General features: G+C 46.0%; 6 protein-coding genes, 2 long non-coding RNA genes and 1 pseudogene across 8 annotated transcripts; 4 read left to right on the forward strand and 5 right to left on the reverse strand.

Moving 5' to 3' along the window:
* Positions 1-17,335: 17,335 nt before the first annotated feature.
* LOC123184606 (uncharacterized) lies at positions 17,336-18,136 on the forward strand. Its single transcript, XM_044596705.1, has one exon. The coding sequence runs from the start codon at positions 17,336-17,338 to the stop codon at positions 18,134-18,136; it is 801 nt and encodes a 266-aa protein (XP_044452640.1).
* A 2,853-nt stretch (positions 18,137-20,989) lies between these two features.
* Positions 20,990-22,214, forward strand: LOC123184607 (uncharacterized; annotated as a pseudogene).
* Positions 22,215-24,911: 2,697 nt separating this feature from the next.
* LOC123184608 (uncharacterized) lies at positions 24,912-27,897 on the reverse strand. Its single transcript, XR_006492998.1, has 3 exons — positions 27,454-27,897; positions 27,246-27,361; positions 24,912-25,077 (listed from the first exon to the last, which is right to left on the reverse strand). It is a non-coding gene; the product is annotated as an uncharacterized lncRNA (long non-coding RNA).
* Positions 27,898-64,855: 36,958 nt separating this feature from the next.
* On the forward strand, positions 64,856-65,287 carry LOC123184610 (uncharacterized). The gene has a single exon (XM_044596707.1). It carries the CDS (start codon positions 64,856-64,858, stop codon positions 65,285-65,287), a length of 432 nt encoding a protein of 143 aa, XP_044452642.1.
* A 15-nt stretch (positions 65,288-65,302) lies between these two features.
* Positions 65,303-65,962, forward strand: LOC123184609 (uncharacterized). The gene has a single exon (XM_044596706.1). It carries the CDS (start codon positions 65,303-65,305, stop codon positions 65,960-65,962), a length of 660 nt encoding a protein of 219 aa, XP_044452641.1.
* Positions 65,963-79,301: 13,339 nt separating this feature from the next.
* On the reverse strand, positions 79,302-83,278 carry LOC123184611 (uncharacterized). The gene is made up of 4 exons (XM_044596708.1): positions 82,563-83,278; positions 82,092-82,184; positions 81,384-81,562; positions 79,302-80,522 (listed from the first exon to the last, which is right to left on the reverse strand). The coding sequence occupies exons 1-4, from the start codon at positions 83,202-83,204 to the stop codon at positions 79,538-79,540; spliced, it is 1,899 nt and encodes a 632-aa protein (XP_044452643.1). The 5' UTR covers positions 83,205-83,278; the 3' UTR covers positions 79,302-79,537.
* A 33,281-nt stretch (positions 83,279-116,559) lies between these two features.
* Positions 116,560-120,321, reverse strand: LOC123184613 (uncharacterized). Its single transcript, XR_006492999.1, has 3 exons — positions 120,178-120,321; positions 117,596-117,716; positions 116,560-117,306 (listed from the first exon to the last, which is right to left on the reverse strand). It is a non-coding gene; the product is annotated as an uncharacterized lncRNA (long non-coding RNA).
* On the reverse strand, positions 118,499-120,285 carry LOC123184612 (uncharacterized). Its single transcript, XM_044596709.1, has one exon. It carries the CDS (start codon positions 119,821-119,823, stop codon positions 118,720-118,722), a length of 1,104 nt encoding a protein of 367 aa, XP_044452644.1. The 5' UTR covers positions 119,824-120,285; the 3' UTR covers positions 118,499-118,719.
* A 2,357-nt stretch (positions 120,322-122,678) lies between the features above and the next one.
* On the reverse strand, positions 122,679-123,437 carry LOC123184614 (uncharacterized). Its single transcript, XM_044596710.1, has one exon. The coding sequence runs from the start codon at positions 123,435-123,437 to the stop codon at positions 122,679-122,681; it is 759 nt and encodes a 252-aa protein (XP_044452645.1).
* Positions 123,438-144,179: the final 20,742 nt, after the last annotated feature.

Genomic DNA, 144,179 nt, shown 5'->3' on the forward strand with positions numbered 1-144,179 from the left:
TATAGCTGCTCGAACGTCCACCTGCATTTTTTTTGCATGCACATCGCGCACTCGAGCATCTTTGATGTAAAAAAAATCTGTTTTTTTTTCATTTTAACTATTTTTTTAATTTTGATCCTGGAGCTCAAGGGTGAGTTGAAGTTGGTTTTCTGGTTCATCTTCAGCTATCTTATAGCATTGCTCTAATCTCGGTAGATGGAGCCATGGATCAAAATTTCTCAAGTCTCAAATGAACCCCTATGAGTGGCTAGGGTGGAACACTTGCCTCACATGGATTTGACGGAAAAAATTGACGCCGCAATTTCAACCTCCATTGCGGAGGCCCTCTTCTCCTTGCAAGATGCCAAGTATTTCGCAGGACATGGTGGCGATAGCATCTCCGACGAGGTCTCCCGGGAGCATTAGGACTCAATTGCATTTTTGTCGAATCATTTTCGGGTCCGATTTGATAAAGGGATGATCATGTTATAATTTTTATTCCATGTGGGATTCTTTGTGCAGTGTTGTAACTCGTTTCATCTATTAATGCTACCCTTGTTAAAAAAGGTGAATTTGTGAATGGTTACCGATTTATCATGCAAGCAAAATATGAAAATTGATTAGAACCAGGCGACCGATCAACGCCCACGTCCATCGCGCACATCTTGCTGGTGGACCCCACGTGTAACCCTTTGCCAACCTTATATCTACCGCAATCATCTAGCGCATCGTATGCAGCCACACACTCTAATTCAACCCCCCTCTCCCTCATTCGCTCTCACACAACTTTTTGTGCGTCTCCTACCTCCCTTATCGTCGTTCACATTGACACCGCCGCTCACAACACCATGGATTAATATTTCTCTTGCCATCACCGCTCACCTTCCTCCTCTAAATATCATTGCACATCTATGGCTCACACCTACTGGCGCCTCCTACCGGGAGACGCTAGAAGGCAGTGTCTCGCCGCTGCAGGGAGCTGGAAGGCCGGCCGCCGACACTGTTGGCTAACCTACGCCGATGTCCTCCGACGCGTTACAAGTGGGCCACAAGGCTTCTGCAACTGCTGGCCACAAATGCTACGCCCACGATCGCGGATGCAGTGCGGCGAGTGGCCGTGCTGTGAACGACCGCACCATGTTGGGGACGGCGAGCATCCGTGTTGCAATGTTGGGACCGACCGCGACCCATGTTGGGGATGGCGAGCGTCCGTGCTGGGATCGGCCGCGACCTATGCTGGGACGGTGATCACCCAACTCTACGCCCAACCATGATCCATGCAGAGTTTCTAGTCGGGACATGTGCTGACGCGGTGATCAGCCCACACTATGACCACCCGTGACTCGTGCGGAGTCGCTCGTCGGATTTTTTTGCGCGGTGGCCGACCTCCCCTCGCAAGCGCGGTGAGGGGAGAGGAATGTTTTCATGCAACGTCGCACAAGGCGCGAGACGAGGGGAACGATGCAGCCGGACTGATCAAATGGGTTGGATATTTGGATCCAACGGCTTGGGAGGGAGCCGACCTTGGGCAGGGTCGATCACCCGAAGCGTAGCCTACCCGGCACGAACGGCTCTTCCATAAGGCCACAGCTTCGAAACGCTCCCCCCCCCCCCCCCCCCGCCCCCCGCCTCCCCAAAATTTCCCACCTCTCCCCCCGAATTCTTGGAGCAATCCCCCAAATCGGAACCCCTCCCTCCCTTCCCCCCCCCCCCCCCGCAGCGGGAAGCCGTCGCTCCTCTCCCCCACCAAGTCCGCCGTCTTCAAGCCCACGCGCCGCCTGCCCCAAGAAAGCAGCGGAAGGCAGCCGCCCTGCGGCGGCGAGCGAGGCAGCGGGGGCCTCCCCAGGGGCAACGGAGGAGGGACACAAGAGGTCGAAGGCGACGGCGGTGAGCGCGGCAGCGGGGGCTGCCCAGCATTCGCAGCGGGGGAGAGAGCCGAGGGCTCCGCGGGCGCGATGGCGGGCGCGGCACCTCGATCGGAGCCGGGGATGCGGGCGGAGATGGTGCGCAGAGGAGGAGCGACCGGGGACCAGAGGAGGAGGACGGGAGCGCAGGAGCTGGGGGCGCGACGGCGAGGCCTCCCGCCCGGGAACAAGCGGGTCCCAGCCACGCGGGCAAGCCCTTCTCCGGATTCCTCTTCGTCTAGCTGGATTACTCGGACGCTGGCATCACCGACGAGGTGAGAACTCGAGAAATCTGAACTGCTGGGCGTGCTCTTGTGAACTTTTGACCCTTTTGTGTGGAATTTGGGAGCAAGAGCATAATCTTGTTTGGTATATATATGGCGTTGCTATCACTAAATAATAGGGATCTGATAATTTTCTTACTGTCTCCTTGTAGCTGCATCCTTAATAATCACATGAAAAGAGTTACGTTGTCATGGTTTCTTGGGGTAACAATAGGAGATGCTGCATTTTGGTTGTATACATCAAGTTGGTCAACAAGGCCTAGGTGTCAGATCGGTGGCAATCCAGTCCTAGCATCCAGGCCAGCAAGGTCCTGCCTAGGAATTGCACTGCAAGATCATGCAGCTGGGGCTGCTGAGCACTCGGCATTTTCTGTTCCCTTTAAGGAAGGTTTTGAGATCCACCGAACACTAGTCTAGTAGTCTATGCGTTTATCTGAATGTAAAATTGACCTGTAAGCATCAGTGTCCTCAAGTTTTTTCATTCAGAGTTTTCTCACTCGGTTTCTCCTTTCATCGTTTTGTCTGATGGGGACTTTCCCCTAGTTCTAATTAGGTGACCAAGCAGTACAAACAAAGTCTCACCGTACAAAGCCTTAAGAAAATCTGCTTGCTTCTCATTCAGACCATGAGACTTTTTTCTCTGCCATTCTTTTCAAATAAAATATCAACATCAGAGGACTTCAACGAGCTTCGCGGATAAATCCTAAATTGTGACATTGTGGCAATTAATCTGAACATGTTAATTTGTTATATGTGGTTGCAAAAGTATTGGCCAGTCATTTTAGACGTAGAATCATGTCACTGTTACACAAAAATGCAAGTGCAGTAGTGCAATGCGGCTGATTTTGTGATAATGAAGCAATATAAAGTACTTTCATAATTAAAAGCAGATAAATCGCACTAATGGCAGTTATTTTTTGAGAAAACACATCTATTTTGGACTTGGTATGCTGGCTTCCTTACATGGTATAGAAGCAATATATAGTCACAGTGGCGGAGCCAGGAAAATCGAATAAGGGGGGCCAAGTGCTGCTAATCTTCATTGGAGAGGGCCGGTGCATCAAAATATATCAATTTAGTGGCAAATAATCACCTTTTCATATGCATATTAGGCTTAGATGAAAATTGTTAGGGGGGGCCAGGGCCCCTGCTGGTCCCCCCCTGTCTCCGCCACTGTATAGTCACTTTTATTTTGCAAACATCATCTGTTCGGTCCAAGTCACCCAGTTCTTTTCTCCGAGAAACTTGGAGGAGCACATTTTTGGAATAAACTACAACAGTGGCTAATAGTTTTTGAATATCTATCTTGCATGCGCAGGACTTTGCAGCTTATAAGGAAAAGATTGGGTCTCTTGGTGGAGCACTTGCTACAGGACTTCACTATAAAGAGGCCACACACATAATTGTCAAGGTAGTATTCGCTCATATCACTTTATGAATTATCTAAAACCCGAATATTTTAAATCATGGTATTCACATATTTTTTTGGTAGGGTAACATCCCAGCAGGGGCAAGGATCTTGTGGGAGTCGGAGTTAAAGCAAGTGAGCTCAATAGATTGGGTTGAGAGCTGTTCTAAAGAAAGCAGGCTATTGGCTACTGAACCAAAAGGAATTATTGAAAATCTGATTTCTCCAGAAAACATAATGCACTACCAGAATTTACCCAATTGCCGACGGCCAAATCTATGCCGACGGCCCCCGTCGGCATCGACAGATCTATCCCGACGGCCCAGGCCAGGCCATCGGCGTAGGAAAGCCGTCGGCATACATCCACCTATGCCGACGGGGGCCGTCGGCACAGAAGGGCCGTCGGCATCCCAATAAATATGCCTACGGCGGCCGTCGGCATAGAGGATGCCTTCGGCATATCTGTGGGCCCGACTGCCCGGGCGGCGACATCCTTTGACGGTGTGAAGCCTACACCGACGGGGCCTATCGGTGGCCGTCGGCATATCTGCCACGTCATCGATCCGCGTAATCTACCACGTCAACGATCCGAAACGCTCACCAGTCCGTGGGGTGGCATATCTATGCCGACAGCCTTGCCGTCGGCATAGGCTTGGCCCATGGGCGGTGCCACGTCATCGATCCGCGCCATACGCCACGTCATCGATCCATGGCTCTACCCTTCTATGGCTGTAGCTATGCCGACGGCATAGCTGTAGGCATAGATTTCTAATGTTTTTTTTCATATTTTATTTGTTTTCTCTTTTTCCTTTTTATTTTTTCCCAAAATAATTAGATTAACTTAAATGTGCCTTATGTACAGAAAACATATGTCGATTATATATATATATCGATTGCCCCCTCTCGGGCGTCGCTTCCGTCGTGTTGCGGAGAGGGGAGATGGGACGGGGTACCTGGGGGGTAGCAATGCCGCCAGGTGTTGCGGTCGGCCCTCCTACAGTTGTGGAAGCGTGGTGGCAGGCGCAGGCACCCGGCACGCGGCTCCGGGGTGTGCCCCTCCCCTCACGGGCGTCGCTGCCGCCGTGTCCCGGAGGGGGGAAACGGCAACGTCGGGCCGACACGGAGGGAATCTTGGGGTGGGTTGGGTCGGGACTGTGTTGGGGATGTAGCTATGGGCTGGTCTATGACAACCAGGTGAAAAGGTCCACCGGTCAAACCCCGTGCGGTGAAAGTCAAAGGGCTAGACCCGGCGGTCGTCTGTGTCAGGGTTAGACGGGACGGTGTACCTGGGGGTTAGCAATGCCGCGAGGTGTCGCAGTGGGCCCTCCTACGGTTGTGGAAGTGTAGTGGCAGGCTCAGGCACCCGACACGCGGCTCCGGGGTGTGCCCCTCCCCTCACGGGCGTCGCTGCCGCCGTGTCCCGGAGGGGGAAATGGCAACGTCGGGCCGACACGGAGGGAATCTTGGGGTGGGTTGGGCCGGGACTATGTTGGGGGTGTAGCTATGGGCTGGGCTATGACAACCAGGTGAAAAGGTCCACCGGTCAAACCCCGTGCGGTGAAAGTCAAAGGGCTAGACCCGGCGGTCGTCTGTGTCAGGGTTAGACGGGACGGTGTACCTGGGGGGTAGCAATGCCGCGAGGTGTCGCAGTGGTCCCTCCTATGGTTGTGGAAGCGTAGTGGCAGGCTCAGGCACCAGACACGCGACTCCTGGGTGTGCCCCCCTCACGGGCGACGCTGCCACCGTGTCACGGAGGGGGGAAACGGCCACGTCAGGCCGACATGAAGGGAATCTTGGGGTGGGTTGGGCAAGGACGGTGTTGGGGGTCTAGCAATGGGCTGGGCTATGACAACCTGGTGAAAAGGTCCACCGGTCAAACCCCGTCCGACGAAAGTCAAAGGGCTAGACCCAGCGGTCGTCTGTGTCAGGGTTAGACGGGATGGGGTACCTGGGGGTAGCAATGCCGCCAGGCGTTGCGGTGGGCCCTCCTACGGTTGTGGAAGCATGGTGGCAGGCGCAGACACCCGGCACGCGGCTCCGGGGAGTGCCCCCCTCACGGTTGAGGTCCCAGTGCGACGCTCCGGTGCCATTGCTACCCCCAGGGCCCCCGTCCCGCCTAAACCTGTAGCGTTTGACCACGGGATCTAGCCCGTTGACTTTGCACGGACGGGCTTTGAGCAGTGGACCTCTCCACCCGGTTGTGTTAGGTCAGCCCATAGGAACACTTTGGAGCAACATCCGGGCCAGACCCACAGCAAGATCCCCTCCGTGTAGACCCGACGCATCCGTTTCCCCCGTCCAGGTGCCGGCGGCGGCGCCGTCCGTGAGGGGGGGCACACCCCGGAGACGTGTGCCAGGCGTTTGCACCTGCCACAACACTTCCAGACTTGTGAGAGGCCGCCTACGCAAGATTTGGCGCCATGCTAGCCCCCGGAGGCCGCTGGCCACAGTCGTAGACACGCGAAGAGCAATCCGCGTAGAGGGAAGTGTTCAGATACTTCTCCATCATGAAAAATTATGAAAAATTACCGTCAGTCCTATAGCACATATGCCCATGTCGTGTAAAAAACTCATGATTTTATCGCGCTCCAAGTATTTAAAAATATTCACGCCGCATCGTTACCGCAGAACGTCTACTACCGTGTCATCGCCATCAGTGAGGGGGGGGCACACCCCGGAGACGCGTGCCGCCTCTTCGGACATGCCACCACACCATCCCGCATGTATGATGTCCCGGTGCGATGCTCCGGTGGCATTGCTACCCCCAGGGCCCCCGTCCCGCCTAACCCTATAGCATTTGACCACGGGATCTAGCCCTTTGACTTTGCATGGACGGGCTTTGAGCAGTGGACCTCTCCACCCGGTTGTGTTAGGTCAGCCCATAGGAACACTTTGGAGCAACATCCGGGCCGGACCCACAGCAAGATCCCCTCCGTGTAGACCCGACGCGTCCGTTTCCCCCGTCCAGGTGCCGGCGGCGGCACCGTCCGTGAGGGGGGGCACACCCCGGAGACGCGTGCCGCCTCTTCGGACATGCCACCACACCACCCCGCATGTATGATGTCCCGGTGTGATGCTCCAGTGGCATTGCTACCCCCCAGGGCCCCCGTCCCACCTAACCCTATAGCGTTTGACCATGGGATATAGCCCTTTGACTTTGCATGGACGGGCTTTGAGCAGTGGACCTCTCCACCCGGTTGTGTTAGGTCGGCCCATAGACGCGCGATGGTATTTTTTCATAATTTTTGGTGATGGAGAAGTATCTGAAAAATTCCCTCTACGCGGATTGCCCTTCGCGCGTCTACGGCTGTGGCCGGCGGCCTTCGGGGGCTAGCATGCCGCCAAATCTTGCGTAGGCGGCCTCTCACGAGTCTGGAAGTGTTGTGGCGGTTGCAAACGCCCGGCACGCGTGTCCGGGGTGTGCCCCCCCTCACGGACGGCGCCGCCGCCGGCACCTGGAGGGGGGAAACGGACGCGTGGGGTCTACACGGAGGGGATCTTGCTTTGGGTCTGGCCCGGATGTTGCTCCAAAGTGTTTCTATGGGCTGACCTAACACAACCGGGTGGGGAGGTCCACTGGTCAAAGCCCGTCCGTGCAAAGTCAAAGGGCTAGATCCCGTGGTCAAATGCTACAGGGTTAGGCGGGACGGGGGCACTGAGGGTAGCAATGCCACCGGAGCATCGCACCGAGACATCATACATGCGGGGTGGTGTGGTGGCATGTCCGAAGAGGCGGCACGCGTCTCCGGGGTGTGCCCCCCCTCACGGACGGTGCCGCCGCCGGCACCTGGACGGGGGAAATGGACGCGTCGGGTCTACACGCAGGGGATCTTGCTGTGGGTCTGGCCCGGATGTTGCTCCAAAGTGTTCCTATGGGCTGACCTAACAAAACCGGGTGGGGAGGTCCACTGGTCAAAGCCCGTCCGTGCAAAGTCAAAGGGCTAGATCCCGTGGTCAAACACTACAGGGTTAGGCGGGACAGGGGCACTGGGGGGTAGCAATGCCACCGGAGCGTCGCACCGGGCCCTCATACATGCGGGGTGGTGTGGTGGCATGTCCGAAGAGGCGGGACGCGTCTCCGGGGCGTGCCCCCCCCCTCACGGACGACGATGACACGGTAGTAGACGGCTCACCCCGAGACGCGTGCCGCCTCTTCAGACATGCCATCACACCAGCCCTCATGTATGAGGGCCCGGTGCGATGCTCTGGTGGCATTGCTACCCCCCACCAGGGCCCCCGTCCCTCCGTGTAGACCTCATGGGCGTGGCTGTCGCCGTGTCCTGAAGGGGGGAAAGGGCCACGTCGGGCTGACACGGAGGGTATCTTTGGGTGGGTTGGGCCGGGATGGTGTTGGGGGGTGCAGCTATGGGCTGGGCTATGAAAATCAGGTGAAAAGGTCCACCGGTTAGACCCAGTCCGGCGCAAGTCAAAGAAGCTAGATCCGGCGGTCGTCTATGTCAGGGTTAGACGGGACGGGGTACCGGAGGGGGTAGCAATGCCGCCAGGTGTTGCGGTGGGCCCTACTATGCTTGTGGAAGCATGGTGGCACGCTCAGGCACCTGACACGCGACTCTGGGGTGTGCCCCCCTCACGGGCGTCGCTGCCGCCATGTCTCGAAGGTGGAAAACGACATTCATCATGGAAAGTGGACTATCACGGTGAAACCTTCAGACTATTTTTGGGCTAGGTGAGACTATTTTTTACATTGTGCTGAGAGTCACACATATGTCATAACAAAAAAATTGCAAAGTATCTATGCCGACGGCTTAGCCGTCGGCATAGCAGCGCGCACGGCCACGGAACGGTGACGTGGCAAAGGGCCAGGCCTATGCCGACGGCCAAGCCGTCGGCATAGGTTGACCTTATCCGCTGTGGTTCGCCCCCGACCACCCATTCCCCATCTCCCCCTTTTCCTCCCGACCCACACCCGCGCCGCCGCCGGACCCTCTGCTCCGCCCGCCGCTGTCGTTCCCTCGCCCTGCTCCGCCGCCGCCCCACACGCGCTCTGGGCCACCACCGCCCTTCCTTCGCCACTCGCCGCAGCCTCCCCACCCGTGTTCCCCCCGCCCTTCCACTCGCTCCGGCCGGCGGCTAGGCTGCACCGGCCCTCCTCTGCCGCTACTCCAGCCGGCCTAGCCCGAGCCCGAGCTCCCCTCCGCCTCCCCTCCGTGCCTAGCCCCCCCCCTGAGCCGGCCCTCCCCCACGGTGAGCTTCTTCCCTCCCTCTTTGAAGCAATTTTTTTTGATTTAGTTAGATGATAGATGGATGGATGCATTATGTATGATGATAGATGGTTATATGGATGAATGCATGCATTATGTATGATGATAGTTAGATGATAGATGATGTGATGATAGTTAGAAATGTGAGAAACGCAAGAAATGCAAAAAAAATAGATGATAGATGATGATAGATTATGATGTTAATGATGATAGATGATGATGTTGATGATAGATGATAATGCTTTTTTTATGCCTTGATAATTTTTAGATGATGACGATGACAGATTTCCATTTTTTGCGAAAGAGATGATAAATGATGATGATTGTTGGATCATGATAAATGATGATGATTATTATTTTTTTATGCTTCGATGATTGTTACATGATGATAGATGATGACGGTGATGTTCTTAAATTTTGTCACGGTGCAGGTTCTGTGGTGTTCCATCTCGATGGAGTGATCGTCGTAGGAGCTGTTGGACCCCGATTGTCCCTCCACTATTCAACTACTTCCTCTACAGCCGAGGGTGAGCTACGAATAATGTCACTAGATTTCATTCTCAAGTCAAGTGGCGTAACCTAGGCATCTCCCGTCCGAAAGGGTTGCATCGATAAATATGCATTCAATTGCATATTTATCACCGTAGCTCTTTCGGATTGTCCAGCGTTTTCCATGGACAGCCCGAGGATGTGTAGATTGGGTATGTTCTCCATGTTCTACCCCGTTCTGAGACAGGATTTCGGCAGCACCTCCCCATTGTTCTCCGAAGCACATTCTCTCGGCTATTTGCCGAGACATGTATCTGGAGAATAGCGGGGAGGTGCTGCCGAAATTTTGTCTCGAAACGGGGTAGAATGGAGAACATACTCAATCTACAGATCCTCGGGTGGGATTAGGACCCATCTTTACCTATTAGAGATGTAGGTGGATTAAACGCGGTAGAAACTGAAAATTTGATGTGATTAATTTAAGTGAATCCTTAATTATGTTGTGTGGGTTGCAAAAAAGCAGAGGATGGCAGATAATCAGTGGATGTACAGTGGTTTTATCCATCGGAATCGAGTAACATCAGAGTGGATCGCGAAAACCGATGTGTATTTGAAGGAGATATTCCGTCGTCCAACGAGAATTATCCCACCATGCCCCTGTGCGAGATGTGCCAGACGTCACCGTAGAAATCAGACGGACATGAGTGAGCACCTTCGCACGCACGGATATATGCCAAACTTTGACATGCCGCCGATAAACATAGCCGAGCAGGACCGTGGTAGAGAGGAGGTGATGCGACAACGCATCGATGGATATGAGGACGACGGGGTCAGGAACATGCTAGATGATGTCATTGTTGCAGAAACGGCAAATGCGACACCTTTAGAGAATGAACCGGAGGAGCCTGAGGCAACCGCAAAGGCCTTCTTGGAGGTCTTGGCCTCGTCGAAGAAACCTCTTTATGCGGGTGCGAAAATATCTCAGCTGGATGCCATCTCGCAACTGATTGCAGTCAAGGCTGAGTACGGCTGTAGCCAGAAATGCTTCGAAGCATTCCTGGGAGTATGGGCTAACAGCCTCCCTGAGGGTCATGAACTGCCGAAAAGCATGTACGATACAAAGAAAATCATGAAGGCACTCTCTATGGATTATGAGAAAATAGATGTTTGCCCGAAGAATTGCCTTTTGTTTAGGCACGAGTATGCGGATGACAAGTACTGTAGGAAGTGCGGTTCGTCTCGGTACATTGAGGTGGTCGGTGAGGATGGTGAGAAAAAGCAGCTAACCATCCCCGTTAAGGTTCTTCGGTATCTTGATTTTATAAAAAGACTGCAGCGCCTTTTCATCACGAAGGAGTCTGCCAAAATGATGAAGTGGCACAAGGAAGGTATAAGGTACAATCCAAAAAAATCATACATCCATCGGGAGGGGAAGCATGGAAGTCATTCGATGAAGAATACCCCGAGGAAGCAGCCGAGGCTGGGAATGTCAGAATAGCCATATCAGGTGATGGGTTGAATCCATATGGTATGTCGTCCAATCCATACAGCTGCTGGCCTGTGTTTGTAATTCCGCTCAATCTTCCTCCCGGTGCCCTAATGCAACGGAAGACCATGTTCTTGTCGCTCATCATTCCGGGGCCTGACTACCCGGGGAAGCAATTGGGTGTGTTTATGCAGCCGCTTGTGGATGCTTTGCACCATTCTTGGTACTTTCCGAGGTTGACATACGACCGGGATCTGCAGAGAAATTTCTTGATGAAAGTTTGGTTGCACTATTGCATGCATGACTTTCCCGGCTATGCTCTATTCTGCGGATGGTGTACAAGTGGTAAGATGCCATGCCCAGTGTGCATGCAGGCTCTGCGAATGATTTGGCTGAGTAAGGGTGGCAAGTATGTAGCCTTTGACCTGCATCGACAGTTCCTCCCTCCAGACCATCCAGACAGGGAAGACAAGAAGAACTTCACGAAAGGCCGGGTTGTTCATGAAGTAACCGAGATTCCAACATTTTCGGGGGCAGATGTTCTTGCTCAGCTAAAAGCTCTCAAGCCTAAAGTCAAAGGCAAGCCAAAGCAAGGCTTCGAGGGATATGGTGAGACGCACAACTGGACGCACATTACCCCCTTCTCGCAGCTTCCCTATTTCAAGGACCTCAAACTTCCTTACAATATTGATGTGATGCACACCGAAAAGAATGTGGCAGAGTCCCTTTTCCACACGATCCTCAACATTCCTGATAAGACGAAGGATAACGTAAAAGCTAGAGCCGATCAACAGAGAATTTGTGATAGACCACGCCTGAACATGAAGCCTCCCACAGGCGGTCGAAAAAACTGGTTCAAGCCAGATGCTGACTTTGTCCTTAAACCGCCAGAAAAAAAAGAAGTACTTATCTGGCTGAAACAAATTTTGAAGTTCACCGATGGTTATGCATCGAATATAAGTAAGGGAGTCAATCTTTCAACAGGCAAAGTGACCGGCCTGAAGAATCATGACTACCATGTATGGATTGAGCGGATAATGCCGGTGATGGTTCGAGGCTATGTCCCCGAGCATGTCTCGCAAGTGCTTGCCGAGCTTAGCCATTTCTTCCGCACGCTCTGTGCTAAAGAAGTAAGTAAAGAGGTGATTGAAAAATTGCATAAGAAGGCACCGGAGTTGATAGTCAAGCTAGAGAAGATCTTTCCGCCAGGCTTCTTTACTCCGATGACACATCTCATTCTGCACCTCGCGAACGAGGTATTGTTGGCGGGCCCTGTGCAAAATCGCTGGCAGTACGGCCCTGAGAGGCAGAACAAGCATCTCCGACGGAAATGTGGAAACAAAGCTAAGATTGAAGCTTCCATAGCTGAGGCAGTTATCCTAGAGGAGGTGTCAGACCTCAGGACATCATACTATCCAGACCACGTTCCCCATCTGCATAACAAGGTGCCTTGATACAATATAGAAGAGCCCAAGTAACAACCCAGGCTCGATCTATTCAACGCGCAAGGGGGGAGGGCTGGGGCCTCGAAATCTTATAACATGCCACGACAAGAGTGGGATGACCTCATGTTCTATATCTTGCACAACATCAAGGAAGTTGAGGAAGTGTGGATGAGGTAATACCACTACACCATTCCTTTATGTCTTCCACATCATCATGTTTCATGTTCACTTAGTCCCGGTCTAACACCGCTTATCTTTTTTTAGTGATTTCGTTCAAGAGGAATGGACGGGAGTGAATCCTCCTACTGAGGCGGAGGCACTTACTCTTCTCCGTCATGGAAACCCTGGACGTAAAAATTTTGTTGCTTGGTTCATGGAGAAAGTAATTTTCCACACTCCCCTATTAAATACCTACTTCAACATTTATTAGTTAACCGAACTAATGCATGCAACAATTTCCATTATACTTGTAGGGAAAAGATCCGAACATATCTATGGATGATGAATTGAGATGGGTTTCCATGAGTTTTGACCCTGCCGTTGTGACATGTAAAAAGTATGATGTGAATGGGTATCGCTTCCATATAGAGGAGCACCAAAACAGCCGCCCCAATCCCAAAACTATAAATACTGGAGTGTACACCCCCGGTCAAAATTCAGTAGACTACGACGGAAGGGTACAAAATATATACGAGGTTAAATTCCGCCAGGGGCGTGAGACCCTAAGTCTGTCTGTGTTCAAATGCCGATGGTTCGATCCGCGGGAGGGGGTAAAACATACGCCTTCCATTGGTTTGGTCGAAGTTAAACCATGAACCGTCTATGCCGGAGCCGATCTCTTCATTGCGGCTACCCAAGCTACACAAGTATATTATCTGCCTTACCCATGCCAGAAAGTGTATCTAAAGGGTTGGGAAGTTGTGTTCAAGGTGTCGCCACATGGTAAGCTACCAGACCCGAATGAAGACGATTACTACAACATTAACCCCATGACATACGAGGGAGTGTTCTATCAAGAGCAACCTGATGATGATGATGATGTGGTTAGAAACGATGACGCTAGACCATTGGATGATGATGATGATGTGGTTAGAAACGATGACGCTAGACCATTGGGTGATGATGATGTGGACCCAAACGTCGACGATGCACGGAATGATGGTGAGACCATTGTCAATGAAAATGACATACTTATGCTAGAAAAGTTAAACGAAGACGCTGATGACGAGGAAGAGCCTCCACCTCCGTCATACAACGAAGATGATATGATTGATAGTGATGATGAGACGGACCGAGAAAGAGGTTACAACAGTGATGATTCATATGGGTTCTAGCAGATGTACATTTCAAGTTTTTTTTCTATAGTTTAGGAATATGCCTTTTTATTAATGTGTTTATTATCATGCCTTTTCCTTCATTTCATTAATTTACTAACTGCTTTTTCTCTTTTCAATGCAGGTTCGTGGAACATGGGCAAGTGGAAGGCCGACGGTGTGGGTTTCCTACGCAAGGTCGTCGGCCTGCCTAGTCGGAGTGGTCGAGCACGTAATCCTCCCCCTCGGCTACTTGACGATGACTCCTCACAGGGAGGTCGAGGGAGAGGTGCCCCTAGAGGAGGAGGGGGCGGGGGGGAGAGCCTCTAGAGGACGAGGTGCTGGGGGGAGAGCCACTACAGGGGGTCGCGGCCAGAAAGAGCGCACCCTCACCGACTTAGGGGTGTTGTCTTCGAGGCCCTCCTCTAGTGAGGTACCCTCTAGGGAGGAGGAGGAGGAGGAGGAGGAGGTGGTGGTGGTGGAGGAGGAGGAGGAGGTGGAGGAGGAGGCAGGCGAGGAGGAGGAGGAGGAGGAGGAGGAGGTTGGGGAGGAGGTTGGGGAGGGGGAGGCAGGCGAGGAGGAGGGTGGTGGCGGGGATGATGGTGGTGACGGGAAGGGGGTTGACAAGAAGGGGTGGCTGTGTGGCAACGCAAAGCTACCAAAGCAGGTTCCTGCTATTGAGGAGCAGAAGTGGCTCATTGAGCCCATGGGAAAAGAGTAAGTGGTTCATTATTTTGCTTGTCACATGCTTATTCCGGTTGTTATTTATTTTGCTTGTCACATGCTAATAGTTCATTCTTTTGCAGCAACTGGATATATTCTAAAGGGGTCCGTATTCCCAACGGCCTCATCACCGTCTTGCTGAATTTATATTGGTCGGGGTTGTACTGTCCTAATCCAGCCAGGCAGCCGGACCGTCGGGTTTTGGCCACGAGCTAGGACCACTGGGAAGCGGCCCGCCACGCGGACCATGAGACCCATGCCAAGGCCGTGATCACTACTTTCTGGGTGAGTTCTCTTCAGAAGCACAAGTCCATTCTAGTTTCATGAATGATTTAACTCATGGCTTCTTCCATTCTTGTTTCATGCATGATTGTAGACATTCTATCGAGTTCTTCCGGAGCACAGGGCTAGAGCGGACCAGATCGTGCTGCGCCAATGCAAGAAGAAGGCCCGCCAGATGCAGTACGAGGTGCGCTATGTGGCCATCTCCACATACTACCACGACTATCTTGGTGTGAAGATGACCAAGGAAGAAGCGCGGAGGATGGCCATTACCTTGGAGAGGCCCGAGTTCTTGGCGGTAAGTATAAAAGATTTTTCATTATGCTTTCATTATGCTTTCATTACCTTGTGGTACATTATGCTTTATGCTTTATGCTTCCATAACACCAATTTGGACACACCTACATGCCATTATGCTTTTATTATGTAGGTGTGTCCAAATTGGTGTTATGGAAAAGACGAGTCCTGGGCGGCATTGGTGGATCTTTGGTGTGATGAGGCTGGAGCCTGAGCGGCTATGAGAACCAAAAATAAGGCTAACCGAGGGACGGAGGGAGTACATGCTCAGGGAAACCGAAACCACTATCTCCACAAGGCAGTTAATGCATGACTAACCCCATTAAACATTCTTCTTCTTCTATTTTACCATCACTTTCTTATGTATGACTAATCTCTGTTTGGTGGTGCAGGAGGAGAAACTGAAGCGGCCGGTCTCAGACATGCAGGCGTGGGAGATCGCCCATACGCGGAAGGACTCCAAGCCTGGCGAGCCCCAGTACTACGGCAAGAAGACCGCGGGGAGGAAGCAGGCCTACTCCGAAGCATATCTGAAGTTGCATCCTGACACACCTGACCCCATTGCGGCGCCTCTGGACGATAGGGCGCTGGTGAGCATGGGGCCCAAGGAGCACGGTCGGGAGGCGGTTCTCGATGCTGTGATCACTCCTAGTATCTCCTACACACAGCTTCGTCGGATCGACCCGAGCCTGAGCCAGCGCACGAGCCAGCCAGTGACCAGTACACAGTTTTCAGGAGCAACAATCTGTAAGTATTTTCCCTCTTATCTTCATTGCTCACTTCATTTTCCGCATTTAGTAGTTTTATGAGTTCCATCATGTCATACTGTAGGCCTACATGGAGTACACACGCCAGGAGACCATGGCATGGCATCAGAGGCTTTATGAACACCAAGTGCAGAGGGATAGCTAGATGCAGCAGGCTTTTCAGGATATGGCGGCCGGCAGGTGTCCTCAGTTCCCTCCAGCACAATGCCCTCCAGCACAACCAGTGTTGATGAGCTTTGAGGAGTTTGTGGCACAGAACGCTGGCCCCTCGCCGGTTAGTTCATCCCCAATCTATTCACCCAAAGCATGTCATGCCTTTCAACACAGTCATATATCCCGTGCATATGTCTTTTCAACATCCAGGGAACATGTGGATCTACCTTTGGCGGTGGTCTTCGCAGCACTCCGGAGACACGGAGCCCGACCACTCCGATCCACGGAGGCGGAGGCGGAGGCGGTAGCGCTGCCGCTAGCAGTGACGACCTGGGCTTTGGCCGTCTTGGCGGTGACGACCTCCGCGGTGCTCGATGATCCTTGTGTGGTGATGATGCTTGAGATGACTTGTGTGTGGTGATGATCATTTAGATGGCTTGTGTGCTTCTCTATATGCTTATGTTGGTTGTGATGATGTTCATTTAGAGACTTGTGTGTGATGATGCTTATGCATATATTGTTGTGATGGTACCGGATGATATCCCGTTGTGTTTTATATGTCTATCTCATCATATATATCTACTGATATGTGCTGCTATTTGAATTGAATTGATCTGAAAACAAACAGAAAAAAGAAAAAAAGCAAAAGCAAACTATGCCGACGGCCTAACCGTCGGCATAGGGCTAGCGTGAGCTCCCAGTAGCTGACATGTGGGCGCCTATGCCGATGGCCTAGCCGTCGACTTAGTTTAAAAAATGTGCCAACGGCTAGGCCGTCGACATAGGCGCCCACGTGTCAGCTACTGGGAGCTCTGTATGAAGGACTATGCCGACGGCCTGGCCGTTGGCTTAGTTTCAAATTATACCGACGACCAAGCCGTCGGCATAGCCCTGGTCCTAGAGCAACGGCTGGTCGCCACGTGGCACACCTATGCCGACGGTCGAGCCGTCGGCATAGTTTTTGACTAAGCCGACGGCTAGGCCGTCGGCATAGTGGTGCCACGTGGCGACCGTTCGTTGGGCAGACTTGACGGCGGCCGCCGTTAGGCGTGATATTAGCCGACGGCTAGGGCCGTCGGCATAGATGTACGGCCCCCGTTGGCGTATCGTATATGCCGACGGCTTTTCTATGCCGACGGCCTCCCTGGCTGTGCCGACGCATATGTTGCCGACGGCCCTATGCCGACGGGGGCCGTCGGCATAGGCCTATCCCGACGGGACTTAGGGCTATGCCGACGGCCCTGGCCGTCGGCATAGGGGGCGATTCTGGTAGTGATGACACCAACAGCAAAGAAGTCCCCTGTAAGGTATGGGTATGCCTTACCTTACATTTTTATTTATTACATTATTGTGGTCATGCATTTTATTAGCACATATGAAAGCACCTCGGAAGGACTCTACTCAATCTTTATCACTGTTACAGGAACTGCAAGTCAACGGGCTCTAAAATCCTGAAGTGTAGTGCTAGGAACAAGCTCGGAGTTTCAAGGAGGCTGAATTTTCATCCTCATCACAGGCACCTGAGTTGTGCGGCAGAGATCGAAGACACATAGAGTTTGTATGATTATTCTTTGAGGTACAAGATGCACGAGTACTGTGAGCTCCCTGGATGTAGAGCTGTCCTGAGCTGCGAAGAAGGATCTAACATAATGATACCGACTACTCTGAAGTTATCAAAGCTTCGCAGCAGAGTGATTTTGATGCGTTCATTTAACAAAGTTGTCAAGCTCCATCATGAACACTTTGCTCTTGCTGGAAAGTTTTCCTCGAAGAACTTCCAAATCTATCAAGATGACTCCATCAAGCTTGATGGTCTGGCCGAGGGCGCGATAGTGGAGTACAGTGAAGCTGCCGGGGACCTTGACTATCGCCAATTTGTTCATATGGTTGTAGAGGAGGTATTTCATGGTCAGAAGCTACCATTTGATCTGACCGAGTGGCTAAGGATCATCTCCCAGGGAGTGAACGCGTGTCATGGCAGCCTGCTCTGCAGCCATATTGACCTGATGGAGCCATATCAAGGATACAGAAACTTTGTCTCATTGTTTCAGCTATTCTGGAAAGTCAAAGATACCACTGGTGGAGAAGATCTGCTAAACTCTCTGGGACATTACAGGGGATGGAAATCTAAGGGCCTGCAATGTTCATTTCTTCACGATACATTGACCTACGAGGATGAAGCTGGCCATAGATTTGAATATGAAGATGACATCAGAGGACTTCTGAGATTATTGATGAACTCCTTCCGTCACTCGGCAAAAAGCCACTGCAGGCTCGCTATCTACCTGATTATGAATGAGTCCCGCAGGTTGCTGTCTGATCTTCAAAGGGCGCTGCACCAGGGTGGTTACCTTAGTCACCTGTCTGTGAATTACAGTATGTGAAAGCATCCTACATTATACTTCTGTGCACAGTATGCTTCCGTCATCTGAGAGAAGACCATCGCACTCTCTGTACATCAACTCGTGTATGGCAGCACATGATTCAAGGCATGCTATAAATCTCAATAGCAGCCTTAGCTCTTCTGCGAAGATCCTTCCATTTCATCATGGACAGGTCTAATGCAATGAAGGCTGAAGGCTGGAGGCCTGGTGCTGTGTTTGAACACAGCTTGTAACTAGAAAACGGATAGCGATTTGATATTCTTCTTTTCTTTTTGGGCTGTATAGTAGAAATCTTGCCCTTCTTTGAGATGTCCTTGTAGTGGACACTCTACACTTGTGTGTGATGACTGGTGTATGTCCTTTACGCCCTTTAGTATGCAGTGGAACATCACCTGAAATCAATATATTCTTTCTTTCTGGTGGTATTGTTGTGAACTTGTTCCTAATGCCATGATAGTTTTGTGATGCTGGCGTGGTGGATCTCTAGACCCTCTTGACATGCATGCATTTTACTCTGCATTGGAATATCATCTGAAGTGTATGTCTTTTTTCTGGCTGTATTGTTCATAATGCCATGATATACCTATTGTCTTGATGATTGATTCATGTCAGTTATGCACTGGAGTGTACAACTACAAAATCACCTCCTGTCATCTGCAGCAGGATAAATTATCTTTTTGGCAGATCATCTCTCTCTCTCTCTCAAATGGAAAAGCTATGAAAATTTTCCTTGAGTTAGTGAATTGATTCTCAAAACACAAAAGGGGAGTCAAGACCTGAGGTCAGCTTTAGTATAACACCTTCAGATCAAGCTGCTGCTGCTCAGCACCTCCTCTCTTCTTGTACCAAAATTCAGATTGATAATGGCGAGCATGTTTCCTTTTGGGCTGCGATCAGACGTGGGAGCCCTCGTAGATTTTGCTTATTTCCTCTCCTCTTAGGATCAGATGGATATCTTCATCACAACTTGGATTCTGGTTCGAAATCTTGTGCTTGAGGACACCATTTCTTTGGTCAGCCTATGATGCCCATTTCTTTCTTTGGTCAGATTCATAACACCACCAACAGTCACAAATTTTGGCCCGTTCGAAAAACTGAAGGTAAGATGAGGTTTTTCCTTCTGCTCCTTCAAAACAGATTATGGACTGCAGATAGGCTGATCGAGAGCTAGAGGATGGCCGCACGGCATGATAATGCATGCTTGGCTGCTCGCTTTGTGATCTAGTTCTGGAAACCTTACTGTAAGAAAAACTAGTTCTGGAGTGCCCTTTTGCTAAACAGACCTGGTTTGCCTTTGGCATCTCTCATCCATGGGTGTCAACCACTCCTCTGAATGCTTCAACTGCATGCTCTGACTGAAACCCAGCCAAAGGAGAAGGAAGATCTGCACAGTTTTTCTTCCCTTTGGCTGGATTTCAGTCTGTACAGATTTTCCTTCTCCTTCAATGCTTAAGCAGAGCTTCCGGTGTCTAAAAACCAATGTGGTAGCTTAAGCAGAGATTCAGTCTGTAGACATAGCTTAAGTTTATCTTGCGTGAAGACAAAGGTTGGCTTTCACCCTTCTGAAGACAAGTTTATCTGCACTTGCACATATTCAGAATCTTTACAAGACTCAAAGATCTGCCAGTTTAATCATTCATTCTCTTTACTGAATCTGAAAGCCGATTCATATCAATCGGACAGTCAATACTCACTCAATAATCTACAACTTGAGGCATGGACGAGCTTTTCTCGTTTCTCTCTTCAACGCGCGCGCCAAGCCACTGGACTGGAGATCCTGCCGTTGGATGCCGGCGCCTCCATGTTCTGCAGCGCGGCCATTTTAAACATTTTTCTTAAAGGATCAATTTTGAAAGATCATGACCATTTTCAAAATTGCAATTTAAAGTATTCACGAGCATTTCTTAAATATGTAATTTTTAAAGAACCATGTACTTTTGAAAAATGGGCCAATTTTTTTAATAATGTAGGAACGTTTTATTATATTTTTTGAATATATTTAAAATTTAAATCATTTTAGAAATAAACTTCAAAAAAACATGAAAGCCATTTAGAATGCATGGACATTGTTTTAATCTATGAACACTTTATAAATTTTGGGTAACATTCTTTAATATGTATTTGATTTGTTGGTGGCTTCGCCCGGTAATATGTACTCCCTCCTTAAGAAATATAAGAGCATTAAAATCACTAGTTTTACAGAGGGGGTATGTTTTAGTGAATTTATCCCTTTTTAGGATCTCTTAGAGAATTTATCTTTTCTTTAGCAAATTTGGAGAATTTATCTAAATCTGTCCAAAAAAAATCCGGCTCAACCCCGGAACGGGCCCATGTGTGCGCCTAGGCAGGCTATCCATCGGAATGGGCCGAACCGAATTTCAGGCGCCTGAAGAAGAATAGCACACGCGCAAAAAAGAAAAGGAAAAAAAGATGGGAAGCAGAGGAGGGGCGGCGCGCCGCCGGCCACATCAACATTTCGGCGACCACGGGAGGGGTGGCGCGGCCACACCAAGATTTCGGCGACCACGGGAGGGGCGGCGCGTCTCAACTGCCTTCTTTCTAGCCATACGGGCGGCCCGGCAACTCAAGCAGTCCACGGGCGCGTGGAGCACGAGAGCGGCGGCGACGACTCCGGCGACCACGGCGCGGCAACTCCGGTGAGGCGGTGAGGCGCTGACCCCTATTCTGCTCCTTCCGACTCGGTGTCTAGCTAGGCACTCTGCCATTGGCTATCTGCATGCAATCCGAGCCCGGCTGTGAGTCAGGTTAGATCTGTCGCCTCCTCCTTGCCCTTCCGTTTGTCTATAAATTTCTTCTCCTCTACTGGCAACCCTGCTCGTAACCTCCGTCAGAATCAAAAAAATCAATCTTTAGATCCAGTTAGAGCCGGAAGATCGATTGGAGAAAACATGTCTAAGCGTCAGCACTCGCACCTCGACGTCGCCCGCACTGGCAAAAGGCCGCGTGGTGTGCCAAAGAAGCACCTCTACCTGGTGCTGGGTGATTGGCATAAGGGCTTCAGCATCCGCAAGATCGACGTCGACGCCTTGCAGGACGCCACCACCGACCTGCACCATGGGTTCCCTCACCCTGCTGCTCTCCGGTTAGCCGCACCGGTAAATCGTCTTCGCATGGACTTCGCCGCCATGGGCAGTGACATCTTCATCACCACCAACCCATGCTGCCCGCACACTCCCACCCTCGTGTTCGACACCAAGACGGCTGGGCTCACCATGGGCCCCCGTCCACCGGTTCGACTCATCGACAGGACCACCTTCACCGTGGCCGCCGGCGGCATGATGTACGCATTGACACATCGCCATGTCCACGAGCAGCACTCTTTCGAGGCCATGTCGTGGGCGCCAATGGACAAGGACGAGCCGTGGCCGAGCCCAACCATGAGGTGGTCCTGGAAAAGCGTGCCCTCGCCGCCACCATTCGCCATGGATGACGTGATCACCTCCTACGCGCTGCACCCGGACGGGCACACCATATTCATGTCCGCGCACGACATACGCTATCATCATCTTCCAAAGGGCACCTTCTCCTTCGACACCAGGACTTCCAAGTGGAGGTTGCATGGGGATTGGGCTCTACCATTCCAAGGGCAAGCACACTACGACGACGGGCTAGACGCATGGGTCGGGCTTCACAAGGACGGTACATCTGCTCCTGTGAAGTCGCCTCCCGCAGCAGCACAAGTGCGGTGGAGCCGGAGTGGAAGGTGATCAAGGAGAAACTGTTCCACAAGGACCCGGAGAGGCGGCTGGCATTTGCGAGGCCCAGTCTCGCCTACATGGGCGATGTCAGCTTTTGCCTTGTGGAGTCTGTGCTACGCGAGGGAGTGGAGTTTAAGTGCGCCTTTGGTGACCGTGATGGCTGTGTGCTCCACATGAGCACCTTTGGTCTTAAGTATGGTCGTAGGGGACAACTGCAAACCACGCGCCACCACACTAACTCCTATGTAGTGTGTAAGCATCTCCAGACAGTTTCTCCTGTAGTCTTCTGGATGTAGAGCTATTTGTTGACATGTTTTATGCAAACCATGTCCGAGAGTAATGTACGCTATGTATTATTATATGTGGGCACTATAAAGAGAAATAAAAAAGAAGTCCACTTCTCTTGGCATTTTTGTGGAACATGAGTGATTATTTTTGCATAACTGTTCTCGAAAGCACAGTGATGATCACACGTTACAAAAACTAAAAGTGGGACTGTCTTTTGCTCCTGCAATAACACGGTGTTAAATATGGATGGTGAAATTCTATTGTATAATAGTATCATAATAGACAATGAAATTATCTCTTATTTTGAAGAAACAGGGCTGAAGCTCTGCCTTTGCATTAAGGAGAAATTAGAGTTTTCTTACGGCAAAATTAAATCATCTATAGTACACCAAAAAGAATTAAATGGTGACAAACCTGCTGAGTAATTGCCAGGCCCAGTTCTGACAAAAATTGGAAAACTTGTACAGCTAATATTGTCTAGCTAGTCATATATGTTCTTGAAGAACAAAAAAAATAACTGTTGCTGAAGGCACAGCTAATATTGTCTAGCCAGTCATAGACACTGTAAGCTATGTATTATATGTGGGCAGGATAATAAAGAGAAATAAAAAAGAAGCCCACTTCTGTTGGCATTTTTGTGGAACATGAATGATTCTTTTTGCATATCTGTTCTTGAAAGCACAGTGATGATCACACGTTACAAAAACTAAAAGTGGGGCTGTCTTTTGCTCCTGCAATAACGCTATTCTTAAATACGGATGGTGAAACTTTATTGTAATATCATAACAAACAATGAAATTATTTCTTATTTTAAAGAAACATGGCAGAAGCTCTGCCTTTGCATTGAGGAGAAATTAGAGTTTTCTTATGGCAAAATTAAATCATCTATGAGTACACAAAAGAAGTAAATGGTGGCAAATATATGGTCGATTTGTAAAAAATTCAGACTGGTTTCCGACCTGCGCCCGTCTGTGGCATATGTGAATGAGATTACCCCCGGTAAATCCATTCCTCCTATGGAGGTGTCGTGTTTATTTTCAGCAGGTACCGATCTCGTTGCTCCAACTTTGTCAACTCACAGTCGAGGAAGTAATTAAAGGGAAATCACCATAAGTGTCGAACGACCGATTCCACATGCCCAAACGAAGACGCCCCGAGGCAAATGCCTCGGCAGGTTCCGATAAGATTTTGAGGGATGATAATGGAGTTGTGATCTTTGCGGCATATAGACGATTGTACTTCTACAATGAGGCTCTAGAGGCTGAGTTACATGTGATAATGGAGGGGGTTGGTTTGGCGATCCGACAGACTACCTTATCAGCATTACTCCAATCTGATTGCACCACTTCATTAGCTGCAATGAAGGGCGACACATTGGACAAAACAACATACGGTCCTTTGATAGTCGATTTTAACCGGTTGTTGGAAGACGGGGTGTTTACTCCCGTTAAGATTTCCCGTGAACAAAACAATATTGCAGACCGTGTAGCAAATTTTGGTTGCAGTGGGGACAAGATTGCGTGATGGCTTAATCATACTCCTACTTGTTTTTTTTTGCGAGTTATACTCCTACTTGTATTGCTGAAGACTGCTGCTATACAGACGATAAAGTTGTGGCCGACTCCAGACGATCCTACTTGGCAGCGGCATGTGCATGCAGGAGTCAATTGTTTTTTCTTAGTTGATGCTAGCGCTGTTGTGGACGAAGTATCATCCGCAGAACGTGCATAAAGTGTCGTGTGTGAAGCAATTTCGATTGTTGAACTAGTCGCTACCGATTGTAATCCCGTGACTTTGGAATAAGAAATGCACTGTTTTTTCCCGCAATTCTTAAGAAATTTTCACAAGGATTTCATTCTTATGAGTCAAATTATCTATACAGAAAAAGTTTGTAAGAATCCAAATCCTCTAAAAATAATATGGAATTCCTTCCTTTAAATCAAATATTGACGAGTTAGTTAAAAGAGACGCCATGTTGTTGCTTGCTGACTCTGACTCGTGTCTTATTCACGGCTCATGAAATTCTTTCTCTATCCAGATCGGGCAGGTTCAGAAGAAATACGCCTTCACTCGCAAGACTTTGGCTCCCGCTAATTTCTGATACGCCTTGAGCCATATATTACGTAGTCCTCAATATGTAAGTTGATTTGTTCTGATGTACTACTAGAATGCTTTGCATATGTTGATTGGAAAATCTGTCATCAAGAGTTGTGTTTATTATGTGATCCTATATTTTTCCAAATTGTATTCAAAAGTTGCACCAACAGCAAGCACGCGACGATGATGGGTTTGTATATCGTCATATTTTTCGGGGACGTGAAAGTTGTACTTTGTGCTCTGTGCTGTTTGACTGTGAAGCTAAACTAGTGAAGTCTTTGTTTACTTGTGTGTGAATTGTTGAGCGAAGTAGCAATGATTGAGTGATGACATTCTAAAGACCCATGTTTCTTCGTTTCAAATGTTGTCAGCATAAAATTCTGAACAAGTTGTAGTGAATGAAGATGACCCATCTAGCATAATACAGAAAGAAAATCCTTTACTTTCGGTGACTGGATTGTTGCCAAATTGACATGGTAAAGAAAGAAAGATAAAAGGAAAGAAGAAACAAGTGCCTGACTGGCTGGCTGGCCGACTCATTAGAGAAACAACAGTCAGCCAACAACAGAAGTACGTACAGAAACCAGTCAGCAGCAAGCAAACACACACAGCCACACTCGTCAATGCCGATCGATGCCATTATATATGTTGTTGCATATCTTAATAGGACGCGTCTAGCGAGCAGCCGTGCGCTCGCTAGCGCTCCTCGGCAGCCGGCTGTATTAGGAAATTTTTTGTCCCATCTCTTGATTAGGAAAGTCCGCTGATTTCAGAGACCAAAATCGAAAAGCATCATCCACTCGCCTTCACGCTGGCCCAAGTTCTTTTTCATATGCTCTGCCATGCCAGTAATAAAGTAAAAAGGCAATTAATTGCATTCCAAAAAATTCAAAAAGCTATAACTTTCGAATTACATGTCAAAATTAAAATCCGTTTCCACCATCGGAACCCTCGCGACGAGATCTTTAAAAGTAGACCCCATTTATATATGTTTCGATGAACTTTTTTCATTGCCAACTGGTTGTACTAGATGGTGCAATTTTTATACTATGAGATGCAACTATTTTTTAGACCACCGTTTGTGCTACCACAACCAATTATAATACAACGTGATGCAATTTTAGTGCTACATGAAGCAACTTCACGTAATGAGCAGTTGGCCGAGCGGAAGTAGAGGGAGGAGAGAGGCGTACCAGGCAGCATCAATCAAGGTAAGTTCCCTTTTGGCTCCAGATGCTCCCTTCTTCACTTCCCCTTCCCCTTTGCCTCTGGATCTACCACCAATCTTCTCCTAATTGAAGGGAGTAGCAACAATAATCTAATGTCTTTGTAATTAAACACCACTTTGTGCAAGTAGACCCAGTAGCAAAACCAACTTCTGCCTGGATGTGTGCAAATAGACACAAGGGAGTAGTTTTGCAAAAAAAAATGTGCAACAAATAGCCCAGACTAGAAATATGGAGTGGATGTAGTGTCTGTACAAATAGAAGTCCATATTTGTGCAACTAAATCGTGGATCCAAGCCAACTTTTTCTACAATGTGTGCAACCAACAACCAAAACTATAAAGGAGTGAATATATTTGCACACTAAGCATTAATCCAATGACATCTTTCCTGCAACAAACAACCCAGACTAGAAAGATGGATTGGGTGTACTGTTTGTGCAAAAAGAAACACATATTTGTGCAACTAAGCCATTAGTCCATAACCAACTTTCCTGCAATATGTGTGCAAAAAAAACATCCCAGACTAGAAAGATGGATTGGGTGTACTGTTTCTGAACATATTTGTGCAACTAAGCACGGGTCCAAGCCAACCTTTTTATGCAAATGTACAACAAAACAGCCCAGACTGGAGACTATCTGTTCTAATCTTTTGGCTGTTGGTTGCACACATTGCAGGAAAAGATGGTTTTGGATCCATGTTTAGTTGGCACAAATATGGGCTTCTATTTGCACAGACACTACATTCAGTCCATCTTTTCCTGCAAAAAATGTGTACAACCAACACACATACTAGATGAAACTAAAAAAGACTGAGTTTGCTGTCTGCAAATATAAACATATAATTGTGCAACTAAACTTGTATCCAAATCCCAACTTTTTCTATAAATGTGTGCAGCAAAGAAACCAGACTAGAAAAAGCACAAGAACAATATTAAAAATGAGCGTACAAATAGGCTTGTCTCACACAAATTGCAAATAGGGGGAATATGTTCTATAGGATGTTACTAAAAGTAAATAGGAAAGAAGATGAAATTATTTTTCTTGTCATGAGAAAAAGGTGCCAAAGGTGATCACATTCCGACTTGAGCACATGCGGTTTTGCAAAACAAAAGGAGCCAAAGGTGATTAGTTAACATTGCACACAAAATATATGTTCTTCTGAAAAACTACATAAAAAAGGTTGACGATGCCAACTTGATATTATGTTAGTTGTGCAACTACAAAATGCATAGGATGCCAACTAAAATAGTTATTCTTGTGCAACTAGAAAGGTTGAGGATGTTAACTAGTTAGATGTTATTGTGTAACTAGAAAATGCTCAGGATGCCAACTAATTAATACTCATGTGCAACTAGAAAGGCTGAGGGTGCCAAGTCATTAGATACTCTTGGGCAACCCTCAAAAATTTGAAGATGGGACTAAAAAATTAGTTACTCTTGTGCAACTAGAAAGGTTGAGGATGTCAATTACTTGGATAATGTTTATGCAAGTAGAAATGCTGAGGATGCCACCTAATTGAATACTATTGTGCAACTATAAATATTGAGGATGCCAATTAATTAGATACTCGAAAAGAAATATTCATCGCTTGCATGACCAATCAAAAATTGCACATTCAGGTTTCAGGCTTCTAGAAGAAATGCTGAGGGTGTCAACGCAGCTACAAAAAGACTAAGGATGTCAACTAGTTGGATGGTATTGTGCAACTAGAAATGCTGTGGATGCCAACTAATTAGGTACTCTTGTGCAACTAGAAAAGTATGAGGATGCCAACTCACTTAGATACTCTCTGGGACACGTCATCATCCTCTCCATCCCCGTCATTATCAGCGCCACATGGTTCTTGCTTAGCACCCCGTTTTGAGTCCCGCCGAAAGGTCCTATTTGGAGAACCCTACAATGAACAAAAAAGATTGAACTACTGAGAGGGTAAAAGAGAAGAGCATAATTAATGGTCATGGGATAAAAGAAAAAGAAAATATGAACCTTTGTTTCACTGCCAGGCACCTCTCCTTCACCAACCAATTTGTCTCTGCAAAACAGAAAAAGAACAAACATATTTGTCAAATTAACAAAACTGCCACCCAGAAACAGTTATACTACTTGGTTGGCAAGTCAATCAAAACAACTTGGATAAGGGGACCTGCCTAGTTGCAAAAAAAAGGCTACAAAATGCCTTTGTATCACCGTGTGATCCACATCGTTTGCATGCTCACTGTGCAACTAAAAAAATAGCAGCCTTAGAAAGACTACCCTGGTTGAATTAAAATAAAAGTTGCACATGATTTGCTGCCTAGTTGTACAAAAAAACTGCCAGCCAAAAACAAAAAATTCCATCAAAAACAAAAAGTTAGGTTGGCTATTTTTAAACATGAAGTTGGCAAGTTCAATATAACAGGTTGCACAAGGGAAGCTGCCCCGGTTGCACAAATGGCTAAAAAACATTCACACAAAATCTACAAAAACTTCTAAATAACTAACCCTAAGACCCCTAACGTTGCAACATCGGACAAGGATGTCCCGTGTTGATACTGCCCAGTTTTTGGTGGACATGCACGGAGTGGCGGTTCATAGTACAACTCCAAATAAGACACTACAATCACAATTGAAAAGAACGTATGAATAAAAATATGTTGCTTTGGTGCAAGTCTAGTAACAAAAATGTTTCAGTGCTCCGACGTCCTGTGGCGGAGACGTTATCTAGCTGACATAGTATCACTACATTATGCAACTTCTCAAAGGTCGTATCCAACTGAGAACAACTATGTGTGCAACTACAACTATTGTGGATACCAAAAAAAATGTGACTAGCAAAAAAAAAGATAAACTTAAGCAAAATCATCATCTAGCCAACTTAGTATGGCTGTGTTGTGCAATTTCGCAATGATCGTGTCCAACTTAGACTACAACCATGACCAACTTAGTACAACTGTGTTCTATCAAAACTATTTCCATTGTCTATAATAATCCTACAATAGTTCAGACTATTTCCATGTCCTAACTGAAAATGATTTAGCGAAAGTTTCAGTAAACTGTTCGTCAGACTAGTACAGTAGTTTCGAACACTGTTTTCCAAGCACAAGGAGATTAGCACTGACTCAACTGCAAACAGCACTGCTATACACACGATTTTATACACATGATTTGTGGACGACGCTAAAATTACAGCGTACGATGCATGGCAGCAGCACTGGTGCATCGTTGGATATGATTGTCGGCTGTATGTCATGCGTGCAGTTTCGGCTACACATCAGTTTGGAACTGCAGATATGAGGAGAAGAGTAGGGAGTTTAAGGCCTCGATCTGACCAGATGGCGTCAAGACGGAGCGAGATTCGATCCCCGCGGCTGTAGCGCACGCACCTAGGGCTCCCTCGAAGCCAAGGCATGCTGGCCGGCCGCGGGGGCGCGGGGGAGAAGGAGGGATCACCGGCGTCCTCGCCGAAGATGAACTGGATGGAGTCAATCGAGTCGGGGCGAGATCCGAGGCCCGCGGTTGTGGCCCGTGCTTCTAGGGCTCCCTCGGCATGCGGGCGATTGTCGGGGAAGCGGGGGAGAAGGAGGGCTCGCCGGGGTCGCTGCGGCGGCGGCCGCCGCCTCGCCTCGGCTTGGTGGAGAGAGTGAGCGAGCGGAGGGAAAGAAGGAACCAGAGCCGCTGCGAGCGAGCGGAACAAAGGGTTGTCGGCTAGCGCGGCCGCTCGTTTCCACCAGATGGTGGCCGACCGCTTTTTAGATTTTAGGATCTTAATATTGCTTACATTCCAAGATAGATGGATAGATTGTCGCAAAAAAATAAGAAAAAGATAGATAGATATATACTAGCCCCTAAAAAAAGGAAAATAAAAAGGATGGATAGATACTACGTAGAGAGGAAGGAAGGAATTAGTCCGGTCACGTCTGAGGGGGTGTTTGTTTCGAGAGACTTTTTGGTGTAGGGACTAGAAAAAGTCCCTCTTAGAGATTTTTTAACCAAACAGGAGGGACTACTAGGGACTAAAAGTTGCTTTTTGGGACTAAATTAAGAAGACTCTCAAGGAGTCTTTTTTGGGACTTTTCCAACAATGCCCCTCCATGCACCCATTGGCCCGCCACCCATGGTGTTGTTTGATTGTTATTTTTCTATATATTAGGGGTAACATGGTCATTTAATAACCTCTAGGAAGGGACTAGGGACTTTTTAGTCTCTGAAAACAAACAGGAGGGACTTTTTGAGGGCTAAGGACTTTTTAGTTGGAACTAGAAAAAGTCATAGGACTTATGAACCAAACGAGGCTTGATGGATTCCCTGCAGTATTATCCATCTATTACTCCTCGTATCCCTCCTCCTCTATTTATTATTTACTCCTCGTATGGAAAGAGGGATTAATTCTCTCCCTCGAAACCAGGCGCTCTGTTACTCCCTCCCTCTCGTTCCTGCCGCATGCCATCCATCGGACTCCCCCTCGTGTCACGCGGATCGACCCCCCATCCGACGTCTCCCCGCGTTTCTTGCCTGCCCTCCTCTCTCTATTTATCTCCATCCAGTCCCTCCTCCCGCGTTCCCCTTCCTCTCCAATTGCCCCTCACCTTGCCTCATCTACAACACATACATACATGGAGACCCAAAGTTGTGCCAGGCTGTTCCAATGATGTACTGCCCACAACAACATTGATGGACCGTGTCAGGAGGGCCCGTGGGTTTGATCTGGTCTCTGGCGGTAAGCTCACACCGTTTCTCTCGATCTAATTAACCTTCTTTCTTCAAAGTCAAAAATCTTGGGATATATGGCACTACTCAAACTAATGAGTTTTCTTTCTTGCGGTGTAGTACATGGTTCTACTTAATTAGGTGACATGCAGGCAGGCAGAGATGAATTCGTCAGACAACGGCTAGCTACCTAGCAGGATCTGGATGCAGGTATGTTACTACCGGGGAACCTATTAACCGGTTTAAAGAAATAGCTAAAGCCATTGATCTTGGAACATATTGGCTGGACACTATCACACACCAAGTAATTTGCTAGGGATTGTTTTTCAGTGATGTTTTATTGGCTACTTACACTATGCATTTTGGTGTAAGTAGTGTATGTTTTAATAGTAAACAAGTTTTCGATCACAGTAAGTTATAAGGAACTTTATAGTTAGGTGTGTTTCCTGCTGCTACTGCTATAAGTGACCCAAGAAATGTCTGAATTTGTTTTAAGACTATCGCTTCTGCCACTGAACTACTGCTGTCGATGCTATACTCTGTTGTTCATGTTATACAGTAGTTAGGTGTGTTTCCTGCTGCTACTGCTATAAGTGACCTATGTAATGTCTGAATTTATTTCAAGACTACCGCTTCTGCCACTGAACTACTGCTGTTGATGCTATACTCTCTTGTTGATGATATAGTTAGGTGTTGTGGCTATACTCTGTTGATGCTATACTTTGTTGTTGATCCTACTGCTATAAGTCACCGCGGCTGCTGCCATACTACTATTGTTGATGCTATACTAGTGCAGCTTGTTTGACTTAACACTGATTTTTCCTCTGATGCTATACTAGTGTTGCTGTTGATTGGCTGAAAACTCTTTCCAGCCGACTCTAAAGTAGAGACCCATAAGAGGGGGAACATACATATACATCTCTTGGGCCCGTTTTACTTGCTATTCATGCAATGTTCCCACTTGATCTTAGGTTTTGCGTGCTAGGTAATAAACAAATAAATAAAACATTATTACCAACAGTTCAGTTCATTCTTTTAGAATAGGAGGTGGTTTCTCATTAGATCAAATGTGGTAAGATGTAAGTATTTCGGTTTGCCAACTCAGCACTTGGATTGGTCAAAAGAAATTTCTTCTTGCATCTAGACATATGTCTAAAGTGATTAATTGATTTAGTAAGCACATGTGGTTGATGCATACTAGGTCAGGGCAGAAAATGTTAGCAACCACTAGGTTAGTACTAGTATTATCTCAGTCAATGGCAAGTCGCATCGGTACAATCAGAAAAGACTATGAGTTTGGTAAGACAAGCATACAACTAGTAAAAGCAACAAGAAAAAAAAACTAGGCTAGTACATTGTGCTGCAACTCTTTCTAGAATTAATCTGTCCTGGAAACCAGAGCATACTCTAGTCATCAGCCCCCCCCCCCCCCCCCCCCCCCCCCCCCAAAAAGCTCGTCTCACCATTGTTACCTCCACAAAAGGGGGGAAACAACTGATCCACATGACATAAGAATCTATACTGTTAATTTCCCACCAATTCAGAAGAATGATAGCTTTGCTGCAGCTCAATACATATAGATAATCAGTACAAGTGTGTCTTAGTGTGTGTATAGACAAGAGTGAAGTTGCAAGCCAAACTCTGTGTTCGGAAACCTAAACTGCAACAGTTTAAAATGATCAGCGGAGGAGTCAAAAAATCTTTACAACTCTGTGCAAACATTTGGCTACTATGTAGGAACCTGTCTACTTGTGAAAATCAAACACCCAACTTAAACTTGGCTGCATTTTCAAAGGAACACAAGAGATTAGCTAGTTTGAACAGGCAAACCAAATTGAGTACCATGGTTCTAACAAGTGTTATTAGCTAATGTCCACTTCTTTCTTTCTGTTAGAATATATAGGAAAGCTTGGTGTAACAAATGTGATACTTTTTACTATAGTCATTGAATTTGCCATTTTTTGGTTGTGCGCTGCAGTTGATGGGATCATTTGTTTTGATCCTATTGTGGCAAGATTTTGGTTTGCCAACACTGGGATTGGTCAAAAGAAAATAATTGTATCTTATTATAGGGCCGTTGACTCGTTGTGCATGGAGATCGAAGTCGGCGGTGGTCCGTCCTTCCATGTGGAACAGTGGCAAAAATATTTACTAGAAGAGATGGCTGTGGAGAGCAATTTGTAGCGCCATTGTGTATGCTGCGATGCGTTATGCTGCCGGAATTTCTGGTGAGAATTCCCGCGACTTTGTTTTGTTGACCATAGAACAAGATTTGCTTTATTTTGTTTCCTGTGCCCGAGGCTTTGAGCTCCCTCGAAACCATTAATATAATGAAAAGGATGAGAAGAACATGATTTGCTCTTTATTTTCTTTCCTATTCCCAAGGCTTTGAGCTCCCCGAAACCATTACTATAATGAAAAGGATGAAAAGTCAGTCCTTAAACATAGAACGCACATAAGTTCTTTGAAGATCATTTTATTTGGGATGTCAATAACAGTTCTACCAATTTGCATCAATTGTGTATATGTTACAAACCTTCACTTGCCCCCAGTTGAGTCTTGCTATTTTTCGTCAAATTCAGGAATCTTGCTATACAATCTCACTAGTAGAAAACAGGGCATTTGTCCCGGTTCGTAAGGGCCTTTAGTCCCGGTTCATGAACCGGGACTAAAGGATCGTTACTAATACCTCCCCCCTTTAGTCCTGGTTCAAACCAGAACCGGGACAGATGGGGCTCCACGTGGCCGCTGCCGGTAGCCTAGGCAGGGGGGCCTTTGGTCCCGGTTGATGACATAAACCGGGACCAAAAGACTTCCACGCGTTAGGAGCTGGTTGGAGCTGAGGTTTAGGGGTTTAGGGGGTTATTTTTAGGTTGTTATTAGCTAGCTAATATAGAGAGAAGTGTCATTTCTTATATCTTCATCCTTGGTTTACCAACGCTACTGCTATGTTCATTTCACCCCGCAGATATATAATAACTCATGCATGCTCGCATCATACATCATCATATATAATAACAAGTCCTACTAATCAAGCATCATCATACAACTTCTACTCGTTATTAATAATAAGTCATACGATCATCATCCTCATAGTCATCGAACCCAACCCTACATAATTGTTCTTAGCACATGATCATCAGTATCAGGTAGGACCTAAACACACTTAAGGTAAAATAGCATAAAACAATATAGACCCTGACGCTCCATTATGAAGAATGGAGATCATCCTGTCTTCAATTCTTGCGCCTCGCTTCCTTTTGCTTCCAAGAAGCTCATTACGACTGTCCATACATTTTTTCCATTCTTTGATTGTCATGTCTCCACTTCTTTTAGAAATCCGGTATGGACAGTTGAGATTCGTAGGATGACCTGAATATATGTTCAAAACACGAAGGCTGCCGCCATTCTGATACATCAAATGAGGCACACAATCCTCTGGGATTCTCTGTTGAAAAACATAGTAATAACTTCGTAGTTAGCAATGATGTACTAGTTTTAGAAGTATGCAAAAAGATGCACGGATGTCGTAATAGTAAAAAATCTTACCAGGGTATCTCCATGGTAGTTACCGTAGTTCAACACGTACACTAGTGGCACGTATTGACCATAATGTTGAGGAGTTCGATTGTAGATATTGTAATTCTCAAGATCATTACAAAATCCAACCAGATGAGTTTTCTCCTTGTAAGTTAACTCAGAGCCATCGGTGTAGTAAGTTCTATCTACCATCTTCTGCACATTCTTTGATACTTCAAAATAAGTTGTCAATGGAAATAAGCTATCAACTATTTTGAAATGAACAATATAAATTAGTTAATAATTAACTATGTTTGAGAAACTCACATAGCGGTAGAACTGGAGGCGTATCAACAAGGACCCAAATGTCCATATTGTCTTGCTCGATTTCAGAATCACCAAGATCCATGGTGACAAGCATACCCTCATCAAAACCATACAATTTGCAAAATGCTTCCCAATTTTTGCAACCAAAATGGGTTACGCTCTCAGCATTATACAACTTTACTTCAAAATCCACATCATGATGGGTCCTTAGGTGAATTTTCTTCATTTCAAAATTTTCATGGTCTTCAAAATCCATCCTCTCCAAGACATAGCGTCTTGCATGGCATGGGATAAACTATACTCGAATTGTAAAAGATAAAATTACACGTTGAAATAGTTGAAGTCATGCTTAATTATTAAAAAAACACTTGTCGTCGTTGCATACCGTTTCAACTTCGAAGGTCTCCTCGAGCTTAATGCTGAAGCGCCGACCATCGTCCAGGTGAGGCCTGTCGCACCGACCTCGATCGTCGTGGCACCAGTCGCACTCCCCCGGGAGACTTCCGTCGTTCGATGATGACATTTCCTATACGTTCATAATTCAAAGACTAAATTAGATCATTATTATTCAACTAATCATATGCATATGCCTTGCATAGTGCTCTTTAATTTGAGCATTCAATAAGAAAAATCAAATCGCAAAATAAAGTAGTATTCAAATTAGGATGCATTCAATTATAAGAAAAATTACATCATCTCCATGTGTCCGTACATCAAATATTATCACTAATACATGTCCAATACTATCATACATATCACCAGTATAGCTAGAACCGTAGCGCCCGGCGGGTATCGGTGCGGGCGGTGAACACCCAAAGGGAAGGAACCATCACAGGATCATAGCTCCAGTGAGATCCCTGAAGAACCTGCCAGGTATTCTCGAACCTGCCCTCCAACGCAACCATGTAGCGACGGACATGCTGGTCCTCCTCGCTGACACGGTAACGTACCACCTCCGCGGTGTCCGGAAGCCTCGGCACCGTCACTGGCCCACGCGACCGCCACCAAACAAGGATCGGGTCAACGACGGGCTGGCTCCTCACCAAGCTACGCCCCCCGGAAGGTAGCGCCTCCCGGTACCACCCCGGCGGAGCCCAGTCCCGGACATGGCCCATCTGGTCAAGCAGGTGTCGTCCTCCGCCGACTCGACAACGAGGATGCGGGATAGGTATCGTCCACGTCGATGCGGGAATAATTGCTTTAACTAAAAAAATAAACTAGTTCTATTAATTTTCTTGCTAAAAATAAATTACTTCTATAGTAAAATAAACCAGTTTTAATTAACTCTACATCCTAAATTAACTACAACAACTCAATTAATTAACTCTACATCCTAAATTACGCATCTAAATTAACTACACACTAAATTAGGAAATTACGCAACGGGCCGGGGCGGCGATCGACGAGGAGGCCGGCGACGGTGAGGGGCGCGGCGACGGCGACGGTGAGGGGCGCGGCGACGGCGATGGTGAGAGGCGCGGAGACGGCGACGGTGAGAGGGCGCGGCGCGACGGGCGATGAGGAGGCAGGGGGCGCGCGGCGACATCGACGATGAGGGGCACGGCGTCGGCGGCGAGGAGGCAGGGGGGCACGGGGCGGCGACGGCGTCTGCGGCCGCGCGGGACGGCGGCGGAGGCAGGGGCGACGGCGAGGCGCAGCCTGGCGGCGGCGTCGGGCGGGGAAGAACGAACTGAACCCAAAATTTTCGCAAGTGCTACTTATATAGACGAAGCATTGGTCCCGGTTCGTGACAGAAACCGGGACGAATGCACCCTTTGGTCCCGGTGCACCCCACCTCGCTAGTTGAGAGTGACGAGCACCTGTTTATAAGCTCCGCTGCCTCTTCCCTCTCGAACTCCTCTGAAATGCAGGCTTATGGGCCTAATTGGACACTGCAATGCCTGTGGGCCTACTGGGCCTGCTGCGGGCCTGAATCATGGCCCATGGTTGGGTTTCTAGTCGTATTCAGGCCGTGCTAGCCCAGTAGGTGGCATTTTTTTCTTTTTTTCTATTTATTTTTTCGTTTCTACTTAGAACTAAGTACTTATAGCTTTTTAGTGATTTCTTTTTTCTTTTAGGTCACAAAAATTATAAACTTTCTGTTAGTGCCATTAGCTTTAAAATTTGAATAGTTTAAATTTGAATTTTTTTAAAATTTGTGTGAATCACTAGTTTATGAATCACTAGTTTACTAAATTTGTGTGAAAACACTTTGTAGAATAGTTAAAATTGATTTTTGAGTCAATCTTTTTCCTGCTATTTAATAGTAGGTGGCACTTTTTTTGTTTTTTTGTTTTGTAGTGATTTCTTTTTTATTTTAGGTCACAAAAATTATAAATTTTCTGTTAGTGCCATTAGTTTTAAAATTTGAATAGTTTAAATTTGAATTTTTTAAACTTTGTGTGAATCACTAGTTTATGAATAACTTTACTCAATTTGGTAATTTTAGTTAGTCATAACAAATATTATAGGCATTTTTTTTCTTTTTTGCTATTTATTTTTTCATTTCTACTTAGAACTAAATACTTATAGTTTTTTAGTGATTTCTTTTTTCTTTTAGGTCACAAAAAATAAAAATTTCTCTGTTAGTGAACATAGATGCACTTATAGAGAAAATTAAACATAAATTCATAATTAATTTCTATTTATGAATTTAGGTCCAATTTCCTCTATAGGTGCATCTATTTTCACTTTGAGAGGAGCTCAACAACGCAGAGAGGGACGGGCTTATAAACAGGTGTGGGCGCCGCGAGGTGGGACTAAACTCTGGGCCAACCCTTTAGTCCCGGTTCGTGGTATGAACCGCGACTAAAGGGGAGCCTTTGGTCCCGGTTCGTGGCATGAATCGGGACCAATGGTGGTGGGCCAGGAGCCAGGCCCATTGGTCCCGGTTCGTCCCACAAACCAGGACCAAAAGGTCCAGACGAACCGGGACCAATGGCCCACGTGGCCCGCCCGGCCCCCTGGGCTCACGAACCGGGTCCAATGCCCCCATCTGTCCTGGTTCTAGACTGAACCGGGACTAATGGGCTGACCCGGCCTGGACCGTTGCCCCCCTTTTTTCTAGTGTCTATGACTTACAGTTGTATCGACACGCTATTGACATTAATTAGATGCACCTAATTTGTTAATATATAAATACTCTAGTTGAAGCAAGAACTAACTTGTAATGGTTCCAAGTACTCCCTCTGTAAACAAATATAAGAGCGTTTAGATCACTACTTTAGTGATCTAAACGCTCTTATATTTGTTTACGGAGGGAGTAGTACATATAACTAAAACTGGTCAGATGTTTCTATATTTCTTTCATTAAGACATCTTTCTTCCTTTGTTAAGATGTACCCAAGATGGTCGGGAGCGTCAGCGCGCGCATTTATGATCTAGTTGCTACCATATAATGTGTTATGCTGGAAACAATAGCGTGGGTGCGGGTGCCTTATCTGTTACTCTTTCAGGTATAATGCCTCCATATATTTGGATAAAGCACTAACATTAAATATTACAAATAGAGAGACACAACACGTGTGTCATCTATGATGTTGTCTAAATTGATGCTTAAAGAAAAACATACTTACATTGCATGTGTTCGTGCACACCAAGCAGAGGCACGTTCACACATGTGTATATACGCGGAGGAATTCAGGGAATTAAATGCCAATTTTACATATGAAAAAGATCATTAATCATTTATAGGAGTACATTTATTGTTATACTTGTTTTAACTATAATTTTGTTGTTAATGTGTTTAATGTTACTCCTAAAATCCCACGTGAAATAATCAAATGAATGACACGTCATAACATATCTATGTCTGACATATTCACCGGCTCCACCATGGACTTCTCGTGGAAGTAGCCGTTCGGCGATCATCCTCCTCACCAATGGCTGAGCCATGATTCCTTAAATCCTAATATTGAGGGGGGCGGTTGAAGGACACACCGAAAAAAGTACACGTGTTGACATGCATATACAAGCAATGTGATCATATTGCGATGGACCCTGGCCCTTGCCGTACCCCTGCCTCCACCATTGCTCCTCACGAATGGTGTGGAGTGGGGGTTGGAAGCGGCCCTATTAAGACTTAAATACAATTCTCCCGGAAAAAAGACTTAACTACAATGTTTAGTGTGCATATTATACGTGGAACAAGGTGATGACGAGAATAATGTAATTTCAATGAAATGGATCCAAATAAGACTATGATTACTACTAAAAAAAAGCAATCCTCCCTTATAAATTTATCAAATCAATTCTCCATCTATTTCCACTCTAATATACGAGGTCTCATGTTATCACATTATTGGACATAAGATACAACTTGTGCATAACTTCGGATTTGACACCGGCCAAAAATTGGATGGATCTGTTGCGAGTTGGGCTCAATGATACTAGTGTTATATTAAGAATAAGTGCAAATGCAATGCCCAAGGATTGTTGAATTCAAAATAAGCAAGCTTTGTCAATGGTTCGAGGACAAATCTCATAGATATTTTCCATACTTCAAAATTTTGTAGTATATCAATAATCATTCCTTCTATTTAATTACACTTTTTAAAATCATGCACTCTAGAACCCTCAATCAGTGATGTGGTATTTAAAGATACTAGAATAAACAAGGACACATATATGTGCAGTTCATATAAGAGTGATACAAATTAATAATTAAATGAGAAAATTGTTTCCAAAAGAAAAGAATTGACACTATTGTCTTAAATTTAGGGCAAGTCCATTTTATAAGACCGATCTTAATTTTTAGCTGCATTATATTGTTAATTTTGGTAATATAATAGAATTGATAGCTAACACCATGTGTGAAAATGAGTTATAAAGAAATAAAAAAGTTTAGTATAAATAAGCGATAACGCTTATTTAACTTAGCATGAGCTAGATATTTACAAAACTAAATCATTAAGGGAAATCGCACAGCTCCCATCAATTTCCCTCTCCCACGCCCCTTTTTTTAGTGCGAAAAAATAAATCAAGAATACAATTTATTTTATTTTTTATCAAAGAAGGGCTTCCCCCTCCGATTTCCATTAAGGGAAACCACAAGTATATAGCTATAGTAACCAGTTTCAGGACCACAACCAAGTTCAAACGACGACTAGAAAGAACTCGAGCTAGAGCTACAAACTTCAGACACTAAAACAGGGACAAGACCCCAGGTACTAACGAAACTAACATCAAGGCCCCAACAGAGGCTACAGACCCCAACAACACAGGAACAAGTCAACTGACATATATTACAGACCAAAAGGCCAATCGAAAATGGCAGCACGGGACAAGGAAAATGATCCAGGGGACACAGATAAACACACCTTCTTTTAGAGCTTAGGCATGTTGAATCTCCACCCCTGTATCGCCTTGTACACCTCATTTGCTACCCGCTCGAGCAGCTTTGCCCCCAGCTCCAGCTTGTTTGCATATCTCAGGAAGGAAATGCTCTGCTCCAAAAAAGGAGGATCATATTTCTCTGTTTATTTTTCATTGAGCGTCGGTGTTCGTTGATACGTCTCCGTCGTATCTATAATTTTTGATTGTTCCATGCAATATTCTACAATTTTCATATACTTTTGGCAACTTTTTATACTATTTTTGGGACTAACATATTGATCCAGTGCCCAGTGCTAGTTCCTGTTTGTTGCATGTTTTTTATTTTGCAGAAAATCCATATCAAACGGAGTCCAAACGGGATAAAAACTGACGGAGATTTTTTTGGAATATATGTGATTTTGGGGAAGAAGAATCAACGCGAGACGTTGCCCGAGGGGGGCACGAGGCAGGGGGGTGCGCCCTAGAGGGTCAGGCGCACCCTGGGCCCTCGTGGACACCTCGTAAGGCGGTTGGTGCCCTTCTTTCGCCGCAATAAAGCTAATATCCAGATAAAAACCGTGTCCAAATTTCAGCCAGATCGGAGTTACGGATCTGCAGGAATACAAGAAACGGTGAAAGGGCATAATCTGGAACGCAGAAACAGAGAGAGACAGAGAGATATATCCAATCTCGGAGGGGCTCTCACCCCTCCCATGCCATGGAGGCCATGGACCAGAGGGGAAACCCTTCTCCCATCTAGGGAGAAGGTCAAAGAAGAATAAGAAGGAGGGCTCTCTCCTCCTCTCTTCCGGTGACGCCGGAACGCCGCCGAGGCCATCATCATCACCGCAATCTACACCAACAACTTCACCGCCATCATCACCAACTCTTCCCCCCTCTATGCAGCGGTGTAATCCATCTTTTACCCGTTGTAATCTCTACTTAAACATGGTGCTCAATGCTATATATTATTTCCCAATAATGTATGGCTATCCTATGATGTTTGAGTAGATCCGTTTTGTCCTATGGGTTAATTGATGATCGTGATTGGTTTGAGTTGCATGTTTTATTATTGGCGCTGTCCTATGGTGCTCTCCGTGTTGTGCAAGCGTGAGGGATCTCCGCTGTAGGGTTTGCAATATGTTCATGATTTGCTGATGGTGGGTGGCATGAGTGACAGAAGCACAGACCCGAGTAAGTAGGTTGTTTGCGTATGGGAGTAAAGATGACTTGATACTTTAATGCTATGGTTGGGTTTTACCTTAATAATCTTTAGTAGTTGTTGATGCTTGCTAGAGTTTCAATCATAAGTGCATATGATCCAAGAAGAGAAAGTGTGTTAGCTTATGCCTCTCCCTCAAATAAAATTGCAATAATGATTACCAGTCTAGTTATCGATTGCCTAGGGACAAATAACTTTCTTGTGTGACAACAAGCTATCTACTAAAACTAAATTAGTTGTGTCTTCATCTAAAAAGCCCCTAATTTTTATTTACACACTCTTTATTATCTTGCAAACCTATCCAACAACACCTACAAAGTACTTCTAGTTTCATACTTGTTCTAGGTAAAGCGAACGTTAAGCATGCGTAGAGTTGTATCGGTGGTCGATAGAACTTGAGGGAATATTTGTTCTACCTTTAACTCCTCGTTGGGTTCGACACTCTTACTTATCGAAAGAGGCTACAATTGATCCCCTATACTTGTGGGTTATCATTGGTCTTGTCATGCTAAAGTTTGGATTGTATTATATTGTGCGGTCGACTTAATAAGTAAACAAAAGAGAGATGTTGGCTAGTTGGCTATTAGTTGAACCTGAATATCTATTTGCATTCTGACTTTGAGATGTTCATATGTATCAACTGGTGCCATTGTAGATGGATAGTTGTGGATTTCCTTGTTTGATTGCTGAGAAAAGAAAATGCACTCACTCGTATAATCTTAATTGGTGCCATTGTCTATCTTGTTGACAAAGGACAGTTGTTGCAGTGGATAAGCTATTCGCTGAAATGCCCTATCCTACACCATGTGGTCAGTTCTTTAAATTTCGTAGATAAAGCAGTGACAAAGTTTCGTTGAATTGCAGCAACAAGCCTCGCAGCTTAAACACACATCTCTAAATTGACCGGGTGATCTCCAAGGCAGATTTTTGTGGTCTTTTCACCATGTTTCCTCCTCGGCTCGTTCTGCAAAGATTATCTCTGTTTTGCAGATGATGTTATCCTTTTTGTGCGGGCTTCCCCGGTGGATGTTCAGGTCGTGTGTCAAACATGAGATATTGCGTGTATGTCAAGGAGTTGCGCCGGTATAAGATCATCCCGTGGAGTAGTTAGCTAGCTAGAATACTATGTAATCTTTATCTTTCTTATCTCTAGTATTCTTTCTCTCCAAGAGATGTATCCCAACAACCTGTACGCGTATCCGGGCTCGCAACCCAGCTATTTAACACGCAACACGTCTGGCCAGGAAAGCTAAGACGTTTACCGCATCGCACATGGTATACAGAGCCTCCTTCATCCACCAGAAACCCTAGCTTATCCATCTCCATCAAGTGCGCGCAGCCATGTCTTCCTCCTCCGCCTCCTTCCAGTCGGCCCTCGGCGGTGGAGCCCCGGAGAAGCTAACCCACGGCAACTATGTTTTGTGGCGGACTCAGATCATGCCACAGCTGCGGGGTGCCGGCCTCTTCCACTACGTTGATGGCACGACAACGGAGCCGGCCGAAGTCCTCACCACCAAGGACGCCGCCGGCAAGGAGACCACTGAGCCGAATCCCCTTCATCCACTCCGGGTGAAGGAGGATCAATAGGTCCTCAGCTATCTTCTCCAACACCTCTCCAAGGAAGTTCTCATCACGGTGACCACGATCACCACGACGCGCGCTCTTTGGGTGGCACTGGCGAACATGTTTTTGTCACAGTCACTCAGCCGCGTCAACAACATCCGGACAGCGCTAATCAATGCGCAAAAGGGCAATCAATCGGTGGCCACCTTCTTCGCCGCCATGAGGGGTCTCGCCGATGAACTCGCCGCGGCGGGAAAATCCATCCAGGACGACGAGTTGATCTCCTACATCATCCACGGGCTGGACCAAGACTATCAGCCCCTCGTCTCTGTAAGTGCATCTAGTGCCACCCCTAGTTGGTTTTGGAGTATTGAAGACAAACCTAGTTGAGGGACTAATGTGTTTGTGAGAATTGCAGGATAACACAGGTAGAAGTCCCTCATTGATTTGGTTTTCCTACCAGAGATGACCCCTAAAAATGTATGAAGACATTGAAGTCAAAGGTGGTATGTGAAGACATTCACATTGAAGACTATGACAAGAGATGACATCGCGTGAAGACTATGGAGCGCAAAGACTTAGCAGTTTCGTCGTTCTGTGTTTTTCTTTGTTGAGTCATAGAAACCACCATACTGTTAAGTGGGGTCCAAGAGAACCAGTCAGAATGACTGAAGTGATGCTTAACCAAAATCCCGTGTCTTCGAGTGAAGACTATGAGAGCAAATCTTGTCCAGAGTTGGATAAGTCAGCTTTGCTTGTAGCCTAAGTAAAGTTGCCGTGTGTGTTTGAAATCTGACCGTTGGAACATGTGTCAGTTCCTTAGTGACCAAGGGTCATTTCGGATAAATCAGGTCGGGTTGCCTAGTGGCTATAAATAGTCCACCCCCTACAACCATAAATGGTTGGCTGCTCAGAGTTAGAGTACGGCTTTTGTCGTTTGAGAGCAACCCACCTCGAAGCCTTTGAGAGAGAATTCCTTGCGAGGATAAAGCCCTAACCACCCAGAGCCAAAGAGTGTTATGCATCACTTAAGTCTTCTTGTCTGTGTGATCTGAAGACTTATTACACTTGAGGACTGTGAATCCTCCATCCGGTTAGGCGTCGCGTTCTGAGCATCCAAGAGTCATTGTGGATCGCCGGTGAACGAAGTTTGTGAAGGTTTGGAAGTCTACCTTGAAGACTTACCAGAGTGATTGGGCGAGGACTGGGTGTCCTTAGCTCAAGGGGAATAAGGTGAAGACGAGGTCTTCTGAGTTGAATCTCAGCCTCCCCAACCAGACGTACAGTTGTCATAGCAACTGGAACTGGTCCAACAAATCATTGTCTTCAACGAGTCACTGGTTTCATCATTCCCTTCCCTTTGCTTACTGTTGGTCCTTGTGAATTCATTGTATGATTGCATTATCTTTTGTCTTCACTGAGTGACTACTTGTTCTGATTGGCTTCACATTATCTTCCTACCCGATCCTTACTGCCTAGCTGCTATTAGTCATCGTGCTTTCACTTCATTGAATACTTGACTATGTTTTGCCTAGTGTAGTCTACCTTCGGCTGCATGGTAATAGGTTTATTTCTATCGTTTGTCTTTGAAGCTTACATGTTTTGAAGACTTTCATAAAAATCGCCTATTCACCCCCTCTAGTCGATCACTAGCACTTTCAATTGGTATCAGAGCAAGGTACTCCCTTGTTCTGTGTGATTCGGTTTAACCACCTGGAGTTTTAGCTATGTCGACTGCAGGGATAATTGAAGTCTCCGCTGCGTGCCCCGTCTTTGATGGAACTGAATATCCCTACTGCAAGAATAAGATGCGCATGCATCTTGAAGCCATTGATGTCGACCTATGGTATGTCATCAAGAACGGCGTTCCCAAGGCTGGAGAAGGTGTTACTGCTGCTGATGTCAAGAAGTTCGTTCAACTGGACTCTACTGCCAAGAATATCATCTGTGGTCATCTGACCAAAGGACAGTATGGCCGCGTGAGTGCTTTGGAAACATCTAAGCTAGTCTAGGACTGGCTCTCCAAGGTCAACGAAGGTGTCTCAACCCAGAGAGATCAGAGAATCAGTGTCCTTCGCAACCTCTTCAACCGCTTCAAGAGAAATGACAATGAGAATGTCCAGCTCACATTTGATCGACTCACTGACATCACAAATGAGCTTCAAGCCCTCGGCGCTACTGAGATCACCAAGCATGAAGTCGTCAAGACACTCCTGAGATCACTTGACAGTTCGTTTGACACCCTAGCCCTGATGATTCAAGAACGTCCTGATTTCAAGACACTCGATCCGTCTAACATACTTGAGAGGCTCAACACACATGAGTTTCAGCTTTCTGAGAAAAGAGACATCTACGGTCCCAACTATGGGCGAACTCGTGCCTTGAAGGAAAAAGCTGTCTCCTCATCTGAAGAAGAATCTGACAGCAGTTCTGATGATCCTGAAGACATTGGAAAGGAGCTTGCTATGCTTGTGAAGAAGTTCCAAAAATTTACCAAGAAGAAAGGCTTCAGAAAGTCTTCATGATCAAGCTCAAGGAATGATGAAGCTTCTGCTCATGACTACAAGAAGAGAACATGTCACAAGTGCAAGAAACCTGGCCACTACATCTTTGAGTGTCCACAGTGGGACAATGAGAACAAGAAGAAGAAGAAGAAGAAGAGCAAGGAGTATGACTCTGACGACAAGAAGAAGAAGAAATACTCAAAGTCTTCTTCCAAGTATTCCTCAAGGTCTTCATCACACAAGAAGAGCTCATCTGCCAAGGCACGTGCGTTTGTTGGCAAGGAAATGGATTCTGAGGAGGAGTCTGCTTCTGAGGAGGCGGAGGTGGAGTCTGAGGAGGAGTCCGATTCTGGTGTTGCGAGTCTGGCTACAGCATACGTTGCCAAGTCCATCTTCAACACTGAAGACAATGACTTCATCACCGACACCGATGCAAATGACAAGGACTACTCCACTCCTTCCTACTGCTTCATGGCACGTGGTGCCAATGTAAACACACGCACTACTCACTATCAAACATCTAGTGACGATGACTCTGATTGTGGTTCCAAACCCAGCTACAAAACACTTGCTAAAATTGCAAATGAACAACAGAAAGCTATGGAACACATTCAAAAACTGTTAGACAAAAGAGATGATCTGTTAGACGCTGACATGACTCGATCTTAGTCCTTAATTGAAGACATAAAAAATCTTCACGTTAAGTATGAGGAACTTGAAGGTCGTCATGAAACGTTCTCAACAACTCATGAAAGGCTTTCCTATGATTATCTTCAAAGGAAACAAGATCTTGAGAAATTGAGAGTGGCACATGAAGATCTTCAAAAGGAAAACGAGTCACTTCGCGCCGAACAGCTCAGTTCAGCTCAGGAAGGATTTGAACCACCATGTCTTAAATGCATTGAGCGTGATAACGCTACTTCTGTTGCTGAATGTTCTACTGCTGCTACTATTGCAATATCGTCAACTGTTGATGTGGTAACTAACCCCTCTGCTGAGGATACCACTGCTATTGCTGATGAGAATGCTAGGTTGAAGACACTGCTTGAAACAGGGATGTACAAAAGTCTCAAAGGGCATCAGACACTATGTGATGTCCTCAAAAGGCAGATCCTGAACCGAAACCCTAGGAAAGAGGGTGTTGGGTTCGAAAGGAAAATGAATGCCGATGGCTCTTACTGGAAACCTGAGCAGTACCCCAAAACCACATGGGTTGCTGCAAAGGAACCTTCAGCGGATCCATCCACCCTATCTGGCTTCACTTGTGCTAATCCCATTGTTATTGATGAATCCTTTGATGCAAACTATAAACTGTTTAAGAATCAGAATGGTGAAGTGTTTGCCAGGTATATTGGTACTAACTGCAGGAATGGACCGCCTATGAAGAAGATCTGGGTGCCGAAAAGGTGTTTGGAGAATCTTCCTGTGAATGTCATCATGACACCACAGGTGAAGAAGACAAACCCCAGACCACAGGCTTCATACGGTCCAAAGGCTTCATACAGACAGAGGACTCACCTGAGTTGCACTAACGCAAATGTTTTGCAGGGAAACCATACTCAGGCCTGTGAATATGAGCGTGTTTCATCAAATCGCCATGTTCATAAGACCAAGAACTATTCTGCTTATTCTTATGAGTACTATTGTCCACCTGCAAGACTTTTTGCTAGGGCTCCAAAGCCAAAGTTCTCAGATGCTGCACTTAGACTCATTGCTTCAAAGCCACCCTTGAAGATGTGGGTGGCTAAGAAAGCTTAACTCTCTTTTGCAGGGAAAGGTCTCCAGCCGAAAACCAAAATCGTCTGACACTATTGTTGGGGACCTTAAACATCTTGTAGGGCGCAAGATCAAATGCCCAAATGGTCTTATTATGTACTTTGTTCCTGAATCACTTGCTACTTGCCCTATCAGTCCTAATCTCGATCTAAGCTTTAATAACCCACTGGTTCATCAAATGTTTTTCCTTCACAATTCTCTTCGTGAAGCCTATCCCCCTAACTGCACTGTAGGCTACGACACTAGCTGCTTCAGAATGGATTATTGATAGTGGGTGTACAAATCACATGACTGGCAAGCGAAGCCTTCTCATGTACTCAACGTTACGTCCATCTGACAAAAGTCACATCACATTTGCTGACACTGGTAAAAGCAAGGTATTGGGTCTAGGTAGAGTTGCAATCTCAAAGGATCAACACATGGATAAAGTCATGCTTGTTGAATCCCTTGGTTTCAACTTAATGTCTATCTCAATGCTTTGCGATTTAAACATGATTGTGATGTTTGGAAAATATCGTTGCCTTGTACTAATGGAATCTGACAAGTCTCTAGTGTTTGAAGGGTATCAGAAAGATGATTTGTACGTGGTAGAATTCTCAGTAGGACCACAACTTACAGTATGTCTTCTAGCAAAAGCTTCTGAATGCTGGCTCTGGCATCGAAGGCTAGGGCATGCTGGCATGAGGAACCTCCACACCTTTGCAAGGAAGAAGCATGTCATAGGCATCGAGGGCGTCAAGTTCAAGAAGGATCACTTATGCGGTGCCTATGAAGCAGGAAAGATGACGAGGTCCAAGCATCCCTCGAAGACAATCATGACAACGACTCAACCCTTCGAACTGCTCCATATGGATCTTTTCGGTCCCACTCATTACGCAACTCTTACTACTACTGCTTGTCTCTATGGCTTTGTCATTGATGATGATTATTCAAGAAAGTTGAAGAAGCCTTCATGGAACCTGAATGGATTCAAGCTATGCAAGAAGAGCTTCAATAGTTTGAGCTAAATAATATATGGGAACTGGTTAAGTGTCCTGATCCTCGCAAGCACAATATAATAGGCACCAAATGGATATATCGTAACAAGCAAGATGATCATGGTCAAGTTGTCAGAAACAAAGCTCGTCTCATTGCTCAAGGATACACTCAAGTTGAAGGGATTGACTTCGATGAAACATTTGCTCCTGTGGCTAGACTTGAAGCCATACGCATACTTCTGGCCAATGCAAATCATCATAACATACTTCTATATCAAATGGATGTGAAGAGCGCTTTTCTCAATGGCAAGATTGAAGAAGAAGTGTATGTTGCACAACCGCCTGGCTTTGAAGATCCAAAACATCCTGACATGGTGTACAAGCTCAACAAGGCACTGTATGGCCTCAAACAAGCCCCTCGGGCTTGGTATGACACACTCAAAGACTTCCTGAAGAGCAAAGGCTTCAAATCTGGTTCCCTCAACCCCACTCTCTTCACAAAGACATATGATGGTGAACTGTTTGTGTGCCAAATATATGTGGATGACATTATCTTCGGCTGCACCAATCAGAAATACAGTGAAGAGTTTGGATATATGATGCAAGAGCAATATCAGATGTCCATGATGGGTGAGCTGAAGTTCTTCCTTGGTCTTCAAATACGTCAGCAACGCAACGACATCTTTATATCTCAAGAGAAGTACCTCAAAGATTGCCTGAAGAAATTTGGTATGCAAGACTATAAAGGCTTCACGACGCCAATGCCAGCCAAACATCATCTGGGTCCCGACGACAATGGTAAAGAGTTCGATCAAAAGGTATACCACTCCATGATTGGTTCTTTACTTTATCCATGTGCATCTAGGCTAGATATTATGCTTAGTGTTTGCATGTGTGCTCGATTCCAAGCGGCACCAAAGGAATCGCATCACTTAGCTGTGAAGCAAATTCTTTGATATTTGGCTCACACCCCAACATTAGGATTATGGTATCCAAAGGGACCAGAGTTTGATCTGGTTGGATTCTCGGATGCTGATTATGCTGGTGACAAGGTGGATCGCAAGTCTACATCAGGCACATGTCATTTTCTGGGACGATCACTTGTATGTTGGTCTTCAAAGAAGCAGAACTATGTATCTCTCTCCACTGCTGAATCTGAATACATTGCTGCTAGATCTTGTTGCGCTCAGCTTCTATGGATGAAGCAAACACTCAAAGATTATGGCATTCATCTGAAGCAAGTGCCACTCTATTGCGACAATGAAAGCGCCATCAAGATTGCCAACAACCTAGTTCAGCACTCGAAGACAAAACACATTGAAATTCGTCATCACTTTATCAGAGATCATGTTGTGAAGGAAGATATTGACATCATACACGTCAACACTGAAGAGCAATTGGCAGATATCTTCACCAAGCCCTTGGATGAGAAGAGGTTTTGCACGTTACGGTGTGAGCTAAACATCTTGGAATCCTCAAATGTCCTGTGATCAGGCACACATCCTAACACTTATGCATATTGATGACTTAGATGTGCAACACACGAAGTAAAGTATATCTTCAATCAATGAAGACATACACTCTAAGTGTGAATACATTAATGTGGAATTTGACTTCGGAGCGCCACGATAATTGTGCGCCGTGTCTTGGTCTAATACTTCCTATACGGTGGGTAACACCACCACCAAATTCTTCTGTTTGAAGTATTTCACCCATGCGTTACATTTGCTATGTCTTCACATTTTGTTTGTATTCATTCTCAAACTGTCTTCATGATTATCTTCAGTATGTTGGTTTGATTGTCTTTCTCACACACACACACACATATATATATATATATATATACTAGTGTCCTGTCCTCTACAACATTCACTTATAGCTATGTCTTCTTATTGAATCTTTTGAATTAAGTGAATGTGATCGGACCCTAACCTCTCTATGCGTTCTATCTCAAACTCTATCTCTCCAAATCATATGCATTTTCTTGAAACTGCCGAATGTCTTCTCTGCGTCCTTGTCAGCAGAAGATACAGAGACAAACATTAAGTCCGCTTTCAATGCTAATTCCTTCACCTGAAACCCGAAGAAGTGGGAACGACCACCCAACAATCCAGGCGTGCGTGGGAACATGGAACAACCTCCGATATGTTGCATGATGGCCACGTGTCCTTCAGACGTGAATTGCCAGGGGCACCTGTGTAATAACACTGTGCCGTCCCTGTCCCTATAAATACACGCCTCACCACAGTCATTATCCTTTCTTTCACTCTCGCACAAACCCTAGCGCCACCGCTAGCCCTCGACGACGCCGGCGACGAAGCGCTTAGCTGCCGCGACCTCTCCGACGCCGTCTTCACGCCGGCCGCGGACATCGTCTTCTCCGCCGTCGCCGTAGGTGTCCTCCGTCGCCAAGTTAGGGCACGGACGATCGAACTGCTCGGCCTCATCTCCCTCTCGTCTAGCAGTTCTTCGTGTGGTAAATAAAACTTCCTTTTTACGGCCCCTTTGATCCTATAGATTCATCACTTTCTACCACAAGCAGTTTCTATTCACACAAGTTGGATCTATTTCATACTGCATCTCATAATATGCCTAGTATGTTCACTTATGCTTCACAAAGTAGTTAGATTCCTCACTTGTACTTGATCCGTGGATTCGTACAAATCTGGAACCAACTCTTATCTATGAGTGAATGTCTTCGCACGATGAGGTCAATGTCTTCTAAACTGATTTATCTTCACAATCTTCTGAGAATGCATATGACCTCTTCCCCTTCCCTCGCACCTTAATGCTGTCACAGGTACATGTCCGTGGGAGAATCCCTTGGTTCTCATAGTCTGCATTCATTTGCAGAATTCTTACAGCATCATATAAATTCTCCCGAAGCCAGTTCCTGTTTGTCCAGCAAGCGAAAGCCTTTGAAGCCTTTGAACGTGTTGAAGCCATTCAGTCTGAAGTTCATGGCAGCAGAGAAATCAGTAAGGAAGGGTGGCAGACAGCGTCGTGGGGGAACGTCAAGAGATTTGCCTGATGACCTCTCAGAGCTTTACAAGACAGATCCTGAAGAGGATTACAATCGGCGCAAGACCCGAATCCAATGGATTCGAAGATATTGGGCAGAACAATGGTTTAAGTACCGGTTTGTGACCCAGGAATATGCTGAGAAAAATGCCATCAAGCGACCATGGGGAGACATCCTATACAGAAATCTTCAACCCAGGTCCAGAGATGAAGCCATTGAACAAGGCTTCTATCCCTGCATGGTCCATGGACCACAGCCTGCGGATGCACACCCATCGTCATTGCTATGGTGTCGTGACGACAATCTGTTCAAATGCAACTTCTAGTTTGCCAAGAATTCGGCGAAGCAGAACAAGAAGTCATTGGGACTAGACTTCAACCCTGGTCCCTCTGCTCCCCGTGCCGATGGCACCCGCGAAGCTGAACCCAATCTTGTTGGGCCCTTCTACAACCTGGAAGGTCTCATCACTCATATCATGGTTCAAGGGACAGCCGTGGATGAGCCTGCAGATGATGCGGAATCTGATATAGTGCCTGCACCGCCGAAGCCAAAGAAACTGAAGCAGCCTAAAGCTTCAAAGCCTACCTCAGCACCAAAAATCTCACGGGCGATGCCACTGGCTACTGCACCTCCTGAAGACAGTGTGCAGTCTGAAGATTTTTCACGCATCTCCAAGCCCTCGAGAGTCAAGATGCCTTTGCAACACACCAGCCAAGAACTGACTGCTGCTGCTATTCTGTGCAACGACGCCATTGATCTGTCCAACGATGAAGATCTTGCAGATGACGCTCTTGAGCAACAGATCAAGAGCAAAGAAGAAGCAGAAATCTTCAATGATTTGCCTCTCTTTGATGTGGCAATCATCCACAACTTCATTGATGAGTGGTTTGACACGCCCAACCTCAGCTTTGAAGATCTGCAACTTCCAATTGGCCTCAGTGTCGCCTTCCATGGCGCCATTGCTTCAGAGCTAGCTCTAGCTCAGCGCATCGTTGAACTGAAGCAAAAGATCGACTTTGAGAAAGCTCAGTTCAAGAAGCACATGGCCAAGCTCAGCGTGCAAGAGGTCAAAAATTCAAGATCATGCTGCACGAGCTCAAAGAAGCCTTTCTCAAGAAGCGTGAAGAAGCTCAAGGTTCTCGTGAGCGCATGAAGAGCCTGGCTGACAAGTGTGTGCAAGCCTACAATGAGGCTGAGAAGCGCAAGGCCCTTGGTCGTCCTGGCATCGATCCCAGGATGGCTGCAAAGAAGAAGAAGAAGCCAGCTGTGGCCGAACCCGAAGCACCAAGGCAGGAAGCACATCCCATTGTCTTCCCAGCCAGCATGACTGGCTCGAAGCCAAAGGTCAGGTCAACCGCTTCAGAACTGAAGAAGACGAGGACTGCTGAGGCTGAAGCGAGAAAGAGGAAACATCCTGAAGCCTCTGCTGCTGCTCCCTCCAAGAAGCGCAAGACCAAGAAGGATCGGGCTGCTCCCACAGAGCCCTTAGTTGTTGAACCTATCTCATGGTTCGCCCTGCCGCTGAACATCAAGAGCGCCAACTGACTATCCATGAGCCTGCTTCCACAGAGGCTCATGAAGCTGAAGACATTCCAGCAGCTGATCCCACCGCTGCTGAAGACATTGGTCACCATAACAATGTTGAAGATGATGTAGTTCTTCCTCAGATCGAGCACAACTTGGTATCATCGCCTGTGCTTACGCACAGCGAACTCATCAGCATTGGTCGTCCTCTGACGCCAATTGCTCAGGATGCAACATGGGCTGATCACCCACAACAACAAGTCACACCACCCCGGCAAGAAGAAGAAGATGACTTTGAGGCCCAGCCAACTCCATCTCCAGAGGCGTCGCCAGCGTTACGCAGGCTTCGCAAAGGACCAAGGTCTCAAGTCCCTCTTTCGAGCGTTCCAGAAGGAGAAGTGCCCCACCAATCTGTTGCACGTCAAGTGTTTCCAGATGCCACTCCTACTGTGAATGTCTCCGAGTCTGAGGCTAAAGCTGCTGAAGACATTCCGGCTGCATCAGCCGACGACACACAAGAAGAAGAACGTGTCCCTACTCCCCCCATTACTGAAGAAGCTGTTCTCGAGGAGAACGTGTCTGTGCCCGACCCTCCAGCTCATCAAGTGGAGGTTGAAAATCTTGAGGCTGCCACCACCAACACAAATGAAGCCAATGACGTTGTCATGGCTGAAGCAAATGTGGAGCCTGCACCAACCAATGTGCCAGAAGTCAGTGAAGCCAATGATGCTACTGCTCCTGCGCCTGCTGCTGGTCCTCAGTTTGACTATCACGTTGAGCACAGGCCTCAGGTACAGAAGCCAATGCCAAGGTTGCCCAGGTTTCCAGGTCCTGCATCAGCACCCGGATCCTTTAATGTCAACGGCTTCAAAGCAGACAACACCTTCTTCAATAGCGCCAAGAACCCCTACTCAAGGGAAAGAATATCTTCTGATCGGTTCTGGAGCTATCCGCAGCGAAGTTATTACTCATGCATTCTGTACAATCAAGGTCGCATTTTCCCTCATATGCGTCTTGACACTGAAGCCATAACTGGTCTGCCTTGCTTGGAAGAAGCTCTGGATTGCTTCAAAGAGTCTGGATTGTTGCCTTTCGTCACCGACCAAGAGCACTGGAACGAAGAGTTGCTGCTCCAATTCTATGCCACTCTTCACATTCGTGGCTACAACAGAGATCCGAAGACTTGGGTCCTTGAGTGGATGACCGGCAATGTTCATCATGAAGCCAAAGCCTTTGATATCATTGAGCTCACTGGTCTGCCCACTCCTGGAGATCTTTATGAACCTGGTTGTCAGCTTCACAGTGCAGCTATGGAGAGCATCTTTCAGAAGCCTGAACCGAACATGAGTCAGATGCTTAGCATGATGAAGCCCTTGCCTCCAGATGCTGCATATCCTAAGGAGTTCTTTGTTGAAGACCTTGAGTATCTGCCACGCACTATCTATCACATTATCAGGCGAACTCTCTGGCCCATCAAAGGACATTCTCCACATGCAAAGCTGGAAGGTGCAATGAAGACTTTGGTCTTTTATATTCTTCACGGCAAATGCTTCAATGCACAAGACTTCTTCATCCGCCAACTTGCTGCATCAGGATCTGATCTTTTTGGCTTGAAGTTTTACGCTCCATGGATAATGCGGCTGATCAAACTACACTCAGCTGTCTCATATCAGCCCTCTGCTCGCAATCATCGGATCTTTCTGCCTGACGTTGATATGTCCGTTGAAGCCATCTATCCAGAGCCTGCCAAGGAGCCTCTTAGTCTTCAGAATGCTGAGCATCAAAGTTTCTCTCAAAACATTGAAGGAGTTGAAGCAGTCACTCGTGTTTATCCTCTGGCTGGTACTACACGTGCACCTCATCGTGCCCTCACTGAAGCCACTGAAAGCACTATTGCCCAACGGCCCAAGAAGCGATCTCGTGTTCTCAATGACCGAGAGCTTCTGGTTGCCCTTCATCAGAAACAGGATAGGCATCATGACTGGCTGAAGCGCCAAATGCAAAGCCTCTTGGTGGATGTCAACCGCATTCGCAATCTTGCCACCAAGAATGCCTTTGTTGCCCATGAAACCTGTCGGCGTACATGGAAAGGGCTGACGCTTATGTGTTCTGAAGATGATCTTCAAGAGGATGGCTTCTCTGAATGTTTCAAGTTTGACTCCACACTTCCAAGAAGGACTGTGCTGCGACGAACTCCGTCTCTTGAAGACTCTGAGTTCTCTTCCTCCGCGGCAACTATGAATGCCAGAGTGATCGAGGACGAAGACGATGCCACTTCACCGCCCCCTACTTCTGCATGCATCGACACTGCCCCGAGTTCGTCTGCACCGCCGAACAACACCGACGACCTTGCTGCTTCACCTACTCCTCATGGGAACGAGTAGATGCTCTATGTCTTCAAACCTTTTTGGTCCTTACTGACAAAAGGGGGAGAAGCATATGAGTTTGATAGTCTTCAAGCGGGTCCATATGGGCGGTTGCTTTATATTTTGCTTAGTGTTTACAACTCTCGTTTTGATACATTTGGTTCTTTGAGTTGTAACACTTAAACTCGATGGTCGTCTGCTACTTATTTGCTATTCTGTGATGCGATGATAAATTCCGCATGTGCGACGATAAATTCCGCACTTAGATCATTTTGCAGACGTCCATTTTTCATTATGCATGTCATTATCTTCACATACTTTTCATGCATGATGAATTGTCATCATAAGTTGAAGAGGATCTCCACAAGTACAACCTGCCATGTGCATTTGCATTCCAAAAGCAAATTACTTATATGCACATCTTCAGGGGGAGCCCTTGCAACTTATGAAGACAATTCCCTATCCTTTACAATTTCACATATTATATTCCCCGTTGAAAACTTCAACTAGTTTGTCATCAATCACCAAAAAGGGGGAGATTGTAAGTGCATCTAGTGCCACCCCTAGTTGGTTTTGGAGTATTGACGACAAACCTAGTTGAGGGACTAATGTGTTTGTGAGAATTGCAGGATAACACAGGTAGAAGTCCCTCATTGATTCGGTTTTCCTACCAGAGATGACCCCTAAAAATGTATGAAGACATTGAAGTCAAAGGTGGTATGTGAAGACATTCACATTGAAGACTATGACAAGAGAAGACATCGCGTGAAGACTATGGAGCGCGAAGACTTAGCAGTTTCGTCGTTCTGTGTTTTTCTTTGTTGAGTCATAGGAACCACCGTACTGTTAAGTGGGGTCCAAGAGAACCAGTCAGAATGACTGAAGTGATGCTTAACCAAAATCCTATGTCTTCGAGTGAAGACTATGAGAGCAAATCTTGTCCAGAGTTGGATAAGTCAGCTTTGCTTGTAGCCCAAGTAAAGTTGCCGTGTGTGTTTGAAATCTGACCGTTGGAACACGTGTCAGTTCCTTAGTGACCCAGGGTCATTTCGGACAAATCAGGTCGGGTTGCCTAGTGGCTATAAATAGTCCACCTCCTACAACCATAAACGGTTGGCTGCTCAGAGTTAGAGTACGGCTTTTGTCGTTTGAGAGCAACCCACCTCGAAGCCTTTGAGAGAGAATTCCTTGCGAGGATAAAGCCCTAACCACCCAGAGCCAAAGAGTGTTAGGCATCACTTAAGTCTTCTTGTCTGTGTGATCTGAAGACTTATTACACTTGAGGACTGTGAATCCTCCAGCCGGTTAGGCGTCGCATTCTGAGCATCCAAGAGTCATTGTGGATCGCCGGTGAACGAAGTCTGTGAAGGTTTGGAAGTCTACCTTGAAGACTTACCAGAGTGATTGGGCGAGGACTGGGTGTCCTTAGCTCAAGGGGAATAAGGTGAAGACAAGGTCTTCTGAAATGAATCTCAGCCTCCCCAACCAGACGTACAGTTGTCACAGCAATTGGAACTGGTCCAACAAATCGTTGTCTTCAACGAGTCACTGGTTTCATCCTTCCCTTCCCTTTACTTACTGTTGGTCCTTGTGAAGTCATTGTACGATTGCATCACCATTTGGCTTCACTGAGTGATTACTTGTTCTGATTGGCTTCACATTATCTTCCTACCTGATCCTTATTGCCTAGCTGCTATTAGTCATTGTGCTTTCACTTCATTGAATACTTGACTATGTTTTGCCTAGTGTAGTCTACCTTCCGCTGCATGGTAATAGGTTTATTTCTATCGTTTGTCTTCGAAGCTTACATGTTTTGAAGACTTTCATAAAAATCGTCTATTCACCCCCCCCCCTCTAGTCGATCACTAGCACTTTCAGTCTCCACACTAGATGCCCGTGTCACTCCGGTAACTCTCGATGAACTTTTTGCCATGCTCAGTAACTTTGATCAACGCATGGCACAGTATCATGGTCCCGGTGGTGGCTTCAAATCATCGGCCAACTCTGCATCCAGAGGCCGCGGTGGTGGCTCTCGCTCGCGTTCATCTTCCCGTGGCAAGGGGAGGTTCGGCTCCAGCGGAAGTGGCTACTCCAACAACTACTTCAACAATTCACGCGGCGGCGGGCGCTCTGGTAACTCCAAAGGGCGCCGTGGTGGTGGCAGTAGTGGTTCCAACCGGTCCCGTCCGGACTTGCCTCGCTGCCAAATTTGTGGCAAGCCTGGCCATACGGCAAAGGACTGCTGGTACCGCTACGAAGAAGATGATGGCGACTCCTCACAAGATGAAGAGAAAGTTGTTGCGGCGGCCGATGGCTCCTATGGAATTGACACAAACTGGTATGTTGACAGTGGTGCCACCAACCACATCACCAATGAACTCGAGAAAGTCGCCATGAAGGAGAAATATCGTGGCAAAGATCAAATTCATATGGCCAGTGGTGAAGGTATGGGTATAAGTCACATTGGCCACTCAATTTTTAATACCCCTAGTCGTAAAATTCATCTCAAAAGAATCCTGCATGTTCCTAGTTCTCATAAGAATCTTCTCTCCGTTCATAGAATTACTATTGATAATCATGTTTTTCTTGAATTTCATCCTTTCTTCTTTTTGATCAAGGATCGGGCCACAAGGAAAGTTCTCTATCGAGGTAGATGTGTTCGAGGGCTCTACCCGTTGATTCCGGAGTTTAGAAGGTTCAATAAACAAGCTTGTGGTGCTATCAAGCTTTCGTCCACACGATGGCATGATCGTTTAGGACATGCCTCGTTTTCTTTGGTTGAAAAATTACTTAGGAAAAATAAGCTCATGTTTGTTGGTGAGCGCAATGTTGAAACTATTTGTGATTCATGTCAGTGTGCTAAAAGTCATCAATTACCATATCCCATATCTACTAGTGTCTCCACTAAACCCTTGCAACTGATCTTTTTTGATGTGTGGGGACCGGCCCCCTCCTCTGTTGGTAGACACACGTACTATGTTAGTTTTATCGATGACTATAGCAAATTCTCATGGATCTATCTTCTCAAAAAAAGATCTGATGTGTTTCAAGTTTTTCACAACTTTCAAGCACTAGTTGAAAGAAAGTTTGACAGTAAGATCATTGTTGTCCAATCCGATTGGGGAGGGGAATACAAGAAACTCAATTCCTTCTTCCAAAATATAGGCATATCTCACCAAGTATCATGCCCACATGCTCACCAACGAAACGGGTCAGCCGAACGCAAGCATAGGCACATTGTTGAGGTTGGCTTGGCCCTCCTCGCAGGAGCCTCCATGCCTCTCAAGTTTTGGGATGAGGCCTTTCTAACAGCTGTTCACATCATCAATATGCTTCCTAGTCGTGTCATAAATAATGAAACATCTATGGAACGTCTCCTCCACACGAAACCTGATTACACCTCTCTTCGTGTTTTTGGGTGTGCGTGTTGACCAAATCTTCGGCCTTACAATCAACGCAAGCTCATGTTTCGCTCAAAACGGTGTGCTTTTCTTGGCTATAGTGCCCAACACAAAGGTGTCAAGTGTCTTGACCTCTCCACTGGTAGGGTATATATCTCACGTGATGTTGTTTTTGATGAGACAACATTTCCCTTTGCGAATCTTCATCCCAATGCCAGTGCCCTACTCCGCAAGGAAATCTTGCTTTTACCCTCTCATCTCTCCGGCTATGATCAAGGGGGTATTACAAATTGTGATGATCATATGTTGACTAACCCTACTAATGGTCTCCATGAGCTTTGTGATGATGCAGAAGAAAACAGTGCAAAAATCATAGAAAATAATGAAGAAAATGGCGCCGCAGACCCTTATTTCATGTGTCATGGCTCGGGGGACATATCCACCTCGGGATCAGCGCAGGTGCTGCAGCCAGGCAGCAGATCTTCCTCGGATCCCGCGCCTGGCAATGATTCTGCCGCGCCAGCCAAAACAGGAGCAGGCAGGCGCGCCGCCGAATCTGCACCAGCCACGCGGCAGAACCTGGCGGGCGGCAGCGCTTCCCCTCGTGCGCGCGACTCCGCGCCTGACAAGCGGCGGGCCGGTACTGGCTTGGGCCGCGTTCAGAGTCAGGCCCAACTGCGTGTGTACACACGTCGTGCCGCTACTCGTCAAGCGGACGCAGGGGCAAATTTGCTCAGCCCGGGGCCCAGGCAATCATTGGGCCATGATGACGCCTCCAGGCCCGGATCTTCTGCGGTGATATCGGCTTCCACACCACGACCCACGACCACAGAAGATCCCGCTTCGACATCGCCTGGTGACGCTGCTGTTTCTGGAGGCCCGCGCGGATCCTCCTCGAGATCGGGTGAGGATCAGTTTGATCCAGACCTGGGCCAGGTCTACAGGTGATTATAAACACGTTATAAAATATGGGCTGGTATGTTCTACAGGTGAACCAGGAGAACCCAATACACTTGAGGAAGCTTTGGGTGATGCAAATTGGAGAAAAGCAATGCATGATGAAATCATAGCACTTAAGGAAAATAGAACATGGCACTTGGTTCCTTCACAACGAGGTAAAAATCTTATTGACTGCAAGTGGGTTTTTAGGATTAAAAGGAAAGCTGATGGAACCATTGACCGTTACAAAGCTAGACTCGTTGCAAAGGGTTTTAAACAACGGTATGGTATTGACTATGAGGACACGTTTAGTCCAGTTGTAAAGGCTGCTACTATTCGTCTTGTTTTGTCCATTGTTGTGTCCAGGGGATGGAGTCTACGTCAGCTAGATGTTCAGAACGCGTTCCTCCTTGGTGTTCTGGAAGAAGAGGTTTACATGAAACAACCACCTGGGTTTGTAAACACACATGCACCACTTCATGTGTGCAAACTTGACAAGGCGTTGTATGGACTAAAGCAGGCACCAAGAGCATGGTATTCTCGTCTCAGTAAGAAGATTCAAGCACTTGGTTTTGTTCCCTCAAAGTCTAACACGTCATTGTTCATTTATAACAAATCAAGTATATCCATATATGTTCTCATATATGTTGATGATATAATTGTGACAAGCTCATCTGATGAAGCTATAACTGCACTGTTGAAAGATTTGAGTACATAATTTGCCCTCAAGGATCTAGGAGATCTGCATTATTTTCTTGGTATTGAGGTAAAGCAACACAAGGATGGTCTTCACCTCTCTCAGAAAAAATATGCAACAGACTTGGTAAAAAAGGCTGGTTTACAAAGTTGTAAGCCTGCGCCCACTCCTTTATCCAGCACAGAAAAATTATCTCTTGTTTAAGGAGAGCCCTTGAGTTCAGAAAATGGTACAAAGTACAGAAGTTTGGTAGGTGCACTTCAATACCTAACACTGACTAGACCAGACATTTCCTTTGCTGTTAACAAAGTGTGTCAGTTTGTTCATGCACCTACCACTGTTCATATGACTGTTGCAAAGCGTATAGTAAGATATGTGAAAAATACGCTGAATGTTGGCCTAAATTTCAGCAAGTCATATTCTACACTTATCAGTGCCTTCTGACTCTGATTGGGCTGGTTGTCTAGATGACAGACGTTCAACAGGTGGCTTTGCAGTTTTCTTTGGACCAAATTTGATATCTTGGAGTGCCAGGAAGCAAGCCACAGTTTCAAGATCTAGTACATAGGCAGAATACAAAGCATTGGCAAATGCAACAGCAGAGATCATATGGGTGCAGTCAATTTACCGAAAAAGGGTTTCCCCCCGCTTTGTATACAAAGCAACCAACCGGATCATACAGGGATAGGTGCTGGGGCGGAAGCAGCACAGTCACGCCCAAAAGAAACAACAGAGAAAGAGCAAAAGAAACAAATGCCGACAACGGCGGATCAACAAAAAACGAAGAAGCCTCACGATCGCTAGGCCCACCGGTCTTATCCACTAGGCTCCAAGACTCCGAAGCGCCGGCACCAATCAACACCTCCAAGAAGGATCGTGACGATGACGACGCTGCTGCCAAGGGTTTCCCCCGGTACATGACGAGGCGATAGGAAGAGTAGCCCCCGACGCCCTCCCAGAAGGTCAGGCGGCACCCACAGGCGCCACCGCGCCGGGGTCGGCCACGCCGACAGGGGTTTCCCCCGATCCCAACCCGCACCTCGGGCGCTCCGGATCCCGCCACCAAACCAACCACCACCCTACGCCAACGCGGTCATGAGGCCTCCACGCCGTCTCACCACGGCACCGCGAAGGGAGAACAGCACGACGAAGAATCAGAGCCGGGACTAGGGCATCAGCACCATCGGCACGCGGGAGGGCCCCACCTCCACCGTCAGCGACAGTAGCCGTCCGGACGCAATAGCAGGAGCACACCAGGCCCGTAGGCCCACAGGCCCGGCCGAGCCCTCGTGGGCCCGTAAGGCTCCCGCCTTCGCGCTGCTGCCGGCACGCCATCGACGCCGACGCCCCAAGTCTGAGCCGCTCCTCCTCCTCACCGCGCCGCAGACAACGAGACCATGCCGGGGGGCCGGCCCCCAAGGGCCCAGATGGGGCCCGACGTGCCCGGATCTGGGCCGGGGGCGCGTCGACGGCCACCCGGCACCACCACGCCGCCCCGCCGCCAAGGAGCGGCGCCGTCACCACGCCGGCCGCCGGCCGCCACCGCAGGGCCGCCGGACCGCAGCCAAGCCGGGCTGCACCGCCGCCGCCTCCCTGCCCCGGGAAGGGAGCACGGGCGCGCGGGGACTGGAAGGCCCGCCGCCGCCGCACCACCCGGGCCAACGCCGGGGGCGCCCGCCGACGGCGGCGGGGGGAGATGGGGAGGACGGGGTCCCGCGGGCGAGGGGCGCGAGCTCCGCCCCGGCCACCTCCCGGGGAGGCGGCGCGAGGCGGCCAAGACGGAGGGGGGAGGGCGGAAGGGGGCGGAGGCGGGGGGGGGGGGGGCGGGGCCGACGGCCGGCGGCGGCGGGAGGGGCGGCGGCGGCGGGAGGGGAGCGGGGGAACCCTAGTGCGGGGGAGCCAGTGCAGTCAATTTTAAAGGAACTAGGTATGAAAAGCACTAGAGCTCCTTGTTTGTGGTGTGATAATTTAGGTGCTACCTATTTATCAGCAAATCCAGTCTTTCATGCTAGAACTAAACACATTGAGATAGATTTTCACTTTGTTCGAGAAAGAGTTGCAAATAAACTTTTGGATATTCGGTTTATTCACTCTCAAGACCAAGTTGCGGATGGTTTCACTAAAGCTCTACCCACAAGAAGCTTTGAAGACTTCAAGCATAATCTCAACTTGACGAAGTTGTGATTAAGGGAGGGTGTCAAACATGAGATATTGTGTGTATGTCAAGGAGTTGCGCCGGTATAAGATCATCCGGTGGAGTAGTTAGTTAACTAGAATACTATGTAATCTTTATCTTTCTTATCTCTAGTATTCTTTCTGTCCAAGAGATGTATCCCAACAACCTGTACGCGTATCCGGGCTCGCAACCCAGCTATTTAACACGCAACACGTCTGGCCAGGAAAGCTAAGACGTTTACCGCATCGCACAGTGAACTCTTTGATGGAAATCCTTAAAGGGGCTTCGGGACCGAGTCTTAAATTATCCAAAAGTTCAATCTCACCCATCCTATGTGATGATTATCTAGCCACATTCTGTTGCAATAGCTGTAGGCTCGCTCACTGAACTGCAAAAGGGCTAGTAAAGAGGATGTTCAAAGATTATTGGACATCATAAGGTCGCGTCTTGCATCATGGTAATCTGCAATGTTAACGCAGAGTGGTCATCCTGTGTTGGTCAAGTCTGTCCTAACCCGCATATAAATCTTCAATCTGATTTCTCTTGATCCTCCTCCTTGGGTGTTCAAGAAAATTGACAAGATTTGCAGGGCCTTCCTTTGGAAGGGCTCTGAAATTGTTGAAGGGCACTGCCCTGCAAAATGGGGGCCTTGGGGTCATTAACCTTACTGGCATTAGTTCTGCAATGAAGCTTCGCCGGGCGTGGATTGCTAGGATTGAACCTGATAAACCTTGGAGGCATTTGGATCTTGTCGCTTCGGTCCCAAACAATATCAAATCCACGCCCAAGGTGGCTGATGGCCTTACTGATGGCCGTTGGTTGAGAGACATCAAGATTAAGTTCACCATTAAAAAAATTATTCAATTGCTTAATATTTGGGATGTCATCAGGGTTAATCCAACTTGATCCATCTCAGGAGAATTGTTGGAGTTGGAGGTTAGAACCTTCCGGTCACTTAACTTCCAAATCAGCATACCGAGCTTTCTCCCAAGGAGTTCCTTTATGTGCCTTTGCAAATGCAATCTGGAAGACGTGGGATCCCCTTTGTTGCAAAATATTTATCTGGCTAGTTATCCGGAAAAGGATCTGGATCGTCGATCGTCTCGCGAGGCGTGGCCTCCCACATAACGTGGAATGTGTTCTTTGTGGCAATTCGCTGGAGGATACTGACCACCTTCTGGTGGGTTGCGCTGTATCGTGCATTTTATGGAGTAAAGTTCTAGATTGGATTGGGCACCCTATGATTTCACCCTCCATCGGTGTGATGCCCATATGTTTTTTAAGCTGGTGCAAAGCCCCTCCAACAATTATCTGATTAAGTTTTTTCGCTGTCGAGAATGGCAATATTGTGTTGAGGGTTCTCTACTGGTATGTCTGAATTTTCTGCCAGTCTCACTTCATTCCTCAACGTGAGGCTGGAGATTGGCACTTTCTATTTGGATATATTGGGCTCCTCTCAGCTCCTGCTGTAGCTTCTGTTCTTACAGTGATCGCGCTCTTGTCATATGGTGGACTGGGGCTAGTTTGAGTTTTCAGGAGATAAACAAAGTGCTCTCGATCTGCTCCTTAATTTCCCTGTCCTCCCTCTGCCCCGGCCGCCGACGAGGACCTACCTCGGGGTCCGGCAGGGACAGTGGGGGACGTGTGTGGCCAAAATCATGGATCAGGAGACCCACACCCAGCGGTGGCTCGGGAGCTTCCATACGCCCGAGCTCGCGGCCAAGGAGTACGACCGCTGGTAGGTCCGCTACCACAGCGCGGCGGCCCGACTCAACTTCCACTTCGGCACGGCTCCGGTCCACCTCGTCACGGAGGAGCCGGGGGTGGTGAGCTCGGCTATGGCGCGGGAGGAATGCGAGGCGAGGGAGCGCCTCGAGGCCGAGGCCGCCGACAGGGCGTACATGCAAGAGCTCTGCCGGCAGCACCTGAAGCTTGTGGAGGCAGAGCGGATGATCTTTGCCAACGCTAGTGGCGAGATTATCGTTATCTCCTCCGACGAGGTCGAAGGCGGCGAGGACGACGGTGCGAAGGGCAGCAAGGACGAGGAGATCAAAGTCGAAGAGTGGAGGAGTGTCTTCCCCGGCGACGAAGACGACGACACCAGCACGGACCCAAATCACGACACACCGTACCTGACGAGGAAGGATTGGCTCAACCTCACATTCGATCGAAAGTACTTTAGTTAAGCTTAATTTAGTTTAAATTTGTGTTTTATATTTGGTTCTGCAAAACTATCTATGTCTATGTTTGAATGTGGTTCAAATTGGTTTGAATTTGATCAAATTGAAGTTTACTCCGTTAAGTTTAGGGAATCGGCTAGAAACGGCAAAAAAACAGTAGAGTATATATATACTCTACTAAGGGTTTTACTTTATTAACTTATAGGGGACTGGCTAGAGATGCACTTAGCTGATTGTGCGATTTTGTTAACAGATATGTTTTTTTTCCTGGAGCTTTTAGCTGTTTGTGCGTTTTGTTGTCCTTTTGTATCCCTCTCCTGTTCTAGTTTGTCTTCTTGCTTTCTCCTATCTATATTATTGTTTTCATTATTTTTTGGAATGTATTTAAAATTCAAATCATTAAAAAAAGAACTCCAGGAAAATCATGAAAGCTATTTAAAATGCATGAACAATGTTTTAGTCTTTGATCTTTTTAAAAATTCATGAACATTCTCTAAAGTTTTGGGAACATTGTTTAATACTCCCTCCGTCTTGTGTAAAAAAACGCTCTTATATTATGGGACGCAGGGAGTATGTACTACTTGTTTTAGAGAAATTGTTTTTGAGAGAATTTATCTTTTTTTTTGAGACATTCGAGAGAATTTACAAAAAAAAAATCTGGCTCAACCCCGGAATGGGCCCATGTATGCGCCTAGGCAGGCTATACCCCGGAATGGGCCGAACCGAGTGCAAAACAAAACAAAAAAGAAAGAAAGAAGGGAAGCAGAGGGCGGCGGCCACACCAAGATTTCGGCGACCACGGAGGGGCGGCGCGTCTCAACTGCCTTATTTCTATCCATACGGGCGGCCCGGCAACTCAAGCAGTCCACGGGCGCGTGGAGCACGAGAGCGGCGGCGACGACTCCGGCGACCACGGCACGGCAACTCCGGTGAGGCTCTCTTGTGGAGTAGTGCGCTCGTCATGGTGGTTCTGCTCCGACTCGGTGTCTAGCTAGGCACTCTGCCATTGGCTATCTGCATGCAATCCGAGCCCGGCTGTGAGTCAGGTTAGATCTGTCGCCTCCTCCTTGCCCTTCCGTTTCTCTATAAATTTCTTCTCCTCTACTGGCAACCTCGTAACCTCCATCAGAATCAAAAATTCAATCTTTATATCCAGTTATTAGTGCGGGAAGGTTGATAGGAGGAGTCGAGGAGACATGTCCAAGCGTCAACACTCGCACCTCGACGGCGACCTCACCGGGAAAAGGCCGCGGCGTGCGCCGAAGAAGCACCTCTACCTAGTGCTGGATGATTGGGACACGGGCTTCAGCATCTACAAGGTTGATGCCGACACTTTGCAAGATACTACCTGCACCAGCGACGTGCAGTTTGGGTTCCCTGACCCTCCCGCCCTCCGGTTTCCCGTGCCAGTACGCCATCTTGGCATGAGCTTCACGGCCTTTGGTCACAGCATCTTCATCGCCACCAACCCACACTGTCCACAGACTCCCATCCTCGTATATGACACCGAGATAGCGGGAATCACCATCGGGCCAAGCCTACCACGTTCACTGCTTGGTGGCATTGACATCTCTGTGGCCACCGGTGATAAGTTGTATGCATTGACATCTCGCCATGACGGCGAGTAGCACTCTTTTGAGGCCATGTCATGGGCAGCCACGGGAAGCGATGAGCTTGAGGATCCACGGCCAGCCATGGATTGGTCCTGGAAAAGGGTGCCATCGCCACCGCCATTTGCCATGGATGATATAATTTCCTCTTACGTGCTGCACCCGGACGGGCACACCATATTCATGTCTGCACACGACAGTCTTTATCAACATGTTCCAAAGGGTACCTTTTCATTTGACACCAAGCGTTCTGAGTGGAGGTGGCATGGGGAATGGGCTCTGCCTTTCCAAGGGCAAGGCTACTACGACAGCGAGCTAGGCGCATGGATTGGGCTCCGTAAAGACGGGTACATTTGTGCCTGTGAAGTCGCCTCCCGCAGCCGCGAAAGTGCTGTGCAGCCATATTGTAAGATTGCGAAGGAGAAGTTGTTCCTCAAAGTCCCGGAGCGGCGGCTGGCAGCAACAAGGGCCAATCTCGCGTACATGGGCAACAGCAACTTTTGCCTTGTCGAGTGTGTGCAGCGCGAGGGAGTGGAGCCTACATGCATCGTCGATTGTTGCGTGCTCCATATGAGCACGTTTGGGCTTAAGTATGATCACAGGGGAGAGCTGCAAACCACGCGCCACTGCTCTACCTCTTGTGTAGTGTCTAAGCATATCCTGTCCTTTTCTCCTGTAGTGTTCTGGATGTAAGAGGTGCTTTGCTTGTTTTATGTAAGACCTGCTGTGTAATCTTGATGTAAACTGCTGTGATATGTGGCACTACTATGAAGAGAAATAAAAATAAGTTGGTTCCCTTTTGCAATTTTCTTGAACCTGAGCCCAGAGATGGTGACATCACATGTTTCAAGAACTAGAAGCGGTGTACTTTTGCTGCTTGCAATATCACGATTGACAGGGATTACAAAAGGTGGTGCAACTAAAGAAGTGTTTATTCAATTTTTTCCTCCAAAGATTAGATAATCCTGTATCTAACTGCCATGATCACTCTTTCGCAACTAAGAGTCTAAGATCCCCATGTCTAGTCACTATATCTTATTTCAGGATTAGTGGCAGGGAAGTGTCTAGTCATCTCTCCTCAGGTAGTCATCAGAAAAACAATGGCAGGGAAGCAGGATTAATGGCATGGGTAGATAGGTAGAATAAACCTTGAACGCAATACCTGTGTTATACGTGACTAACATTTTTTATCAAGTCCTCATGTACTACCTTATATGTTCATGCATAAGGAATTAGGATTGGATGGAACCCAAGCTTTCCAATATTGTTGCAGATCTCTTTTTGGTATAAAGCCTGAAATTGCCAGCGGATGGCCAGTGAGCTAAAAAATGAAAGAACGGGTCATATGCTCTCCTCTTAAAGATAGGACGAACAAAGAACAAAAAGCAGTTAGAAACGGCATAGTGTCGGCTGTCAAGTTGTTTGCATGACATGGCAGATTGATTTAAATGCAGTAACAACTTAACAATGGCCTTGGGCATAAGTTATTCCGGAGGAACAGTAGACCAGGAAGCATCCTTTCTTGCAACTTACAACCCTTTTTTTTCTATTAGCCCATAAGATAGAACCACACACCAAAAGTTATAACAGCATCCGCCTCCAGGTTAGAAATAGCTTCATCCAGAATGTCAGCCCGTCAAGTAAGAGCATCTGAGTATTTGAGAAGGGCATTTTAACTCTTTCTGGGCAGCACACAGAGATCAGGCAGCAATTTGAGATGGTTGTTCCATGGCTGGTACAGATCATCCTCTTTCCTTATCTTCTCTTTGATATTCTCATTTTCACATTTCTGATTGTTTGCTGGTTTATTTTCTTTTCAAAAAATCCGGTGGTCAATGGCAGGTTTGGCCTCAATCATGAAGAGTTGAAGACCAATCCTTCCAGTGCGGATTTATTTATCTTTTGAAGCTACGGCCGTGTTGATGGATCATATAGAAGGTTCAGTGGTAACTTTTTAAATTTGTTCAGCACAAGTGTGCATCCATACACACACATACATACTTCATAGCGTTTCTTTATTGTGTAATTGTTACCGTTTACCAACTAGTGTTGGTTTACTCTCATAATTGACCCAACACATTGCCTTCAGTTTGCAGATACAACAAAACACTTTTATTAGTCTATGATTCCCTAATATTCAGATTTATTCATCCCCATAAGGATAAGTTAAGTATTGTCCATTGCATCGAGAGGATTCATCAAACCATGACTCTGTTTTTGGTTTCGTAGTTTCTGTATCTGCATCCATGAATTGTATTATTTGACATCCACTCACTCAAACTAATTATGTTTGATATATCACTTTATTAATGATTTACTGGATCTTCGATTGTTGGTGTACCAAATTTTTTAATATTGTGATTTCGGCCAATTACCATTCCTGTTTGGTCTGTGTTTGATTAAACTCCATTCCCCATATACTTTTGTTTATTTTGTGAATAGGCTGCATACTCTTTTGTTTATTTTGTACATGGACAGGGATGCGGGTTTAAGCTGCAAAATATAAACTCAACAGTGAGTTATCAGTTCGGTTTTCTGTATTTCATTTCATATATGTTTGAGTGCCAATGATGATATGGTTCAGGGAGACAATTTAACCCTTTTCTTTTCTTGATCAAGTTTTTAGGCTTCAATTGGTGTACACAGTTTATTTAAATCATGAACCTGACACTCTTTGGAGTAGCCAACTGTGTATCTCTGAATCGCCAAGTGGCGGTTCATTGTAGCAATCGACGCAGCAGAGACAAAATATGATAAAGATAGTTTGCTTGCCAGCTCTATGTTGGCAGTGGAGGTGCTGTTGGAGAGCAAAGCCCTACAGGCAACATAGGTGGTGCTTTTTATAAGTTAAGCTGAGCTGTTCAAGTCGTTATTCCGTAGGTATCTTCCATAAGAGCACGGCAAATTAATAATTGATTATGTTAATCCAAGAAATATGATTTTATCTTAGTTGCCTCTGTATACCTTGAATCTTTAACTAAATATCCACTCTTCCTATTTAACCATCAAAATATTACGATGTTGTGTCCTTTTGTTCAACTATACGCATCCACGACAATTCCGACAGCACCATGCGTAAGTTACTTTCCTTTTTTAGTTGCTAATAATCTACTCTGGACCATGCATTTTAAATTCCAATGCATGTCTAACAGAAGATCCTGCCTTTAATTCACAGTAGACATAATCCATTGTCAAACACTCAAATCTGTCCAAACATAAAAAAACTATCACGCTATGAGTCCATTGGTTGGGAACTTGGGATATACTAATTTGCTGTGCACTTTCTTATGCTCTGAAATGAAAATCTCATGTATTAGGATTTGTTCCCTGGCTTAGATATATGGATGTAAGTATGCTGTTGCTGGAGTTAGTAGTTCTCGAACCTCCCCCTCTCTTTGTTCTCTGGATTATCAGAGATCAGGCTTTAATTGTTTTATATAATCTATTTTTGAAGTGTGGTGGGTTTGGGAAATTTCTGGATAACTCTCTTCCTCTCTAGTCTGTACAATACATATACTGGTTTACATGGGCCATGTGGGCCAGATTCACACATATACAGCCCAACACTCCCCCTCAAGATGGGTGATAGATATCTATCATTCCCATCTTGTCACACGCAGAATTACACTCCTTGACACTTAAACCCTTAGTTAAACAATCAGCCACTTGTTCTCTAGAGCTCACATAACTTATCCTGATTATGCCATCATCTAACTTCTCCTTGATGAAGAAGCGGTCTATCTCGACATGCTTGGTTCTGTCATGCTGAACTGGATTATTAGCAATGCTGATAGCTGATTTATTATCACACCATAACCTTAGGGGATCCTTCCTTATTACCTTTAACTCAGAGAGAAGATTTCTTACCCATAACATCTCACTCAAGCCTTGTGAAATAGCTCTATATTCAGCTTCAGCTGTTGATTTGGACACCACTGGCTGCTTCTTACTTCGCCATGACACCAAGTTTCCCCCAACAAACACACAATAACCAGAAGTTGATCTTCTGTCATCCAAACAACTTCCCCAGTCTGCATCACAGTATCCATCTATATTAAGATGCCCATTCTTCTTAAACCATAGCCCCCTTCCTGGATTACCCTTCAGATATCGGAGGATTCGATAGACAGCCTCTAAGTGTCCACTCCTAGGATCATGCATGTATCTGCTCACCACACTCACTGCATATGAGATATCGGGTCGTGTATGACATAGGTAGATGAGCCTTCCAACAAGTCTCTGGTACTTCTCCTTATCCACTGGTTCCCCAGATTCAGCACATAACTTATGATTCTGGTCAATAGGTGTTGAAGCAGGCCTACACCCAAGCATGCCTGTGTCACTAAGCAAGTCGAGAGCATACTTCCGTTGTGACAGAACAATTCCTTTAGGGGATCTAGCAATTTCTATACCAAGGAAGTACTTCAGTTGGCCTAAATCCTTTACCTCAAACTCCTTGCTCAGGCTCTTCTTCAGTCGTGATATTTCCACATCATCATCTCCGGTGATTATAATATCATCCACATACACCGCAAGGATTGTAATCTGACAATTTGAGTGCCGGTAGAATACTGTATGATCCCCATTGCACTGTTTATATCCCATATTGCACACAGCACGTCTGAATCTATCAAACCATGCTCGTGGAGACTGTTTGAGGCCATACAAAGACTTCCTTAACTTGCATACCTTTCTTGATATCTCAGGCTTTGAGAAACCAGGTGGAATCTCCATGTAAACTTCCTCATGTAAATCACCATGCAGGAATGCATTCTTTACATAACTGATTCAAAGCCCAACCAAAGTTAGTGGCACAAGAAATTAAGGTTCTCACTGTGCCCATCTTTGCGACAGGTGCAAAAGTCTCATCATAATCAATCCCGTATGTCTGACTATAGCCCCTAGCCACTAACCTTGCCTTGTATCTTTCTACCCTTCCTTCAGGAGTCTGCTTCACAGTATACACCCATTTACAGCTAACCGGTCGTTTTCCTGCTGGAAGAGGTACAATATCCCATGTCTTGTTCTTTTCAAGTGCTCTCATTTCCTCCAACATTGCCTCGTACCACTTTGGATCCTGCTTTGCCATTTTCCAATCTCTTGGAGTCACCACAGATTGCAATGATGCAATGAATGCTTTGTATCTCGGAGACAGAGATGTATATGATACGTAATTAGCTATGTCATGCTCAAAACCATACCTCTCTGGAGGTTTTCCAGCTCCAACTCGGGTTCCTTTCCTCCAGGCAATAGGCAAGTTCATTGAATCGTTTACATTAGATGGAGTTGGAGTGGCACATGTCTCACCATCAGACAATTCAACAATTTCAACACTTGTTGGAGCCTGTTGCTCCCCCTACATATGTGTGTCACTTGCTATTGGAGATTGTTGTTGTTGCTGCTCATCTTGTAGTTGCCTCCTGGTATAGACCCTTAAATTTTCTTCCTCATTTGGCTTTCTCCATTTCTCTTCAGTCATAGGTTGCCTCCTGGTATACACCCTTAGATTTTCTTCCTCATTTGGCTTTCTCCATCTCTCTTCCCTTGCATGACATGGAATTGAACTAACCACAACTCTCGGTGGTTCATCTTCCTTTGTCCTTGGTGGTTCACTCCCGCCCTCTCGACTAGCACCACTCATGCTAGGAGAGTCGAAGTCAAATAACGAGCTGAGATCCGTTTTTTCTCCATAAAACGGTTCAGACTCCCTGAATGTCACATCCATGCTCACAAATGTTCTCCGCTCGCTGGGACTCCAACACTTGTATCCCTTCTGACCAGATGGGTAACCTATGAAGATGCACTTTACTGCTCGTGGACCCAATTTTCCCACTGAGGGTCTATGATCCCGGACAAAGCAGGTGCATCCAAATACCTTAGGAGGAACTAAGAATTTGTTCTCACCTAGTAACATCTCACATGGCGACTTCATTCCAATCACCCTTGACGGCATCCGGTTGATGAGGAATGTAGCTGTCATTACAGCCTCACTCCACAAGAATTTTGGCACGTTCATTGTATACATTAGTGACCGAGCAACCTCCAAAATATGGCGATTCTTCCTCTCAGCTACTCCGTTTTGAGGTGGTGTACCCGGACAAGATGTTTGGTGCAATATACCTTGACTTGATAGGAATGTGACAAACTCCTTATTCACATACTCTGTCCCATTATCTGTCCTGATCATCTGTATCTGTGTATTGAACTGATTTTTCACATAAGCATAGAAATACTGAAAGCATTTAAAAACCTCATCCTTATGCTTCATAAGATACACCCATGTCATACGAGTATAGCAATCAATGAATGTAACAAAGTACTTCATTCCACTTAGAGAGATAACAGGACATGTCCACACATCTGAGTGAACAAGCATAAAAGGGGAAATACTCCTAAGACCCTTACTCACATAAGATGTCCTTGTGTGTTTAGCAAACTCACATGCATCACACACAAGCTTGTTCTTATCCACCCCACACATTACATCGGGAAAGACTTTACTCATCTTCTCAAAAGACATATGTCCCATTCTACAATGGTGAAGCATTACCTTTGTTTCCTTTTCTCCCATCATTGTTGCTAACATCGTAGACACCGCATTATTTGGCACCTTGCGATCCATGTACCATAGCCCATTACACCTGGTTCCAGTCCCAAGCCTCTTCCCCGTTTGCCTCTCCTGAATTAGACATAAATATCGGTCAACTATTACTCGACAATCCACATCGTCAATCAAAGAACTCATTGACATAAGATTGACTGGAAAGGCAGGAACATGCAAAACAGATGAAAGTTTAATAGATGGTGTGCATTGCATTGTGCCAATGCCTTTAATGGGTTGTGAGGTGCCATCAGCAGTTTGGATAGTCTCCTTACATGTGGGTGGATATGGAATATATGACTCGAATTCCATTGATGTGCCGGCAACATGCTTTGATGCCCCCGAATCTAATATCCAATCAGGATGTGATCTTTGTGAGAGAATAGATGCATGAGCACAATTACCTTCATCTGTAGATACAAAGTGAGCAAAGTTGCCGTAACTACAATCCTCATGATCCTTATCACCTGTGCTTTCTGTTCTTTTCTTTGATTCTTCTTGGGTTGCGAGTGAGGATCCTTCTTCTGAGACTGCCAGATTTGCCCTTTGACCACCAGAGTATCCCCGGCCTCGGCCTCCCCTTAATCCACCTCGGTTATATCCTCTCCCCCTTCCACGCATGTTCCTACATGGAGCCGTGCAAGAACGAATCAAATGACCCTTCTCACCGCAGTTGAAGCACTCTCTGCTCTTATAGTCGGTTGCTATGAAGGCTGGATGAGATGGAGTCGTTGTATTATTCTTCATCAACTTTAATCGGACCTCCTCCTATGTCATTGCTGCTATGGCATCCTCTAAGGCAGGTAGAGTAGGTTGATGAAATAAAGTAGCATGTCTCGCCACAAAGTCAGAGTTCAATCCTTTGAGAAACTGCATCACTCGTCTGCGTTCAATCCATTTTCTAGCAGCTGCTATGCAATCTGCATGTGGCAAATCCAGAGGATCATAGTGATCTAAATCAGCCCACAAACGCTGCAGTTCAGCAACATACTCCATCACATAATTTTCCCCTTGTCTGAGTTCACCAACTCTCTCCTCTGTTTCAGCTATTAACATCACATTCCCTTCACCTGAGTATAGTTTTGAGAGGGTTTTCCATACCTCAGTAGCAGTTGAGATAGTCTCAACAGTTGCAGCAATGGTTGGAGACAAGGAGTTCAACAACCATGCCACTATCAAAGAGTTGGTACTGCTCCATGTCCTCCATTCTGAAGTTTTCTTGTCTCCTGGCTCCTCTGCCTCACCACTGACAAAGCCCTCAAGCCCTTTAGTCCTCAAGATGAGTAGCGCCCTTCTTGACCAGCTCAAATAATTCTTAACACCTTCCAGCTTAATTTCATTTGGCATCAAGTCAATTTTCTGAATTGGCTCAATGTGAGGAACAATTGCATTATTTAGAGATGCTGCAGCTCCTACCTTGGCTGTTAGGAGCTCAGCCAATTTTTCAATTGCCTTCTCGAGTCCCTGATTTTCTCCCATGTCTTGCCTCAATCACAGCAGGCAAGAACTTTCCTTCTTCCTCAGTACGCTATCTAGCAGCCCCTCACACAGCAGCACCAAATCAATCCAGGAGCTCTTACATCCTCTTCTCTGCTAACTCCACTGTAGTACACCACCAGCAGCAACAGAGTCAGCAGCAGCACTTGCAAGCAGCAACAACTGCAGACTGTTCTCAGTCTTTCTCCAGCAGCAGCAAGCCAGCCGCACAAGCAGCAAACCAGCCAGTACTTGGCCTCTCCCCTGGCGCAGCCGCCTCCTTCCTCTGCCCTCTGCCACACACAGTAGCACCCGCAGCACCAGGAGCACTTCGCGCGTGCGCACCTCTTCACGGGAGAGAGCAGTGCCGCCTGTAGCCTCCAATCCCCTCCAGGCGCTCCGCAGGCAGCCCATGCGCTCGCACGCAGCCGCGCCCGCCGGCCCTCTCCAGGCGCGCCTCTACCGTCGCCGGTCCCGCCTCCAGTGCCCCGCGCAGCACACGCGCGCCAACAACCACCCTGGGTGCCCGGAGCTCCGCCCCACGCTGCCGATTCACCGCCGGCGACCTACAGAACCCAGCATCGCCTCCCGCCTGTGCTCTGACACCATGAAGTGTGGTGGGTTTGGGAAATTTCTGGATAACTCTCTTCCTCTCTAGTCTGTACAATACATATACTGGTTTACATGGGCCATGTGGGCCAGATTCACACATATACAGCCCAACAATTTTGTTCGACAATTACAGTTGAAGTTCTTTATAATTGGGGTGAACATGGTTTTGAACATAGTTTGGAGTCAGGGATTGAGAATTAAAATTCGTTTTTCACCAAAAAGAAAAACTTTGTACTAATTACTCATATCTGTTTTCCTCTCTGATGCTTGATGCCTCCAATTATTTAATAGTTCTTTTTTCTCTATATATTTTCAGTGTATATTTGGTGATTACCAAGTTTATATTCGTAAAAATCAAGGCAGTAGTGTAGGAAGAGAAATGGCACTGGCCCTGCAAATAAGTCTATTCAGCTTCTTATGCATTAAAATAACATTGAATCCCTTGCTGCAGATAATCTGTATAGACAAAAGTAACAATCTCATTTGTGTGTTCTATTGTTAGTATGACAAATGGGTACATGAAAGTAGTAGCTTTTGTCATTCAGTTGGTAATATTGGTGTACTCTAAAATACTGTAGTTGTCTTATTTTGTTCAGTCTATCCATGTAGGTGTTAAACGTTACACGAAAGAGAAGAAACGACCGTGTTGATGGACCCTATAGCAGGTTCAGTGTGCAGTTATTTAGTTTCTTTAGCACGAGTGTGCATGCACGCACACGTACATACAGAGTTACTAGTAGTAGTTTATTTTGATGATGTGGTTGTTGTCCTTCATTTGCCAACTATTACCTCTCTTCACTAATGTAAGACGTTTTGGCCAAAACGTCTTACATTAGTGGACAGAGGGTGTAAATACGATGGCTGCCTTGGTTTACTTTCCACGTTGTAATTGACCCCCCACGCTGCCTTCAGTTTTTACTGATATAAGAACATACTGTTATTGGTCTGTGTTTCCCTGGATATTCAGATTGATCCATCCTCATAAGGGTAAGTTCAGTATTATCTGGATTCAGTTTCATAGTCTCTGTATCTGACATCCATGAATTGTGTTATCTGGTATTACAGCTTGGAAATTCTCAAAGCACATTTGTTCAAACGTTGGTTATATGAGCTATATTCTTAGTTTTTTTTTTGAAGGTCTAAATTCTTAGTTTTTATGGTCACTCTGTCAGAGTACTAATTCCTGTTGCATCTAAAGTCAGTTAGTAATGCTGATTCCAGTACTGATGGATCGGATAACCTATAAGTATAGATGTACTTATCACAAGCAGGCTTGTTTCAGGCGTTCGGCTCTCAGATTGCTGGTGATTGAAGATCAGAGCCTCTGGCCCAAGGAAGATGGGACAGAGATATCTCTCACTCGCTCAAATCGTCGTGCAACACCCCCTTCTATGGTATCGATATGGTTCAGGCACCCCCAAACCTCTGGCAGCAAAATCTACACTTGGCTAGCTGCGGTCAACAGGTGCCGACCTCCAGCACCCCAGGTGTTTCTTCCCTGTGCGAACAATCTGACAAGTCTCTTGTTCAACTTTTCTTCACAAAGGGTAATATGTTAATATAAATATATACTCTCTCCGTTCTTAAATATAAGTCTTTTTATAGAGATTTTAATACGGACTACGTACGGTTATATATAGACGTACTTTAGAGTATAGATTCACTCATTTTACTCCGTATATAATCCGCAGTGGAATCTCTAGAAAGATTTATATTTAGAAACGGAGGTAGTATAATTCGAAAGACGAGCCTTTGGCACCATAAGCCTTCCCCCGCCAAGCCTTCTACCTCCATGAAGGTCGGCGTGGTATCAATTATCTAATTCTTTTGGTTCTCTCCATTATCTAAATATATGCATTTTCTTGGTCATTGCACTTTACATTCTCCATTATAGAAATCTAAATCAAAATAATCATAAGAGAAAAAAGAAGTCCCCCGTGCCCCCGGCGTCGCCCTCCCCGAGCGAGGCGACCGGGGCGGTTCCCCACCCCCCCCCTTCCCGCGAGTCCCCGCCCCCCTTCCCCCTCGCCGCTGCCGCCGGCGGGCGCGGCCGGGCGTTGCCCGCGCGATGCCCCGCAGTCCGGCGGTGGCGGCCCTCCTTCTTCCCCAGTCGCTGGACCCCGGCTCGGGCGGGCGGTCCTGGCGGCGGAGCCCTTCGGCCGGCGGCGTTCTGGCGTAGATCTGGACGGCGGCGGTGCGGAGGCGTTGCCCCTTGGTGGCGGTGACGGCCCATGGCTTGCGGCGGCCGGCGGCGCCCGGCTGGCCCAGATCTAGGCCCTACGGGCCCGATCTGGGTCGGGGCGGGCCTACTGGGTGGCCGCAGTGGGCTGTTCTCCGGTGGTTTCCGGCGAGCTCCTCGCGACAGGGACGGCGGCTGCTGTGCCGCGACTGCTGCAGCACGGCGGCGGAGCTTCACGGGCCCACGCTGGGCCTGGCCGGACAGGGCGTCTGGTGTGCCTCTGCTGCTGTGCCCGGTCTGCTACCGCCTATGCCGGTGGAGGTTGTTCCCTCCCTCGTGGCTACGGTGCTGTCGGTCCTTGTCTTCGGGTGTCTCGTGTGGATCCGGCCGGCCTCGCTTGGTTGGCCGTGGTGAGACGACGGTGGTGTCCTCGTGACCGTTGGCGCATGTTGGTGGGCGGCGGGTGTGGTGGAGCCGAAGGTTGGTCCTGGGTGGTGGGCGCGAGAGGTCGGGAGAAATCCATGTCGGGTTGCCGGCACCAACGCGGTGACGCCTGCGGGCGCCGCCATCCTTCTTGAAGGGCGTCGGGTGACCCTCTCCCCCCCCCCTCTACCCTCCGTGAACCGGGAGAAATCCTAGGATTCGTCCGGGCAGCAGCGTCGTCATCGTCGCATTCCTTCTTGAAGGTGGTGCTTGGTACATGGCAACTCGGTGGCTTTGGAGCGTGGTGGTTATCTTCGGTGGGCGCAGCGATCGCGGTGTGCTGTAGCTTTCGTTGATCCGGCGTTGTTGGCATTTCTTCTCTTATTTTCTTTTGTTTTTTTCTTTTGGGCGTGCTTATGCTGTTTGCCCCAGCGTGGTTCGAAATGTTGTATCGGGTGGTTGCTATATCAATATAGCAGGGCGTAAGCCTATTTCCGTAGAAATCTAAATATGCATTCGTTTATTCTTATCCGTGCCAAAGGACTGTTCCTATGTTACAAACTTATAGTTCAACTATAAATTATGCATCATCTCTATATTCTTAAAGGGGAAGTTGGTAGTCTCGCCTCAGGTCTCACCAATCATATATTACGTTCGCGAGCGTCTTACAGGCGACCTTTAGCAACCAAGAGCAACCAATTTGGGCCGGCAAATTTCACGTGTGCATTAACTCAATGAAATCGGCACTTTCCCAAAACAATGTCATGCATTAACACATTCAAATCAAATCTTAAGAAAATCTCATCTAAATCCAAACTTTCATTGCCTTCTACTACTCATAACCAAATCAAATCAAAACTTATCAAAACATCAACTATAATCAAAGTTGCCTGGCACATTTGACGTGTGCATTAACTCAATCAAATCGACACTTTTCCAAAACAACGTCATCCATTAACTCATTCAAATGAAATCTTAAGAAAATCTCAACTAAACTCAAACTTTCATTGACTTCTACTACTCATAACCAAATCAAATGAAAACTTACCAAAACATCAACTATAAGCAAAGTTGCCCGACACATTTGATGTGTGCCCGTGTTATTTATTTTTCATTTTTTTTATGTTTCATTTTTTGGTTTCATTTTTTCCTATTTCATTCTTCTCTGACTAACCTATTATTTTGTACTCGATATACTATCAGAATCAACACAGAGTTGTACGTCATGGTGAGTTGGTAGCATCGCCTCCATTTCGGCTAAATAAAAATGAACACATTAATGCAATTAATTTGATAAGCAATTAATTACATGTGCAATTAATTAGATCCAGTTAAATAGGGATTTAATCGCACTGAATAAATTCGAAAATTGATTCATTAATAATGAGGCTGTTAATTAGGCCTAAATATAACTAGAAGTAGCTATTTTTTCAATTAGGAAGACAATTACTTAATTAGGCAGAAAACATTTTTTTTGAAAACTCAAAACAGTTTTTGAAAAACAAGTTTTTAAAAAACATGACCATTTTTAAAAATTATGAATAATTTTACAAAAACTCAAAACATTTTTTGAATTTGCAAATTTTTTAACATGAACTTTTTAAAATTTGTGAACCCGAAACGGTAGTATTTTTTGAATTTGAAAACAAAGACGGAAAATAGGAACATTTTTTGAATTTCTAGAACATTTTTGAATTTCTGAATAAAATTTAAAAATGAGATATTTTTTGAATTTGTGAACAAATTTTGAATCATGAACATTTCTTTAATGGGAGAACAAATTTTATAGATCATTTGTTTTGAAGTTCTTGAACATTTTTTTAGTTTGTGAACAAATTTTAAAATGCGAAGATTTTTTGACATTCAAACGTTTTAGAATTTTCAAACATTTTTTCAAAAGATGCAAACAAAATTTGAAATTCTATACTTTTTGGAATTTCTGAACAAAATTGAAAAATACGAACATCCTCTAAAAAAGTGAACAAAACTTGAAAAATGCGAACATTTTTAAAATTTCAGAACATTTGTTGAAATACAAAAAATAAATTGTAAAAAATAGAAATATGAAAGGAATGAAAAAAGGAAATAAAATAAAATAGAAAAAACAAAAAAAGGGAAGGAAAAGAAAAAATGAAACCCAGTTCAAGAACCTCCTAGAAGGCTCCTAAAACCGTAAAAAAGAAACCGGCTAGACACACCATAGAAGGTTCCAAAAACGGGATCGCTGAAACGCTAAACAGACCGGCCCACGCCTCGAACACTGGGTTGATCGCCCAAACAAAATCCACAGACAACATCTGCAACAGATATGCAAATTTATTCAGTTTTCAACCTCATCTCACAAACACATTACCCTTTCCCTTGCTTAAAATAGCCACTGGCTTATGAATGGGACACCAAACTTAACTGCAGTTCACAACCCCAATTGTTCAATGGCACCATCCTGGATCAGCTAGAGATGCCTTCTACATGCTGTGGCCCTTTAGCAACTACCACATGCAGGAGCAACTTTAACTGAATTTACATGTACAGAACACCTAAACTTAACTGAATACCACACAAGTCAGCTACATTATATATATAAACCGGTACAAGCACGAGTAGTTCCATGTTATCATCAAGCAGCTCACATAAGGCACGTAGTGTCATCACATGGGATTACACACAAATAAATATAGTAAGCGCAGAGTGATGACAAGATGAGCTACCAATAAAAACAATCCTGGAAGAATGTCTGGCCAAGCAATGCACCCGTTCCAAATAAAACTGTTCCCAACATACCAAACATGCTCCTGAGAAAAGTAATTGGCCATGCACATTGAGCATGGTTTCCAAGGAAACAATTTACACCAATGTTGAGCTTTACTGTTTGTGGTAAAACCAACTGTAGCATGTACAAACAGAGACTGTATCGTGTACAAACAAAGACGCTAATGAGTTCGCTAAGATTTTTCTGTACATTTACCAACCGCTACTACTAGCGGCAGTTCAGCTGCAGATGACTTAGGTAACCTCCATCATACAATGCCCTCTGCAGATCACACAGTAACCTTGGATAATCTTTCATGACCATCTGAACAAAAAACTGGAGATCACGCCTCGACTGATGCTTCGAGCTGTTCCAGATGAGCCTGAGGAGTCCTCTTACATCGTACTCATAGAAGACACGGTTCCCATTCTTATCAAGATAGTAATATGTCTTCAGGAGCATTTTGCATCTTGGTAATGACCAGCCATCAAAGTGAGACAAAGATGCTGACAAAGCACTCCACCCCTTCGTACTTTCAATGCTGCTGAACAACTGGTACATCACTACGAATGTGCCATATGCTTGAAAAGGCTCCATCAGATATATGTGATGTGCTAAGATGTTGGGACTGCAGACTGCTACGCCCTGTGAGATGACTCGAAGCCATTCAATCATATCTACAGGCAAGGGCTGCTTATGGAAAACTTCGTCCGTTATCATTTTCACAAAACTAGCATAGTCCTTGTCACCTTCGGCATCAGAATAGTCAACAAGCTGGTCCTCGCTGAAAAGGAGCTTAATGGAATCGTCTTTGTATATGATGAAGTTTCTTGAGCTGAAATTACCCCCAAGCGACTTCCCTTTGCCATGCAACCCAGCCAATTTACTATACGAGCCACCTACAGCGACCTTGGTAGATATCTTAGACAATTTGGACTCAGTGGTGAAGCCTGGAAGTAATGTGTTGTGGTGTAGCTTAAATCGAAGGGCATGATCATACAGCGATTCAGACCACCCACTATCAGACTCACAGACCAAGATAGAATGATACAGACCAGTTGGGAGACTGGGGACTCTTGGTGGGTCGGGAGTTGGAAATTTCAGCATCTTTCTTCTTGATTGCGATATCCTGAGCTCTTCATCTTTCTTGCTGGTTCTTTTGTTACTAGGCGAGCAGTTCTTGCTTGATATTTTGCTATCAGATAAGCAGTTCCTGAAATAAAGGAACAAATCATATCATTCAGTCACTAAATAAACATCATCAGGCTAAAAGCTCCATCGATCGCCCCGGGATGTCAGAACACTGATCAGTCAATCATCAGGCTAAAACTACTGTAAAAAGCAGTCACAAAACATGGAACTAGAATCTAGTTCTTCAGAACTGTAATTACAGTCATTAGACACTAAAAATAAAGCAGCCATTCGGCAGTGTAATTACTAGTTTCTTCAGAACTGCAATTATTACAATCTGAGGATAAATATTACATGAAACTACAAGTTCTCCATAACTCCAAATACATACAAGAGCACTGCTATTGGTAGTCTTAAATTTGATTAACTAAAAATACACCCAGTAAAGGACTGTGGCTTTGGTGGGATATGACTGTAAAAACATGATGCTATCCACTAAAAGTTCACTGCATCAAGATTTTTTCTTTACAAATTACTAACTTTGATGGGCTGCAAATACAATTAAAACGAACTATAAATTAGAGGGGAAACGAACTCCAGTTTGTAATTCATGGATGACTCCATAGACAAGTAAAAGAAAAAGAATGTAGCTCCAGTTCACCATAAGTAGAATTTACATTCAAATCACAGTGTAACTCTAGTAGTTTAGAACAATAACTGCTAGTTCTAGAGAAATAAGGAACAAATCTTTGCGATGCAGCAGTGAACTGGAGTTACAATCTGTAGAATTATAACTGCTAGTTCTAGAGATGATCCACACAGCAGAGAAGATCCAAAACCAACTTTACTCCCTCCGATCCACACTTTGAGGTATGAAGGTTGGAGCTACAATACATATCCCAGTCACAAACACTTAAACAATTTTTGAGGTATAAGTTAGTACCTTGATTTAATCGTTGCCAGGGGTGTCATATCAGGAGAAGGGAGCAGGCTTTCGCTGCTATCTTTACATGGATTCGTTAATAACTTCCTCATGTTGAAGCAATTCTCAATCCAAGCAGTGGTAGTGACTGTCTTCCCATCTGCTTCCCAGAATATTCTGGCCCCTGGTGGTACCTGACCCTACGTGGACAAGAAAGACAATAAATGATTAAAGTAGTAAGGCAAATATTTGGGGATTCAGCTCAGTTGGGCCTAGCCTAAAGCTTCATAACAACACAGTAGTACTAAGCTAAATGCGAGTTATTCTTCTTTAGTAAAAAGTATATTTTAGTTTATGTTTACTGAAAACTACTGTGTCAAGCTGAAAATTACTAACACATACTACTATTTTCCAAGTATCAACAGGAGACTAAATAAAAATGTAACAACTTGTGCATATTAACAGCTCATAAAAGAATGAGATCAATGTATCACCAAGTTGAAACGAAGGTCATTTAACTGTGTAGACAGAATAATTGGTCATTACAGGAATTCTAAGCTGTGAAATGTGAAACTCTGAAATTCTAGCTGCAGTCAGGTGCTTCTTATGTTAAAAAAAATTAGTTCAAAGGTTATCCCAAGTATAGCATAAATTCCCCCTCTCAGGCAGTATACGTCGCTAGTGACTACCGCTGAACGCACAATAGAAAAGCAGGTAAGAAAAACTCACTTTCACAGCGATGTGTGTGGCTTCGTTGTAGTTGATTCCTGTCCCAACCTTGCCACCCAAGCTTTCAATTATTTGAGTATAATCGTCAAGTCCCTACACAAACGTAAATATAGTAGACACAAAGTGTTATTGCTCGTGGTGTTAAAATATGTAATTAGCTTAACATCTTGCTTCTTAATTCTCTTTCATATCATCATTCCCGGTCTAAAATAACTATTCTAATCCCTTAGTTTATCTTCCTCTCATATAAACAGAACGCCTTTTCACAATAAAGGATTGTAATGCACAAAGTGTTGGAGCTTTAGAAACTACACACAGTTTACTCGTCTCGTCATGTATCTAGATTTTTCATATAGTAGACCAAAATTTGAGCTGGTGTATAACCTGAAAGTAACTTGAATTCGTGTCACCCTTCCAACTTTCCAAGAACAGAATTAAAGAGACGGGGATGGGAGATATCCAAATTCTCACCACATCCTCGACGAAGTGGTCGACGAAGATGAAGAGCAAACCAAAGAAGGGCTTGTCGCCTCGGCTGGCCCTGGCTTCTTCCCGGGCGGGCGACCTCCCCGTCGTGCCCCCGCGTCCTGCGCTCTCCTCCTCTGGCGCTCGCTCGATCATCCTAGGCGCGCCTTCTCCGCCCGCATCTCCGAGTCTTGGTGGCTCCCCAGCGGCAACGGAGGAGGGGGCTGAGGGCTTGACGACGGGAGGGAAGGTCTCCCCAGCAGCAACGGAGAAGAGGACCGAGGGCTTGACGACGGGAGCGAGGGTCTCCCCGCCAGCAACGGAAGACGGGGCGGAGGGCTCGACGGTGGGAGCAGGGCGCGCGGCAGCTCGGGCCGCCCCAGCGGCAGCGGAGGATGGATCCGAGGTCTTGAGGGCGGGAGCAGGGGGCGCCCCAGCGGCGAGGAAGGACGGAGCCAAGGGTGCAGGCTCTGGCTCGGGAGCAGCGGCTCGATCGAGAGGCTCACCGCCGCGGGGCGGCTTCCCTCCGCTGCCGGGCAGGCGGAGTACCGGCTTGATCACGATAGTCTTGGGGAGTGGCTGCTTCCCGCCGACGCGCGGCGGCCTCCCGCTGCCATCTGGGGGCAGGCGGCGCCCCGGCCCCGGCATCACGGCGAGGAGGGGGGAAGGGGAGAGAGGGAGGGCTTGCGATTTTACTCCGACGGGGAATTGGGGGAAGAGGGAAAGGGGGGGAGACGGAAATTTTGGGGATGGGAGGGGCGGGGGCTCGGGCTCCGATTCGAAACTCGAAACTCGAAAGCCTCGGCCCAACCTAGGCGTCGGCTGACCGATCCCGCCCACGATCGGTCCCCTCCAGGCCGTTGGGTAGCCGTTTGATCGGTCCTGGTGCATCAACATTCCCGTCGTCTCGCACCTTGTACGACATCGCATGAAAAAATTCCTCTCCTCATCATGCGCACAAAGGAAGTCAACGAGCGCGCAGAAAAAAAAAATCCAACGAGCGACTTCGCACGAGTCACGGCCAGCGTGCCAGCACAGGTCCTCATAGAAAACACGGCACGAGTCACTGTCGGCTATAGAGCTGGGTGCTCACTGTCCCAGCACAGGTCGCGGCCGGTCCCAACACGAACGCTCGCCATCCCCAACATTGGTCGAGATCGTCCCAACACGGACGCTCGTCGTCCCAAACATGGGATGGCCGTTCGCAGCATTGGTGCTCGTTGTCCCACATTTGTGACCAGCGGTTGCAGAAGCCTTGTGGCCTACTTATAGCCACATCGGAGGGCATCCGCGTAGATTAGCCAGCAGTGTCGGCGGGCGGCCTTGCAGCTCCCTACAGCAGCGCAACACTGCCCCGTAGCGGCTCCTGGCTGGAGGGGCCAGTAGGTGTGAGCCATAGCAGTGCAGTGATTTTTGGAGGGGGGGGGGGGGGCGTGAGTGAGGATGGCAAGAGAAAGATTAATCCATGTTGTTGTTTGTGGGGTTGTCAAGGTGAACGACAATAAGAGAGGTACGAGACACAAAAAAGGTGTGTGAGAGCAAGCGAGAGGGAGAGGGAAGGTTGAAGTGGAGTGTGTGGCTACATGAGATGCGCTGGATGATTATGACATAGATTGAAAGTCGCGTCGTCACATTTTGTTGGCATCACAAATTGGTAACATTCACAGGTTCACCCTTTTTAACAAGGGTGGCATTAATAAATCAAAGGAGTTACAACACTGCACAAAGAATCCCAGAGGAAATAAAAATTACAACATGATCCTCCCTTTATCAAACATGACCCCAAAATGATATGACGAAAATGCAATTGAGTCCTAATAATGCTCTAGAAGACCTCGCTGGAGATGCTATTACCACGATCTTCGGCCAAATCCTTGGCATCTGCAAGGAGAAGATTGTCTCCCCAATGGAGGTTGAAATTGGGGTGTCATTTTCTTCGGCAAATCCACCTTAGCCTAGTGTTCCACCCTAGCCACTCGTAGGGTCCATTTGAGACTTGAGAACTTTTTTATCCATGGTTCCAGCTGCTGAGATTGGAGCAACAATATAAGATAGCCGAAGACGAACCATAAAACCAACTTCAACTCACCCTTGAGCTCCAGATCAAAGATCACTTGATACAAATCCACCTCCCCTTGTGCCACAACCACGGCAGGTCGAAGAAGAGGGCTAGATGGGGGATGCACCAACCAAAACTAGATCTCCATAGAGATTATTGAGGAGCTGTTGCACAATCCATATCCTCCACAGCCGACCTCCACCATAGAGGAGAGATGCAAGAGTGAGAAACCAACTCGCAAATGGCACAAAGCCAGATGCCCACATGAAGTCCTAGCACTACATCTAACCTAACACTACTCTATACATGAACGCCTCCTCCCCTCCCCCACGTCGGTTATTCAACCAAAATCATAGGTTGCTATTGTAGTATGTAAATATCAAAGGCATATATTAGGGAAGGAAGGAACGATGTTTACCTTTGGGTATGTAGAGAAGGCCAGAAATTATTTTGTCAAGTCTCTTGAGGTTGATGGTGGCAGACATGGTGTCATGCATAGAGAACTTCTAGACCTACATGTTGTTGCCATCGAGAAATCAAATACTATTGTAGTATATGAAGGAAATATGCCCTAGAGGCAATAATAAAGTTATTATTTATTTCCTTATATCACGATAAATGTTTATTATTCATGCTATAATTGTATTAACCGGAAACATAATACATGTGTGAATACATAGACAAACTTAGTGTCACTAGTATGCCTCTACTTGACTAGCTCGTTAATCAAAGATGGTTATGTTTCCTAACCATGAACAAGGTGTTGTTATTTGATTAACGAGGTCACATCATTAGTTGAATGATCTGATTGACATGACCCATTTCATTAGCTTAGCACCCGATCGTTTAGTATGTTGCTATTGCTTTCTTCATGATTTATACATGTTCCTATGACTATGAGATTATGCAACTCCCGTTTACCGGAGGAACGCTTTGTGTGCTACCAAACGTCACAACGTAACTGGGTGATTATAAAGGAGCTCTACAGGTGTCTCCAAAGGTAGATGTTGGGTTGGCGTATTTCGAGATTAGGATTTGTCACTCCGATTGTCGGAGAGGTATCTCTGGGCCCTCTCGGTAATGCACATCACATAAGCCTTGCAAGCATTGCAGCCAATGAGTTAGTTGCGAGATGATGTATTACGGAACGAGTAAAGAGACTTGCCGGTAACGAGATTGAACTAGGTATTGGATACCGACGATCGAATCTCGGGCAAGTAACATACCGATGACAAAGGGAACAACGTATGTTGTTATGCGGTCTGACCGATAAAGATCTTCGTAGAATATGTAGGAGCCAATATGGGCATCCAGGTCCCGCTATTGGTTATTGACCGGAGATGTGTCTCAGTCATGTCTGCATTATTCTCGAACCGTAGGGTCCGCACGCTTAACGTGACGATGACAGTTATTATGAGTTTATGCATTTTGATGTACCGAAGTTAGTTCGGAGTCCCGGATGTGATCACGGACATGACAAGGAGTCTTGAAATGGTCGAGACATAAAGATTGATATATTGGAAGCCTATGTTTGGATATCGGAAGTGTTCCGGGTGAAATCGGTATTTTACCGGAGTACCAGGAGGTTACCGGAACCCCCCGGGAGCTGTATGGGCCTTAATGGGCTTTAGTGGAAAGGAGAAGGGGCAGCCCAAGATGGGCCGCGCGCCTCCCCCCTCCCCTAGTCCTATTAGGACAAGGAGAGGTGGCCGGCCCCCCTCTCTCTCTTTCCCCCTCAGCGAATCCTACTCCAACTAGGATTGGGGGAGGAATCCTACTCCCAGAGGGAGTAGGACTCCCTTGGCGCGCCCTCCTTGGCTGGCCGGCCCCCTCCCCTTGGCTCCTTTATATACGGAGGCAGGAGGCACCCCTAGACAGACAAGTTGATCATTGAGATCGTTCCTTAGCCGTGTGCGGTGCCCCCTGCCACCATATTCCACCTCGATCATATTGTAGCAGTGCTTAGGCGAAGTCCTGCGACGGTAGAACATCAAGATCGTCACCACGCCGTCGTGCTGACGGAACTCCTCCCCGACACTTTGCTGGATCGGAGCCCGGGGATCGTCATCGAGTTGTACGTGTGCTAAGAACTCGGAGGTGCCGGAGTAACGGTGCTTGGATCGGTCGGATCGGGAAGACGTACGACTACTTCCTGTATGTTGTGTCAACGCTTCCGCAGTCGGTCTGGGTGGGTACATAGACAACACTCTCCCCTCTCGTTGTTGTGCATCACCATGATCTTGCGTGTGCGTAGGAAATTTTTTGAAATTACTACGTTCCCCAACAGTGGCATCCGAGCCTAGGTTTTATGGTTTTATGTTATATGCACGAGTAGAACACAAGTGAGTTGTGGGCGATATAAGTCATACTGCCTACCAGCATGTCATACTTTGGTTCGGCAGTATTGTTGGATGAGACGACCCAGACCAACATTACGCGTACGCTTACGCGAGACCGGTTCCCCCGACGTGCTTTGCACATAGGTGGCTTGCGGGCGACTGTCTCTCCAACTTTAGTTGAACCAAGTGTGGCTACGCCCGGTCCTTGCGAAGGTTAAAACGGAGTCTATTTGACAAACTATCATTGTGGTTTTGATGCGTAGGTGAGATTGGTTCTTGCTTAAGCCCGTAGCAGCCACGTAAAACTTGCAACAACAAAGTAGAGGACGTCTAACTTGTTTTTGCAGGGCATGTTGTGATGTGATATGGTCAAGGCATGATGATGAATTTCATTGTATGAGATGATCATGTTTTGTAACCGAGTTATCGGCAACTGGCAGGAGCCATATGGTTGTCGCTTTATTGTATGCAGTGCAATCGCGATGTAATGCTTTACTTTATCACTAAGCGGTAGTGATAGTCGTGGAAGCATAAGATTGGCGAGACGACAACGATGCTACGATGGAGATCAAGGTGTCGCGCCGGTGACGATGGTAATCATGACGGTGCTTCGGAGATGGAGATCACAAGCACAAGATGATGATGGCCATATCATATCACTTATATTGATTGCATGTGATGTTTATCTTTTTATGCATCTTATCTTGCTTTGATTGACGGTAGCATTATAAGATGATCTCTCACTAAATTATCAAGAAGTGTTCTCCCTGAGTATGCACCGTTGCCAAAGTTCGTCGTGCCCAGACACCACGTGATGATCGGGTGTGATAAGCTCTACGTCCATCTACAACGGGTGCAAGCCAGTTTTGCACACGCAGAATACTCAGGTTAAACTTGACGAGCCTAGCATATGCAGATATGGCCTCGGAACACAGAGACCGAAAGGTCGAGCGTGAATCATATAGTAGATATGATCAACATAACGATGTTCACCATTGAAAACTACTCCATCTCACGTGATGATCGGTTATGGTTTAGTTGATTTGGATCACGTGATCACTTAGAGGATTAGAGGGATGTCTATCTAAGTGGGAGTTCTTAAGTAATTTGATTAATTGAACTTAAACTTATCATGAACTTAGTACCTGATAGTATCTTGCTTGTTTATGTTGATTGTAGATAGATGGCTCGTGCTGTTGTTCCGTTGAATTTTAATGCGTTCCTTGAGAAAGCAAAGTTGAAAGATGATGGTAGCAATTACACGGACTGGGTCCGTAACTTGAGGATTATCCTCATTGCTGCTCAGAAGAATTACGTCCTGGAAGCACCGCTGGGTGCCAGGCCTGCTGCTGGAGCAACACCAGATGTTATGAACGTCTGGCAGAGCAAAGCTGATGACTACTCGATAGTTCAGTGTGCCATGCTTTACGGCTTAGAATCGGGACTTCAACGACGTTTTGAACGTCATGGAGCATATGAGATGTTCCAGGAGTTGAAGTTAATATTTCAAGCAAATGCCCGGATTGAGAGATATGAAGTCTCCAATAAGTTCTATAGCTGCAAGATGGAGGAGAACAGTTCTGTCAGTGAGCATATACTCAAAATGTCTGGGTATAATAATCACTTGATTCAGATGGGAGTTAATCTTCCAGATGATTGCGTCATTGACAGAATTCTCCAATCACTGCCACCAAGCTACAAGAGCTTCGTGATGAACTATAATATGCAAGGGATGAACAAGACTATTCCCGAGCTCTTCGCAATGCTGAAAGCTGCGGAGGTAGAAATCAAGAAGGAGCATCAAGTGTTGATGGTTAACAAGACCACTAGTTTCAAGAAAAAGGGCAAAGGGAAGAAGAAGGGGAACTTCAAGAAGAACGGCAAGCAAGTTGCTGCTCAGGAGAAGAAACCCAAGTCTGGACCTAAGCCTGAAACTGAGTGCTTCTACTGCAAGCAGACTGGTCACTGGAAGCGGAACTGCCCCAAGTATTTGGCGGATAAGAAGGATGGCAAGGTGAACAAAGGTATATGTGATATACATGTTATTGATGTGTACCTTACTAGAGCTCGCAGTAGCACCTGGGTATTTGATACTGGTTCTGTTGCTAATATTTGCAACTCGAAACAGGGACTACGGATTAAGCGAACACTGGCGAAGGACGAGGTGACGATGCGCGTGGGAAACGGTTCCAAAGTCGATGTGATCGCGGTCGGCACGCTACCTCTACATCTACCTTCGGGATTAATATTAGACCTAAATAATTGTTATTTGGTGCCAGCGTTGAGCATGAACATTATATCTGGATCTTGTTTGATGCGAGACGGTTATTCATTTAAATCAGAGAATAATGGTTGTTCTATTTATATGAGTAATATCTTTTATGGTCATGCACCTTTGAGGAGTGGTCTATTTTTGATGAATCTCGATAGTAGTAACACACATATTCATAATGTTGAAGCCAAAAGATGCAGAGTTGATAATGACAGTGCAACTTATTTGTGGCACTGCCGTTTAGGTCATATCGGTATAAAGCGCATGAAGAAACTCCATACTGATGGACTTTTGGAACCACTTGATTATGAATCACTTGGTACTTGCGAACCGTGCCTCATGGGCAAGATGACTAAAACACCGTTCTCCGGTACTATGGAGAGAGCAACAGATTTGTTGGAAATCATACATACAGATGTATGTGGTCCGATGAATATTGAGGCTCGTGGCGGATATCGTTATTTTCTCACCTTCACAGATGACTTAAGCAGATATGGGTATATCTACTTAATGAAACATAAGTCTGAAACATTTGAAAAGTTCAAAGAATTTCAGAGTGAAGTTGAAAATCATCGTAACAAGAAAATAAAGTTTCTACGATCTGATCGTGGAGGAGAATATTTGAGTTACGAGTTTGGTGTACATTTGAAAAATTGTGGAATAGTTTCGCAACTCACGCCACCCGGAACACCACAGCGTAATGGTGTGTCCGAACGTCGTAATCGTACTTTACTAGATATGGTGCGATCTATGATGTCTCTTACTGATTTACCGCTATCGTTTTGGGGTTATGCTTTAGAGACGGCCGCATTCACGTTAAATAGGGCACCATCAAAATCCGTTGAGACGACGCCTTATGAACTGTGGTTTGGCAAGAAACCAAAGTTGTCGTTTCTTAAAGTTTGGGGCTGCGATGCTTATGTGAAAAAGCTTCAACCTGATAAGCTCGAACCCAAATCGGAGAAATGTGTCTTCATAGGATACCCAAAGGAGACTGTTGGGTACACCTTCTATCACAGATCCGAAGGCAAGACATTCGTTGCTAAGAATGGATCCTTTCTAGAGAAGGAGTTTCTCTCGAAAGAAGTGAGTGGGAGGAAAGTAGAACTTGACGAGGTAACTGTACCTGCTCCCTTATTGGAAAGTAGTACATCACAGAAAACTGTTTCTGCGACACCTATACCAATTAGTGAGGAAGCTAATGATGATGATCATGAAACTTCAGGACAAGATACTACTGAACCTCGTAGATCAACCAGAGCGAGATCCGCACCAGAGTGGTACGGTAATCCTGTTCTGGAAATCATGCTGCTAGATCATGATGAACCTACGAACTATGAAGAAGCGATGGTGAGCCCAGATTCCGCAAAGTGGCTTGAAGCCATGAAATCTGAGATGGGATCCATGTATGAGAACAAAGTATGGACTTTGGTTGACTTGCCCGATGATCGGCAAGCAATTGAGAATAAATGGATCTTCAAGAAGAAGACTGACGCTGATGGTAATGTTACTGTCTACAAAGCTCGACTTGTCGCAAAAGGTTTTCGACAAGTTCAAGGGGTTGACTACGATGAGACCTTCTCACCCGTAGCGATGCTTAAGTCTGTCCGAATCATGTTAGCAATTGCCGCATTTTATGATTATGAAATTTGGCAGATGGATGTCAAAACTGCATTCCTGAATGGATTTCTGGAAGAAGAGTTGTATATGATGCAACCAGAAGGTTTTGTCGATCCAAAGGGAGCTAACAAAGTGTGCAAGCTCCAGCGATCCATTTATGGACTGGTGCAAGCCTCTCGGAGTTGGAATAAACGCTTTGATAGTGTGATCAAAGCATTTGGTTTTATACAGACTTTCGGTGAAGCCTGTATTTACAAGAAAGTGAGTGGGAGCTCTGTAGCATTTCTGATATTATATGTGGATGACATATTACTGATTGGAAATGATATAGAATTTCTGGATAGCATAAAGGGATACTTGAATAAGAGTTTTTCAATGAAAGACCTCGGTGAAGCTGCTTACATATTAGGCATAAAGATCTATAGAGATAGATCAAGACGCTTAATTGGACTTTCACAAAGCACATACCTTGACAAGATTTTGAAGAAGTTCAAAATGGATCAAGCAAAGAAAGGGTTCTTGCCTGTGTTACAAGGTGTGAAGTTGAGTCAGACTCAATGCCCGACCACTGCAGAAGATAGAGAGAAAATGAAAGATGTTCCCTATGCTTCAGCCATAGGCTCTATCATGTATGCAATGCTGTGTACCAGACCTGATGTGTGCCTTGCTATAAGTTTAGCAGGGAGGTACCAAAGTAATCCAGGAGTGGATCACTGGACAGCGGTCAAGAACATCCTGAAATACCTGAAAAGGACTAAGGATATGTTTCTCGTATATGGAGGTGACAAAGAGCTCACCGTAAAAGGTTACGTTGATGCAAGCTTTGACACTGATCCGGACGATTCTAAATCGCAAACCGGATACGTGTTTACATTAAACGGTGGAGCTGTCAGTTGGTGCAGTTCTAAACAAAGCGTCGTAGCGGGATCTACATGTGAAGCGGAGTACATAGCTGCTTCGGAAGCAGCGAACGAAGGAGTCTGGATGAAGGAGTTCATATCCGATCTAGGTGTCATACCTAGTGCATCGGGTCCAATGAAAATCTTTTGTGACAATACTGGTGCAATTGCCTTGGCAAAGGAATCCAGATTTCACAAGAGGACCAAGCACATCAAGAGACGCTTCAATTCCATCCGGGATCTAGTCCAGGTGGGAGACATAGAGATTTGCAAGATACATACGGATCTGAATGTTGCAGACCCGTTGACTAAGCCTCTTCCACGAGCAAAACATGATCAGCACCAAGGCTCCATGGGTGTTAGAATCATTACTGTGTAATCTAGATTATTGACTCTAGTGCAAGTGGGAGACTGAAGGAAATATGCCCTAGAGGCAATAATAAAGTTATTATTTATTTCCTTATATCATGATAAATGTTTATTATTCATGCTAGAATTGTATTAACCGGAAACATAATACATGTGTGAATACATAGACAAACTTAGTGTCACTAGTATGCCTCTACTTGACTAGCTCGTTAATCAAAGATGGTTATGTTTCCTAACCATGAACAAGGTGTTGTTATTTGATTAACGAGGTCACATCATTAGTTGAATGATCTGATTGACATGACCCATTTCATTAGCTTAGCACCCGATCGTTTAGTATGTTGCTATTGCTTTCTTCATGACTTATACATGTTCCTATGACTATGAGATTATGCAACTCCCGTTTACCGGAGGAACACTTTGTGTGCTACCAAACGTCACAACGTAACTGGGTGATTATAAAGGAGCTCTACAGGTGTCTCCAAAGGTAGATGTTGGGTTGGCGTATTTCGAGATTAGGATTTGTCACTCCGATTGTCGGAGAGGTATCTCTGGGCCCTCTCGGTAATGCACATCACATAAGCCTTGCAAGCATTGCAGCCAATGAGTTAGTTGCGAGATGATGTATTACGGAACGAGTAAAGAGACTTGCCGGTAACGAGATTGAACTAGGTATTGGATACCGACGATCGAATCTCGGGCAAGTAACATACCGATGACAAAGGGAACAACGTATGTTGTTATGCGGTCTGACCGATAAAGATCTTCGTAGAATATGTAGGAGCCAATATGGGCATCCAGGTCCCGCTATTGGTTATTGACCGGAGATGTGTCTCAGTCATGTCTGCATTATTCTCGAACCGTAGGGTCCGCACGCTTAACGTTACGATGACAGTTATTATGAGTTTATGCATTTTGATGTACCGAAGTTAGTTCGGAGTCCCGGATGTGATCACGGACATGACGAGGAGTCTCGAAATGGTCGAGACATAAAGATTGATATATTGGAAGCCTATGTTTGGATATCGGAAGTGTTCCGGGTGAAATCGGTATTTTACCGGAGTACCAGGAGGTTACCGGAACCCCCCGGGAGCTGTATGGGCCTTAATGGGCTTTAGTGGAAAGGAGAAGGGGCAGCCCAAGATGGGCCGCGCGCCTCCCCCCTCCCCTAGTCCTATTAGGACAAGGAGAGGTGGCCGGCCCCCCTCTCTCTCTTTCCCCCTCAGCGAATCCTACTCCAACTAGGATTGGGGGGAGGAATCCTACTCCCAGAGGGAGTAGGACTCCCTTGGCGCGCCCTCCTTGGCCGGCCGGCCCCCTCCCCTTGGCTCCTTTATATACGGAGGCAGGGGGCACCCCTAGACAGACAAGTTGATCATTGAGATCGTTCCTTAGCCGTGTGCGGTGCCCCCTGCCACCATATTCCACCTCGATCATATTGTAGCAGTGCTTAGGCGAAGCCCTGCGACGGTAGAACATCAAGATCGTCACCACGCCGTCGTGCTGACGGAACTCCTCCCCGACGCTTTGCTGGATCGGAGCCCGGGGATCGTCATCGAGCTGTACGTGTGCTAAGAACTCGGAGGTGCCGGAGTAACGGTGCTTGGATCGGTCGGATCGGGAAGACGTACGACTACTTCCTCTACGTTGTGTCAACGCTTCCGCAGTCGGTCTGCGTGGGTACGTAGACAACACTCTCCCCTCTCGTTGCTGTGCATCACCATGATCTTGCGTGTGCGTAGGAAATTTTTTGAAATTACTACGTTCCCCAACAGTATAAAGAGAAACCCATGTATTCATAAACGAGGTTACTATAATTTCTCAAATCAACCATACAAATGTGGTGAAACTCATGGGATACTTCCTTCAGACAAATGTTCCTCGGTGTAAGGGTGGTCTGCTGCAGTATTGAGACCCACGAGCGAGACATTGTTCCTCCTGGAGGAGATTGGACTGTGCTTTGTGGAAGGTAAGGCTGACATGCATGGTTGATGGTGAGAGCAGTGAATGCCCGAACAAATCATCGAGGCCGTTGATGAGCGCAAGCAGCATGTCTTGATCGCTCACAGGAGAGCCGACCTCGCGAAGGGTGTCGGCAATGCATTTGAGGCGGCTCGAGTAGGTGGTGTTATTGATATTTCCATTCTCAAGGTTATGGAATCCGTGCTTCATGAAGATGGCATGTTGGAGGTGATTGTCGAGGAACAGATTGTTGAGGACGGACCAAGCATGTTCCGTCGTGTGAAAATGCTGAATGATAATGTCGGGGATGTTATTGGTGATGGTGGTGTAGAGCCAAGAGATGATGCATTGGCTGATGTGCCTCCACTCGACATGATGGACCATGAGTTATGCACCAAGAGTCACGTTGATGTGATCGATGAGGTCGAGCTTCCGAAAGGTGAGGTTGAAGTGCGTTTGCCAAACAATGAAGTTGGACTCCTTGAAATCGAGGATCGTGGGGACGTGAGACCGGATGGAGAGGAGTTGGGTAGCCGCAATGGCTGGCAAGCTGACAGGAGGAGCAACATCATGAAGATCGGTGAAAGGGGTGCCATCACCGCTGCCGCTAAGACTAGAGAAGGAGGAGGAGATCGACATTGCAGGGAGACGAGGGGCAACAGAAATACATGGAGGGTTTAGGGCTGGAAATCATAGGTACATGATACCATTTAAGGTTTGAGAGAAGTCGACGCTATGCAATTTACTCTTACACTGGGATGTTGTCATAACACTGTATTAATGTTGAAGGACCAATATAGTTATCATGTTATCATCACTTTTCTCAGTTGGAGGGATGATCGTTCAAGGATTGCACTTGAGGTTGCTATTGCTACAACTTTACCATATATGCACCCTGACTACTTTAATGCTCACTAGCATGATGGTCGTGCGTTGCCATAGAGCCATTGGCTTAGTAGGTGGTCAAACGTTTGTATCCTTTGTGACCGTTGTGTGATTTATGATTAGAAAATATAGCGTAAGTATGGTGAGAGACATGCAGCGTTAAAGAATTTTTAATTGACCATAGTAGGCCGGGAAGAGAGACTAAAACCAAGATTGATTTTGAGTTGAAGTCACAATTTTCGTGTTTGTTATTTGTGCCTTTTTATAAAAAGTTGGTCTCACATGAAAGTAATATATTTGTTTATTTAAGATAGATCCCACGTATGAATAAAGTATATTTATTTATACATTTTTTGAAAGATTGTTGGTCCCACATGTGAACTCACAATCAACTTTAATTTTTATAAGTAGAGATGGCAAGTTGTTTGTACATACTTCTCAACGACAGTTTAGCAGTAATTGTACATCTCAATAGATCAAACAACAATGATGCCATTTTTTCAGGGAACATTTTGGTTGTTTATATCTCATGTTTTATTACCCATGTCAACTACTCCCTCCGTTCCTAAATAATTGTCTTTCTAGAGATTTCAACAAGTGACTACATACGGAGCAAAATGAGTGAATCTACACTCTAAAACATGTCTACATACATCAGTATGTTGTAGTCCATTTGAGATGACTAGAAAGACAATTATTTGGAAACGGGGGGAGTAATAGACAAGAAAATGTTTCAAGCTTTCATGTTATCATTATAGGAATGCTAACCAGGAAGAAACCATATGTGTGCAGATTAGATAATTATGTTAGTCCTGTTGTGCATTTTTTTTTGTTCCATCGCACAAAGAAGACAAGAGATAACTCTTTATTTAACACTATCCGAAATTTAGATTCTATATTTGACACTGAAAAAATGTTTCTTCTTTATTTAACACTGACTTCAAAATTCATTTCTAATGTAACACTTCCGTCCATTTGTTGAGCTGGCGGTCTTAAATGGCACATGAAATGACAAGTTTACCCCTAACACAGCACCTCAGCCAGGTCTGCGGGAGAAGCACAGCCGCCCCCATGACACCCCCCTTCTCCCCTCCGTCGTTGATCAATAGAGTTGTCTCTCTGGTCCGACGTGGTCAACATGACGTGAGCATTCTATTACTGTCCCGCTCGTCATAATTCGTGCACTAACCGCGACGAAATCGAGCTCGCGATCCATCCAAGTGGTCGGCTCCGTCCATGATTTCCGCCGCCTCGATCAACCCTTTTCCCTGCCGTTTGCTGCGATCGATCCGCGCCATGACACCCTTCATTTCCCACTAAGTATCTGCCTCTCACTCCTACCGAGCACCAGGATCGAGCTTGACGCCCAGAGCACGCCGTCGGCGTCATAGACATAGCACATGCGGACAGAGGCCTATTCGAGCCCAGCCACCATGTCTAGAAGCTTCTCCTCATGAATCTACGGCTGAACCCTCCAATCAGCCGCGCCATGGTCGTCTTCCTCGCTCCGGAGCACCAGCCGCTGTATGCCTTCCTTGCAGGCATGCCGCATGAGCGTGCGCTGCGGTGGACTTTGCCAAACAGCGTCGTCTGCCTGATGGGTCTCAAGGAGGCGGCTAGCTGTGACCTCGATCTGCGCGAGCTGATGCTGCACAAATTCCTCAAGGCGGAGCGGCCAAGGCGCAGCGGCAGAGGGTGGTTAGGGTCGGCGTCCTCGTGCTCGTGTGGCCGGCGTCGTGGGGCTCGCGAAGGTGAGCGCAGCGGGTGGCAGGCGGCTGGCAGAGCTGGGGCAAGGCGAGGCGCGCGGGGCCGACACACGCGGAAGCATGCGGTGGTCCGGAGCAGCGCGTATGACGTCCGGGAGCGTCGCGCGGTGGCCAGCAGGGTGACCGGCGGTGGCAGCGCTCTGTCGTGGCGCGGTGCAGCGCAGCGCCACTTCCTCGTGGATGCGCGCCTCGTAGTGACCGGCGGCGCCAAGGTCACCTGCACATGTGTCGGGGAGTACGTGATGCTCGGTGCTCCCAGCCACCCATGGAAGCACTTGTGTGAATAAAAAATAATTACATGGGATTTGGTGTATACACATCAACTCAAAAGAAAAAAATGTCATAAATACACCATTTGGTGTGTAGGCACGTGACATTATTGTATAAATGAACAATTCCAGCACAATTCAGCGTTATTTTGGGTCACATTCTGCACTAGGGACAAAATTGACTTTTCAGGTGTTATTTTAACACCTTTAGTACTCCCTCCGTCACAGTTTAGAAGGCACAATTAAATTTGCGTGCGTTTTCACAATAGACAAGGTTTAGGACGCATTGCATTTATTTCTAATAGCTAATTAATACTCCGATATACTATTTCTATATGCATGCGTAGTGTGAATGCTATTTTTTAGCCCATCTCACAACCAATAGATAACCACCTAGATTCCAGAGAACTTCCAAGCGCGCCTTCTAAATCGTGACGGATGGAGTAGTCAAAACGGACGAAAGTGTCATAAATGAAACAAAATCTAAACTTAGTATTATATAAAGAAATCAAGTTCCAATGCCAAATAGTAAATCCACATTTAAAACTGTGTTAAATAAGGAATTCTTTGAATTCTTTCAAAAGACAGCCTTGTTGACATGATAGACCCACCACTAATATCATCATGGAATAAAAAGATGATGGAGAACTCCAAGAAGTAGCTATGCTGGCGGTAACAGCAATGTGGTACGGCTGGACAAAAAGCTTAGCTCGTGGACTTTAACGAGCGCTCGATAGCTCGACTCGCTAAGTTTCGTAAGTCACTTTTTAATGAACCACCTTTTCCGGAAAACTTTTTAATGAACCAAACTAATCATTAATTTGAGCTTGCTAAAGCATAATGAATTTAACAAGCAACTCGTGATGCTCGTTAAATATTTTTATCGTAAGTGACAACAATTTGTGGCGGCCTTACTCACTTATTCCGTCAATATGTACTTTCAAATTCTAGCATTTAATTCTGAGAGACAAATTGTTGAATGATTTGAATACCTAGGATGTTTATGGTAATGTATATGTTAACAAGCGTCCACCTGTGCTCGCGAGCTTTAAATGAGCCGAGCCAAATATTACTTTTTACTCATTAAGCTTAACAAGCGACTGCGTACATGATGTGATCCCATGATCCAGGACCATGTGGGCCATTGGATCTGAACCGGATGAACAGGATTGAGCAGTCAACCTTCCCTTTGGAAAATATACACAATACACCCTAGCTTATTTCTGTAATGGAGCTGCAAGTGCATATCCATCCGTCCTGTCACCTTCTTTGATGGGGCTTGTCCCGCCGCCACTGGCCACCATGGTGCATGCCCCCATCCATCTATCCTGGTTAGCCCCAATCATGCACGCGCGTGTGCCAAATCAGTCGCTTGGATCCGATCCAAACCCTACCATGGGAGCCGAGACAGACCTCTCCCCACGGCCACCGAAGCCTGTCGCATCGCCGGAGAACCCACGCAACGAGTGTTGGGTAAGAGGCAACGCCTTCTCCGTCGTTGCATCTGTGCCGCTTTTTGGTGTTTTATTTCCTGATTTTGTTTGTTTCTTATGTTTGATTTCCTGATTTCACTTGTTTGCTTTAAGGATTGTATTTCATTGGGGGAATCGGTGTCGTTCGGGCCACTCCTCTTTGAGCCGCTGGAGAGAGATGACATGGCACATGTACCAGCCGTGCCGATGGCTGCCATATCACATTTCCAATACAGAACGGTTATCAACTATTTTGTAATCATGGAACTGCTCCATAGCATACAGCTGAAGGAAATATGCCCTAGAGGCAATAATAAAGTTATTATTTATTTCCTTATATCATGATAAATGTTTATTATTCATGCTAGAATTGTATTAACCGGAAACATAATACATGTGTGAATACATAGACAAACAGAGTGTCACTAGTATGCCTCTACTTGACTAGCTCGTTAATCAAAGATGGTTATGTTTCCTAACCATGGACAAATAGTTGTTATTTGATTAACGGGATCACATCATTAGTTGAATGATCTGATTGACATGACCCATTCCGTTAGCTTAGCACCCGATCATTTAGTATGTTGCTATTGCTTTCTTCATGACTTATACATGTTCCTATGACTATGAGATTATGCAACTCCCGTTTACCGGAGAAACACTTTGTGTGCTACCAAACGTCACAACGTAACTGGGTGATCATAAAGGTGCTCTACAGGTGTCTCCGAAGGTACTTGTTGGGTTGGCGTATTTCGAGATTAGGATTTGTCACTCCGAATGTCGGAGAGGTATCTCTGGGCCCTCTCGGTAATGCACATCACATAAGCCTTGCAAGCATTGCAACTAATGAGTTAGTTGTGAGATGATGTATTACGGAACGAGTAAAGAGACTTGCCGATAACGAGATTGAACTAGGTATTGAGATACCGACGATCGAATCTCGGGCAAGTAACATATCGTTGACAAAGGGAACAACGTATGTTGTTATGCAGTCTGACCGATAAAAATCTTCGTAGAATATGTAGGAGCCAATATGGGCATCCAGGTCCCGCTATTGGTTATTGACCAGAGACGTGTCTCGGTCATGTCTACATTGTTCTCGAACCATAGGGTCCGCACGCTTAAGGTTTCGATGACAGTTATATTATGAGTTTATGAGTTTTGATGTACCGAAGGAGTTCGGAGTCCCGTATGAGATCGGGGACATGACGAGGAGTCTCGAAATGGTCGAGACGTAAAGATCAATATATTGGACGACTATATTCGGATATCGGAAAGGTTCCGAGTGATTCGGGTATTTTTCGGAGTACCGGAGAGTTACGGGAATTCGCCGGGAGAAGTATTGGGCCTTATTGGGCCATACGGGAAAGAAAGAGGGGCTGCCTAGGGCAGGCCGCGCGCCCCCCAAGGTCTAGTCCGAATTGGACTAGGGGGAGGGGCTGCGCCCCCTCCTTCCTTCCCTTCTCCCTTCCCCTTCCTTGTCTCCTACTCCTAATACTTGGAAGGACTCCTAGTTGGACTAGGAAAGGGGGAATCCTACTCCCGGTGGGAGTAGAACTCCCCTAGGGCGTGCCATAGAGAGGGCCGGCCCTCCCCTCCTCCACTCCTTTATATACGGGGGCAGGGGCACCCCATAGACACACAAGTTGATCTTCGTGATCGTTCCTTAGCCGTGTGCGGTGCCCCCCTCCACGATATTACACCTCAGTCATATTGTAGTGGTGCTTAGGCAAAGCCCTGCGACGGTTGAACATCAAGATCGTCACCACGCCGTCGTGCTGATGGAACTCCTCCCCGAAGCTTTGCTGGATCGGAGCCCGGGGAGCGTCATCAAGCTGAACGTGTGCCAAGAACTCGGAGGTGCCGGAGTAACGGTGCTTGGATCGGTTGGACCGGGAAGACGTACGACTACTTCCTCTACGTTGCGTCAACGCTTCCGCTTCGGTCTATGAGGGTACGTAGACAACACTCTCCCCTCTCGTTGCTATGCATCACCATGATCTTGCGTGTGCGTAGGAATTTTTTTGAAATTACTATGTTCCCCAACAGTGGCATCCGAGCCAAGGTTTTTATGGTTTGATGTTATATGCACGAGTAGAACACAAGTGAGTTGTGGGCAATATAAGTCATACTGCTTACCAGCATGTTATACTTTGGTTCGGCGGTATTGTTGGATGAAGCGGCCCGGACCGACATTACGCGTACGCTTACGCGAGACTAGTTCTACCGACGTGCTTTGCACACAGGTGGCTGGCGGGTGTCAGTTTCTCCAACTTTAGTTGAACCGAGTGTGGCTACGCCCGGTCCTTGCGAAGGTTAAAACAACACCAACTTGACAAACTATCGTTGTGGTTTTGATGCGTAGGTGAGATTGGTTCTTGCTTAAGCCCGTAGCAGCCACGTAAAACTTGCAACAACAAAGTAGAGGACGTCTAACTTGTTTTTGCAGGGCATGTTATGATGTGATATGGTCAAGACATGATTCTAAATTTTATTGTATGAGATGATCATGTTTTATAACCAAGTTATCGGCAACTGGCAGGAGCCATATAGTTGTCGCTTTATTGTATGCAATGCAATCGCCCTGTAATGCTTTACTTTATCACTAAGCGGTAGCGATAGTCATAGAAGCATAAGATTGGCGAGACAACAACGATGCTACGATGGAGATCAAGGTGTCGCGCCGGTGACGATGGCAATCATGAAGGTGCTTCGGAGATGGAGATCACAAGCACAAGATGATGATGGCCATATCATATTACTTATATTGATTGCATGTGATGTTTATCTTTTATGCATCTTATCTTGCTTTGATTGATGGTATAATTTTAAGATGATCTCTCACTAATTATCAAGAAGTGTTCTCCCTGAGTATGCACCGTTGCCAAAGTTCGTCGTGCCCAGACACCACGTGATGATCGGGTGTGATAAGCTCTACGTCCATCTACAACGGGTGCAAGCCAGTTTTGCACACGCAGAATACTCGGGTTAAACTTGACGAGCCTAGCATATGTAGATATGGCCTCGGAACACGATGTCTATCTAAGTGGAAGTTCTTAAGTAATATGATTAATTGAACTTTAATTTATCATGAACTTAGTCCTGATAGTATTTTGCAAATTATGTTGTAGATCAATAGCTCGTGCTGTTGCTTTCATATGTTTATTTTGATATGTTCCTAGAGAAAACTATGTTGAAAGATGTTAGTAGCAATGATGCGGATTGGATCCGTGATCTGAGGATTATCCTCATTGCTGCACAGAAGAATTATGTCCTTGATGCACCGCTAGGTGACAGACCTATTGCAGGAGCAGATGCAGACATTATGAATGTTTGGCTAGCTCAATATGATGACACTTGATAGTTTAGTGCACCATGCTTAACAACTTAGAATCGGGACTTCAAAGACGTTTTGGACGTCATGGACCATATGAGATGTTCCAGGAGTTGAAGTTAATATTTCAAGGAAATACCCGAGTTGAGAGATATGAAGTCTCTAACAAGTTCTATAGCTAAAAGATGGAGGAGAATCGCTCAAGCAGTGAGCATGTGCTCAGATTGTCTGGGTACTACAATCGCTTGAATCAAGTAGGAGTTAATCTTCCAGATAAGATAGTGATTGACAGAATTCTCTAGTCACCATCACCAAGTTAGTAGAACTCCGTGATGAACTATAAAATGCAAGGGACAACGGATACAATTCCCAAGCTCTTCGTGATGCTAAAATCGACGAAGGTAGAAATCAAGAAAAATATCAAGTGTTGATGGTAGACAAGACCACTAGTTTCAAGAAAAGGGCAAAGGGAAAAGGGGGAACTTCAAGAAGAACAGCAAGCAAGTTGCTGCTCAAGTGAAGAAGCCCAAGTCTGGACCTAAGCCTGAGACTGAGTGCTTCTATTGTAAAGGAACTGGTCACTGGAAGCGGAACTACCCCAAGTGATTGGCGGATAAGAAGGATGGCAAAGTGAACATAAGTATATTTGATATACATGTTATTGATGTGTACTTTACTAGTGTTTATAGCAACCCCTCAGTATTTGATACTAGTTCAGTTGCTAAGATTAGTAACTCGAAACGGGAGTTGCAGAATAAACAGAGACTAGTTAAGGGTGAAGTAATGATGTGTGTTGGAAGTGGTTCCAAGATTGATATGATCATCATCGCACACTCCCTATACTTTCGGGATTAGTATGGAACCTAAATAAGTGTTATTTGGTGTTGAGCATGAATATGATTTGATCATGTTTATTGCAATACGGTTATTTATTTAGTAAGTAAGAGAATAAATTGTTGTTCTGTTTACATGAATAAAACCTTATATGGTTACACACCTAATGAAAATGGTTCATTGGATCTCGATCATAGTGATACACATATTCATAATATTGAAACCAAAAGATGCTAAGTTAATAATGATAGTGCAATTTGTGGCACTGCCATTTAGGTCATATTGGTGTAAAGCGCATGAAGAAACTCCATGCTGATGGGCTTTTGGAATCACTTGATTATGAATCACTTGATGCTTGCGAACCATGCCTTATGGGCAAGATGACTAAAACGCCGTTCTCCGGAACAATGAAGCAAGCAACAGATTTGTTGGAAATCATACATACTGATGTATGTGGTCCGATGAATATTAAGGCTTGCAGCAGGTATCATTATTTTCTGACCTTCACAGATGATTTGAGCAGATATGGGTATATCTACTTGATGAAACACAAGTCTGAAACATTTGAAAAGTTCAAAGAATTTCAGAGTGAAGTGGAGAATCATCGTAACAAGAAAATAAAAGTTTCTATGATATGATCGCAGAGGTAAAATATTTGAGTTGCGAGTTTGGTCTTCAGTTAAAACAATGTGAAATAGTTTCACTACTTACGCCACCTGGAACACCACAGTGTAATGGTGTGTCCGAACGTCATAACCATACTTTATTGGTTATAGTACAATCTATGATGTTTCTTACCGATTTATCAATATCATTTTGGGATCATGCATTAGAGACAGCTGCATTCACATTAAAAAGGGGCACCATCTAACTCCGTTGAGACGACACAATATGAACTATGGTTTGGCAAGAAACCAAAGTTGTCGTTTCTTAAAGTTTGGGGTTGCGATGCTTATAAGAAAAGGTTTCATAATGATAAGCTCAAACCCAAATCGGAGAAATGTGTCTTCATAGGATACCCAAAGGAGACAGTTGGGTACACCTTCTATCACAGATCCAAAGGCAAGACATTCGTTGCTGAGAATGGATACTTTCTAGAGAAGAGATTTTTCTCGAAAGAAGTGAGTGGGAGGAAAGTAGAACTTGATGAGGTAACTGTACCTGCTCCTTATTGGAAAGTAGTTCATCACAGAAATCTGTTCTTGTGACTACTACACCAATTAGTGAGGAAACTAATGATGATGATCATGTAACTTCAGATCAAGTAACTACCGAATCTCGTAGGTAAACCAGAGTGAGATCCGCACCGGAGTGGTACGGTAATCCTGTTCTGGAGGTTATGTTACTAGACCATGACGAACCTACGAACTATGAAGAAGCGATGGTGAGCCCAGATTCCGCGAAATGGCTTGAGGCCATGAAATCTGAGATGGAATCCATGTATGAGAACAAAGTGTGGACTTTGTTGACTTGCCCGATAACCGGCAAGCCATAGAAAATAAATGGATCTTCAAGAGGAAGACGGACGCTGATAGTAGTGTTACTATCTACAAAGCTAGAATTGTCGCAAAAGGTTTTCGACAAGTTCAAGGTGTTGACTACGATGAGAGTTTCTCACTCGTATCTATGCTTAAGTCTGTCCGAATCATGTTAGCAATTGCCGCATTTTATGAAATCTGGCAAATGGATAAACAAAACTGCATTCCTTAATGGATTTATTTAAGAAGAGTTGTATATGATGCAACCAGAAGGTTTTGTCGATCCTAAAAGTGTTAACCAAATGTGCAAGCTCCAGCGATCCATCTATGGACTGGTGCAAGCATCTTGGAGTTGGAATATACGCTTTGATGAGTTGATCAAAGCATATAGTTTTATACAGACTTGCGGTGAAGCCTGTATTTACAAGAAAGTGAGTGGGAGCACTACATCATTTCTGATAAGTATATGTAAATGACATATTGTTGATCGGAAATAATGTAGAATTATTCTGCAAAGCATAAAGGAGTATTTGAAAGGAGTTTTCGAAGAAGGACCTCGGTGAAGCTGCTTACATATTGAGCATCAAAATCTATAGAGATAGATCAAGACACTTGATAAGTTTTTTCAATGAGTGCATACCTTGAAAAGATTTTGAAGTAGTTCAAAATGGAACAGTCAAAGAAAGAGTTCTTGCATGTGTTACAAGGTGAGAAATTGAGTAAGACTCAAAGCCCGACCACGGCAGAAGATAGAGAGAGAATGAAAGTCATTCCCTATGCCTTGGCCATAGGTTCTATAAAGTATGCCATGCTGTGTACCAGATCTATTGTATACCCTACCACTGAGTTTGGCGAGGGAGTACAATAGTGATCTAGGAGTAGATCACTGGACAGCGGTCAAAAATTATCCTTAGTGGAATAAGGATATGTTTCTCGATTATGGAGGTGACAAAAAGGTTCGTCGTAAAGGGTTAGGTCGATGCAAGTTTTGACACTAATCTAGATGACTCTAAGTCTCAATCTAGACACATATTGAAAGTGGGAGCAATTAGCTAGAGTAGCTCCGAGCAGAGTATTGTTGACATAGAAATTTGCAAAATACATACGGATCTGAATGTGGCAGACCCGTTGACTAAACTTCTCTCACAAGCAAAACATGATCACTCTTTGGGTCTTAATCACATAGCAATGTGAACTAGATTATTGAATCTAGTAAACCCTTTTGGGTGTTAGTCACATGGAGATGTGAACCAATCACATAAAGATGTGAACTATTGATGTTAAATCACATGGCGATGTGATCTAGATTATTGACTCTAGTGCAAGTGGGAGACTGAAGGAAATATGCCCTAGAGGCAATAATAAAGTTATTATTTATTTCCTTATATCATGATAAATGTTTATTATTCATGCTAGAATTGTATTAACCGGAAACATAATACATGTGTGAATACATAGACAAACAGAGTGTCACTAGTATGCCTCTACTTGACTAGCTCGTTAATCAAAGATGGTTATGTTTGCTAACCATGGACAAAGAGTTGTTATTTGATTAATGGGATCACATCATTAGTTGAATGATCTAATTGACATGACCCATTCCATTAGCTTAGCACCCGATCGTTTAGTATGTTGCTATTGCTTTCTTCATGACTTATACATGTTCCTATGACTATGAGATTATGCAACTCCCGTTTACCGGAGGAACACTTTGTGTGCTACCAAATGTCACAACGTAACTGGGTGATCATAAAGGTGCTCTATAGGTGTCTCCGAAGGTACTTGTTGGGTTGGCGTATTTCGAGATTAGGATTTGTCACTTCGAATGTCCGAGAGGTATCTCTGGGCCCTCTCGGTAATGCACATCACATAAGCCTTGCAAGCATTGCAACTAATGAGTTAGTTGTGAGATGATGTATTACGGAACGAGTAAAGAGACTTGCCGGTAACGAGATTGAACTAGGTATTGAGATACCGATGATCGAATCTCGGGCAAGTAACATACCGTTGACAAAGGGAACAACGTATGTTGTTATGCGGTCTGACCGATAAAGATCTTCGTAGAATATGTAGGAGCCAATATGGGCATCCAGGTCCCGCTATTGGTTATTGACCGGAGACGTGTCTCGGTCATGTCTACATTGTTCTCGAACCGTAGGGTCCGCACGCTTAAGGTTTCGATGACAGTTATATTATGAGTTTATGAGTTTTGATGTACCGAAGGAGTTCGGAGTCCCGTATGAGATCGGGGACATGACGAGGAGTCTCGAAATGGTCGAGACGTAAAGATCGATATATTGGACGACTATATTCGGACATCGGAAAGGTTCCGAGTGATTCGGGTATTTTTCGGAGTACCGGAGAGTTACGGAAATTCGCCGGGAGAAGTATTGGGCCTTATTGGGCCATACGGGAAAGAAAGAGGGGCTGCCTAGGGCAGGCCGCGCCCCCCCCCAAGGTCTAGTCCGAATTGGACTAGGGGGAGGGGCTGCGCCCCCTCCTTCCTTCCCTTCTCCCTTCCCCTTCCTTGTCTCCTACTCCTAATACTTGGAAGGACTCCTAGTTAGACTAGGAAAGGGGGAATCCTACTCCCGGTGGGAGTAGGACTCCCCTAGGGCGCGCCATAGAGAGGGCCGGCCCTCCCCTCCTCCACTCCTTTATATACGGGGGCAGGGGGCACCCCATAGACACACAAGTTGATCTTCGTGATCGTTTCTTAGCCGTGTGCGGTGGCCCCCTCCACGATATTACACCTCGGTCATATTGTAGCGGTGCTTAGGCGAAGCCCTGCGACGGTTGAACATCAAGATCGTCACCACGCCGTCATGCTGATGGAACTCCTCCCCGAAGCTTTGCTGGATCGGAGCCTGGGGAGCGTCATCGAGCTGAACGTGTGCCAAGAACTCGGAGGTGCCGGAGTAACGGTGCTTAGATCGGTTGGACCGGGAAGACGTACGACTACTTCCTCTACGTTGCATCAATGCTTCCGCTTCGGTCTACGAGGGTATGTAGACAACAGTCTCCCCTCTCGTTGCTATGCATCACCATGATCTTGCGTGTGCGTAGGAATTTTTTTGAAATTACTACGTTCCCCAACAACAGCTCGCTTCCAGCTTCGGTTGCGCTGAACTTAGCTTCGAGCGCATCCCACAAATTATTGGCAACGCGCATATGGAGATATGCGTCGACTAGCTTGTCTCCGATCACAGTGAGAACGGCTCCCACAAAGATGGTAGTTGCCTCCCTAAACGCATTCTCCTGTTCAGAAGCAATTGTTGCCGTGGGAGACACACCACCAACCCAGAACACGTTCTGCCTAAAATAAAGGCCATATAGTACATAGAACCGAAACATCTATGAACATCATATATATGGCAAACACATGAATGAGCAAATAGGGGATGAACGAGTCGTACCCTCCGGTCGGCCAGGCCAAAGCTTTGGCTCGGCTCATTCGCGCAACTCGCGGCGCGCGCGCCGAGACGAGGCGGACGGCGGAGGAGGAGGAGCGCGCGTGTACATCTCATATTCCCAAGCTCCCAATAGCAATTGGTAGAGCAGCCCTTATAAAGATGTCTCACTCTTCTTACCGTAGCAGTATGGGACTAAACTTTTCACACTTCCCACCACTTGCCGTACACATGTATGGGCCTTAGAGATTAACTAGGGATTATTGTCTTACATGGGCCTAAGCCCATCTGTCGTGGAATTAACACGTCAGATGTCCTCTTGAAAGGACTTAGTCGTGGAGCCATCGCTACGGGTTAGCTTGAAGGGGTTAAATCGGACAAAGGACACGGGAGTTTATACTAGTTCGGCCCCTTCGATGAAGGTAAAAGCCTACGTCTAGTTGTGATGGAATTGCTTGGGTTTCGATGACCAGGGAGCGAATACGCTTTGCCTGAGTCTCGAGTTTTTGTCTCTCTGCCCTGAACTGCCGCCGTGTCACCCCTTTATATACTCAGGAGGACCCCGGCCGGTCTATAGAGTCCCGGGGCTGGCTCATACAAGTGTCTGCCTCGGTCTCCTCTTTTCTATCTTACAATACAAGTTTATACAATCATGGCGGTTTACTATCATGGGCCCTAAATCGCCCGTGGGCTCTGGGCCTCTAAGCTTCATTCGTAAAGCGCCATCTTCTGGGTCTTCTTGGGTTTCAGTATAGCGGAAGGTGAACCGGCCCCTCCTGGGCGGTTTACCCTTAGTAGTTATATCCTCAACATTAGGCCCAGATTGATTTGAACCTGTTTATGTCAATCTTCAATCCTTAGAAAAACTACTGGAATTTCTAACAACTCTCGTAAACCGCCATATTGTCTTCTCCCTGTGAATTTTGGTGAACCGCCATGACGTCATCTTCTCTCACTACAGTAAATCCTTGTGATGTCATCCCGGTATAAAAAGATTTATGAAGATTCCCTTCTCTTTAATTAATTCCCGAAGATCGAGGCGACAACTGCATCCTCTTTTGCCGCTTAGACTCCTCGATTTTCGCACCTGCCATTTTATCCCTCTTCCTTTATAAATAAGACCAGGGCTCCTTCCATTTCCCCCTTTCCTCTTCGCGTCGTCTTCCTCCTCGCGACCCGAAGACCTCAAGCATCGCCGCCACCACCGTCGTCGAACTTCAAGTCTGCACCAACTAGGCCGCTGCATCACCCTGTTCGTACCAGATCTCATGTGATACTCCGCCGCTGCGTGGCCCTGGTAAATACTCCTTTTCTTATTAGATCTACATTAAGGGTTAGAAGTTTCTTTGGTGTTCATCAGTGTTCATCAGCGTTCATCAGTGTTTATCTGCTTTTCCTTGAGCATCTTACTGAATCTAGCTAGGCCTGATAGTTTCTCTTTGCGGCTGGATCTGTAGCTTTACTCTGCCGTACTACAGCATCTTACTATTCCTAGATAGATCCTTATCTGAACCTTCCCGGTTCTGCTTCTCACCATTGTAGGGCTCAGAAAAATTTCTTTATTGAACGACAGTAGATCCAAAATTATATCACCATCTTGTGAAACATGTTTCTGCAACACTTAGCAGATTTTCAGATTGGGTTCTGCCTCCCAAGGGCGGTTTAACCTTTAGTAGTTGATAATCCGTCATATGCCATTAGCCCTCACTTAAACCGCCATCTAGACTTGAATGGCAATGCCCGGTTCACTTCGTATGCACACTTTGATTAAATTGCCGGTTTAACATTTGATAAATACACATGAACTGTCAATCATAAACCGTCCATTTTCCTTTTTACAGACCTTGTGAGTTGGCGAAGCAATTTGCTGCTTGCAATTGGGTTCCATCTCGGATCACAGAGACGCAAATCAATGGATATGTCATCACGGGTGCTTTAGCTCCAAAAAATGTCCTTCGTTGGCGAGTTCCGGGCCCTGAGAGCCCTCCTGAGCCTCAAGATGGAGAAGTGATTGTGTTTATGCAACATTTAGCTCGAGGGTTTAGTCCCCCCGGATCAAATTTTTTCTGGGATGTACTTGCCAGCTTCCAGCTCCATCCTCAAGACATTGGACAAAATTCTGTGTCCAACATATGCGATTTCCAAGTATTCTGCGAGGTTTACCTGCAAGAAGAACCGACCGTTGATCTCTTTCGAGACCTCTTCCACTTAAACCGCCGGACCAAATTTTCTGACGGCCCCAATACTGAACTTGGTGGCGTGTCGATTCAAAAGAGGAAAGAGGTTGAATTTCCTCACGCTAAACTTCACAGCCATCCAAAAGACTGGAACCAAACTTGGTTCTATTGTCAGAACACTGCCCCTGCTGAAGAAAATCCTTTGCCGGGCTACCGTCCGCACCGGCTTAGCAATAGCCACCCTTTACCTCAACGATTGTCTGCCAAAGAACGACAAGCCTACGCACCTCAACTCGCCAAACTCCGGGCTTTCCTTGCCAATGGTTTAACTGGTGTGGATCTCGTCTGCTGTTGGGTTTCATGGTGTATTCTACCTTTAAGCCGCCGCCCCGGATTGATGTGTGATTATACCGGCAAGACCAATGACCCACAACGGTTTAATGAAATAGAACTGACTGATGATGAAGTTACTGAGAGTGTAAAGAAAATACTTGACGAACCGCTCGCCGTATGCACTTAAACCGGTCTGCGCCCTTATTATGCCTCCAACAAACCGCCGGCGGTAAAAACTTTAACCTTGTACCTTCCTGATCCTTCTCCGCTTTAACACTTCTATAATAACCCTTTGTGCAATCCCGCAGGCCAATAGCTCCTTCTGGAAAAGGAAACCGCAAGAAAAACCGGCCAAGGCTCCTCGTGTCAAGAGCAAGGCCACCAAGAGAACTGTCAAGAAGAAAACTGCTGAGTCTTCTGAACCGCCAGAAGATGTCAGTGACTCGGCTGAAGAGGTAAAACTTGACTCCCTTGGCTTCTATTTCATACACCTTATTGATAATGATTACTCCCAGGATGATGCGGAGGCCAGCCGTGCAGATCATGTTGAGATAATTTGCCTTTCTGACTCAGAACTTGTGCCGGTTCAAAGATTTCACCGTGCAGTTCGGAAAGTGAAATGCTCTCACCCTCTTGCTTATTTGGGTCAAAAACTTTCTTTGAAGACACAGCAAACTGAAGGGCGTCGCACAACCCGGCACAGCGGTCAACAGGTCACTTCTTCCGGTTTACCTCATACACCAAACCGGAAACGTCGTCCAGAGGTTGCTTGTTCTCCTGAAAAACTTTATCCTTTGAAGGGTTTTTTCCGATGCCCTCCCAATCCATCTAATTCAAATTACCAGGTGTCTTCTAATTCGTCTGACGGTTCATCCACTACTCAGCTGCCTCCACTGAAAACCGTCCCTGGGTAAGTATGCAGCCCTCCATTTTTCCTTCATAATTTGGTTAATCATGCTAATCCTTGTTTTAATATTAGTGCCAAAGCTCGTCTGAGCAAGAAGGATAAGACTAGTGCCCCCACTGGCGAAGTTGAACCGGAGGAGACTCCTGAAAATGCTGATGAAAATCTTGATAATATCATGGATGATTCTGTCCCGCCGGAGCCAGCTACCAATGCTGATCCGCCGGAAGCTGATCCGGCTACACATGAGGGCACATCAAGTCCACATGCTACACCTGCAAGTCCAGTTGTTGATCCACTGAACTCAACTGCTAATCCGCCAAACCCTGCTACCACTCCAAACCCAGCCAAAGATGATGACGTTGTTGTTACTAGCACTGCTTATACCGCCCCGGGCAATCCAGTTATCTTGGCAAAACATACCGCCAAGGACGAGTTTGTTTCTATGGGCAAGGGGAAGATGGAGGCTGACTTGTCAAAATATGCTAATCTTTCTGCCCAGGATCTTCATTCCGGATTCTTGAACCGGCTTTATGCAAGCCGAGATTATGAAGCCGATTTGGTAAATCTGATGAAGGAACGCTATGAGGTGATAATTTTCGTCCTTATCTTGTATCCTCACTGCCTTGTATCTTTTAGCCCCCAAGGGCCAGTTTAACTTGCAAAGATAAACCGGGACTTTCGATCTTCCATACTGCACATTGTTGACTTTTCCTTGCTTATGTTCTTGAGCAAATATACATTAGCCCCCAAGTGCCAGGATTGAAACTTGTATTAATCCTCGAGACTTTGAACAAGCAGTAGTAAAGAAGCAATCCGCATTAGCCCCCAAGTGCCAAGTGTATAACTAGTTGTATACTTGGGACTTTGATAAAATATTGATATGCTCCTTTGATTGTGTCAGGCTGATATAAACCATCAACACACTCAAATTGCTGATCTTCAAGAAAGTATCAAATCCCATCAAGAAGAATCTTCCAAGGCCAAAGATGAGCTAAGAGCCGCTTTTACTTCCCTGGAACAACTTAAAGAAGGATTCAAGACTGAACGTGCCAATTGGGACACTAAGAAGGATGCATTGTGGAAACGGGCTGAAGACGCCGAGTCAGCTCTTAAACCGGTGGCAGAGGAGCTTTCTGGATTGAAGCATCAAGTTAATGCCATGACCTCTGCAGTATTTGGTAAGTACTCCTACCAAGGCATCTGAAATAGCCATCTTGTAAGGTGCCGGTTGAAATATGAAATCCTTAAACCGTTGTAGGTAGCCGCATTACTCATCTGGGCTCGGATGTACGGACGAAACTAAAAGTAGCATATACTCTGATTGAACAACTGTATGCTGGTGCCCAACGGGTTATCTGCGCAGCATCCTACGATAATCCGGCCCCAACACTGATCAAGGACACTCTGGCAAGGCTATCCATGGCACCAGCACAAATAGAAGAGGTGAAGCGATCCACTGCCAGGGATGGCGCTTTGTTGGCACTCACCCGAGCCAAAGCGTGGATAGCCGACCTGGATCCGGTTGACCTCGCCAAAGGCTTTCCAAGCACACAAGAAAACAGGGCAGATTTTGATGACGAAGCCCTTAAAAATGTGACAAGGGAAATGCGTCCTCTGGCGAGTTAGCTGGCAGAAGATGCTAACTTGACTGTTCACCGGTATTATTATGATGCCAACAACAAACGGATTAACGTTGTCATGCCGGAAGTGCAAAATCTTATTCCGCCAATCCGTAAGCACACTTATGCCCCTGACGTTGATCCATCGGAACTTATCAGTGAAGAAGTTGTCTTTCAGGCTTTAACCCGGATTGACTGGACCACCGCGGACTTCCAGCCACTAGGTGAGGAGAAGGAGGCTGATCCGACGCCAAATGACCCATCAACTTCACATCAACATGGTAATGAGGCTTGATCCGGCAATCTGATTGATGCTCCATAAACTTTGTTCAGTTGGAAACAACACCATATTTTGGGCCTTAAAGCGCCTTGTAATAGGCTAGCGAAAATACTTTGATATGTTGCCATTGTGCACTGGGATATACTTTTGCCTTGATCCGTCATGATAATTTCAGTACTGGCTTATGTACTTTCACAATATTATGCAATCCCTGTGTCTGCATAAGAGAAAATCTGTGATATGAAACTATGCTGTTGTTTTACCAATTTTCACTTTAGTAAGGGTGAAAACCCAACTTCCACCATGCAATGTTGGTATATATGATATAAAACCGGGTTGTGATGAACGCCGGATGATTGCTGGAGACAAGGTGTCAGAGCCAGACCGGTTTGAAGGATGTCGGGTTACCTTTAATTGTATGCTTTAACAGAAAAGATCCGTAAGCCATACCGGGTTAAGAAACACCGGGTTAACATAAATATTATGAAAGAACAAAAAACTTGGCAAGAAGCAAAAAAAAACCATGGTCAAGGCTTTTCAAGGGCTGCCAGGCCCAAATCGAGGCTTTTCATGGGCTGCCAGGCCACTGAGTTAAACCATTTTGACAAAGCCTTTTAAGATGGGCCTCCAACTAACCAATCATCGTTTTAACTTTGACAAGTTTAGGGTCTCAATGAGAGTAACTGTCAAACGTTCGACGGGTCGTGCCAGGATTACCTGGATAGGAGTGACTTACTTGATGAAGGCAGGTTAACCCGGGGTTTTAGGTGAATACACCAAGCTTCCAAGCCGTGGGTCGATACCCGGCTACAAGGGTCCTTTCAAACTCTTTGGTATTTGACACAAAGAGCCCCTAAGTAACTTTGTGAGCTGTGCTCAATGGGTGCCTATGTTTGAGTCATGCTTTGAGCAACCAAACTCTCTTTGGCCCCTTGGGTGTGAAGCTCCCAAGCTAGGTGGTGGCATGATAGCCGGTTTAACAGGTAGTACTTTGCTTTATTAGTTGAAGCCCCCAAGCAAAACAGATATTTGAAGAAAACGACGGAGACCCTGCTTAATAGCAAGGATGCATGTTTATTATATTGGTCATAATATATACATTGTTGAAATATGTACATAAGAAAAGCCTGTGGCTTCAAGTGTAATAAGGCCGTAGGAGAGCTATGTTCCATGGCCGCCGGGTCTCCTCCTCAGAGCTGCGTGAGTCTTCTCGAACGTCAATGAGGTAGTATGATCCGTTGTGCAGATCTTTACTGACCACAAAGGGCCCTTCCCAAGGTGGGGATAACTTATGCATATCGGTCTGGTCTTGAATGAGCCGGAGCACCAAATCGCCTTCTTGAAAGGTTCTTGTCTTAACCCGGCGGCTGTGATAACGCCGTAGGTCTTGTTGATAAACCGCCGACCGAGCCAAAGCCATGTCCCGTTTCTCATCTAACAGGTCCAGCGCCTCTTGGCGTGCTTGCTCGTTGTCCGCTTCAATATAATTCGCAACCCGGGGCGAGTCATGACGAATATCACTTGGGAGGACGGCCTCAGCCCCATAAACCATGAAAAAAGGTGTATAACCTGTAGATCGGTTTGGGATGGTATTTATACTCCATAACACAGATGGTAATTCTTCCACCCAACAACCCGGCGTCCGCTTCAAAGGGACCATAAGCCGAGGCTTGATACCCTTCAGGATCTCTTGATTCGCCCTCTCAGCTTGACCATTAGACTGGGGGTGAGCCACGGACGCTACATCAAGTCGGATGTGCTCTCGTTGGCAAAATTCCTCCATTTCACCTTTAGAAAGGTTCGTACCATTATCTGTGATGATGCTGTGTGGAAAACCAAAACGGAAAATAATTTTTTTGAGAAATTGAACCGCCGTGGCTGCATCACATTTACTGATGGGCTCCGCTTCAACCCATTTAGTGAACTTGTCAACCGCCACCAACAGGTGGGTCTTCTTGTCCTTGGATCGCTTAAAGGGTCCAACCATATCAAGCCCCCAAGTAGCAAACGGCCAAGTGATGGGAATCATGCGTAACTCTTGAGCCAGAACATGAGCTCGACGTGAAAATTTCTGACAAGCGTCACACCGCTTTACCAGATCCTCCGCATTAGAATGAGCTGTCAACCAGTAGAACCCATGTCGGAAAGCTTTAGCCACCAAGGATTTTGAACCGGCATGGTGACCGCAATCCCCTTCATGGATTTCACGTAGAATCTCTTGTCCTTCTTCAGGAGAAACACAACGTTGGAATACGCCTAAAACGTTAGAACGGTGTAACTCGCCATTGTGAACAACCATAGACTTGGACCGACGGATTATCTGTCTGGCGAAAAGCTCATCATCTGGTAACCCATCCCGGTTCAGATACGCCAAATATGGAACCGTCCAATCCGGAGTGGCATGTAAAGCGGCTACCAATTGGGCCTGCGGATCAGGAACAGCTAAATCCTCCTCTGTAGGCAACTTTATAGACGGGTTATGCAAGATATCTAGAAAGGTATTGGGTGGTACCGGTTTACGCTGAGATCCCAGCCGGCTTAGAGCATCTGCTGCTTCATTCTTGCGCCGGTCAATGTGCTCCACCTGATAACCCTTAAAGTGACCTGCTACAATATCCACCTCGCGCCTATAAGCTGCCATGAGTGGGTCCTCAACACCATCCATAATCCATCACGGTTGTCCCGCCGCCACTGGCCACCATGGTGCATGCCCCCATCTATCCTGGTTAGCCCCAATCGTGCACCAAATCAGTCGCTCAGATCCAATCAAACCCTACCATGCATTGGGAGCCGAGACAGACCTCTCCCCACGGCTGCCGAAGCCTGCCGCGTCGCCGGAGAACCCACGCCGTTGTTGCGTCTATGCCACTTTTTGGTGTTTTATTTATTTCCTGATTTGTTTGCTTTCTGGTGTTTGATTTCCTGATTTCACTTGTTTGCTTGAAGGACTGTATGTATGTCACTGGGGGAATCGCTCCCCTCCGACTCCGAGCCGCTGGAGAGAGATGACACGGCACATGTACCAGCCGTGCCGCATGTCCAATCGCCTGCCGGCAGCATGTAGCGGTACAAGTCAAGGTGCATGTGCCCCAGTTGCAGCGGTTGGAGCTAGATATGCCTCCCCCAAGTGTACTATGGTGATGCGTGTATTGGCCGAACAAGGCCAAATTTTCTGGGCCTGCCGATCAACGCTCTGCAATCTCGAGTTTCTCTCGCAAGTATTGCAAAAATGTGCTACTTTTGGGGCCCCATACATCGTAGCACTTGATATTTTCCCCTTATAACAAAGTTTAGCAAGCACGAGTGCACAATGTGTTCATGGTGCTGGAAACTCTTCTGCGGAGAGACGTGATCAAGAGCATCATCCATCTGCTTGACTGCCTGTTAATGTTTGCTCTGTTCTTGGAACCCAAGTGTTCTATTGATTGCTCTGTTTCGTGCAGGAGGTGCTCTGCTCCAGGCGGTACATCGAGAGGTCGTTGCCGCCGCCAGCAGAGCCGGCAATGTCGAAGCCGGCGTTCTGGAACGCGCCGATGCTGCCGATATTAACCGGCAACAAGTGGACAGCCCCAGCGGTGGCGGGACGTGGTCCACCTCCAGGAGAAGGCATCGTCAGCCTTGGGCATGATCTGCACCTGCAATGCTGAGGATCTCGCAGAGATGAAGCTACTCAACAATATACGCACCCTGGCCTCAACATTGAGCGAGCAAGCGAGAGATATCAATGTTCCATAAAAGAAACGGGAATTAGTATTCTGACGGAGCGACCATAAAAGCTAGAAATGTACTACTCCCTCTGTTCACTTTTATAAGACCTTGAAGACATTTCAGACAATGTGCAAAACAACATATTTTGAGTTGTCTGAAACGACTTACAAAAGTGAACGGAGGGAGTAACTCATATGAGCAACGGTCCATGAACATATGTTCTTTGGGAATCTCCCAGTATAAAAAACGCTATCAACTACTCCCTCTGTACCAAAATGCTTACATTTACAGAGGGAGTATGTATGTGTGTGCTGAACAAATTTAAAAACTGTACGCTCCTGAACCTTCTATATGATCCATCAACACGGCCGTAAGCTTCATCAGAAAGATAAATCCGCACCGGAAGGGTTGACCTTCAACTCTTCATGATTGAGCCCAAACTCCTGCTGGTGAGCGGCCTTCCATCCCCTACTTGAAATTATGCAGAGCTCTCCACCAGAAATTGCAAACTTTGTGCACTTTTATCTTCCACACCTTCTTCCATCCAGGTAATTTACCACTTTAGTGCCAGTTGAGCAAGCTGCACAAGCCACTCTCAGGTTTCTTTCCTGGCCAGCATCATCAGTGAGCACATGATAAGCCAACCTGACGGAGTAGATGTTTCTCAAAACCCAAGCAATCCCATCTTCATCCAGCAGACAACCAGGAATCACCGTAGGGTATGAAACAACATGAAATTTTCCAACAACACCAGTGATCTGTAAAATAGGGATGTTTCTCTGATTTTGATTTTTCAAGGTGATCGAGCTTGTCCGTCTAACAGTAATAGGTATAAACAGTTGAATATGATGGTTGGAGGTAGAAACTACAGTTTGCTAATGAAGTAATCATGTTCTGCAGACATTCCAAAGACTAACAGTCTGCAGAATTTTCCATCATACTGGGTGGAAGAAAGAGGAAGGATTTCCTCATAGCAAAAATACAAAAATATACTCACTATTTTATATATTTGAAATACTTGTGTACCTCAAGGAATATGGATCTTACCACCAGTGTTCTCCTAATTTGTAGCCCGAAATATTTCATCTCATGTACCCAAATATTTAAATATATTTGATCTCAATGTGGCCACAATGTCAAAAGCAACGGTAGTTGCATATCATTTACCCTGCAAAAAAGAAAAGAGGGTTGCATACCATTTAATCTTGACTCCACCATTCTTTGGATTGTACAACTCGAACAATTTCAGATGAAACTATAACCATCGGTCTCCTAGTTGGGGCATGAATTGTTCCAGAGGGTGAACAACAAACACTAAAAGGGTTGCAACTTGCAAGAAAGGATGCTTCCTGGTCAACTGTTCCTCGGAAATAACTTATGTCCAAGGCCATTGTTAAGTTGTTACTGCATTTAAATCAATCTGCTATGTCATGCAAACAACTTGACAGCCGACACTATGCTGTTTCAAACTGCTTTCTGTTCTTTGTTCGTCCTATCTATAAGAGGAGTGCGTATGACCCATTCTTTCGCTTTTTAGCTCACTGGCCATCCGCTGGCAATTTCGGGCTTTATACTGAAAAGAGAACTGCAACAACATTGGAAAGCTTGGGTTCCATCCAATCCTAACTCCTTATGCATGAACATATAAGGTAGTAGTACATAAGGATCTTGAGAAAACATGTTAGTCACGTATAACAGAGGTACTGCGTTCAAGGTTTTATTCTACCAATCTATCCATGCCATTAATCCTGCTTTCCTGCCATTGTTTTTCTGATGACTATACCTCAGGAGAGATGACTAGACACTTCCCTGCCACTAATCCTGAAATAAGGTGTAGTGACCAGACATGGGGATCTTATAACTCTTAGTTGCGAAAGAATGATCATGGCAGTTAGATACAGGATCATCTAATCTTTGGAGGAAAAAAATGAATAAACACTACTTTAGTTGCACCACCTTTTCTAATCCCTGTCAATTGTGATATCGCAAGCACAAAAGTACAACGCTTTTAGTTCTTGAAACATGTGACCATCTCTGGGCTCAGGTTCAAGAAAATTGCAAAAGGGAACCAACTTCTTTTTATTTCTCTTCATAGTAGTGCCACATATCACAGCAGTTTACATCAAGATTACACAGCAGGTCTTGCATAAAACAAGCAAAACACTTCTTAATTACATCCAGAACACTACAGGAGAAAAGGACAGGATATGCTTGGACACTACACAAGAGCTAGAGCAGTGGCGCGTGGTTTGCAGCTCTCCCCTGTGATCATACTTAAGCCCAAACGTGCTCATATGGAGCACGCAACAATCGACGATGCATGTAGGCTCCACTCCTTCGCGCTGCACACAATCGACAAGGCAAAAGTTGCTGTTGCCCATGTACGCGAGAGTGGCCCTTATTGCTGCCAGCCGCCGCTCCGGGACTTTGAGGAACAACTTCTCCTTCGCAATCTTACAATATGGCTGCACAGCACTTTCGCGGCTGCGGGAGGCGACTTCACAGGCACAAATGTACCCGTCTTTACGGAGCCCAACCCATGCGTCTAGCTCGCTGTCGTAGTAGCCTTGTCCTTGGAAAGGTAGTGCCCATTCCCCATGCCACCTCCACTCAGAACGCTTGGTGTCAAATGAGAAGGTACCCTTTGGAACATGTTGATAAAGACTGTCGTGTGCAGACATGAATATGGTGTGCCCATCCGGGTGCAGCGCGTAAGAGGAAATTATATCATCCATGGCAAATGGCGGTGGCGATGGCACCCTTTTCCAGGACCAATCCATGGCTGGCCGTGGATCCTCAAGCTCATCGCTTCCCGTGGCTGCCCAAGACATGGCCTCAAAAGAGTGCTGCTCGCCGTCATGGCGAGATGTCAATGCATACAACTTATCACCGGCGGCCACAGAGATGTCAATGCCGCCAAGCAGTGAACGTGGTAGGCTTGGCCCGATGGTGATTCCCGCTATCTCGGTATCATATCCGAGGATGGGAGTCTGTGGACAGTGTGGGTTGGTGGCGATGAAGATGCTGTTACCAAAGGCCGTGAAGCTCATGCCAAGATGGCGTACTGGCACAGGAAACCGGAGGACGGGAGGGCCAGGGAACCCTAACTGCACGTCGCTGGTGCAGGTATCTTGCAAAGTGTCGGCATCAACCTTGTAGATGCTGAAGCCCGTGTCCCAATCATCCAGCACCAGGTAGAGGTGCTTCTTCGGCGCACGCCGCGGCTTTTTTCCGGTGCGGTCGCCGTCGAGGTGCGAGTGCTGACGCTTAGGCATGCTTCTGCAATGGATCTTCCGGCCCTAAAGATTGATTTTTTTTTTTGTTCTGGTGGTTACGAGGTCGCCAGTACAGGAGAAGAAACGAGCCGGAAGGGCAAGGAGACGACAATGGGGATCCAGATCTATCTATCTAACCTGGCAATGGTGTGTTACTTATAGGTCTTGGAACCCCTCCCCTTATTTATGAAGCGGGGCCTCGGATTGGAGTGACTAATCCAACTCCCGGCCGCGCTCGGATTGCAGATAGAACTCCCGACCTAGACCCCGAGTCGGAGCAGAAGCACGAAATGACTAATCCAACTCCCGGCAATGGGAACCCCCTACAGGACAGCCAAGAGTTACCGGAGTTACCGCGCCGTCGTCGCCGGAGTCGTTGCCGCCGCGCCCGGGGTCGCCGGAATGTTGATGTGGCCGGCGGCGCTCCGGCCCTCCTCTGCTTCCCCTCCTTTCTTTGCGCGTCTGCTTTTTCTTTTCTTTTGAGGGCTACTTTGCGCGTCTGCTATTCTTTCTTCAGACGCCTCCATTGTAAATCTCAAAAAATAAGATAAATTCTCTAAAAGATCCTCAAAAAATAAAGTTCTCAAAAAATATAAATTCTCAAAAAAAAAACTCTAAATTTGCTAAAAAATAAGATAAATTCTCTAAAAGATCCTCAAAAAAGATAAAATTTTCTTTAAATATACTTCGCTAAAACAAATAATTCCTCTGTAAAAATAGTGATCTAAACGCTATTATATTTCTTTAGGGAGGGACTACATATTACCGGCCGAAGCCACCAAGAAAATACATATTAAAAAATGTTACCCAAAATTTATAAAATTTTCATGAATTTTTTAAGAGTTCATGGATTAAAACAATGTTCATGCATTCTAAATAGCTTTCATGATTTTATAAAGTTTATTTTTAAAATGATTTGAATTTAAATATATTCAAATAATAATAATAATACATTCGTACGTTATAAAAAAGAGGTACACCATTTGTTTAAAGTACATGGTTCTTTCAAAATTAAATATTTAAGAAATGCTCGTGAATACTTTAAATTGCAATTTTAAAAATGGTCATGATTTTTCAAAATTGATCCTCTTTTGAAAAATGTTTATCTATTATGAACCAGTATAAGCAAAACCGGAAGAAAAACAAACGAAACTACACCACCCCGCACATGGGGAGGCACGGCACTGGCATCCAACGGCACGATCTCTATTCTCTAGTCGAGTGGCTTGGTGCGCGCGTTGAAGAGAGAAACGAGGAAAGCTCGTCCATGCCTCAAGTTGTAGATTATTGAGTATTGACTGTCCGATTGATATGAATCGACTTTCAGATTCAGTAAAGAAAATGATTAAACTGGTAGATCTCTGAATCTACTGAAGATTCTGAATATGTGCAAGTGCAGATAAACTTGACTTCAGAAGGATGAAAACCAACCTTAGTCTTCACGCAAGAGAAACTTAAGCTATGTGTGCAGACTGAATCTCTGCTGAAGCCACCACAGTGGTTTTAACTTTTTTACGGGGAATATCAGAAGTTCTACTTAAGCATTAAAGGAGAAGGAAAATCTGTGCAGACTGAAACCCAGCTTAAGCAGTCCACAGTCTGTTCTGAAGGAGCCAGAGAGAAAACCTGATCTTGCCTTCAGTTCGGAAGGGCCAAATGTTGCGGCTGTTGGTGTTCTGAATCTGACCAAAGAAAGAAATGAGCATCATAGGCTGACCAAAGAAACTGTGATGAAGATATCCATGTGATCCTAAGAGGAGAGGAGATACGCTGGACTCCTCTCATCCACTTGCCATTGAGGATGCCCTCACTGACCGTGATCTTTTCTCCTTTACGCCAAACGTAACAGAGAAGCAGAAATCTCCGAGGGCTCCTACCCACGTCTGACCGCAGCCCGAAAGGAGACATGCTCCACATTATCGATCTGAATCTTAGTCTTTCAGCTTCATTTGGTGTCAAACTAAAGCTGACCTCAGGTCTTGACTCCCCTTTTGTGTTTTGAGAATCAATTCACTAACTCAAGGAAACTTTTCATAGCTTTTCCATTTACACAGCAAAGCTAAGAGAGGGAGAGAGAGGGAGAGAGATGATCTGCCGAAAAGATAATTTATTCTTTATTCTGCTGCAGAGGACAGGATGTGATTTTGCAGTTGTACACTCCGGTGCATAACTGACATGAATCAATCATCAAGACAAAAAGGTATATCATGTCATTATAAATAATACAGACAGAAAAAGAAAATACACTTCAGGTGATATTCCAGTGCAGAATAAAATGCATACATGTCAAGAGGGTATAAAGCTCCACCGCGCCAGCATCACAAAGCACTATCATGGCATTAGGAACAAGTTCACAACAAAACCACCAGAAAGAAATAATATATTGATTTCAGGTGATGTTCCACCGCATACCAAAGAGCGTAAATGACATACACCAGTCATCACACACAAATGTAGAGTGTCCACCACAAGGACATCTCAAAGAAGGGCAAGATTTCTACTATACAGCCCAAAAAGAGAAGAAGAATATCAAATCGCTATCCGTTTTCTAGTTACAAGCTGTGTTCAAACAGAGCACCAGGTCTCCAGCCTTCAGCTTTCATTGCATTGTACCTGTCCATGATGAAATGGAAGGATGAGGACCTGCTGCTGCAGCGCACATTCTCGGCGCAGAAGAGCTAAGGCTGCTATTGAGATTTACAGCATGGCTTGAATCATGTGCGGTCATACACAAGTGGATGTACAGAGTTTGCGAGGGCCTTCTATCAGATGACGGAATCTTACTGTGTGCAAAAGTACAATGTAGGATGCTTTCAGACGCTGTAATTCACAGAGAGGTGACTGAGGTAGCCACCCTAGTGCAATGCCCTTTGAAGATCAGATAGCAACCTGCGGAACTCATTCATAATCAGGTAGATAGCGAGCCTGCAGTGGCTTTTTGCTGAGTGACGGAAGGAGTTCATCAACAACCTCAGAAGGCCTCTTATGTCATCTTCATATTCAAATCTATGGCCATCATCGTCCTCGTAGTTCAGTGTATCACGAAGAAACGAACAACGCAGGCCTTCAGATTTCCATCCTTTGTAATGTCCCAAGGAGTTCAGAAGATCTTCTCCACCAGCGGTATCTTTGACTTTCCAGAACAGCTGAAACAATGAGACAAAGTTTCCATATCCTTGATAAGGCTCCATCAGGTCAATATGACTACAGAGTAGGCTGCCATCACACGCGTTCACTCCCTGGGATATGATCCTTAGCCACTCGGTCAGATCAAATGGTAGCTTCTGACCATGAAATACCTCCTCGGTAACCATATGAACAAATTGGCGGTAGTCAAGGTCCCCAACAGCCTCACGGTACTCCACTATCGCGCCCTCGGCCAGACCATCAAGCTTGATGGAGTCATCTTGATAGATTTGGAAGTTCTTCGAGGAAAACTTTCCAGCAAGAGCAAAGTGTTCATGATGGAGCTTGACAACTTTGTTAAATGAACGCATCAAGATCACTCTGCTACGAAGCATAGATAACTTCAGAGTGGTCGGTATCATTATCTCAGCAACCTCTTCGCAGCTCAGGACATCTCTACATCCAGGGAGCTCACAGTACTCGTGCATCTTGTACCTCAAAGAATAATCATACAAACTCTCTATGTCTTCGATCTCTACCGCACACCTGAGGTGCCTGTGATGAGCATCAAAATTCAGCCTCCTTGGAACTCCTAGCTTGTTCCTAGCACTACACTTCAGGACTTTAGAGCCCGTTGACTTGCAATTCCTGTAACAGTGATAAAGATTGAGTAGAGTCCTTCCGAGGTGCTTTCATATGTGCTAATAAAATGCATGACCACAGTAATGTAATGAATAAAAATGTAAGGTAAGGCATACCCATACCTTACAGGGGACTTCTTAGCTGGTGGTGTCATTGTGTTTTCTTGAGAAATCAGTTTTTCAACAATTCCTTTTGGTTCAGTAGCCAATAGCCTGCCTTCTTTAGAACAGCTCTCGACCCATCCTATTGAGCTCACTTGCTTTTTTCAGAGGAACTGGGAGTTAGTGCAAGAAGATGTTATACAAGCTGTGAAAGAATTCTTTAAGTCAAGGATTATGCCACCAGGTACAAATGATACGGTTATCTGTCTCATCCCCAAGGGGAGTGATCCACAAGGTCTGAAGGTTTATAGACCGATCAGCCTATGCAATGTACTTTACAAGGTGGTGTCAAAATGTCTGGTAAACAGACTAAGGCCTTTTTTGGATGAGATCATCTCAGAGACGCAGATGCGACCATTGCCTTCGAGTGCTTCCATAAGATCCAACATAGCAAGAATGGATCGAATACTCACTATGCGTACAAAATGGATCTTGCCAAAGCTTACGACAGATGTGACTGGAGGTTTCTTGAGGGAGCAATGCACAAACTGGGCTTCTGCCAAACATGAATTGGGTGGATAATGAGCTGTGTCAAATCGGTGTCATATGCTGTCAAGTGGAATGGCCAACTCCTTGAATCCTTTATACCCACAAGAGGGCTTCGGCAGGGTGATCCCCTAAGCCCATATTTGTTTCTGCTGGTAGCAGATGGACTAGTTAGCACCCTCCGTAAGGAGATTGCAGCTAAAAGAATAACTCCCATAAAGGTGGCTAGGGGAAGCCCAGGGATTTCCAACTTGTTGTTTGCTGATGACAGTTTGCTATTTTTTAAAGCTTCACATGGGGAGGCTTTAGTGATAAAGGAGGTTCTCGAAAAGTTCCAATGAGGCACGGGGCAGCTACTGAGTCAAGCGAAGTGTTCCTTACTGTTTAGTGAACACTGTCCAGTGCATGTCCAGGAAAGTATTAAGGATACATTAGGGGTAGTGGCATCATCCTTTGAGAGCAAGTACCTGGGCCTCCCAACCCCGGAGGGTAGGATGAAGGGTGAAAAGTTTCAACCTATTATGGAGAGGTTTGTGAAGAGATGCTCGGATTGGAATGAAAGGTACATGTCTCATGCAGCAAAAGAGGTCCACTAAATCTCGGTTGCTCAAGCATTACCCACCTACCCAATGAGAATTTTCAAGATGAACAAAAGTTTTTGTGAAAAGTATGAGAAACTTATTAGGGACTTTTGGTGGGGTGATGAAGAGGGACACAGGAAGGTGCACTGGATGTCATGGGAACAAATGGTGAAACCAAAGCGGGGAGGTGGAATTGGTTTCCGTGATATGCTGTCCTTTAACCAGGCTTTGCTTGCGAGGCAAGGATGGAGATTACTCCAGTATCCGAACAGCCTGTGTGCTAGGGTTCTAAAGTCCAAATATTACCCGAATGGGGAGTTACTAGATACAGTCTTTGCGACTGACGCATCGCCGGTATGGAGAGGCATTGAATTTGGGCTGGAACTCCTGAAAGAAGGAGTCATTTGGAGGATCGGTGATGGCCGGAAAATTAGGATACAGAGAGACAATTGGATCCCCAGGCTTAATGGATTAAAGGTGGCCACATTTATAAGGAATTCACGCCTTCGTTGGGTGAATCAGCTCATCAAACCGGACAGCAATGAATGGAATTCAGAACTCATTCACCAAATCTTCCCTGTTTACGATGCAGAGGCAATCTGTAGGATAAAACTGCCCACCAGGAGGTCTACGGACATCATTGCTTGGCATCATGAAAATACAGGTATTTTCTTTGTAAGAAGTGCATATAAACTGGCCGAGGAAATCAAAGTGAGGGATAAGGCCCAGGCATCTAGCTCTTCAGGCTCAGCAAATAATAGGAGCAGCTGGGACCTGATTTGGAAATCCAAAATACCCCAGAAAATAAAGATAAATGCTTGGAGAATTGCAACAAATTCTCTGGCCACCATCAAAATTAAAGTCAGGCGCACCTTGGGGAAGATTGCAACTTGTACCATCTGCGGTCAGGAGGATGAAGATGAGTTCCACGCAGTGGTGGCGTGCACAAAAGCTAAAGCTCTCCGGAGTGAGATGAGAAAAGTTTGGGCTTTACCCACAGAGAAAGAATTCAGGTACACAGGGAGGGACTGGCTCCAATGCCTCTTAGCGAAGTGCGATGAAGACACAAGGGAGAAGCTAATGTTACTATTCTAGAGAGCTTGGTTCCTACGCGATGACTGCGTTCATGGAGAAGGAAAAGCAAGAGTTTCTGTATCGGTTCACTTCTTGGAGAGGTACAAGGAAGAGATCCACCAGTCAATGTGCGAACTAACAGATGACCGAGGGAAAGGTAGTCTGCTCCCTGAAAAATTAAACACTCCCACCCAGACTCCGAAGACGATCTGCAAATGGAACCCCCCTCCTGTCGGAGTTTGGAAACTAAATACAGATGCGTCGTTCATCGGCAAATCAGAGGATACCTGTCTTGGAACGGTAGTCAGAGATCACAGGGGAGATGTGGTCTTGTCAGTCTGCAGGAAGATCAAGGCAAGTGCAGGCCCTGAAGAAGCAGAAGCGGAGGCAATCAAGTTGGGGATGAGCGAGCTGTCAAGCTTGTACCAAGGCAAATTAATCATTGAATCTGACTGCCTAACCATGGTGAATCGACTGAAAGCGGAAGGAGTGGACAAATCACAATTACACCACATTGTCCAAGACATCAGGGATCAGATGGGGCTCTTTGAATCCGTCTCCTGGTCGGCGACCAAACGAGAGGGCAATCAGCTAGCACATTCGCTGGCTGCTTGGGCAAGGAAGAACGGCGGATGCAGAGTCATTGCCGGTGTCCCAAGTCAATTAGTTGATCTGTCTCTATGTGAATGTAACCCTGTCTAAAGCCATTAGCTTTTGGCTTGCCTCAAAAAAAAAACTATCTTACACTGATTAACAACATGCGTATAGACCTTAAACTTTTGTGCATCTCCCAAAAGTTTATTCATTTACTTCCAAATCCCTCTCTCTATCTCCTAATGGCAGGGGTCGGAGGTGGCATGGCTGCTCATTCCTCTTCTCATCTTGCTCCCGTCTCCTTCCAAATCCCTCTCTCTATCTCCTAATGGCAGGGCCTATCGACCGAGAGACGAGAGTACAGGGGAACGCAGGAGGAGTCGGGTCTCGAGCTGGCAGCCAGACGGGAAGGAAGAAGAGGAACGCGAAGGAGAGACGGAGATGTAGGTCACAACGACGAAATCCTTGACAACGCCGTCGGGTAGGTGGCGGCGGTGGCTCGTGCTCCTCCTTAGCCGTGTCTCCTCCTCCTATGGCGCCGGCGGACTGCGTCCGCATCTGGGTCAGATGCCGACAGAACGCGCGCCTGCCATTCTCTGCTGCACGCGTCGCCGGTGCGGAGAAGGGCCGTGGCACGCCTTGACGCACGACATCCCGTCTTCCTCCTGCTCCTCCCGCGGTGACCACCGGCCCCTGCACACCTCTCACGCGAAGCCGACCTCGAGCAGGCTCTAGGGGCTAGAAACCCTAGTGCGATGCACGTGCCGACCGAGGAGCAGCGGCTGTGGCGCGAGGGGAGGCGAGGAAGAGAGGAGAGAGCACGGGGAGAGGGAGAGCAGCGGCTAAAGGGTTCACCCAGTCGGTCGCTCTCCTCGGCCTAACGCGCAGTTGAGCCATACACATGATGACACGCAAGGGACAACACGTGAAATCCCGACACTACCCTAGGTGGCCCTCCAAATTTACAGGCGGTGGCACGCTACCCACGCCGGTTAGAACCAGCATCGGTCACGCCTACTTCCACTGTCTCTGACATCAGTGGCCCACTCCGACTGGTCCTGCCTGTAATAGAGAGTGAGGGTAGTTTGACGGGATAAAATTTATGGGACTATTCATTGCTAGTCACATCAGACTTGATCAAATGGTCCAGATTGTTTCATCTGAAGATCCGACGACCGGGATTCGTTTGGACAGGCAATCGGACGGTCCAGAGTGCAAGTGCCCTGAGAAAGCTTCATTTTGTTCCACAATCTAACAATGGTATGCATGTAGACTCCACTCCCTCGCGTTGCACGCATTCGACAAGGCAAAAGTTGTTGTTGCCCATGTACGCGAGAGTGGCCCTTTTGCTGCCAGTCGCCGCTCCGGGACTTTGAGGAACAACTTCTCCTTCATAATCTTCCAACATGGCTGCACATCACTTTCGGTGCTACGGGAGGCAACTTCACATGAACAAATGTACCCGTCTTTACGGAGCCCAATCCATGTGTCTAGCTCGCTGTCGTAGTAGCGTTGTCCTTGGAAAGGCAGCGCCCATTCCCCTTGCCACCTCCACTCAGAATGCTTGGTGTCGAATGAGAAGGTACCTTTGGAACATATTGATAACGTAGGTCGTGTGCTGACATGAATATGGTGTTCCTGTCCGGGTGCAGCGCATACGAGGTAATTATGTTGATAACGTTTGTCATGTGCACATAGATTGAATTAATTATGTTCCCGTCCGGGTGCAGCGCATACGAGGTAATTATGTTGATAACGTTTGTCGTGTGCACATAGATTGACTTAAGTATTGAAGGAAATATGCCCTAGAGGCAATAATAAAGTTATTATTGATTTCCTTATATCATGATAAATGTTTATTATTCATGCTAGAATTGTATTTGAAGGAAATATGCCCTAGAGGCAATAATAAATTATTATTTATTTCCTTATATCATGATAAATGTTTATTATTCATGCTAGAATTGTATTAACCGGAAACATAATACATGTGTGAATACATAGACAAACAGAATGTCACTAGTATGCCTCTACTTGACTAGCTCGTTAATCAAAGATGATTATGTTTCCTAACCATGGACAAAGAGTTGTTATTTGATTAACGGGATCGCATCATTAGTTGAATGATCTGATTGACATGACCCATTCCATTAGCTTAGCACCCGATCGTTTAGTATGTTGCTATTGCTTTCTTCATGACTTATACATGTTCCTATGACTATGAGATTATGCAACTCCCGTTTGCCGGAGGAACACTTTGTGTGCTACTAAACGTCACAACATAACTGGGTGATTATAAAGGAGCTCTACAGGTGTTTCCAAAGGTAGATGTTGGGTTGGCGTATTTCGAGAATAGGATTTGTCACTCCGATTGTCGGAGAGGTATCTCTGGGCCCTCTCGGTAATGCACATCACTTAAAGCCTTCCAAGAATTACAACTAATGAGTTAGTTACAAGATGATGTATTACGGAACGAGTAAAGAGACTTGCCGGTAACGAGATTGAACTAGGTATTGGATACCGACGATCGAATCTCGGGCAAGTAACATACCGATGACAAAGGGAACAATGTATGTTGTTATGCGGTCTGACCGATAAAGATCTTCGTAGAATATGTAGGAGCCAATATGGGCATCCAGGTCCCACTATTGGTTATTGACCGTAGACGTGTCTCGGTCATGTCTACATTGTTCTCGAACCGTAGGGTCCGCACGCTTAACGTTACGATGACAGTTATTATGAGTTTATGCATTTTGGTGTACCGAAGATTGTTCGGAATCCCGGATGTGATCATGGACATGACAAGGAGTCTCGAAATGGTCGAGACATAAAGATTGATATATTGGAAGCCTATGTTTGGATATCGGAAGTGTTCCGGGTGAAATCGGTATTTTACCGGAGTACCGGGAGGTTACCGGAACCCCCCGGGAGCTGTATGGGCCTTAATGGGCTTTAATGGAAAGGAGAAGGAGCAGCCCAAGATGGGCCGCGTGCCTCCCCCCTCCCCTAGTCCTATTAGGACAAGGAGAGGTGGCCGGCCCCCCTCTCTCTCTTTCCCCCTCAGCGAATCCTACTCCAACTAGGATTGGGGGAGGAATCCTACTCCCAGAGGGAGTAGGACTCCCTTGGCGCGCCCTCCTTGGCCGGCCGCACCCCTCCCCTTGGCTCCTTTATATACGGAGGCAAGGGGGCACCCTAGCACACACAAGTTAATCATTGAGATCGTTCCTTAGCCGTGTGCGGTGCCCCCTGCCACCATATTCCACCTCGATCATATTGTAGCAGTGCTTAGGCGAAGCCCTGCGACGGTAGAACATCAAGATCGTCACCATGCTGTCATGCTGACGGAACTCCTCCCCGACGCTTTGCTGGATCGGAGCCCGGGGATCGTCATCGAGCTGTACGTGTGCTAAGAACTCAGAGGTGCTGGAGTAACGGTGCTTGGATCGGTCGGATCGGGAAGACGTACGACTACTTCCTCTACGTTGTGTCAACGCTTCCGCAGTCGGTCTGCGTGGGTACGTAGACAACACTCTCCCCTCTCGTTGCTGTGCATCACCATGATCTTGCGTGTGCGTAGGAATTTTTTTGAAATTACTACATTGCCCAACAGTATTAACCGGAAACATAATACATGTGTGAATACATAGACAAACTGAGTGTCACTAGTATGCCTCTACTTGACTAGCTCGTTAATCAAAGATGGTTATGTTTCCTAACCATGGACAAAGAGTTGTTATTTGATTAACAGGATCACATCATTAGTTGAATGATCTGATTGACATGACCCATTCCATTAGCTTAGCACCCGATCGTTTAGTATGTTGCTATTGCTTTCTTCATGACTTATACATGTTCCTATGACTATGAGATTATGCAACTCCCGTTTGCCGGAGGAACACTTTGTGTGCTACCAAACGCCACAACGTAACTGGGTGATTATAAAGGAGCTCTACATGTGTCTCCAAAGGTAGATGTTGGGTTGGCGTATTTCGAGAATAGGATTTGTCACTCCGATTGTCGGAGAGGTATCTCTGGGCCCTCTCGGTAATGCACATCACTTAAAGCCTTGCAAGCATTACAACTAATGAGTTAGTTACAAGATGATGTATTGCGGAACGAGTAAAGAGACTTGCCGGTAACGAGATTGAAATAGGTATTGGATACCGACGATCGAATCTCGGGCAAGTAACATACCGATGACAAAGGGAACAACGTATGTTGTTATGCGGTCTGACCGATAAAGATCTTCGTAGAATATGTAGGAGCCAATATGGGCATCCAGGTCCCGCTATTGGTTATTGACCGAAGACGTTTCTCAGTCATGTCTACATTGTTCTCGAACCGTAGGGTCCGCACACTTAACGTTACGATGACAGTTATTATGAGTTTATGCATTTTGATGTACCGAAGATTGTTCAGAGTCCTGGATGTGATCATGGACATGACAAGGAGTCTCGAAATGGTCGAGACATAAAGATTGATATATTGGAAGCCTATGTTTGGATATCGGAAGTGTTCCGGGTGAAATCGGTATTTTACCGGAGTACCGGGAGGTTACCGGAACCCCCCGGGAGCTGTATGGGCCTTAATGGGCTTTAATGGAAAGGAGAAGGAGCAGCCCAAGATGGGCCGCGTGCCTCCCCCCTCCCCTAGTCCTATTAGGACAAGGAGAGGTGGCCGGCCCCCCTCTCTCTCTTTCCCCCTCAGCGAATCCTACTCCAACTAGGATTGGGGGAGGAATCCTACTCCCAGAGGGAGTAGGACTCCCTTGGCGCGCCCTCCTTGGCCGGCCGCACCCCTCCCCTTGGCTCCTTTATATACGGAGGCAAGGGGGCACCCTAGCACACACAAGTTAATCATTGAGATCGTTCCTTAGCCGTGTGCGGTGCCCCCTGCCACCATATTCCACCTCGATCATATTGTAGCAGTGCTTAGGCGAAGCCCTGCGACGGTAGAACATCAAGATCGTCACCATGCTGTCATGCTGACGGAACTCCTCCCCGACGCTTTGCTGGATCGGAGCCCGGGGATCGTCATCGAGCTGTACGTGTGCTAAGAACTCAGAGGTGCTGGAGTAACGGTGCTTGGATCGGTCGGATCGGGAAGACGTACGACTACTTCCTCTACGTTGTGTCAACGCTTCCGCAGTCGGTCTGCGTGGGTACGTAGACAACACTCTCCCCTCTCGTTGCTGTGCATCACCATGATCTTGCGTGTGCGTAGGAATTTTTTTGAAATTACTACATTGCCCAACAGTATTAACCGGAAACATAATACATGTGTGAATACATAGACAAACTGAGTGTCACTAGTATGCCTCTACTTGACTAGCTCGTTAATCAAAGATGGTTATGTTTCCTAACCATGGACAAAGAGTTGTTATTTGATTAACAGGATCACATCATTAGTTGAATGATCTGATTGACATGACCCATTCCATTAGCTTAGCACCCGATCGTTTAGTATGTTGCTATTGCTTTCTTCATGACTTATACATGTTCCTATGACTATGAGATTATGCAACTCCCGTTTGCCGGAGGAACACTTTGTGTGCTACCAAACGCCACAACGTAACTGGGTGATTATAAAGGAGCTCTACATGTGTCTCCAAAGGTAGATGTTGGGTTGGCGTATTTCGAGAATAGGATTTGTCACTCCGATTGTCGGAGAGGTATCTCTGGGCCCTCTCGGTAATGCACATCACTTAAAGCCTTGCAAGCATTACAACTAATGAGTTAGTTACAAGATGATGTATTGCGGAACGAGTAAAGAGACTTGCCGGTAACGAGATTGAAATAGGTATTGGATACCGACGATCGAATCTCGGGCAAGTAACATACCGATGACAAAGGGAACAACGTATGTTGTTATGCGGTCTGACCGATAAAGATCTTCGTAGAATATGTAGGAGCCAATATGGGCATCCAGGTCCCGCTATTGGTTATTGACCGAAGACGTTTCTCAGTCATGTCTACATTGTTCTCGAACCGTAGGGTCCGCACACTTAACGTTACGATGACAGTTATTATGAGTTTATGCATTTTGATGTACCGAAGATTGTTCAGAGTCCTGGATGTGATCATGGACATGACGAGGAGTCTCGAAATGGTCGAGACATAAAGATTGATATATTGGAAGCCTATGTTTGGATATCGGAAGTGTTCCGGGTGAAATCGGGATTTTACCGGAGTACCGGGAGGTTACCGGAACCCCCCCGGGAGCTATATGGGCCTTAGTGGGCTTTAGTGGAAAGGAGAAAGGGGCATCCCAAGGTGGGCCGCGCGCCTCCCCCTCCCCTAGTCCTATTAGGACAAGGAGAGGTGGCCGGCCCCCTCTCTCTCTTTCCCACCTCAAGGAATCCTATTCCAACTAGGATTGGGGGGGGGGGGAATCCTACTCCCAGAGGGAGTAGGACTCCCTTGGCACGCCCTCCTTGGCCGGCCGCACCCCTCCCCTTGGCTCCTTTGTATACGGAGGCAAGGGGGCACCCTAGCACACACAAGTTAATCATTGAGATCGTTCCTTAGCCGTGTGCGGTGCCCCCTGCCACCATATTCCACCTCGATCATATTGTAGCAGTGCTTAGGCGAAGCCCTGCGACGATAGAACATCAAGATCGTCACCATGCCGTCATGCTGACAGAACTCCTCCCCGACGCTTTGCTGGATCGGAGCCCGGGGATCGTCATCGAGCTGTACGTGTGCTAAGAACTCGGAGGTGCCGGAGTAACGGTGCTTGGATCGGTCGGATCGGGAAGACGTACGACTACTTCCTCTACGTTGTGTCAACGCTTCCGCAGTCGGTCTGCGTGGGTACATAGACAACACTCTCCCCTCTCGTTGCTGTGCATCACCATGATCTTGCGTGTGCGTAGGAATTTTTTTGAAATTACTACGTTGCCCAACAGTGGCATCCGAGCCTAGGTTTTATGGTTTGATGTTATATGCACGAGTAGAACACAAGTGAGTTGTGGGCGATATAATTCATACTGCCTACTAGCATGTCATACTTTGGTTCGGCGGTATTGTTGGACGAGACGACCCGGACCAAAATTACGCGTACGCTTACGCGAGACCGGTTCCCCCGACGTGCTTTGCACATAGGTGGCTTGCGGGCGACTGTCTCTCCAACTTTAGTTGAACCAAGTGTGGCTACGCCCGGTCCTTGTGAAGGTTAAAACGGAGTCTATTTGACAAACTATCATTGTGGTTTTGATGCGTAGGTGAGATTGGTTCTTGCTTAAGCCCGTAGCAGCCACGTAAAACTTGCAACAACAAAGTAGAGGACGTCTAACTTGTTTTTGCAGGGCATGTTGTGATGTGATATGGCCAAGACATGATGCTAAATTTTATTGTATGAGATGATCATGTTTTGTAACCGAGTTATCGGCAACTGGCAGGAGCCATATGGTTGTCACTTTATTGTATGCAATGCAATCGCGATGTAATGCTTTATTTTATCACTAAGCGGTAGCGATAGTCGTGGAAGCATAAGATTGGCGAGACGACAATGTTGCTACGATGGAGATCAAGGTGTCGCGCCGGTGACGATGGTGATCATGACGGTGCTTCGGAGATGGAGATCACAAGCACAAGATGATGATGGCCATATCATATCACTTATATTGATTGCATGTGATGTTTATCTTTTTATGCATCTTATCTTGCTTTGATTGACGGTAGCATTATAAGATGATCTCTCACTAAATTATCAAGAAGTGTTCTCCCTGAGTATGCACCGTTGCCAAAGTTCGTCGTGCCCAGACACCACGTGATGATCGGGTGTGATAAGCTCTACGTCCATCTACAACGGGTGCAAGCCAGTTTTTGCACACGCAGAATACTCAGGTTAAACTTGACGAGCCTAGCATATGCAGATATGGCCTCGGAACACGGAGACCGAAAGGTCGAGCGTGAATCATATAGTAGATATGATCAACATAACGATGTTCACCATCGAAAACTACTCCATCTCACGTGATGATCGGTTATGGTTTAGTTGATTTGGATCACGTGATCACTTAGAGGATTAGAGGGATGTCTATCTAAGTGGGAGCTCTTAAGTAATTTGATTAATTGAACTTAAACTTATCATGAACTTAGTCCTGGTAGTATTTTGCAAATTATGTTGTAGATTAATAGCTCACGTTGTTGCTTCCCTGTGTTTATTTTGATATGTTCTTAGAGAAAATTGTGTTGAAAGATGTTAGTAGCAATGATGCGGATTGGATCCGTGATCTGAGGTTTATCCTCATTGCTGCACAGAGGAATTATGTCCTTGATGCACCGCTAGGTGACAGACATATTGCAGGAGTAGACGCAGATGTTATGAACGTTTGGCTAGCTCAATATGATGACTACTTGATAGTTTAGTGCACCATGCTTAATGGCTTAGAATCAGGACTTCAAAGACGTTTTGAACTTCATGGACCATATGAGATGTTCCAGGAGTTAAAGTTAATATTTCAAGCAAATACCCGAGTTGAGAGATATGAAGTCTCCAACAAGTTCTGTAGCTAAAAGATGGAGGAGAATCGCTCAACTAGTGAGCATGTGCTCAGATTGTCTGGGTACTACAATCGCTTGAATCAAGTGGGAGTTAATCTTCCAGATAAAATAGTGATTGACAGAATTCTCTAGTCACCATCACCAAGTTAGTAGAACTTCGTGATGAACTATAATATGCAAGGGATGACAAAAGTAATTCCCAAGCTCTTCCTGATGCTGAAATCGACGAAGGTAGAAATCAAGAAAAACAAGACCACTAGTTTCAAGAAAAGGGCAAAGGTAAGAAGGGGAACTTCAAGAAGAACGGCAAGCAAGTTGCTGCTCAAGTGAAGAAGCCCAAGTCTGGTCCTAAGCCTGAGACTAAGTGCTCCTACTGCAAAGGGACTGGTCACTAGAAGCAGAACTACCCCAAGTGATTGGCGGATAAGAAGGATGGCAAAGTGAACATAAGTATATTTGATATACATCTTATTGATGTGTACTTTACTAGTGTTTATAGCAACCCCTCAGTATTTGATACTAAGTTCAGTTGCTAAGATTAGTAACTCGAAACGGGAGTTGCAGAATAAACAGAGACTAGTTAAGGGTGAAGTGACGATGAGTGTTGGAAGTGGTTCCAAGATTGATATGATCATCATCGCACACTCCCTATAATTTTGGGATTAGTGTTGAACCTAAATAAGTGTTATTTGGTGTTTGCGTTCATCATGAATATGATTTGATCATGTTTATTGTAATACGGTTATTCATTTAAGTAAGAGAATAAATTGTTGTTCTGTTTACATGAATAAAACCTTATATGGTTACACACCCAATGAAAATAGTTCGTTGGATCTCGATCATAGTGATACACATAATCATAATATTGAAACCAAAAGATGCAAAGTTAATAATGATAGTGCAACTTATTTGTGGCACTGCCGTTTAGGTCATATTGGTGTAAAGCGCATGAAGAAACTCCATGCTGATGGGCTTTTGGAATCACTTGATTATGAATCAGTTGATGCTTGCGAACCATGCCTCATGGGCAAGATGACTAAGACTCCGTTCTTCGGAACAATGGAGCGAGCAAAAGATTTGTTGGAAATCATACATACTGATGTATGTGGTCCAATGAATATCGAGGCTCGCGACAGGTATCATTATTTTCTGATCTTCATAGATGATTTGAGCAGATATGAGTATATCTACTTGATGAAACATAAGTCTGAAACATTTGAAAAGTTCAAAGAATTTCAGAGTGAAGTGAAAAAATCATCATAACAAGAAAATAAAGTTTCTACGATCTGATCGTAGAGAAGAGTATTTGAGTTACGAGTTTGGCCTTCAGTTAAAAACAATGTGAAATAGTTTCACTACTCACGCCACCTGGAACACCACAATGTAATGGTGTGTCCGAACGTCATAACCATACTTTATTAGATATGGTGCGATCTATGATGTCTCTTACCGATCTACCACTATCATTTTGGGGTTATGCATTAGAGACAGCTGCATTCACGTTAAATAGGGCACCATCTAAATCCGTTGAGACGACACCGTATGAACTATGGTTTGGCAAGAAACCTAAGCTGTCGTTTCTTAAAGTTTGAGGTTGCAATGCTTATGTGAAAAAGTTTCAACCTGATAAGCTCAAACCCAAATCGGAGAAATGTGTCTTCATAGGATATCCAAAGGAAACTATTGGATACACCTTCTATCACAGATCCGAAGGCAAGACTTTTGTTGCTAAATTCGGAAACTTTCTAGAGAAGGAGTTTCTCTCGAAAGAAGTGAGTGGGAGGAAAGTAGAAAACTTGATAAGGTAATTGTACCTTCTCCCTTATTGGAAAGTAGTTCGTCACAGAAATCTGTTCTTGTGACTAGTACACCAATTAGTGAGGAAGCTAACGATGATGATCATGTAACTTCAGATCAAGTTACTACCGAATCTCGTAGGTAAACCAGAGTAAGATCCGCACCAGAGTGTTACGGTAATCCTGTTCTGGAAGTCATGTTACTAGACCATGACGAACTTGCGAACTATGAGGAAGCAAAGATGAGCCCAGATTCCGCGAAATGGTTTGAGGCCATGAAATCTGAGATATGATCCATGTATGAGAACAAAGTATGGACTTTGATGGATTTGCCCGATGATCGGCAAGCCATAAAAAAATAAATGGATCTTCAAGAGGAAGACGGACGATGATAGTAGTTTTATTATCTACAAAGCTAGAATTGTCGCAAAAGGTTTTCGACAAGTTTAAGGTGTTGACTACGATGAGAGATTCTCACTCGTATCTATGCTTAAGTCAGTCCGAATCATGTTAGCAATTGCCGCATTTTATGAAATCTGGCAAACGGATAAACAAAACTGAATTCCTTAATGGATTTATTAAAGAAGAGTTGTATACGATGCAACTAGAAGGTTTTGTCAATCCGAAAGGTGCTAACAAAATGTGCAAGCTCCAGCGATCCATCTGTGGACTGGTGCAAGCATCTCGGAGTAGGAATATACGCTTTGATGAGTTGATCAAAGCATATAGTTTTATACATATTTGCGGTGAAGCCTATATTTACAAGAAAGTGAGTGGGAGCACTACAGCATTTCTGATAAGTATATATAAATGACATATTGTTGATCGGAAATAATGTAGAATTATTCTGTAAAGCATAAAGGAGTGTTTGGAAGGAGTTTTTCAAAGAAAGACTTCGGTGAAGCTGCTTACATATTGAGCTCCAAGATCTATAGAGATAGATCAAGACGCTTGATAAGTTTTTTCAATGAGTACATACCTTGACAAGATTTTGAAGTAGTTCAAAATGGAGCAGTCAAAGAAAGAGTTCTTGCCTGTATTACAAGGTATGAAGTTGAGTAAGACTCAAAACCCGACCACGGCAGAAGATAGAAAGAGAATGAAAGTCATTCCCTATGCCTTGGCCATAGGTTCTATGAAGTATGTCATGCTGTGTACCAGATCTATTGTATACCCTGCATTGATTTGGCAAGGGAGTACAATAGTGATCTAGGAGTAGATCACTGGACAGCGGTCAGAATTATCCTTAGTGAAATAAGGATATGTTTCTCGATTATGGACGTGACAAAAAGGTTCGTCGTAAAGGGTTACGTCGATGCAAGTTTTTGACACTGATCCAGATGATTCTAAGTCTCAATCTGGATACGTATTGAAAGTGGGAGCAATTAGCTAGAGTAGCTCCGTGTAGAGCATTGTAGACATAGAACTTGCAAAATACTTACGGATCTGAATGTGACAGACTCGTTGACTAAAATTATCTCACAAGCAAAACATGATCACACCTTAGTACTCTTTGGGTGTTAATCACATAGATATGTGAACTAGATTACTGACTCTAGTAAACCCTTTGAGTGTTGGTCACATGACGATGTGAACTATGGGTGTTAATCACATGGTGATGTGAACTATTGCTGTTAAATCACATGGCGATGTGAACTAGATTATTGACTCTAGTGCAAGTGGGAGACTGAAGGAAATATGCCCTAGAGGCAATAATAAAGTTATTATTTATTTCCTTATATCATGATAAATGTTTATTATTCATGCTAGAATTGTATTAACCGGAAACATAATACATGTGTGAATACATAGACAAACAGAGTGTCACTAGTATGCCTCTACTTGACTAGCTCCTTAATCAAAGATGGTTATGTTTCCTAACCATGGACAAAGAGTTGTTATTTGATTAACGGGATCACATCATTAGTTAAATGTTCTGATTGACATGACCCATTCCATTAGCTTAGCACCCGATCATTTAGTATGTTGCTATTACTTTCTTCATGACTTATACATGTTCCTATGACTATGAGATTATGCAACTCCCGTTTGCCGGAGGAACACTTTGTGTGCTACCAAACGTCACAACGTAACTGGGTGATTATAAAGGAGCTCTACATGTGTCTCCAAAGGTAGATGTTGGGTTGGCGTATTTCGAGAATAGGATTTGTCACTCCGATTGTCGGAGAGGTATCTCTGGGCCCTCTCGGTAATGCACATCACTTAAAGCCTTGCAAGCATTACAACTAATGAGTTAGTTACAAGATGATGTATTACGGAACGAGTAAAGAGACTTGCCGGTAACGAGATTGAACTAGGTATTGGATACCGACTATCGAATCTCGGGCAAGTAACATACCGATGACAAAGGGAAGAACGTATGTTGTTATGCGGTCTGACCGATAAAGATCTTCATAGAATATGTAGGAGTCAATATGGGCATCCAGGTCCCGCTATTGGTTATTGACCGAAGACGTTTCTCGGTCATGTCTACATTGTTCTCGAACGTAGGTTCCGCACGCTTAACGTTACGATGACAGTTATTATGAGTTTATGCATTTTGATGTACCGAAGATTGTCCGGAGTCCCGGATGTGATCATGGACATGACGAGGAGTCTCGAAATGGTCGAGACATAAAGATTGATATATTGGAAGTCTATGTTTGGATATCGGAAGTGTTCCGGGTGAAATCGGGTTTTTTACCGGAGTACCGGGAGGTTACCGGAACCCCCCCCGGGAGCTATATGTGCCTTAGTGGGCTTTAGTGGAAAGGATAAACACTACTAGAAAAAGGGCTATAGATGGGATTGACACTAATGGCGCACCAGACAACTGGTGCGCCATTAGTATATACTAATGGCGCACCACCTTCTGATACGCCATTAGAGTTGAAACTACTAATGGCGCACCTGGCCCCGGGTGCACCATTAGTATCAATTTTTTTAACTAGTGCGCCTGTCCAAACATACTAATAGCGCATCCAGACACAGTGCGCCATTACTAGTTGTAACTAGTAATGGCGCACCTGCTGGATAGTGCGCCACTAATGTTGTTTTTTTATTATATTTTTTATTCCCTTTTTTGCAAAACTACTAATGGCGCACTGTTCCACCGTGCGCCATTACTAGTTTAAACTAGTAATGGCGCACTGTGGGACAGTGCGCCATTAGTATTTTTTTGCAAAACTACTAATGGCGCACCACTAGGAGGTGCGCCATTAGTAACCTGGATTACTAATGGCGCATTTAGAGTTGGTGCGCCATTAGTAAGTGGGCAGCAACAAGATATTTTGGACAGCCTCTCCTACCCACACTCACTTTCTCCCCACTTCATTCTCTCCACCTCCTCCTTGTCTCGGGTGCCTCCTCTTTTTCACCTCATTTCCACCATAGATTCATTCAATTTAAGTGGTTAAATTACCTTGTTTTGATAGGTAAGTAAGGGGGGAAGCTATATTTAGGTTGTTCTCCCTACAACAATGTCCACATGCACTTTTTATGGCCTAGCTAGATCTATGTATGTTCGTGGTGTTGCATATGTTTGTGGTGTTGCATATGTGTTTGTGTTTGGAGGTGTACCGGTATTTGAAATTCGATAGTTGCCAATATTTTGCCGGAATGTTGATTCATTTCCGTTTTGACGAGAATTTTGGCATTAAGCATTCTTTTTGGTCCTATTTTTAGGGAAAGTCATGCCAAATTTTTTCTTGGTTCTAAAATATCGTTTTGCTCTACCCCGCAGGCGACCATGGTCCGCATGATGACCAAAGGCATCGTGAATAGGTTTTTGAGGTCCGCGAAGGCCAAGATGCTTCAAAAGAACGAGACGGAGATAAGATGTCCGTGTCGAAGATGCAAGCTGAAGAGCCTTATTGCGGACCCGGAATCCGGGCAGGTGCGGGACCACCTGCTCTTGCGTGGTTTCATGGATGGCTATCGGTGGCAAGGTGATGAAGATGACTACGAAGTCGTCCATGGGGGCTGGGCAAGAAATGAGGAAGGGCAGCAAGACAACCACCGTGGCTCGGGTGGGCGAGAAGACGAAGAATCCCCAGGAGATGATCACGACGGTGATGCTGTACACAGTCATCATGTAGAAGATGCAGGACATGATGATGAGGAAGATGCCGGAGCAGACGACGGGCATGATCATGAAGATGATGATGCCGGCGGAGCAGACGACGCTGGACCATCGATGGGCTGGGTGCAGGACCCTCATATTCAAGAGCTGCTTCTCAAGTAGACGGATAACGCAAGAGCTGCTGCCCGAGAGAAAGCCAAGATGGATCAACTTGAGTTAGACGCGGTTACTCCATTGTATGAAGGATGCAGGCCCGAGGATACCCGCCTGAAACTAACGCTCATGGCTCTGGAGATGAAGGTAAAACACAAAATGACCGACGCATGCTTCGACGAGAACATGTCATTCTGGCACGAACGTCTTCCCAAGGGGAACAAGTGCCCGACCAGTTTGGAGGAGGCGAAGAAAATTGTGTGTCCTCTGGATTTACCGCACGTGAAATACCATGTGTGCATGAACAATTGCATCATTTATCGGGACGAGCACGCGGAGTCTACCATATGTCCGGTGTGCGGCGTCACTCAATACAAGAAGAGGAAGAAAGCTCCTCGAAAAGTGGTGTGGTACTTTCCGATCACTCCTCGTCTACAGCGGAATTTCGCAGACCCTAAGTTAGCAAAGCTCCTGCGTTGGCATGCGGATAGGGAGGAGAAGAAGCGAGAAGATGACGCAAATGATCCGGAGATAGATAAAAAAGACAAGATGCTGAGTCACCCTAAGGATGCGAGCCAGTGGCAAGCGATGAACTTCGAAGACCCAGAATTTGGGAACGATCCAAGGAACATCGTGCTGGGCGCGAGCGCCGATGGAGTCAATCCGTTTCGCAGCCAGAGAAGCACACATAGCACCTGGCCTGTGTTTGTGTGGATGTACAACCTTCCCCCCTGCTTGTGCATGAAGAGGAAGTACATTCACATAAGTATGCTAATTGAAGGACCGAAACAACCAGGGAACGACATCAATCTGTATCTGGGGCTGCTGAAAGAGGAGCTTGACACGCTGTGGAAAACGCCAGCCAATACGTGGGACGCCGCAGAGAAAGAATATTTCCCTATGAGAGCCGCCCTGCTCACGACGGTGCACGACTATCTCGGTTACGGATATGTCGCGGGGCAGGTGGTCCACGGATTTTCTGGATGCGTCAGGTGCATGGATGACACAACGTATCGCCAGCTAGATAGAGATCCCGGGTCTTCGAAAACTGTGTTCATGGGACATCGAAGGTGGCTTCGCGACGATGACCCATGGAGAAAACGCAAGGATCTGTTCGATGGTGAAGCTGAACCCCGAGGACGCCCGCGTACGAGGAGCGGCGAGGAAATAGACGAGCTGTTAAAAAATTGAAAAGACTGCCCACTGCCGGGAAAGAAGCAAAAGGCGCCAGAGCCGGGAAAGAAGCGAAAGGCGCCAGAGCCGCTGCTGAAGGTATGGAAAACGAGGTCTGTTTTCTGGGACTTGCCGTACTGGAAGATCCACCGTGTGCCTCACAGCCTTGATGTCATGCATATCACGAAGAACGTGTGCGAGAGTCTGCTTGGTACCCTACTCAACATGCCAGAGAGGACCAAAGATGGGCCGAAAGCAAGGGCAGACTTGAAATCAATGGGCATCAGGCAGGAGCTTCACGCTATATATGATGATCATGATGATGATGATGATGATGAGGCGAAGCAGGACACGGAAAGTGGTCGCAAAGGCAAGAAGGCCAAGAAGACCGGAAATGACTACCCTCCCGCGTGCTTCACTCTAAGTCAGGAGGAGATCGAGTAGTTTTTCACCTGCCTCGTAGGAGTAAAACTTCCTTACGGTTACGCGAGGAAGATAAGCAGATACCTAGACCCAGCGAAGCGGAAGTTCAGCGGGATGAAGTCTCACGACTGTCACGTGCTGATGACGCAGATACTTCCAGTTGCAATCCGTGGGATCATGGACGCGCACGTCCGTGAAACCCTATTTGGCCTATGCAACTTTTTCGACGTCATCTCTCGGAAGTCTGTTGGCGTGAGGCAACTCATAAGGCTACAGGAAGAGATCGTGGTGATACTATGCGAGCTTGAGATGTACTTCCCGCCCGCATTCTTCGACGTTATGGTGCATCTGCTGGTCCATATCGTGGATGATATCATCCAACTCGGGCCGATGTTCCTGCACAGCATGATAGGATGAATGGTGTCATCAAAGGATACGTTCGCAACATGTCACGTCCAGAGGGAAGCATAGCTAGGGGCTTTCTGACCGAAGAGTGCATCTCCTACTGCACGAATTATCTAGGCATCGAGAACCCCGTTGGTCTGCCCGTCAACAGGCACCTCGGCAGGCTCGCTGGATGGGGTCACCGTGAGGGTCATCGCGAAATGCATGTCAACTTCGAGGGTGGACTCGCCGACTTTGAAAGAGCAAACCTAGTCGCGCTACAACACATAGACATGGTCGATCCTTGGGTGGTAGAGCACAAAACCTTTATTAAGAAGACGTACAATGACCGAGGCCAACAGAGGACGGACGGAGATATACTCAAAGAGCACAACTCATGTTTCACGCGTTGGTTCAAGCAGAAGCTTCTGTCGTACCCTTTACATGAGGATTCTTCCGCGGAAGAACAACTCATATTCGCCTTGTCACAGGGCGCCGAGCACAACCTGATGACCTATGAGGCGTACGATATCAACGGCTACACATTCTACACCGAGGCCAAGGACATGAAGAGCGATGGTTATCAGAACTCCGGGGTAACGATGGAATCCTACACCGGTAACGACAAGGACAGATACTACGGAAGGATCGAGGAGATCTGGGAGCTGAGCTATGCTGGAGAGAAGGTCCCGATGTTCCGTGTCAGATGGGCCAAGAGCGTCCTAAAAGAATACCGGTATTTCACCACCATGGTTATACCCGAAGCCAAATCCAAGAACGCGGGTGCAAACGTCACCGCGAAAAATGAGCCATGGGTACTGGCTTCCCAAGTGGACCAATGCTTCTTCATTACCGACCCGTCAAAGCCCAGTCGTGTTGTCGTGAGGAGAGGCAAAAGGAAGATTATCGGAATGGATGGAGTAGCCAATGAGCAAGACTTCGACAAGTACGGCGACCCGAGGATCGAACATGACGACGATGATGAAGTAGCAGCATACACCACAAGAAGAAGCAGGACCACCCTACCTAAAGGACGTCCGTTCCACAGAAGAACTCCATTTGCGAAAAAGAAGGGCAAGAAGATTGTCAACAGATAGCTAGCTAAGATCGATTGTATTTAAATCGTAGCCTTCATTTCTCGATTGTATTTCATGGGCACTTTTTGAACTATC

This window comes from Triticum aestivum, chromosome 2A, assembly GCF_018294505.1.
Source record: "Triticum aestivum cultivar Chinese Spring chromosome 2A, IWGSC CS RefSeq v2.1, whole genome shotgun sequence".
In the NCBI taxonomy this organism is placed as follows: domain Eukaryota; kingdom Viridiplantae; phylum Streptophyta; class Magnoliopsida; order Poales; family Poaceae; genus Triticum; species Triticum aestivum.

Excerpts from the sequence above, each read along its gene's own strand:
- LOC123184606 (XM_044596705.1), top strand. The coding sequence starts at position 17,336 with ATGCACGAGTACTGTGAGCTCCCTGGATGTAGAGCTGTCCTGAGCTGC.
- LOC123184610 (XM_044596707.1), top strand. The coding sequence starts at position 64,856 with ATGTCCAAGCGTCAACACTCGCACCTCGACGGCGACCTCACCGGGAAA.
- LOC123184609 (XM_044596706.1), top strand. The coding sequence starts at position 65,303 with ATGTCATGGGCAGCCACGGGAAGCGATGAGCTTGAGGATCCACGGCCA.
- LOC123184611 (XM_044596708.1), bottom strand. The coding sequence starts at position 83,204 with ATGCCGGGGCCGGGGCGCCGCCTGCCCCCAGATGGCAGCGGGAGGCCG. Across the intron at positions 81,563-82,091 it reads CCACACACATCGCTGTGAAA|GGTCAGGTACCACCAGGGGC; the intron begins GTGAGTTTTTCT and ends TTGTCCACGTAG. Across the intron at positions 80,523-81,383 it reads CTGGCAACGATTAAATCAAG|GAACTGCTTATCTGATAGCA; the intron begins GTACTAACTTAT and ends CCTTTATTTCAG.
- LOC123184612 (XM_044596709.1), bottom strand. The coding sequence starts at position 119,823 with ATGCCTAAGCGTCAGCACTCGCACCTCGACGGCGACCGCACCGGAAAA.
- LOC123184614 (XM_044596710.1), bottom strand. The coding sequence starts at position 123,437 with ATGCACGAGTACTGTGAGCTCCCTGGATGTAGAGATGTCCTGAGCTGC.